This window comes from Patiria miniata, unplaced genomic scaffold (genome assembly GCF_015706575.1).
Source record: "Patiria miniata isolate m_02_andy unplaced genomic scaffold, ASM1570657v1 HiC_scaffold_9, whole genome shotgun sequence".
In the NCBI taxonomy this organism is placed as follows: domain Eukaryota; kingdom Metazoa; phylum Echinodermata; class Asteroidea; order Valvatida; family Asterinidae; genus Patiria; species Patiria miniata.
Window position 1 is genome coordinate 9,258,820 of NW_024037076.1, and position 144,179 is coordinate 9,402,998.

The window sequence follows — 144,179 nt, forward strand, 5'->3', positions numbered from 1 at the left end:
TGGCATGGCAACCATTGAGATCCTACAGACTCCATTTTGGCATGCACCATATTCATCACCGATGAAGGTAGGGAAAAGTCACCAAAATGTCATGCCAATCAATTTATTTGTTCTAGAGCTAGAGCAAAGTTTTTTTTTTTTTTTGGGGGGGGGGGGACACATGCACCCTATACCCAAATGGTCCGATAGAGTTAAACAAAGCAATACAGTTATATGTTTGATGGATTTTCATTTGATGGATTAACAGAAAAAGAATAAAGCAAAGGCTCTCCTAACTTTTAAGAATCAAACTAAATCCAACTATTTCGAAGTGAGCATTATCTATTATCATCCCTCAATGTGTTAATCAGAATGTTAATAGCTATTATTTAGTCAAAGACATTGAGCGCCCGTCTCTATCTTTCAATGGAATTTAAAATTAAATGCGGTAGTGTTGAAGGGCCTCAAGCAATTTAAAAAAAAAATCTAAATTGGCATTTCGCCGCGGAGACTCACCATCTCTTACTGTCTCACAGCGGCGAGTTTCTATCGCTTAAAAAGTAACTCTCCATGGCGACCTTCTTTCTTGCCGCGGCGAGATATTAAGTCGCCGCGGCGAAATAGTAAGTCGCCGCGGCTAGGCAGTAGGCAAAGGCGGCGAAATACTAATTATGATTTTGTTTTTAATTAGTTTGGGCCCTTCTACGCTCCCGCATAAAAACTAAGAGTGATTGATAAAAAAAATATTGGGATGTTATCCTGGAATTAGATTGAAACTACATTGTACTTGAAACTCATCTCTCCTGCGTTTGCTTCTTTCGGCTCCATATAATAACTGATTTCAAAGAGCTGAATTCAATCTGAAATAAAAGGTATAGGAAAAATTACCATTTAAGTATCATACAAAGGGATTGTAATAAATTGATTACATTGCAAAACACAGTCTTTGCTATACTGCCTGTTGTGGAATTCTCCATTGCAATGAAACATTTCCACGAAACCTAAAAATAGCAAAACCATCGAATTTCACCAAGTTATAATCAGTATCCTTTATTCAGGTAAAAATAAATACATATAATATTATTAAGAATCATCACCAATGCGACTAGATACGCAGTCTACTGCCTAAACCGTGTACAACGGAACTATTTTGAAAAAAGTGACCAGGTATATTATTGAAAGATTAGTCAGTCACTGCATTTGTATATAAAACTATTGGCGCATGCCACGACTTAGCGAGACAAGAAGTGGATAGTCTATGTTTAGCCGTCACATGAAAATGTTAATTAAAAAACGGAAGGAAACACCTTCTTATAATGATGGTTAATATTCCAAACAGAACCTTGTCATTGGGGTGATGTAAGCATCACCTTACAGGCGCGGATCCGGGGGGGGGGAGGTCTTACCCCCAATCTCTGTCTTATTTCTTTTTATAGAAATACCTTAAAAATAATGTGACGACCCCCGCCCCGTTCTGCCGCCCCCAAAAATGTCCTGTTGTAACTGTAACAATATCCGCCTGTGTACAAAGCCAGTTTTGTAATGGGGTATTTCTAAACTTTTCTGTATAATAGTGTTACCGATCGTCGGATGTGAACAGCGCCCACATTGAAAGTATGGTACAAGGCTCCCCCTTCCCCTCCCACTCCATCTATTGATTTTACGGATGCCAATTCGTGTCCGGAGAAATAAAACCTGTCTAGATTTCAGCATTGATTTACTGATGACCATCCCCTTGTAAAAATTCCTGGATCCGCCCCTGCTAACATACCTGCAGTCGATTTCACAAAACATGGTGTAACTTACGCGATGCGAACAATTTTGTTTCGCTTTCGTGAAACATGGCGTCACTGCGAAACGCTTGAAATAAAGTAAACATCTTGGACAAGCATAATAACAACATTTACGACGGCCGTGTGTACAAATTTTGTTTGGCAACGAAACAGTCAATGAACCACAGGTAAATTGAAATAAATTAAGCTGTGAGAGCCTTAAGTTGATACCTTGATAAGTTGAGCAGTCCCATATGGGAGGACCCATATGGGCCCCAGATAATTTTGCACCCAAGATTTATGTATTCTACCCACATGGGCTTGCCCAGTTTTAACCCATATGACACCAATATGGGCCAGCCAATATTCCACCTATGTGGGCTTTGCCCAGTTTTTACCCATACGACACCCATATGGGCCAGCCTGTATGCTGCCAACATGGGCTCGCCAAGTTTTTACCCATATGACACCCATATAGGCCAACCGTAATCTGCCTATAAAGGTTTGCCCAGTTTTTACCCATATGACAGGCATATGGACCAGCCCGTATTCTGCCCACAATGTTTTTTTCCCAACAGACGATTTTTTTTGTGAAAGGCGGATTATAAAGGCCAACCAACCATCGGCATTTATTTCATGGCATGAATTGGTAGTTCTTTAAGAATACCTTAAGTGGGATTTCCAGACTAATGATTCTGTGAATCTGGGGCATTGTCCCCACGTCCAGTAGCGTCTGCATCAGAAAAAAAGAACAAGTATACAGACAGAATTGAATTCAACACTAGTAAATTGCTAGATTCGCCTAAATACTGTACACTTCAATTTGGCATTTCATTAGATAGCTGACTGATTGAGTGATCGCATAATTATGACCCGATCACCATTTTGAAAAAGGTAAGAATTAATCTTCGCTCCTCCTTTCTGCACCCTCCCCTCCTTTCTTTCTATTCTTTTTGGCCAAACATCCTCGGGGGCATGTATTGGTATAAACGTTAAACTTTCAACAAATATCGACTTTGATCCCAATGTGTGCATATGGCTCCTACGTCATGATGACGTCACCAGGTATCAGATGACAACAGATTAGAGTTCACCAAATGACAGTTTGTATTCATCTCTAACTTATGATGAATAATTTTGTCGTGTATATGAAGTCGCTTGACCTTTACCTACGGTGGTACCGGAAGTGCAATGAAGATTGAATATCACTTGTAAACGGATTGATTTGTTTATATTGATGTAATAATGATGAAGCCATAACTCGAAAGGGTGCCCTCTAATGGCACGTGAAAGACAGTTGAGACTTCAGAATTGAAAACTAATTCGTCAAAATTTACCAAATTTGGCCGTAGATATTCTCGTTGTACAACAGCAAATGCCTTTGCGATGATTCAAATCATAACGTTATCAGACCGGAATTTATTGTAGGAAGAATTTTAATTTGATCAAGTTTCTTTTTTTTAATTATTCAAATCCAATATTTGATCCGTGTCTTATGAAGACGCTCGTTGCACAAATAGTGATACTAGCTACAATGTGCATCGAACCGGAAGTTAGGTGTTATCGATAGATATATTCGTTATAATCTTTCTTTTTTTTCTGAAGTTCTGATCACTTCATGATGAAGATGTACGGTGTCTGAACTACATCAATATTTCTATTAATTGTGTAATATTTGTAACTTATGACGTAATCAAACGGGAACTGACAGGTACGTGAAATTATAATGTTATTAAGACCCAAAGGGATGCACTGTTATTCAATTGAAATAACATGATTCCAATTGAAAAGGCTGAATGTAATGAGTCTTATTTTTCTGTTCTGGCATAATGCAAATCCCATCTTCATGTCCACTGAAAATGCCCGCCCGATCACCCTGCATTTGTAACTTAACAAACGCAAATCTCTGGTTATGAATTAAAGTTCTTTTTGTCCTGTGGATTGAATTCCAGCGTTAAGAACGGAAATGATATGTCCGCGATAGATATTAACCATAACAACTAATTATTAATTCAGAGAAATGATCCCAAACTCCTTTTTTGTTATCCGATTGACTATTTCTATATACTGGATGTATAACATTTCACAGTACAATAAAGCTCTGTCACCAACATTGCTTAACGATGAAATCGGCCCTATAATATGGTATATTAACAAAAGTAACGCAATTAAGATTCGCATTTACCTGCCCTCTGTGGCGGCGCAGCGTTCTTGACAGTGAAGGTGACTTGACTACCAACACTGATAGGGTTGAAAGAACCGCCAACATTGCCGATGTTTCCGACGTGTGCACCCTGTTGTTGGGAATCTAAAACGACACAATCAAATAATCAGCACAGTATAATTATCGCATCACTATAGCACAGGGCACGGTTTGTTCATTGATGTTGAATGAAAAATGGTCTGCGTGTTTTTTGGTGTTTTTTTTCACTTTTGGAAGACTTGTTTTGTAATGAGAAAAACAGTTTGTATTTTTCACTTTATGGCTGGGAAATTTCAAAAGTCTTTAAGAGGTCGTTATTAGATTTTTTCGCTAACTGAAAGCAGAGCCAAAAAATCGGGCCCGGGCCTAACGAGAATCCATTTGCCGAGGTAACATCCCTTTGATTTCTTATAACAAAGGCAAGGCTTAACTTAAACAAAATCTAATTATTTTGTGTCTTTGCTATGAAAGTCATCAAACTATTATGCAAGAATTATATTTTATCTCCCAGCAAAACTAAGGGCGATTGATAATGTTGTGAGACGTCTTTTACGGGGCACCGTACAATTGGCACAGCCCAGAAAAATATATACAAACGCGCACTCAGTGCTGTGAACGCGCGAATATCAGCCCTTTTCTGCTTGCACACCAAAGCGTGAGTATCGTGTGCACAGCTTTGTGCTTAAAAGCCAACATTTTAGTTTAAAATGAGCAAAACTTGTAGTTTCTTTACATTCTATTGACATAATGCAGGTTGTTCTGTGCTACCGCTGGGCTACTAGGTTTTAGTTTATTTCATGTTGACGAAAGGAGTGATTTTGGGGTGAATTAGTCTTCGCAATCTCAAAGTTTCAATCACCGTGTGTCACATGTTGATTTATTACAGTACGACTGTTTTATGTCAGGTGCAATTTGGAGGCCTAGTTCACAATACAGCCGTACACTGACCAGGCGTTCGGGGAACCGGGAAATCTTAGGAACGTCACTTTGAACCGGGAACATGATTAAGATATTAGAGCCAAGAATATTAGGAACCTGATAAAAATATTAAAACCACGAATATTAGGAATATAATATATCCTTGGCAACGTTATTACAATTTATACAGCTGGGAGTTGAATAGGTTATATGATTTTTGTAACACTTGTTTTGTGAGTTAGATTTGTAATTTGTAACAAGTTCATGCGACCAAGCATGCATAATACGACTCATAGTGTTTTGATTTGTGTCTGTTTGTCCTTGGCGTCCTTAAATCCAATCATTTGAGCAGACCTCCCTAATGGCGTACCGCTACAATAATATATATTGGGATGTTATCCCGGATGCCATTAATATTGCTTGAAATTCATTTCTTATGAATGCTCTTCTTTTGGCTTCATAAATATTGAGATGATTTCAGTCTGTCGCCCCCCCCCCCCCCAATCGCCCCCCCCCCCCCCCCCACTGAGATTTTGAGTTTCTAAAAAAATTATCATTGATCTACATGACGCCATGGGTGTCAGTCCTGGGGGGGGGGGGGGGGGGGGGACAGGGGGACTGGTCCCCCCCCCACTTTTTGAAGGGTGGGGGACACAATATCAAATGTCCCCCCCCCCAAAAAAAAAAATGAACTCGTGTCTCATTTACATGGCCCTATTATGTACTACAATGTATCTTTTGCTTAGAAAATATTGGTTAAAGTGGTCAGAAATTGCTTCAGATCACACCACAGAACATCTAGAATCCCATTTTTGTTCGGGGCCCTTAAGCAGGCCCCGACCCCCACGCCGTAAGGGCTTCGCGCTCGCATCAGTTCTGATCAAAGTATGCCCCCCCCCCACTTTTGAGAAGCGATTGACGCCCCTACATGACGCTCCCCCCCATGAAATGTTCCAGCCCCCCCCCCCCCCCCACTGAAAAATTTCTGGCTACGCCATTGCAAATCCGGTAAATTCATTTTGCTCAGCCAAAAAAATGGACTAAAACATTGGTCAAAGCAAACGTGTTTATATGTACAACCAAATTTAAATTAAAACAAAAATGGAAAACATGGAAAAAGGAGATCTCATTTTAAAAAAGGACTTCAAAGTAAAGGGCCTTCGTTTTTGAACAAACAACTGTTGGGATTTAATTAATAGCTGTAATAATTTGTTACTTAAAAAATACCTGCAGTGGGATTTCCAGACTGAGGATTTTGTGAGGCTGTATCTGCATCAGAAAAAGGACAAGTGAAAACACTTAAATGAGTACCATACCCTACTGTCAATCTTATATACCGGCCTCTATTGACGGGTCGATAACTGGGCCAAGGACACAGCCATCTTGGAAATACTATAGGTGCAACCGAGTATAAATTCACATAGAGACCAGTGTTAAATCTCCATGCTTCCAAAATCTTTGAAAAACACTCAAAACTCTCACAGGTGTTTAGACCGCACAATAAATATGATTTCCAACATCGATACACATCCGGTAAATGCATTTTGCTCAGCAAATAAAAATGGACTAAAACATTGGTCGAAGCAAACGTAATTATAATATGTTCAACAAAATTTAAATTAAAACAAAACTTGAAAAAGATAAAAAGGAGATCGCATTTTAGTATAGGAAGGATTTTAAATTGCAGGGCCTAAGTTTTTGGACAAATATCTGTTGGGATTTAGTTAATTGCTGTGACAATTTGAAACTTAAAGAATACCTGCAGTGGGATTCCCAGACTGAGGTGAAACTGTACCTGCAATAGAAAACAAAGTCAAGTGTAAACACTGTAATGAGTACCTTAAGGGGTATATTGGAGAGTTCTGAGAGCCATAAGATTAGGAATTTGAAGAGATATGGTAATGAACCTCTGGCCCGGATTTGGGGCTCCCAATTCTGAGTATCTTGGATGCAATTGGGCTCGAAAGTGGCGCTTTTTTGCCATGTTGTGGAGGGATTGTTTTTCTAGATGGCTACTTTTCCGCTTTGGGGAAAATAAGGGTCGTCTTCTTTAGGTGAGAATATCTCGAAAAGTCAATGGTCAACCCTCCAAAATATGAAAAGCAAATGAAAGATGACATGTTGATCATCATTTTTCTGTGCAACTTGAATGCCTGCGAGAGTTCTGAGTATTTTTAAAAGAATTTTGAAGTATGGGCATTAATCACTAGTGTCTATGGGATTTTATATGCAGGGTTGTACCCATAAGGTTGCAGACCAGTAAATAAACGGCCGTAGACCCCAATGATTAATGTCCCTACTTCAAAAATTCAGTAATAATACGCACAACTCTCCAATGTATTCCAGACACACATCAAATGAAAGCTAATTTCATCATCCTTTATTATCCCTTCGTTTTTGTTGGGGGGGGGAACTGATGACTTTTAGGAAAAATTTCCATCCGAAGATGTCCACCCCTTAAAATGGTCCTGAAGCCCATCGCCATTTTGAAAAACGACGCCTACACTCCATTGCAAAATAGAGCGCTTTTAGGGCTCCATTTACATCCAAATTGCACAGAACTACAAGTTCACAGTCCTGTGCACAGCTTTCATCCATATTTTTTACAAACTCTCAAGTTCACGTCCCACAATATGCTCAAATAGCGAAGATTTGAGGGCATGCAAATCGTGAGTTGGCCGGCGTAGGCGATTTCGGACCGATTTACTGGCCTGCAACCTAATAAGCGAAGTTTTGAAAAATTCTCCCAAATCGTTTGTTCGACATGTGGAAGGATGGATGACCTATATTTCATCAAAACATTGGAAATATTTTTTTTTTTCGTTATCAGGCTTGAAAACGAACGAACGTTCTTTTTGCGGCTGACGTGCTGTAAGGCGCCCCCAACGCGAGTTAATTGAGTTCCAGTTCAATTCAACCCCCAAATCATCACCCCTTCTTTTTGGCTAAAAAATGCTTCATTCTGATGACGGTTTATCGGTTCATTCCGATTTGCGAGCAAATTGTTGCGCAACCGCCACTAATGACCCCTATTTGAAACGCTGCCCCCACCAGGTCACGTCCCCTGTCGTGGCATACACTGCGCATGCGCCCGCCACCAACGCACAACTCTACTCACATGCGATCCGCGGCCAGTATTCCATCCGGTCACCTTGGCGAGAGGCGAGCGCTTTACGCACAAGCCACCCATGCCACCTATGCCACCCTTTACGCTCAAACCACCTATAAAAAGACCATTGCTTCCAAAATGCTCGAAATTGGAAGCCCCAAGTCAAGGCCAGAGGTGCGGTGCCCTTTGTCTTCAATCCTCAAGTTTCATGTCTCTAAAAACTCTATCGACGAATAAGCGAAATTTTTTTTCGATATATTTGCGTTTGAAGTTGGACATTTTTCTGGGCGTCGTTTTTTACCCTAAATGTTTCGATAACAACTCTTTTGGTGTATATTCGAAATAAAATAGGAAACGTAGTATCCATCAGGTCACTTATTTAATCAGAAAAGTTGTGCGATATGATTCATTTGATCGTAAACGTATTCCTCAGTGTGTCAAATTACAAAATCTCCAATAGCCGGATGATCTTTATACTGTTTGTATGCTATTCGTCAGTTTGTCGGATTGTGCGCGCGTACCAAATTCGTTAGAACTTTGAACGCACACCTCACATAAGCTGGTTACCAGCGAAATTTGTGTATGCTATTCTTCAGTTTTTCGGATCGCATGCACGTGCAATCCGACAAACTGACGAATAACATTCGTTGGTACTATAACGCACACCTTTACATAAGCTTGTTACCAGCGAAATGTTTGGATGCTGTTCGCCCGTTTGTCGGATCGCAAGTGCGCGCCAATCTGACAGACTGACGAATAACATTCGTTGGTACCTTGAACTCACTTTAACGGAAAAGAATGAAAACATGAATCCATAGGGCCTGAAAGTTACGTTACAAAGATTTGTATTTACCTGCCCTCTCAGGCGGCGGAGGGTTAGTGAGAGTGAAGGTGACATCACTACCAACACTGATAGGGTTGAAAGAACCGCTAACATTGCCGACGTTTCCGACGTGCCCACCCCGTTGTTGGGAATCTAAAACAACATAATTAAATAATCAGCACGGTATAATATCAGCTTAAATAAAAAGCACAGATAATCGGTACCGTAACCAGGCGGAGGGGGGGGGGGTGGGGTGCGGAGTTGCAGATTTCAACGGAATTGAGATTTTAAAACAAATTAAGGACGCTTATAGAAACAAAATTTGGACGGTAAGTATGGGTATTTTGCAACGGATTTTTTTCTAAGGAGTGCCCCTTTGTCACGAGTGCTATTTTGCAGGAGTTCTTTTTTCACGAATGCAGTTGTTAAGGATTGTACCGCCTAAAAGAGTGCCACCTATTGTTCAAAAATTTCCAGTTTGAACAGCGCCTCCACCTCCACAACTACAACCACCACGCCCCCATCATCCCACCTTCCCCACCTTATACGAGTAATCGATTCCAACGGTTAGCAACTGACTTTGCACTCGTTAGAGCAGTTCAGATTTTACAGAAAGCAAAAGGGCAAAAAAGAAAAAAAAATGACAATTTACTCCCTCTTCTTCTTTCGTTTGAAGCAGCAGAAAGTCAAGCTATTCCGACCAGTTGTCTACGCCATGTTCTTGTTTGTTCGCTGACAATTGTGAGGTCCACTGTGTCAGCTGGGGGGCCAAGTGCAGCGCACTCGTTGATGATGTGCTGTGCTGTCTGCTGTCGTGCTCCACACACGCAGGCTGCTGATGGGCGTATGCCCCAACGAAACATGCTGCCATTGAACTGGCCGACTCCCATTCGCAAGCGGTTCAGGGTGACCCATTCCTTTCGAGGAAAGTCTGAGCCTGGTGGGTCTGTGGTATCGGGGGTCACAGTATTTATAGATCAGGTCGGGCAGTCTGCTCCCACTCAGCTTCCCACGCACTACGCAAAGTGAATTTGGAGTTGCAGAGGGCTGCAGCATGACGGGAGAAGGAGCGACGAGAGGGCGGGCGTTCTGTTGTGCATCTTGGATCAGCTGATGCAGAGGGTGATCGGAGTTTGCCTTGGCCTTGGACGCAAGCCTGTCGGTGAGTCACTCTCTGCAAAGCTTTGCAGGTGCGATGCCTGTAAGAACAGGCATGAGGTCTGTTGGAGTATGGCGTAGGCAGTCAGTGATGATACGCATGGTTTCGTTGAGGGCCACATCAAGCTTCCTTGCATGGGCACTGCGGCACCATACTGGGGCAGCGCTCTCGGCAGCGCTGTACACGAAGGCAAGAGCACCAGTTAGAAGAGTGGATGTCCTGGCACCCAATGATGATCCATCCGACGCAGGAGCTAGTTACGCCCTTAAACCTTAGAACGGAGGGCTTCCAGATGTTTCCCGTAAGTGAGTTGCCGGTCTAGTCTTACCACAAGGTAGGTGGCATCTGGATTGTAGGGCAGGGGAGACTCGTTTAGGGTGACAGTCAGCTGGCGTTGGGCTTCCTTGGTGTTTAGGTTAAAGGCAGATGAAGTAGTTTTTGCGACGCTCAACTTCCTCGCTGTGGTGTGTGGTATGTCGCTAATGTAGATGTTGAAGAGGGTGGGGGACAGTACTGAGCCTTGGGGTACTCCATTCCTCAGCCGACGTGGTCGGCTTGTCGAAATGATGTTGAAATGATGTTGGCGAGGAACCGCACAAAGTGCCGATCGGGAATGGAGCAAAAGTGTCAGGACCAGGCCATGATGCCACACTGTGTCGTAGGCAGCAGTGAGGTCCACTAGTACGACACCTGCCTTGTTGCGTGTTGGTCAACTTAACAATTTGCTGTACTGCGGAGCGTCCATGTCGGAAGCTAGCCTGTTCATCAGGCAGTTGGGGGTCGATGATTGGGTCGAGCCGAGCCAGGAGAAGCCGTTCAAGAAGCTTGTACGGGACACAAAGAGGTGAAGTGACCCCAAGAACTATCGGACGATAGTTTTTGGGGTCATCAGCAGCCTTCTTTGGTTTCAGCAATGCAATGACAGTGGCTTTCCGCCAAATCTTGAGCATTGACTGGCCGGCAAGGCAGGAGGAGTAGAATTCTTGGAGCCAGGTTAGACATCTGGGACCAAAGTGCTTCAGGAATTCTGGAGGGATGTTGTCAGGACCTTGAGTTTTCCGCATTTCAGTTTGGAAATGGCAGCAGAGAGTTCTTCAAGGGAGAATGGAGATGACATATTATGCCCGTCAACGCCTGGTGCTTTCCACAGGTTTGTGGTCTCCTGTTTCACAGTGCGGGCGTGGTTCTTGTCTGCATCTTTGAAGTGTCCATTGGCGAGGAGTTGCTGAGCGATGGAGTTAGCAGTGACAGTACAGTGCTTGGAGCGAGTACTTCTGCCAGTAGGACGGTTGAAGGTTTTCCAGGTTATTCTACAGGAGTGTGTGAGGTCGATTCCCTGGACTGTCTCTTCCCTCTCTGCGTTTTTGTCAAGGCAGTTTGTCAGGTCTGTAGCCTTCGTAGCTGCATCTTCGTCTGGTTCAGCTTGCAGAAAGGCGTCGTAGCATGCATTACACTCCTCATCCCATGCAGGGATGTATCTGCTATTATGGCAACTATACTACAGCTGTATTCACTCAGCTAAGTCTAAGGTAGTACGGCACTCAGTGACATTGTTTTGGGTTCCGTGCCAGAGAGAATGTATTTTTAATCGTTGCGGCTGTGGAGTGCTGATGCTTTCGTGTCAGATAAGCCACACATCATAGGGTCGCCTCGTCGGCAGGCCTCGCCAGTTAATAAAACACGGATGACAAAGTAGCCTTAGTCAAGGCGTTCATCCGTACGCGGTAAACAATCAGTAGCATATCCTCGCTATGCTTGCAGTGCATTAAAAATACAGCACGAATAGCGACCTCATGCAGCCACTTTTGGGTCCAACTGATTTGCATAAAATAGTGGCCACATGTGGTCGTTGTTCGCGCTGTATTTTTACATGCACTGCATGGCGCACGAGGATATGCCTTCTATTGATTACCGCGAACGGGACGAATAACGACGAGAGCCTTGACCAAGGTTAATAACCAAGCTTCTATCTCCAACATTTCTTCTTCCTTTAATGTGCAAGGCCCTTACAAAAGGTGTTTATGATGCAGAAAAATTAAGACCTTGAAAATACAATTAGTAAACAACTTATTGAGCAAAGGTATTACTAAAGTTTCCGTTTTAAGAATTAGATTTCAGCATTATTTAATACAGACACATACCCCAGTATCAGGTAAAAAAAAATGGATATGATTGGTTCACAGCTCAGTTCAAAACCAGCGATCTAGGCTCATCAAAAGTCTTGAAAACGAAAGGCCTATACATTACGGTATGTAGTCATTAATCCAACTGACTTACGTGGTAGCTGTTTTTGCGTGCGCGTCCCAAATGTATACAATTTGTGGCAAATGTATACATTCCGTTGGGCTGAAGAAGTCTGGAGCGCACATAATACAAAATTAGTATGGAGCGCCTCGATGATTTTCGCTGATTCCCCACATAAACACAATCACAAAAAGGCAAGTTCCCCTCCTCTCACACCTTCCCCCGAATACAATAGTTACACCAGTCCCCAAAGAGGTAAGTCGATCTTTTTTCTAGGATCCTCTGCAAACTCACCTGCTGGTACGGAAGGTGCCTGGCTCTCCTCTTTCATCTTGGTCTTGTCATCGTCCGTTTGACCCTTTCCATAATTTCCACTCATGGTTCTGTTTGATCACTCCTAAAGAAGCCGTGCAAGTAAATGTAAAAAAGTTTAACTCTTTGTGTACATTTTGAACATCCGATCCGACTAACCACCGTCATTAAATAAGCGAGGCTTGTACGTCAAAATATCACGTTATAAGCGTGCCGGTATCAAGCTTCGAAGCCCGTCGCATCAGGGAGGCTGAGCTGAAACGACAGCAACGGAAATCTCGTCAGCTAGATGCTTCCCTACGTGTCCACCCCCACCCCCAACCTAGTGTGTCCAGTGTAGGACTGTAGCCTCCTGGCTAGAATTGGACTTATTAGCCATCTGCGAACACACAACACCAACTAGTATGGAGATGTTGGCTGTCATCTTCGAATTTCGAAGGACGAACTATATTATGGTAGCATGTGTTGTTTTTGCAACGCTAATAAGCGAGGCCAGTGGATGTCAACAGCATGCAAAAAAAGTGAGCCTTGGTTTTTAAAACAACTTAAGGGTGTGAATTCTTGCAGAATATTGAAAAGAAATTCGGACGACTTTCTAAAAACAATCCTTACCACTAACCACGATACTACGCAAACCCTTTGTTACAACTGATAATGTAGTGACCAACGGATAATGTATCACCAACCGATAATGTATCACAAAATTGACTGATACTGTATCACTAACCGATAATGTAGCAAAAATTGACTGAGAGTGTAGTCAAATTTGTATCCGATAATGTATCACGTGTCGACGGATAATGTAACTACAAAATAACTGTATCCGATAATGTATCACCACGGAACGGATACTGTATCAACCGATAAAGTACCAAAAATCAACCGATAATGTATCAAAAATCAACCGATAATGTATCAGTACGGGGAAAAGGTGTACACAAATGTTTGTTTTATGTCCTATATATCCCGCCCCACTTTTTGACCGGGGAAGGGGGTCTGGGCTATTGGATCACCCCACCCCCATTATTTTGTATTTAGAGAAAAAAGGGCAGATTTTGAGGTGTTTTTCAAACTTTCCAACCGCCGAAATGTATTAAATAGTACTGAGAAAGGGAGACAAAGCACAAAAAAGCTTGAAATGCGCTGATACATCTGTATCATGAACAGCGCCCCAAGTGTCATGTGGTCTCCAGCCCCCCCCCCCCCCCTCAGTTTTTGATTTTACCATGGAGCTATGGGCTCCGTGCACAAGTGCCCCTTCAACAGCCAGAAACGGAGAGTTGGGGGAGGACCTAGACTGTTCCCGGTCCATCCACTGCGTATTTTGAATGATACAAAGTTACTGGGGAAGGGAATAGTCTTTGAGACCATCGCAAGTTAAATTGAACGTATGCGCGCGCCGACGTTGCCTGATGATCATGCAAAGACGCTGCGGCTATTGGCACATTCTGGAAGTGGCGTTGAACTTTGCGCGCGAACCAGAACAGTACAGTTCGCACATGCTGTGTCCCGTCCATTGATCTCCATACGGAGATCAATGGTCCCGTGCGTCCATGCATGGTGCTCTCAAAAGTGGTAAAACGTGCCCTCTTGGGTTGGAGCACGGAGCCCATACGGAGGCCAAGTGTCCGGAGAAAAGAACTTGTCCACATTTCGGCGCAGATGTGCGAATGCAGTTACCCCCCCCCACATCAAAAGCTGGATACGCCACTAGCTAAGACCCACTTGGAAGTAGAGCGTCTCCAAACCAGAGCAACTCCCTCCCAAATTCACACAAAAAAATATTCTTAATGATAAACTTTCCCGAGTGGGGACTTATCATAGCAAAGACACTTATTAGACTTTAATTAATTTGCAATATTTCCACCTTTTCCAAATATACTAATACATTATCGGTTGATTTTTGATACATTATTGGTTGATACAGTATCCGTTCCGTGGTGATACATTATCGGATACAGTTATTTTGTAGTTACATTATCCGTCGACACGTGATACATTATCGGATACAAATTTTACTACACTATCAGTCAAGTTTTGCTACATTATCGGTTAGTGATACAATATCGGTCAATTTGTGATACATTATCGGCTGGTGATACGTTATCCGTTGGTTACTACATTATCAGTTGTAACACCCTTTCCAACAACCTTCAATTTTTGGGTGTGTTTAATATGCCCACAGGATTAAACACTGCCGTGCTTGTAAAGTATATATGCATTCGGCGTATTGTAATATATTACCGGCACGCTTATAGGTGGCATTTACACGTAAAAAGCCTCGCTTATTGACGACCACTGACCTTTCCGAAGAACACTAAAAGGCCCCCCAAAAAGAGAGCAAAACTGCAAAATGTCATGAAATTTTTAAACCCTGAGCTCTTGGACTCCCCAAAATATACATGTGGTGTAAAGGCAGACGTTTTCGTTATGGGCATTTTTGTTTAAAGCCAACTGCTTCTTAAGCGGCACCTGAGCATTAACAATCACTTCACCCGAACTATACAAGAATTAGTTTTTGTGTCAGTCGTCTTATACAGCCTCATCAGACTCTTTTATATATCAACAAAACACCCACATACAGTCTACTCAAAGTTATAGATTGTTTCTGTAATCCACAAAACTTACCTCGCTTGAAAGTCAGTTGGTACTCTTATTCAAAAGTGCATGGGTATGTTACGCATTCATGAAAATAATTAATTGAACACGGAAATGTGAGGTTCGAATGGCACCGAATCGATTTTAATCAAATACAGTTAATAATTGTGGAAATTGCATTTACACAAATTCCAGGAAGCAGTGGTTATTTTGATCCCGCGCATCGATATCACAAAAGCACAACAAACAACTGCATGCGTCATGGTACAAAAATACATCTGGGATTTCCCAGCTTGTAGTCCACAATTGTGAAACGCAAACACGGACCCACACAGGTCAGAAGGTACATGGTATTCATCATTAGCAGTCGACGATATTCAAATGCTCATGCCATTATAAGTGTCATTTCTGGTTGTGTACTTGATAAGTTCAAAACGTGTTTTTATTCCAATTAATGCGGGGTCTATAGTTATAGGTGTTCTGCAATGCATAATTCTGCCAAGGGATTAATTGTAGCAGTCCAACAATTAATGATTGTACAATTAGACATGACTGCGGGGTTAAAGAGGTTGTGGAATGCCCGAAGACATTTCCGTCATTTTTCGGGTATATGTAGCCTAAGGTGTGATGAAATAAAAACCACTATTGTTTCTGTCATGAAATGAGTACAAAAGGTACTTCTGAGAGCTGTTTTTCAGGTCCAGTTTCGACCCGAACGTGCAACTGTGTAAAAGTCGTCGTTGCGGGCAGCAAACAAAACACAGTAAATCGTGACGTAATAAACAGGACTCCCGATGCACAGTAGCATACACGAGTTTTTTTTTTTTTACTCGGCCTTAACGACATTTCAAGTACATTGCCTCCAAAGTGGCACCTGAGCACTTATAACCACTTTACTGGAACTATACACGGATCAGTTTGTGTTTCGGTCTTCAATATACATCCTCATCAGACTCCTTTATATATCAACGAAAACATAACTTCAAACAACGATCTGTTGGATTGGTAATTTGTTAATCGTTAACAGAGATAGTTATTTAAAACACCCACATACAGTCTACTGGAAGTTATAAATTGTTTCCGTAATCCACAAACCTACTTCGATTGGAAGTCAGTTGGTATGTGTTTATTTAAAAGTGTTTGGGTATGGTACGCGTACATAGAAAATAATAATTCGAATACGGTAAAAAAAATATGAGGTTTGAATGGTACAGAATCGATTTTAACCAAAATACAGTCAATAATTGTGGTAATTGTATTTACACAAATTCCATGAGGCTGGGATTATTTTGATCCCGCTCATCGATATAAAAAAAAATACTGAACAAACAACTAGATGCGTCCTGGTACATAAATGCATTTGGGATTTCCCAACGTGTAGTCGACTATTGTGAAAAGCAAACAAAGATCCACAAAGGTCAAAATGGTGCATGGTATTTATCTTTAGCAGTCGACGATATTCAAATGCTCATGCCATGATAAGTGTCTTTTTTGGTTGTGTACTTGATAAGTTCAAAACGTGTTTTTTATTCCAATTTATGACACATTTGACTGGCGGGGTTAAGCACACAATAGTAGGTTGCGTACATGTCTTGATACGCTCCAGCAGGATTGGGGGGCAAAGTTCTTCTGTACGTACTTTGCGTGAACAGTTGGCTAAATGTTCATGATACACGGCATGGTTGTCGTTTGCCAAACTGCTCGTTAAGCACAGTATGTTTCCATGAAATATTTACCTGCCTAACATTTTAAATGTTGGCGTTGGATGAAGTTAACATAAACACGGTAGGCACTCGCTGCAAATAATTATAATTTTTAGTCGTTGACATAAACAAACAAACAAGCATATTATAAAAGCTCCCTAGGTCTATTTGCTTATAAAACCACGATATTAATTGTAATATCTGTAAATGCTGTCTGTCAATACCAACATCTAGATTAAAGGGAAAGTACATAAATGGCTTTTGCTGTAATTTTCAGAAATGAACTATTTGAGAGGTTAGTATAATAGATCAAATATTATTACACTGACATTTTTGAAGTTTGGTGTTCGAAAAGGTTGGAAAAACCAAGAAAAACAAAAATGTTCAAGTAGTCTGGTTCCCTGACTTCACAAAAGATAAAATGGATCAATTTATAGATGATGAAAAATTGTAAGGCAAGGGAACCAGTCTAGCTGGCCTGAACCCATTCATGAACATGTAACTAAACAAAATTTGGACTGGAAATTTGGACTGAACAAATGTTAAATTTGGAGTAAATTTGGAGCAGTATTGAAAAATAGTTTTTCTAACGCTGGTCGGCCGACACCGTTGGAAATGTTTACAAAAATATGTGTTTATTTGTTTATTCGTTTATTTTTTCCTTGTGCATGCGAATGCTTAGAAAGCTTAATTGGTTGCCTAACGGTATAGCTAATAAATCCATTTCGAGAGCTTTAATTGCATCATGTTTTGGTTTTCCTTTTAAGTAGGTAATGACAATCTCCGTGTTTAGGGGCTCGACGTTTGATTGAATTTTTATCCTGTTTAGAAAAAAAGTATACATGTTATTGCTGCGTGTATACACAAGTGCTGCTCTTGAAAGAATATTTCTTCAGCCTAGAATGATGGGCGGGGGGGGGGACACTTGTGCTAGTTATTACAAATATATACATCTTGCGCCCTACTTTCATTATTATTACTTGGCTTTACACCCGGTGTAGGCCTTAGCTCTGTATTTCTAATAAAAAAGGTACACTTTTGCAGTCTCTTGATTAATTAGTTATAAATAAATTAACGAAACAGTATTTTTGTTACAATTTTCCCCAACTACGGTTGATATTGCTACAACGTGGGGCAAGTAGTTTCATTTAAAAAGAACCGCTGCATTGTTTTTTAATAGAACTATTACCAAGTTGTATGTAAAAGTGTTGTATTGCAACAGCAAAATATTCACAAGTCAAATTTAGCATTAAGTATTTCGGCTTCATCTTTTTTTTGTCCTTTTTTTTTGAAATCCAGTGATTAGGCCAACTTCACCTGTATCAGATTTATTTTGGTTGCAGAGGCTTTCTTTTTGTATAACTACTTTTATGCTTCGAAACGTCCTGTCACAGGGATGGGTCCACGCTCAGATTATATTTAATATCTACACAGCCGACATGCCCGACACACCCTCCAAGAGTACCTGTACGTGGACGACTGTGCCTCTACTTCTCTAATCACTCTTTCAAGTCCATCACCAATCACCAAGGTTGAACATGACCTGACCTCCTTCTGCAATTACTTCTGACTAAAAATGAGCCTCGAGAAAACGGTCTGCTCTTCAGCTTACTGACCGTTATGCCTAGAGAGAGATGAAGGTCAATCTGAACGGACATTTAAAGTCCCTTAATTAAGTTGCCAGCCCATCCAGCAAACTAAACCTGCCGGCTGTACCCCTCACCTTGCAACATTTGCAAAAACGAAGATATTCCTCCGATGTTGATGAGTGTGAAGTCTGTCAGTTTACGTGGGAGGTACGGGCATTTCAAGCACTGATTGAAGAGCACAAAGCTGATGTGATCTGCACCACCAAAGCCCACTTAGACAGCTCTATTCGGAATTCTGCCATAGGAACTGTTTCCTAAGGCTTTTAACAATGTCTATTGGACCGAACACTTTCTGCTATTAAACATGAGTGCTTGCCTTCCTTGTCAAGAACTGGATACCGAGTCTGAAATTATTTGGGATCAAATTTTGCTCCAAGGATCAAGACAGGGACAACTCTTCTGTTAGGCTGTTACTATCGCTTAAAATCGCTAACCTTGCCGTCTAGCGAACGGAAACATCTTGATTCACCATTGGAAAAGATTCCGCACAGATCTCTGAAGTGTGCCAAATATCATTTTAAGCGGTGACTACAATGCCAAATCTATCAGTTGAGGGAGGTGGGATACAGACTTCTACATCATACCCATCTTATTGACATGTAAATAATGCACTTCTTGATTCAGCATATGTTCCGGAGCCAACACGTAGGCCTATCACTGAAACTACAGCTAACACCTAAGATTTGTTGTTCAGTTCCATTCCAAGCAGTATTGTTCAAGTGAAGTTCTACACCTGAGGCGCCATTCTCGCAACAGGACCACTGCTAACGCGACTAAGCAGCGCCGTGGCATCTCTGTCACCATCCCTACCTGCATGATGTCGCGGATAAATATCAAATGTATCCTGGGCGATTACCGCATCCCAGTGTGCTTCAAACCAGCCGACACTCTCTGACAGAGACTGGTGCATCCCAAAGACAAGAGCACCAGACCGAAACAGAGCAACATTGTTTACGGCAAATGTGAAATGTTGAGAAGGAACCTGAAGCATTGCTCCAAATCGGCAAAAATATCAGCGTGTGATACTCGATCTTGTGCCTCAAATCCTGAGTATGCATCAACTGTATGTGATCGTTCGAGGCAACATCTTTAAAAAAAATCAGCTTGAAATGGTCAAGAGTCGTGCTGCCTGAGCATGCATTGCTTACAATTATACTAAAGGAATGCAATTTGATTAATAGCAGTGCAACAACTGACCTTTATGGTACTTTGTACGCTTTAACATATGTATTTTTGTCTTGGGGGAATTCCACGCCATTGGAATTACACGCCATTATGCCTGTGGGTTACGTAGACCTAAATTCATACTTTATTAATCCAGTTGAGTCATATTTATCGATTCACATTATGGTAAAGGTTTTAAAAACCAAATTTCATATCAAAAAAGTTAATTTGGAGGTCTGAAAACAGATATTTTTGGATGACTTACCTTTAGACGATGCGACAGCTCGACCAACAACTCACTTATAAAAAAGGTGTGTGAATAGTCAATCACGTGAGAAGAAAAAGTGCGCGCGCCCTCATTCGTTTTGTCAATTGGCGTAAATAACTTTATGACCAGGGGAGATGGGCCATTAAATTGTCCCCGCCATATTCGTTACGTGAAATAAAAATCTTTTAACTTTCCAGTATTCAAAATGAATTGAAATAGTTCTGAAACTTTAAAATACACCGTTTTAATGTAAAGTTAAGAGACGTAAAGCAAGCGTGCAAGTTTGCATCAACAGCGCCCCCTTTACTGTCATGTGGTGTCCAGCCCTGCCGCCCCCCGCCCGCTTTCTATAAGGCATGAAACTTTATACAGAATGTTTAGTGTGAGACATATATTTCCTGATATGGAGGCAGCGCAAACTTCCCCATTGAGAGGCGTGGCAGCCATTTTGCAAAATGGGGGGATATTACTCATTGTGACCATTACCACCTTTATAATTTTCGTTTGTGGTGGCCATTTTTGCATAATGTTTGCTAGCCGATGACCTAATCGGGTAGCATACGTCTTACGCACGGAGGCACTTTACCAATGTTTTGCCCGTGTTTTTGTTAAAATGCTATTCGGGGAATGAGTTGTTCCAGTTCAACCATAGACATCTAACGAAAACCTATACCCGCCTATTTTATTACATTGTTTAATTCTGGATGCAAAACGCTGTCACATGACCGCCATGTTACGCCAACACTATTGGATATCCTACATTGTGCGTTAACTTAATGGTCTGGAAATAAATACATGCTCATGTCAGGTCTAGGGGTTTAAAGAATGTCTGCTTCACCATTACGATTGTCTTGTAGTTGGGCTGGTAAGGTCAAATATCTGATACTATTGTGCACCTTTTGACTAAAGCATAAAACTTCGCATGTTTGTTCTCCGTAAAATGTTCAGATGTAGAGGCATTTCATATATGACCTCTGGTGATATTTGAAAGGTCAGTTACATTTATATACTCTACTTATAACAACTGTTCTTGGGAACACCACTTTCATATGACCCAAGTCCATGTCATAGGTCTTCAGGCCATGATGAAAATAATGATCAGATGTAGAAAAAATCGTATTCGACCTCTTTTGACTTTACAGAGGTCAATGACCTTTGTATACCGTATTTATCGTTATTTATATGATTAACTCTTCAAACCCCAACTTTTTCAAGACAAGCCTAACTATTAGGTGCTCCAGCTATGAAAGAGGTGCCCTTCAAGAATTGAACAAAATTTGTATGCCCTTTTTATAGATATTTATAAGATTTACTATTCAAAAGCCAACTTTTTCATGACTCGGGTCTAAAAGTTGGCTCTTCGTGCCATGAAAAGACTTTTCAGATGTGGGAACATCATATCTGAACTTTGGTATCCTTGGGGAGGACAATAAATGTGTATACCTTATTTGTGACTATTTATCATGTTCATTCGTCAAACGCCAATTGTTTGTGCCCCAGCTGAGTGCAAAAGAAAGGTATTGCACCTATTATTGTATGGTCATTTTATGAATTCCAACCACACACAAACAACTGGAGTGACATTTGACCTCCATTTCCCTGTTAGTATTGGTAGACGCAACATGCTGCGACTTGAATAGAAGACTTTGAGACTTTCTGTACAATGGAATATGTACAAGAGTCTAACAGTATTCACCCTTGTGTACTTATTACACTCTGTTGTATGTAGATGGACTTGAATAACCACATTTTAACCTTTTTACCAAGCCCACTGGTCACTGTTAGAGTATGATGCATGTCCAATGTACCACGTATTATTCTGTATCGCCTGTGTCCGCCCTTAAAAAGGGAAATGGAGATCAGAGGTCATGAAAGAATTGTTTTTGGGGTATAAATTCATGACATGCTGTGGAATATTAGTAAAAATACACTTCGTTTGCACTACAGGGAGTATACAAGAGGAAACCCAAATGTAAATATAAAATAATGACAAAATCTAATACATATTTTCAAATGCGATAAAGATCATGTGAAACGCCAATGTGTCCTCTTTCCAATGATACCTTGATTTGATTTTGTGTCTGTGGCCATGGATGACTAAACATTCGTTGTTATTCTGTCAAGGGTCAAAACCTGTACGGTTAACCGTACCTGGCGGAGCTTGATGGCTGGTGTCTTACGCAAGGTTGACATGGACTAGACATCGTGCAGAGCTTTGTGTGGAAAGAGGTGGTGGCCACGTTAAATGCATTGGGTCTGGGTTAACTTCAACAATAAGAGTGTTTAAATCACTGTGTCGAAATTGAATATATTGGTTTAAAAAATGATGTCTTCTTCTTTTTTTTTGAATCAAACTGATCCACATGCCCAGAGTAGCAGTTATCCTTTTGCACGAACTTGGCACGGTGCAGGTTTTGACCGTTGAAGATAAACTACGAATGCTTAATCATCCGTGGCCACATACGCATAATCAAGGTCTCATTAGAAAGAGGACACATTGGTGTTTCACGTGATCTTTAACTTTATTATTTATGTGAAAATATTTATTAGATATTTTATAATTTACATTTACATCTGGGTTTCCTTTTTTTTTGCTGATCCAGCCTGTATTAAGACTTGAGTCATAAAAGTGGTCTTTGAAAGATTAAATAATAAACATAATTAGCGGCAAATAGGGTTTACGAAGTAAATTCATTTACCTCTTAAAGTTCACCAGTGATCAGATATGAATGTTCACACATCTGAAATTCATATATCATTGCAAGAAGACCAACATTTCGGAAAAAGGGGTTTTGAATAGTAATGTATTTTATAAATATCTATAAATAGGCATACAGAGTTCATTGACCTCTTAAGGGTCATTAGGGGTATAATATGAAATACCTGTACATCTGAAAATTTTCTTCATGGGATGAAGAACCAAGTATTCAAGGTTCCATGCCTTAGTTACAAATTTCACAATTCTGTCACTCAACAGCCACACTATTGGAACAGATAGTCTTTGTGTTATTGCAAACTACATTTGACAGTAAAGGTCACCACCGAGGGACACTATACATGTAACTAGTTTTTGAGTAAAATAATAGTTTCTGTGATTTGGTCCTCATAATTAGATTTGTTCGTTGGAAATGTGTTAATTAATTAAAAAAGCAAAAGTGATGCACAATTGTTATTGTAAAGCAGATTATTTCCGATACTGAAGCGGAATCATATACCCTTTGAATAGCGAGCCGCCTTGCAACGTTTCACCTTAAATGGCAATACAAAATTGCACAGTTGCAAACTTAGAAACATGACCAAAATTATTGTGAAAGGAGTATTTTAAAAACGTTCCCGTCGTCATCGTTGTTGTCATAATCAGTGTCGTCATCAACATAGCACTGGTTTCTGCCCTCAAAACTCTTCAAAATGAAACGCCCGTTCAGACCGATTCTCAAATTCAGACGAAAATGAATGACTGATTTTCAGAAGTGAATGAAAATTTTAGGAAATTGGCCTGGAAAACGTATATTAAAAGTGTGTAAAGGCCTACAAAAACAAACAAGCAAATTTATTTGTTATAGGACATAATAATCGGAAAAGAAAATCGAAATTTCGAAAAAGCAAGTCGTATACCAATTATAAAAAAAATGTCGTGAACATTTCAAGCTTGACGATGCAGTATTACGATGATCTCTCCCAAAAATTAGATGCTGCGTTGATGGATTTTTTTCTTTCTTTTACCGATATTCTTAGCGCCGGTTTTACCCACCTCAGGGCAGTGGCGTAGGGGGTGGGGGGGGGGGGTGCACAGCCAGGGGCTGATCCAGGAATTTTCGAAGGGGGGGGGGGTTCATCGTCAATCTCCGAACTAGTCTTCAACTCCCAAAATCCATAGGTGGGGGATAGGGGCTCGTACTATACGTTCAATGGGGGCGCTGTTAAAATCTGTCGATTATTAAGGTTCACCTAAACTAAATTATATTTACCTTAACAAAAGAGGGCGCTATTTACTATTCACTATCATACCACAGGCGCTGCAGCCTGGCAAGAAACACGCCGCGACTTTGAGATTTACTGTTTGTCTTTGAGTGTGTACATCTGGTTATAAGGCCTTTCCCTTTTCACGCTTTTCTCGGATGCTAATTAAAACACACAATGATCTTTGTTTCGTATTGTATGCACTTTTTTCGTAATCTATTTTATTACGGATTTATCTACCATCTTCTGATATTCAAACTGAATTCGGCATTTTTTGTTCAATACTCAAAACAAAGACATACACAAGTTCATCTTTTTCAACACAAATTTGTACAAAAACGTATGCACTTTCACTCCTGAAATATTCGTTTCTTTCAAATTAATACAAACATTTTTGAGCAACTATTTAACTCAACTTCTATGGACCCCAAAATGGCTGTATATGTACAGCGTATTACGTATACATTTTGTACCTTCACGATGATCCTAATTCATCATAGAAAATACGAAATAATTTGCCGTTTATTTTCAATTTATTTTCAATTTTCACAACAATAAATGTATTTCTTTCTTTCTTTTATTTACTAAAGACTGATTCTTCTGACCGCAAATGATCTATCTAGTATCAATGTCGCCGCCGAGACTAAATTACTTCAACCGGCCCGGATACGGTTTTTTTCAGTCCAACTTTGATACGTAGGCCGTAATTTACAAACTTTATCGATACGATTTCTGTTAGTTTTATACACACCAACTTTTAGTATTTTGTAAAAAGTATTGAACTCAATATCATGTTTGTAACATAATTCATTGCAATCAACACAAAAAAGTCATGATACGTCATCATACAATTTACATGAATTTGTGACTTTTTAAGTTGATCATGCCGTATCTCACAAACTCAATTGACAGATATTTGCACAAAAATTATGTGAATTGAAATGTTTTTGGCGATTTTCCTAAATCGTTACTTCGATTCATTCCCCAATCAGGACTAAATTGTGTGATTGGTCAATTCCAATGCAGTGTTTTGTAACACAACAACAGCCGCGCGCGTACCGCGTAACATAATACAGAGCGCGTGACACAGCCTTTGTTGCTGTGTCTAGGTTTTCATCCATGTCTTTGTCGCAACAACGGGTAAATAACCGACGACCCGATACAGAAAGCGCCCGCTGATCGGTCAAAATGTAGAGGTTAAAATGCGGTTGATTTCATAATTAATCGGTGAATCTGCTCAATGGTCTATTACATAGACTACTATTATTGTGGGAAGCTTGAAAATATTTTTAATATGCAACATCCCAAGTGGCGTCAAAATGACGTCAACAGTTCATGTTTCATTATACATTTTTATTTTTATTTTTAATTTAACTCACAAAATTTGACACCGTCTTTGCTCAGATCAACTCCAAGCCTTTGAGCAAATGGAAATACATCTTGATTCATTGCTTATCTGTATAAGAAAACTAATTACTACCACCATTATTTATATTAACGAAAGTGCATAACGCCAGAATTGCATAACGCCAGAATATACCCATGAAAATGTGAACGTTTATAACCGATGAGTAAAGACAACAACATTTAAAATTGAGTTAATGATACATAAACAGGTTTGGTTAATATTACTAAAAACAAAACAGACTCATCATGTGTACTCATGCATTTAAGTACTAAATACTTAAATCATTAACTCGTAGCGTGAAGTATTTACGTCATAAAAACACAACAAAGCTAAGTAAAGCTGGAGCAATTTATACACTTTAGGAAATTGTAAGGTATAGAGAATCAGTCTAGAAGGCTTTTATCCATTCACAGATGTGTAATCAATTGCAAAGAATAGGCGGAATAACCAAATATGAAAAACAGCCAGGCTTTTTTCAACGCTGGTCCGCCGACCAGCATTGGAAACATACATTTTCTTTAAAAGGTAGGCACACAAGGAGCCACGATTTTACAGAATGCTTTAGACTGTCATTTCCTAACAATCCAGTAAGGTATTTCGTGATGATTTGACCATTGCGTTTTTTTGCAAATGTTGTATCTTCCCTTTAAGGCAACAGTGTTGCCTCAGTTTAATTGAGTGGATCGACAAAATTTTTTTAGAGCAGATATATGCAAGTCAAGTAATTTTAACCGGATAAATTTCCGGCGTAAACTATTGAATGTTTCAATGAAGCTAATTTAGTTTCCGATTTAGTTAACTTCCCATTCAGTTGAACTTCAGATTACAATCAATGATTTAATTTATGGATAATTGGGGAGGAAGTAGAAAGCTTTGAGCATGGTCTTGACGCACTGCGGCGTTTCCTTGACGGGAACATCACGTTTTAATTCCTTGTCGTACAGCTTGCCTTTCCTGCTGTCTACTCGAGCTCTTACCTAGACAGCACCAAAATAAGAGAAATCGCAGGTGATAAGTATGATTAAAAACACAGTTCATTTTCGACCGTTTTGTTCCATATCTCATCTTTCTGTGATATCTTTCTTCGAGATGGAAACTAGCGACTCCCTTGACTTGATGAATTTTAGATTATGGCGTCGACAGCTTTGAATTGGAGGCCACGGACATTGTGAAGAAATTTGGCAACTTCTCATCGTTGTAATAATATGTAATTTTTGATTATGGGGACATGTAAACTCGTTCGCTCGGATCTTATTACATGGTCTCATATTTGCAAATAGAGACTTCTTCTCGATCGAAAGAAGGGAACAATTTTGATGCAATCGTTCCCAGGTGGCTAAGACTATAATTGTTAGTCGCACCCGAGTCCCACTCCTCATCATGCATCCATTCTAGAGCACAATTTCTCACCTTATTCATCAGTGTATCTAGATTGTCCAGATGGGCTCGATCGAAGAAGATCTCACATAAAGCTTGAACGAAGAAAGAACCACTGACCGTATTTCGCAGAGAAAGATAACCTGTAAATAAACACATAGGACTCATAGACCTAAGCTGGTATTTGAGCATCGTATTTTCAATCAAGGAAACTATAGCAATGGTCTTATGAGAAGTTTATGAATTTATAACATTTTGGTAAAAAAATATTAAAAGGATAAAAAGATTAGAGTATTAAAAGGATAAAAAGATAACGATTGATAATAAGGAAAAATCTAAAGAAATATCGATGTGATTTGTTTTTCAATTTTCTTTCCAATGCGTGGAGATGTCATTTGACACTCATGGTAACAATTATATTTTACATTTTTCATTGCACAATTTAATACAAATATGAGTTAGTGATAAGTACTGATTACGCACCGTCCGTTGTTGCATAAGCGAAGTGTACATCCGCGGGGTTCCCAATATCTGCAATGAAGGTGTCTAGTTGTACCGGGACTAACTCTTCAAGTTGGTTAGATTCTTGGGCACCAGACGCAGTGTTAGGCCCGTCATGACTTACAGGTAGTGTGGTAACAAATTCTATTTTTCAGGGACACAGACACGAGTTTATCAAAAACACAAGACACAGCTTGTCACTGAGCACACAAATCTGTTCAAGCGATTCAGAATGGATACAGTCACATCAAGTCGTTTCATTCATCTAGCCTTCACAACAGAAAAAAAATCCTATTTCACGATTATTGACGTACGTATACATTTTGCATTAATTCAGAGATCACATTTTTGTTATTTATACGGTAGCTAGTTTGTGTTGTCATGAATGTGATAACTTAACATTTATAAAAACATGATCAGAGAAGGGGACAGACCCAATACAAGCTTCGGCAAATTGTCTGACCTCCACATACTATTTTTCACAGTTCTGACAATGGTATGAAAATATATTTGGAACCTGAAAGCTGGGGCAAGTTCGCGCAACAGCCATTAGTCGACCAATGGTTGGTTGGTGTCAAACAGTGCGCTTGCGCTATAACATTAAAGTGCGAATGACTCTAGTCGAACCGTTGTCAATAAATGGCGGTCACGAGTATGATTGTTTACGCTTTTTTACCTGTTGAAGAACCGAAAAATATCTCCGAGGCCAACCAGCAGGTAGTACAACTCGCTACGTTTAATCATTTGTCAATGGTTCCCTCTGCACTTTACGGAACGAGGCTATTGCTAACCAGCGATGCGACCAGGCCCAGTAGGCTGGTTCCAAATAGTCGACTAGCGTAGTCCAACCATCGTCGACTAGACAGAGTTCGGGCTAACTTAGTCGAACTATGGTTAACAATAGTGCTTCCCCTGATTTCAACTGTTTGTAACCAGAAAATGGGGTCGTTAGAACGCCCTCAATTGGAAGGAATTGTACTCACTTCCCCTGCACGCCTGCACGAAGAACATCTTGGGTTTCCCATCCAGCCCCGGACATTTATGGGGTTCCAGCTCCCGCTGCAAATCTCCCAGTTTCACCTGAACGTCATCAGTGCCGTAAATGACTCCTGTATCGCCGTGGCTCATCAATGCTATCACGGCTGAGTCGTGAGTGTGATTGAACTCGGAGGCGAAGTCCTTGAAAAACTTGGTGATATCCTGTAGAGGAAATCAACGAAAGGATAAAATACACATCATTTAAAATATTTTGCTAAGAATAAAATTCCTTGCAATACATTGATGAAAAAGTGCGCAGAAAAATACGTGGACGCTCAATTTGTTTTCCGCCAAAAGACACTATAAATTGGACAATCACGCTCCATGCCATACGCACGTGCAAACCAGTGATTTCGTGACAACCAGTGACATGCGAGAAAGACAGCCTTGAAGTCACGGCATATGCTCAGTTAGATAACTAGTACGGGCTATGGTAAACAGTCTTCTCTCGTTGGTTATGGGTTGACCAAAATAACGAATATTTATTACTACTACATAATAGACCAGTTTCCTAATAAATTCAAATTCATGCACGCATGCGCATCAATAGGCTTTGAAGCATAAAGCGAAATCTGTCCATTAAAAATGTACAGGTGGCAAACAAATTTTGTCATTTTTTTCAATTTCTCCAGGATTTGTCCCAGTTGTCTTTAAAAGTCCCTGAAATCGTCATAGGTATTACTTTCTGGTCTTTTTTGGAAGGTACGAAATAAAAACTTTTAAAAATGCTTTAGAGTGCCAAGAAATAATTGTGTGATTTTGGGTACCATCCACGCCGGCGCAAATGTTTTTTACCGTGCAACGGACGGTCACGTTGACTGGAGATCGTGCTTAAAAGCCCAGGCCGTCCCACACGAAAATCACGCTGCTCTATATTGGTCAGCGGCAAAAAAATGCAACATTCTCGTCCAGCACTGCTAGTTCTTCAAAGATAGCAAAGGCAACATTTTCAATTCTCAGATATTTATTATTCAATAAATATGGAAGCCGGTTCGTGCCAGGTTTAAAAGCAAAAAAAAAAAAAAATAACGCAATAGTTTGTGAAATAACGCAATAGTTTGGCGAATTAATGTAGTAATTTTGCGAAATAAAACAATAATATTGTGAATGAATGCAAAAAGATATTTTTCAATCCTCAGATAGCAAATTAAGTAATACTATCGCGTGTTAATTTGCAATACTATTCCATTTTTGAAATAATATATCAATAAGCATTGCCTTTTCTGCAATACTGCAATTTTTTTTAAAGTGATAAAATTTGAAAATTTGATATATTTATGCGCAAGCGTGCATGAATTTGAATTTATTAGGAAACTGGTCTATGCATCAAAGTTCAGTCAACTTCGTATACGTGCGAGCGTGTAGAGCACGTTTGTTTTGTGTGCAGTAAGCTGTCAAATGCGGATCCAAGTTTACTGGCTTTGATTGAATATCATGTTAAATATAAGCATCAGAAATACTCGGCCGAATTCGGCCGAAAATGTAGAGAAACACATAAGGAATTAGCCACGGTTGAGCCAAGGTTGTCTTTCGCCTCAACTGGGGAATGTTTACTGTATACTGTTTATGGATATATGTGTGTGTGGCGTTCGTACTGTGATTGTGCAGGCTAGCAAATGGGCGTGGCGCTGTGCCATGGCGAGTACAGTTACATACAACGGGTACCGGACAAATCAGCCTAATGCTGTACGGTAGCAGCCTCTCGCTCGTTCAGGGAACAAGCTAGACAGCCTTGGTCAAGTCTAGATTATCATAGGAGTCTGCTTTTCATATGACACCGGTTCCAATGGTTCCAATGTAGACTGTTCACAACCCCCATAAAATACGGGGACCGGTAGCTAGTCCTCATTCAATTTAAGGCCATTAATATTGCATCATCTCAGCGTGCGCAGTATGATCCTACTCTTGCCATACAGTAAGCAAAATCGCCAATGTCTCCACGAAGGCAAATTTCAAACCTTTCAACAGCATTGGTTTCAAAATACTGAAAATTATGCCCCTGTCGTTAATATTGATAGTGATCTGAGACACTTTCAAATTCGAAGCTCATCCCCACACAAACTGCACATTAGTGGTAGCCGTTGTTGACATTTTGCAATAGGAGCGTTCTGCGCTAACATTACTGTTGTGATTTTTGTGTTTAGGGTGCAGGAACCAGACCTAGGCCAGTCCTGCATATAATTTGCATACATTAGGAAGAAAACCTCCTGAGGATTCATTGACAGATACCTGAAGGACAAAGAAGCTTCACGGTGTTTAGTGGGTATAGCTTAAGTTGAAATGACTTCACACTTATTAAACCATTGATATGACGTCACACTATTGTTAAAAGTGTTGATTCGGATCTATTTAACCATTGCTATGACGTCACACTATTGTTAAAAGTGTGGATTCGGAACTACGAATCTGTTACGCTGGTCCCAAAGTGTGGATTCGGAACGAAGAATCTTTAGTAAAGTGTGGATTCGGAATTACGAATCCACACTTTGAACACGTCAGACAATTGCTCTCTATAATGAGCATTAATAGGACCGTATGCGTGAAAATTTCCTTCCAAAATTACCAATGCATCTTCCCTGTCAGATTTTCCGCCGTTCGTTACTGCAAAACCTACTTCGAGTCAGAAAGAAATCATCGTCTGAACTATCAATTTGACGACGGAAGGAGCAGGGACAAATGTTGCAACCTGACGCCACTTTTTTTCTCCATATTTCATCTCAATGAAGGGCATTCATTGCAAAAAATGATGATAGACATGAATCTGGGACTGAGAAATATTTCCAATACTTTTAAAAACAATTCTTGACTCTCCATAGACGTTGTACACAATCGCAGAAGTGGCGTCAAGTTGCAACATTTATCCCAAGTCTTTTCATCTCCACTCACTGTAAATGCAAATACTTCTTTTGACGCAATGGTTTAAGTCGAAGAATACACTCGCAAGTGTGGATTCCTAATTTACGAATTCACTCGGCGCTTCGCGCCTCGTGAATTCTTAAATTACGAATCCACACTTTCTCGTGTATTCTCCTTAACCGAATCGCTTACACTGGTCACAAAGTGTGGATTCGGAACGACGAATCTTTAGTAAAGTGTGGATTCGGAATTACTAATCCACACTTTGAACACGTCGGACAATTGTTCTCCATAAAGAGCATGGATAGGACCGTCTGCGTGAAAATTTGCTTTCCGAAAATTACCAATGCATCTTCACTGTCAGATTTTCCGCCGTCACTGCAAAATCTACTTTTAGTCAGAAAGAAATCGTTGTCTGAACTATCCTTATTTAAGTAAAGAGCCTGTACACACAAAATGACTTGTACGGGTGTGTCGATACACATGCTAAACACGCTAGGAAACAATGTTGCAACCTGACGCCACTTCCGCGCTTGTGTAAAACGTCTATGGAGAGTCTTATCAAGTATTACCTAACAATTTTGGAAACATTTATCAGTCCCAGATTCATGTCTTATCATCATTTTTGCAAAGAATGACCTTCATTGAGATGATATATGAAGAAAAAAGTGACGTCAGGTTACAGCATTCTTTCCAATACTTCTGTTGACGCAATGGAGCACTTCGCGCCTAGTGAATTCTTAAATTACGAATCTACACTTTCTCGTGTATTCTCCTTAACCGAACCGGATAGGTGTACATGACATTTATTTTTTTACCTCTCCTTTAAGATTCTTGTGGCAACTTGGTGTGTATCCAAGTTCTTTAAAGAGATGTTCCATATTTGCCGTATCAATCTGTGAGCCTTCCCGCCGACTGTTTCGGTTGAAATCGATGTTGTTTAGAATGAATGCAAGTCCTTTGCACTTCGACTTTACCTCATAAGTCTGTAAATTGTAAAAAACAAACAAACAGAAAACACTCCATACAATGTCATGTGGGCTTAAAAATAAAAAGCAAAATGACATTTACTACGATCTACAAAAAGCCTAAATTCGAAGTAACATAAGTGTATGCTTCCATTACAAGTTTTGGATCCAGCATATCCGGCGTGGGTCCAGATGTCTTCATCTTATGAGCTGCATAAGAACCTTTAGAGTCGGGCTCCACTGCAGACAAGTCATCTGCAATTTGGGCAGCATTCAAAGCACCTTCATTGTGGGAAGAAATCGACAAGCATATTAGTCAGGTGGAATGGGTGGAATCGTTATGGGTGGAATCGTGACCGACTGGTTCAAAGCACCAAACTTGGAAGATGAATTCTTCTAGCCCCAGAGAAGATAATTAGGAGTCATCGAGGGGCGAAGATACAGGGGTGGGGATGCACGCCCTCTATACCCCCCATAAAAAAAAAAAAAAAATCGTCGCCTCCGAGTCACCCCCCCCCCCCCAAAAAAAAAGTAATAAATAAATAAATAAATAAATAGCAACTGGAAATTTGGCAACCGGAGAAAATCCATTACTTAAAAGTAACAATGCTGAACTTGTTTAACATAAATTTAGTGTTTTTTCCAAATTGTTTTGTTTATTTTTGTCAAGAAAACAGCGTCCCAAGGGGAAAACGGTACCCAAATCATGTATTCCTTTGAGCATGAAAAAAATGGTGCCCCTGTGGGTAATTCCAGCGTTAAACAATGAAATATAATATAGTTAATGATTCAGTGGAAATAATGATCAACACGTCTGGTTTTAATACAATAAAGCTATGTTGTAATACTTTTAATATTGCTCTGTCACAGACAATGTAACGCGGCTGGAATTTTCAAAATTTCAAAAACATGAATTCAAAGGTCCGTAAAGTTTCGTTAAGAAGATTTTTATTTACCTGCCCTCTCTGGCGGCGCAGCTGCTTTATTGATAGTGAGGGTGACTTGACTACCAACACTGATAGGGTTGTAAGAACCGTCAACACGGTCGATGGATCCGATGTATGCACCCTGTTGTTGTGAATCTAAAACAACACAATCAAAATATCAGCACAGTATAATTATCGCATCATTCGCCCATTTAGGGCACAGTTTGTTCATTGATATTGAATGAAAAATGGTCTGCGTGTTTTGGGGTGTTTTTTTCCTTTTGAAAGACTTGTTTTCTAATGAGAAAAACAGTTTGTATTTTTCACTTTATGGCTGGGAAATTTCATTAGATTAGATTTTTCGCTAACTGTAAGCAGAGGCAAGAAATTGGGCCCCGGACCTAACGAGAATCCATTTGCCGAGGTAACATCCCTTTGATTTCTTATAACAAAGGTGGAGCTTAACTTAAAAATCTAATTATTTAATGTCTTTGCTATGAAAGTCAACAAACTATTATGCAAGAATCATATTTTTCTTCTAGCAAAACTAAGGGCGATTGATAATATAGTGAGATGTCTTTTACGAGGCACCGTACAATCACACAGCCCAGAAAAATATATACAAACGCGCACTCAGTGCTGTGAACGCGCTAATATCAGCCCTTTTCTGCCTGCACACCAAAGAGTGAGTGTCGTGTGCAAATTCAAATGAGCAAAACTTGTAGATTCTTTACATTTCTATTGTCAAAATTCAGGTTCTCTGCTACCGCTTGGCTAGGTTAAAGTTTATTTAATGTGGACGAAAGGAGAAATTTTGGGGTGAATTAATCTTCGCAATCTCAAAGTTTCAAACACCATGTGTCACATGTTGATTTATTACAATACGACTGTTTCATGTCAGGTGCAATTTGGAGGGCTAGTTCACAACACAGCCGTACACTGGCCAGGCGTTCGGGGAACCGGGGAATCTTAGGAACCACACTTTGAACCAGGAACCTGATTAAGATATTAGAACCAAGAATATTAGGAACCTGATTAAAATATTAGAAACAATTTATAGAGCTGGAAGTTGAATTTAAGTTATATGATTTTTGTAACACTTGTTTTGTGAGTTAGATTGAGATTCAGATCCAGAACTATTGTAATTGATTCGTAAACAAGTAATCTGTAACACGTTCATGCGACCAAGCATGCATAATGTGACTCCTAGTGTATTTGTGTCTGTTTGACTAGCGTCCTTAAATCTAATCATTTGAGTGGACCACCTTAATGGCGTACCGCTACAATAATATATATTGGGATGTTATCCCGGATTGCCATTAATATTGCTTGAAATTCATTTCGTCTGCATGCTCTTCTTTTGGCTTCATAAATATTGAGATGATTTCAGTCTGAAATAGATGGTACGGAAAATTTTGATTATAATATGGCATGCCCATCGGATTTAAACCCAGTATTATGGTCAATATCTTTCATTCAGGATAAACTTCCTAAAATATTTTGAAACTCATCACAAATCAGATTAGAGTAGGCAATCTAATGTCACAACCGTGTTGAAGGGAACATTTTGACAGAAAAAGGAATAAATTGACCACCCCTTTTATTGAAAGGATAAGGGTCGTCACTTGAAATTATTGTTTAAAAAACACGGCTGGAAACACCTTCCTATGATGGAAGTTGAGGGTGGTGGAAACGTCCGACCCCTTACGACACTTGGTCATATGTTTTTAAGTACATGAAAGGGCCAGCTCTGCACTACCGGTACAATAAGTAGTACTTAACCCCGCCCCATTAACGAGTTATAATCACGAAACATATCAAGGCAACCATTTCAGGTAAAATGACTCGTTTACCCCCACTAATGCCCCCACCACCACTAACAATATTTACTATAGGGATGCCATAAACATGATTGGGTTTTTGTCTACAAGCAGTACCAATACAAATCCGGTAAATGCATTTTGCTCAGCCAAAAAATGGACTAAAACATTGGTCGAAGCAAACGTGTTTATATGTACAACACAATTTAAATTAAAACAAAAATGGAAAAAGGAGATCTCATTTTAATATAGAAAAGAAGTTAAATTGCAGGGCCTTAGTTTTTTGAACAAACAACCGTTGGGATTTAATTAATTGCTGTAATAATTTGTTACTTCAAAAATACCTGCAGTGGGATTTCCAGACAGAGGATTTGGTGAGGCTGTACCTGCATCAGAAAAAGGATAAGTGTAAACACTACTATAGGGTGCAACCGAGTTAATAAATTCACATAGAGACCAGTGTTCAAACTCCATACTTCCAAATTCTTTGACAAACACTCAAAACTCTCACAGGTGTTTAGACCGCACAATAAATATGATTTTCAACATATCGTCTTTCATTTTCCTTTCACTTTTTATAGTTACTAGGGATGCCGTAAATATGACTGGGTTTTTATCTACAAGCAGTACCAATACAAATCCGGTAAATGCATTTTGCTCAGCCCCCCCAAAATGGACGAAAACATTGGTCGAAGCAAACGTAATTATAATATGTTCAACGAAATTTAAATTAAAACAAAAGTTGAAAAAGATAAAAAGGAGATCTCATTTTAGTATAGAAAGGATTTTAAATTGCAGGGCCTAAGTTTTTGGACAAATAACTGTTGGGATTTAGTTAATTGCTGTGACAATTTGAAACTTAAAGAATACCTGCAGTGGGATTCCCAGACTGTGGTTCTTGTGAAACTGTACCTGCATCAGAAAAAAAGTCAAGTGTAAACACTGTAATGAGTACCTAAAGGGGTATATTGGAAAGTTCTGAGAGCCATACGATTGGGAAATTGAAGAGATATGATAATGAACCTCTAGCCCGGTCTTGGGGCTCCCAATTCTGAGTATCTTGGATGCAAATTGGGCTCGAAAGTGGCGCTTTTTTGCCTTGTTGTGGAGGGATCGTTTTTCAAGATGGCTACTTTTCCGCTTTGGGGAAAATAGGGGTCGTCTTCTTTGGGTGCGAATATCTCGAAAATTCAAAGGTCAACCCTCCAAAAAATGAAAAGCAAATGAAAGATGATATGTTGTTCATCATTTTTCTGTGCAATTTGAATACCTGCGAGAGTTCTGAGTATTTTTTAAAGAATTGTGAAGTATGGGCATTTAGCACTAGTGCCTAAGGGATTTTATATACAGGGTTGCACCCATAAGGTTGCAGACCAGTAAATAAACTGCCTTAGACCCCAATGATAAATGCCCCAACTTCAAAAATTCAGGAATAATACTAACAACTCTCCAAGGTATTCTAGACACACATCAAATGAAAGCTAATTTCATCATCTTTTATTATCTTTTATTTTTTTTAGGGGGGGGGGAGCTAACTGAGACTTTTAGGAGAAATTTCCATCCGAAGATGACCACCCCTTTAAATGGTCCTGAAGCCCATTGCCATTTTGAAAAAACGACGCCTACACTCCATTGCAAAACAGAGCGCTTTTAGGGCTCCAATTTCATCCAAATTGCACAGAACTACAAGCTCACAGTCCTGTGCACAGCTTCCACCCATATTTTTTACAAACCCTCAAGTTCAGGTCCCACAATTTGCTCAAATAGCGAAGAATTCGAGGGCATGAAAATCGTGATTTGGCCAGCGTAGGCGAATTCGGACCGATTTAATGGCCTGCAACCTAATAAGCGAAGTTTTGAAAAAAAGACCATTGCTTCCAAAATGCTCGAAATTGGAAGCCCCAAGTCCAGGCCAGAGATGCAGTGCCCTTTGTCTTCAATCCTCAAATGTTATGTCTCTAAAACCTCTTTCGACGAATAAGCGAAAACCCTGTTTCGATATATTTGCGTTTGAAGTTGGACATTTTTTCTGGGCGTCGTTTTTTACCCTAAATATTTTGATACTAACCCTTTTGGTGTATATTCGAAATAAAATAGGAAACGTATCCATCAGGTCATTTATTTAATCAGAAAAGTTGTGCGATATGATTTATTTGATCGTAAACGTATTCCTTAGTTTGTCAAATTACAAACTCTCCAATAGCCGGTTGATCTTTACACCGTTTGTATGCTATTCGTCAGTTTGTCGGATTATGCGCGCGTACCAAATTCGTTGGTACTTTGAACGCACACCTCACATAAGCTGGTTACCAGCGAAATGTTTGAATGCTATTCTTCAGTTTGTCGGATCGCATGCACGCGCAATCCGACAAACTGACGAATAACATTCGATGGTACTTTGAACGCACACCTCACATTAGCTGGTTACCAGCGAAATGTTTGTATGCTATTTGTCAGTTTATCGGATCGCATGCACGCGATCTCCGACAAACTGACGATTAACATTCGTTGGTACTTTGAACGCACACCTTACATAAGCTGAAGAAAAAAAATTGAAAAACATGAATTCATAGGGCCTGAAAGTTACGTTACGAAGATTTGTATTTACCTGCCCTCTCTGACGGTGCAGCTGCTTCATTGACAGTGAAGGCGACTTTACTACCAACACTGATAGGGTTGAAAGAACCGCTAACATTGCGGATGGATTCGATGTGTGCACCTTGTTGTTGGGAACCTAAAACGACACAATCAAATAATCAGCACGGTATAATTATCGCATCACTAGCACAGTTATGGCACGGTTTGTTCATTGATGTTGAATGAAAAATGGTCTGCGTGTTTATGTTTCCTATTGGAAGATTTGGTTTGTAATGAGAAAAAAAGTTTGTTTTTTTACTTTACAGCTGGGCATTCTCAAAGAGGTCGTCATTGGATCTTCTTTCTTGGATCCTTAGCATTACTCACCTGCTGGTCCGGATGGTGCCGTGGCCCCCTGTTGCATCTTGGTCTTGTCATCGTCCGTTTGACCCTTAACACAATGCCCACTCAAGGTTCTCTTCATCTCGATCCCTCTTTAAAAGCCCTGTATGTAAATTTAAAAAAAAATGAATAAAATAGTATGAATAAAATAGTTTCTCAAATTCTTGTTATACATTTTCAACGACCTCACTTTGCCAAAGAAAACTGAGAAGCAAAACTCTCAACTCAAAGTGACGGTCATGGGGAAAAAATCATAAATAATGAGCTGCTTGACTACCAAAAACGTACATTTTCATAAAGTAGACGTATTTTTTGAGGGCATTTAGAGTCAACTGCTTCCGAAGTGCCACCTGAGCACTCATGACCACTTACTTACGGAACTACATTATTATGATTTGATCTATTGATTTCCATGCTTTCTATTGTAGTATACAAGGTTTAAAGAACATGAACTAACCGTAACCCTAAATTCGAATTAGTCTTTGTATAAGTCGTTTATACCTTCTCGGCTCTTTTACTTTGACGAAAACCCAACTGCAATTGGATCGATATTTTGTTTCTGAAGAAAAGGTGATACTACTGATAAACTGTTTCCATAATTTACGAAACGCACTTCGCTTTGAAGTCATTTGGTATTATTTAACTGGCATATGTACTGTATGTTTACATTACAGTTATTTGAATACGGGGGGATATGAGGTTTGAAATGGTATAAAATCGATTGTAAAAGAGTTATGTGATAATTGTACACAACACTAAAAAAAAACTGTAATTATTTTGATCCTTACGAGCCGCGCATCGATATAAACAAATAGCAAACAAACAACTATCAGTCTTGAAACACAAATACGTTCGGGATTTTCCGACATGTCCAAAGTTCACAACTAAAAATGTAAACAGTGATCCACCTGACCCAGGTCAGTCATTTATCATTAGCAATTGTTGAGATTTGAAAGGTTTATGCTAATTAAGTATCATGTTTGGTCGTGTACCTGATAAATGCAAACACGATTGACCTTTGATGACTCAACCAGTTTGATGTTGGATGACGTTTCGCCTGTACGTGTATGTTTTATTACAAGCTCGACATCACGAGGTGAAATGTACATGTGTGTACTGTTCATGTTTTTTTTTAACACTGCCGACTATGCAAAACTGTCTAAGCACAACAAATGAACAAACCAACTCGGATATATTTGAGCGTTTAAATCTCCATTTTAAATCAGGAAAAGAACACTGCCTGACCGTAAAAGTCATCTCATGCTTCCATTTGTATTTCCTATTTCTGACGGGCGCTTAAAAACTACACTATTTATAAAACATATCTTAACACCAGTTGTATCACTATACGAATAAAAACGAATACATCATCACAAATTAAACCATGACAGATATTGTGGAACTCTCGAATGCGCCTTATGCCATTATAATTTTAATATTAATTCACCGTACAGCATGGCTGCAAGAAAAGGCTGCACAAAGACACAGAAACATAAGCGTCCGTCCAAAGGACAAGTTCAAAGTGAATGAGGCCGTATGTATACTGTTTACTCCCACTTTAACACTGTGTCGGCTTGGTTACCCGCCAGCAGTGACGAACAGTTTGTTGCCACGCCTTCAAATACCATGCCAGACGACTTCCCACTCGTGCTGTGTTGATTGAAGATTTAGAATATTAAATGTATTGTAATTTAACTGCACTGCAACATATTTCGCATCCATCACTTACTCAAACGATCGGAATGTCTCTTTCATTTTGATGCAGATATTTTGAGACAGATACGTTTTCAATCTAGTTTTCAAAGTGTTCAGAGTTTGGGAATCACGTAGTGACGATACATTATATATGCCACTTTTCTTTTGTTGTGTACTCTATTTCATGTTTTATTAATACCAGTATTTACTATAATAATTGGTTTGTTATAGTCTTTGTCTTTTTCGGATTTCTAAAAATTAAACTGCTGCTGTACTTCAAAGAATCTGTTTTGTTTTAATTATTTACGAGTCACCATTATTAAAAAAATGTGTTGGTATTCAAGAAAATTGACAATGTGTTCATTTTTTCCCATTTCCTGCTCTCTGCTTTGGTCAGTTGAGGGAGACGAATACACTACCTAAGCCCTACTTTACGTGGCACCATGCATATGCACCATCAGGATCAACATCGACCGCCTGATATCTTCTATACCTGAACAATATTCACAAAAGAGATTAGAGATCATGTGTGTGTTGTTTGTGATTCAGTGTTTGATTCAAAGGCTCAGACCGTGTGGTACTGTGGTAATGAAATCTGATGTCAAAATTGATCGGCCCATTAACATTGAACATTTGAAGCGTCTAATTGACATTATTTAAGCCGGTCAGACTGACGCCACTATTTTGACCATTGACTAACGTTAGTAAACTTAATTTTTTCACTGTTATTTCGGTTGTGTACTGTTTTTTGGTTTGGGGCCTAAGAATGCCCCGGGCAGGTCGACTTACCAAATCGCCGAACTACAGTGTTGTGGGGTCTCGAGCCCCCCTGCCCGTAACCGGGATAAAAACCAACACTTAAAAAGACGAATATAACCTAGAAACGAAAAGTCACCGAACGACGAAAATGTCACAAATAGACGAAAGAGATAAAAACACACAATAGCTTAAAAAGCACACACAGTCAAAAAGGTAAAAAGACTAGAATCAAAACAACACTAAGGCTAAAAATCTTGCAAAACTTGATCATAAAAACTTTAAAACCATGCTTTCTAAAAACAGAGAAACAAGAAAATTTCACATTTGTGCCTTGGCTGTATTCCTACTGCCTGTAGCACAAAATATTTGCAATAAAAGGTGGCATAAAACTGCTGCTGATATTTTGTTTCTCTAAATTGAAGTCCCGCTGCTACAGAGAAGAAAAGTCCGTCGCGTCCCCTCCAAACCGGTTATGCTAGCCATCACCGCACCTGCCCGCCCCGACGAACAGGCATCACAATTGCAACACCCGCCCGCCGGCACGGAACAGGCCCAATGGCGCGACTCGCCCGCCAGTAAGGAAAAAACCTGACGAACCTTGAACAAAGAAAAAGCAAAGCAAAAGCAGACAAAGAGGCGGATGAAGAATAAGCAAAACAACGGCAATAAACAAAATAAAGGATACTGAGTCCGTCTCCCAAACCGAAGTATGGGGATACGCCTGTCCCGCTGCGGTAGATCCTAAAGGGTTCCTCGCAGCGTCAGTGATGTCTCGATCTTTCCAGGGGACAGGCGCCTTTAGTCCCTAACCTGAAAAAGAGAAAAAAGGGGAACTAAAATTTACCCTGACAAACTCAGTATCAACCTACACTAACTTAAAAATACTGAGGGGAATTGGTAATAAAAGCCGTTGCGGGAAAGCTAGAACTTTGTGAAAACGCGGTTATCTCTGACAGAGACAATTGAACCGCCAATTTGCCAGAGAGAAAGAAATTTCTTTCTCTCCAGCCGCAAGAAATCCGCCTCAATGCGCCTTGAAAGAAAAGACTGAGAGGAACGTAAAACTGTGAGGGAATCGACAAAGTTCCCGTCGAATAAGACTTGACAGCGGGACTTCCAAATCTGCCACTTTAATACAGAAATAACAAGCCAAATGAACTTGTCGTTCTTATTTGAGGGATTAAGGCCCTCAGCGAAAAAAACCACTGCTGGGGAGATGGCGAACGTAGGACCGCAAACACGCACTCCCACGTACGTGGCCCAATCCCACAGCAGGGCAACAAAAGAACAATCCCACAACAGGTGCTGCAGCGACTCATTGTTATTACAATTAGGTCGGGGGCATTTGCCTCTGCCAATGCCCCACGATGAAAGCCGCTGAGCCGTCTTTACTGCGCCCCAGACAATGCGCCAATTTAAATCTCGCAGGAAGTGGTCTAGATGTCTGTTTACTATGAATGGGTACTGCAAAGCAGTGTAATATACATCTGTGCGTGGGAGCGCCACAGTGACCTGTTTAAGAAACAAGTTATAAATGTTATTTACAGTGACGGTGTTCCAGTTGATTGTCCAAACATTAGGAAGAGCAAGAATCAGTTTACAGAAAGTGACATGGATACGGGGAGCCGTCGCAGAGTGAGGACGGCTATTAGAAAAAAGACCAGTCGGAAGGAAGTTACGAAGAGAAAAGGAACACCAAAAAAGAGCTAAAAAACTCCAAGGCGGAGCTACTGGACTGCAAAGGGAGCTGAAACCCTTAATGAAAAGGGCATCAGCTTTAAATCTGATGTTGGTAACGCCTAGTCCACCGCTGTCAACAGACTGACAAACAGTAGACCGGCGTACTAGTTCCGTCTTACCAGACCAGAGAAAGGAGAAAATTATCTTGTTGATCCTCTTTTCAACGGTGACTGGCAGCGGATAAACAGGAGCTATATACAAAAGGTAGGAAAAGAGAACTGTATTAATAACTAACACTTTGCCAATCAATGATAAAAAGCGTTTACTCCAACTTTTCACAGAAGACTGAAGTTTAGGAAGGCGATCCTCCCAGTTCTTGACCGCCATGTCTCCATTACCGACCCAGAAGCCATTAATTTTAATGGGTTCTCTGGTCCATGAAATGGGGTAGAGATTGCTAAGTTGTTCTCTCCATTCACCTAATATTAGACCTTTAGACTTTGATACATTAAGGCGAGAACCACTAGCTCCTTGAAACATGCTGATGATATTAAATAGTCTGTGAAGAGAAGGAACATTTCGAACGATACAAGTTGTATCGTCCGCATATTGCAGTATTTTACACTGCATGTTGTTGCTTCCTGGAATAAAAATTCCCTGAATTCCCTTGTCGTTGCGGACAGCCGCAGCAAAGGGCTCTATAAAAATGACATAGAGAAGAGGTGACAGGGGGCATCCCTGTCTAACACCTTTCTGTAAGGAAAACGGATTAGAAAGGAAACCGTTAGCAAGAACTTGGCTAAAAATATCTGTATATAAGATTTTGAGCCACTTAATGAAGTTGGGCCCAAAACCAAATTTGTACAGTACTTTGTGGAGAAATGACCAATTCACTCGATCAAACGCTTTCTGCTGATCCAGCGAGATGAGCAGAGTGTTTAAATTTCTCTCCTCTGCATAAAACACGAGGTCCCGCAGAAGTCGGGCGTTATCCTGTATGGATCTCCCTTTGACTCCGCAGGTCTGAAAAGGACTAATAATTGTGGTTAAAACAGAAGAAAGACGGTTACAGAGCGTTTTGGCAAGAATTTTATAATCTACATTCAATAATGAAATCGGCCTTTTGTTTTGAGGCAAAGAAGGGTCGCCGGGCTTATCCAACAAGGTGATAATGCCGGTCCTCTGTGAATTGGCTAAAATATGAAGATCAAAAGAAGTGTTAAAAACACTTAGTAGATCAGGACAAATAAGATCCCAAAAGGTGGAATAAAATTCCTTCGGTAACCCATCGCTACCAGGGCTTTTGCCGTTTAGCATGCCCCTTAAAGCTTCATCAAGTTCGTTGGTAGCGAGAGGAACCTCCAGATTAATAATGTTCTCTTCTGTAAGAGTGCTCGAAATCTGATCTAAAAAGAAAGATTGAAAGCTATCAACAGTATCGTCTGCTGAAAAAAGAGATGCATAAAAATCTTTATAAATATTAACAATTTCTTCAGGTGAAGATGAAGCAGACCCGTCAGGGCGCTTAACTGTGGGGATGGAAGAAGCTTTCTTATGGTTAAAATCAGTGCGAAAAAAATTGCTAGATGGGTGCTCTCCTTCATTTAAATGAAAAATGCGAGATCGCACCCTCGCTCCTTCAGCTAGAAAATTGTCTAACTCAGAAAGTTGAAGCTTAATCTGGTTATACTTTGCAAGAATGTTTTTATCATTGTTCCCTTGGTTAAGAAGGGCGGTAACCCGTTCCAAGGAAGCAAGAAGACGAACTTTCTCTTTCTTTCTATTATTTGAAAGACGGCAAGAATGTGCTATAATCAGTTTTTTGCTGCGAAGCTTCACTTCTTCCCACCAATCTAATTCGTTTTCAAAACCTTCTTTAAGAGTTCTCCACCCTGTATATGCTCTCTTAAAAGCTGTTTGAAAAAGGGGATCAGTTAAAGTAAAAGTGTTACATTTCCAGTACCCCTTTCCTCTTTCTGGAAGAGGAGAAGGATTAATATTTAAAACAACTCCATCATGATCTGAGAAATAGACAGGCAGATGTGAAATAGAGGAAAAATTTAAGATATTGGAAATGTAGAATCGGTCAAGCCGACTGCAAATATTATTTGAAACATTTCTCCAGGTAAAATATCTATCTTGAGGATAGGTAGTCCTCCAGGGATCTATGAGGGAAAATTCGTCACACACGGAACGAAGTTCCTGGTGACCTATGTCGCATGTAACAGAGGAATTACCTATTCTGTCAAGGGTAGAATTAAAAACACAATTGAAATCTCCAGCTAAAATGAATGGGCAGTTACCTGAAAGGTACTGCGAAAGATTATTAAAAAAGTTCTTTTTATGAAGGGGGTCGTTTGGTGCATAAACTGAAATGAGTTTTATGCGTCCACCCGATTCTTCTAAAAAACAACTCACGATTCTCCCCTGAGAATCAAAATTAACGCCGGACAAATTAAAAGAAGCACGTGGATTAGAAATAATAACAGTACCGCAAGAAGAGGATGTGCCATAGCTGACAAAGATATCCCCTTTCCACTCCGATTTCCAAAGTTGGAGATCAGAGGGGCATGTAATGTGGCACTCCTGTAAAAAACAAATATCGTAATTAAGACAAAGATTAAAAATTTGCTGACGTTTATTAAAATCACGCATTCCATTAACATTTAAAGTTAAAATGGAGATCATTGTGCTAAAAAGGATAAAAACCTGGAGAAAGTTCATTGAAATTCAAAGAGGATTATTTACAGGTATTTTTTGAAGAAATCTGCCTTCTTCCGCAAGGCTTTGTCAGGGTGTTGCCTAGCAATGTGCCGGGTCCACCTGGTGGGGAGACACGCCGAGTGTGGACACCAGGGGCACTTCACCTGAGTGAGTGAAGAGTCATTGTGCACACTCGACGTGTGTCTAGAAAGCCCAGACCACGTCTGGCATGTAAAAAGGCATTTTGGTGCCCTGCATCTTGCAGGCTCGCTGAGTCCTGGGAGTTTCAGCCTGGTAAGATGATTTAAAACTTTTCCTATTTTCATAGGGTTAACCCCCGACGCCTCATCGTTGTCCGTCGAGTCCTGCTCCTGCTCGGACTCAGATGAAGCGTCAGAGGACGAGGAAGAGGAAGAACTACCTGCGTTAGAGGCGGAGGAACTACCAGTTTTAGCCTGCTCCTTTGGAGGGGTGGAGTCCATAGATGAAACGCTCTCTAGATCGGAACCAAAAACTTCAGTTGTTGTTGGAGTGGCCCTTTTACTAGAAGGGGCCTCTTGAGGTGATCTTGCCCGTTTAGTTGGACGCTTCTTTTTCCGGGCTAACCTAAACCCATCATCCCGCTCTGGGGCCTGCACATTTCTACAGTCCTCCCTGTCGCAGACTAGGGAGGGAGGGCCATTCATGCCCTTACAGAGGGCACACTCCAACACTCTAAAGGGAGAATCACATGATATAGTGGATTTGCATGAGAAACAACAAATACTTGGATGAAACGGGCCAGATGGCCGCTTACATTTCGAACAAGGAGTTATGGGTAATTCCTTGTCCGGTTCTGAGGGTTCTGATCTAGGGGATTCTCTGGCTGGTCTCTCCTCCGCTGCTGGTGGTGCTGCTGCAGAGGGAGTGGAGGATGATGTGCTCCAGGCACGGTCTGGTTGCACTTTGTTTGCAAAGGACTTGGGGCAGGCTCGAAAGCCATGCCCCTCCTCCCCGCAGATGGTACACACTGTGCTATTGGGACACTCGTTGGCGATGTGTCCAACCTGCAAACATTTAAAACACTTGATGTTATTACATTCCTTTGCAAAGTGGCCCTCTTGGCCACACCGGGCACAAGTGCGGATCTGGCCTGGATAGGAGATCCAGGCGTTCCTGTCTCCTATGCGGATAACAGTAGGGATGGGCTTGTTGATCCGCATCCTATACTGTCTAGTCCCGTTAAAAACGGTTGGGTTGTCCCCATATGTAGTGAAACGGCCGGCAATCACCTGGCCGTACCTACCCAGAATGTTTCGAACTATACTGTCGTGCATAGACAAACTAACATAATGAACTGTTACTATCATAACATCGTTGAACTTCGTGACAGTGCATTTATCTAGAGTAGTTACTTTGGGGTAAAACTCTTTACACAAAACCGAGGACTTATACACTATCTCAAATTTGTTACCTGGCAATGGCTGGATAGCTGCCAGGTGATCCTTTGCTACAACACCAATATCGTGGAGCTTAGTAAACAGCGACTTGGGGGCCGTCTGCTCTTCAAATTGAACCTCCATAGCTCTGTCTCTATGCATGGCACTAACGGCCATTATACTCTCTGCTAAGAAAACACTTGTAGAAGAAAATTATAGAGCAAGAAGAATATTGTCAGTCACAACTGCTGACTGACAGTAAATAAAATTCAAACTACTTGAACGGCCAACTAGAAATATATGTACAAAATGGAGAAGAACGAAGCTATCTGCTTCTTCTACTTCCCCCGGGAAGAGCTACTTGCTAAAAGGATCAAAGGGAAAACCCAGGAAGAGCAAACTTCTAAACCTGGGGCTAAACAAGAAGAAAAAACACACTGTACCCCTAAGCTACCTGCTTAGAAGGGCTATATGAAAAAACAAAAATGGCGTTCTCCTTGAACAATAATACCTAACAGCACACGGACTTTTACGTGTGCTGAGTAGGGGAAAAGAACAAAAAGGCTACTTCACGGGACAGTGCACCTGCACACACCCCGTGCAAAAAGGATAGGGCCGTACAACTGCTACGGCCCCAACAAAAAGGACGAGAACAAAGGACCACTGGGCTGTGGCAACCAGTGCACACAGCCCACTACAAAAATGGAATAAAAACCCTGAAAATATTGCTTAAAAATACCCCAATAAAATAGAAAAAGAGACCAGCTAGGTCTACAATACTAATGTAAACTTACGGTAAGGGCAAAGAACGCTAGGAAAATCTCTAAAAGCAGTAAAAGGCGAAATTCTCGCAGCTCGTAGAGACACACGTCCGGCAGTATATATTTCGGTTGTGTACTATAAGAACCTAGCAAACCAGTTGTGTAAAAAAATGAACAAGTTGAGTAATATTATACACAACGGTTTATACAACAGGTTGCTAGGTTCATATAGTACACAACCGTTTGATTTTTACACAACCGAAATAACAGTATTCAACATCTACAAAAATTACATTTGCAACCATGTACTGACCTAACTTCAACCGTGAAATCCGAACGTTGGAACGACGGTCAGATAGACGTCAATTTTGACCTCACACAGACGTTATAATTTGGTCATTTTTCGACGTCTTAATAACTTCAACCTGGACGTCCTGTCGACGTCCATTTAACCAGACAAATCATGATCAGACTGACGTCATAATTTGACTATATACGGACGTTAGATTTCGGTCAAGTTTTCGACGTCTAAAAAACTTACACTTACAACCACGACGGCAACCAAAAAACAACGTCGGAGTTGGTCAGAATCTGACGTCTGATAGACGTTATATCGACCAAAAATGCCTGCTGGGTTAACGATACAAAACAGTCAACTCCACCCACCCGCTAGTTGTTATAATAGTTATAAATATATTATTGGTGAAAACGGTAGTCCCCAGTCCGCAAGCAACCGTCGGACCACCGGTGGCTGGGGGAGCGGCTTGTCGGCATCGGCCCGCCGACCCAAACCATCAGTGGCCTGCCACTTCAAAACCGCCAGCGGACCAGCGGCATACCGCCGGCGGTCTACCGCTCGAGCAGAGGCAGTCAGCGGCATACCACCAATGGTCTGCCGCTCAAAAACCGCCAGCGGACCAGCAGCGGAAATCAGCAGCATATACCACCAGTGGCCTGCCGCTCCAAAACCGCCAGCGGACCACCAGCGGCAATCAGCAGCAGTTCCAGTATGATATTTCAACATTGTAACTGGGACTTTTTCTCATATTTTGAGGCTTAAGTCGTATTTAAGGAAACTGTAAACAATTTGCCTGAGGTCAAGGGTAGACATAGGGTAGACATCCATTCTAACTATGATACGGACCCAATAAATATACTAAATCACCCCAGTACAATTCCACTCACCAACTCAACTAGCTCTATGTGTTTCCTGCGACGCTGGTCGCCGTTAGCGCAGCTTGACACTTGTTCTCGGCCTGAGATCGGCGAAACTCTTACTCGTAAACACCCTGGCAAATACTCTAGCGAAAACTATGGCGCAGGCTCTGGCGTCGAACTCTCGCGTTAGACTGACACAAGCAATGCAGTAAGCGCCCAGACCTAGGGCAATGCAAGCTGGTGATTGGCCCACGCGCGGCATGCATTATTCATGTGCATTGCCAATAGCCTAGACTCCATTACAAGTCTGTATATACATGTACCCCAACCTCGACCCCAGGGTGTCGAGCAGTACGCGCTCATCACTACCTGCTCTCTCACCCTGATATTGGATCATTTGCATGTGCAAGATTTTTGAACACGTATGCAAATGAGGAATAGTCTGGTGCCTGCATGTGCGTTACATTATCGTTCGTTTTTGTATGCGGTGTCTGGGGTAAAAACAGAGTCAATTCGTCACAGCGCGAGCACAGCGTGAGTTACGAAAACGCGATTTATTTAATTTAACTGTTACGACCTTATCGAGACAACATGAAGAATCACATTTCATATTAATATAAACAAATTGGAAAAGGAAAGGAATGTTTTTGAGAAGGCGTGGACGAATGATCGTAAAAACACGTACGGCACGTTGTGAATAACAACACCAAGTACACGATAAAAATCCATTACTAGCCAATTGCGATATCGAATCAGGATACAGGAAGAAAGTTTACTATCCAGGGTTTACTATTGGAAACACGGTCGGAAATAAAGTAAGCACTGGTGACGAGGTTGTATGTACCCAGTTTCGCCACAATATTATTGAGGGCGCCCTATATGCTATCCAAGTAAGCCAAATGAATATGCAAACCACAAGAGGGCGCTAGTCAGCACAATCAATACAGCTAGCTACTACTTTGTGACACACAGTCAACAGTTTTAAAACATTTTATATTGTAAACTTCATGCAATTCAGCCTTCGGGCTGCCAATTGAATGTAAATAAACCAATAATTACTATAATAAGTTATATGTTTCACCACTTTGAATCTTTCAAAAGTCACATTTTTTGGATTTTAGTCCTGTTAATGTCAAAAATGTTTGTCAGCGGGCGTTGTAGCGTTACAAATAATTGTTCGAATTCATATTACTAGTTTCTTCATTGATTTTTTTACATGTTTGTAAAATAAACAACGTTCATTGAAGTGTGCTACAAATGCCAACAAAGTCGTAAGTCAATTAAAATACTCTTTATTGATTCGTTCATTTTCAAACTGCATGGATATTCATGACCAAAATATGATGTATATTGTAGCTTAATAATTGGAACCTATCGTAATGGTTGTATTGTTTTTCATATTTATTGTTACAGATTAAACGAAGTTATCACCAGTCGTGTGATGTCGGTGACCAAATTATTTATAGCACAGCCGCCGCCGTCGGTATCTTCTACAGTTTAATGACTTTGAACCAATGCCAGTGTGGATGCCGTCCTGTATTCCACACTTGCTGTCCAAGATTGGTTTGAAGTTCAGTTGCCCGACAGCTGATTGAAGTGTCGACGCCAGAAGTTGGCCCACTACCTGACTACTTGGCCCGAAGTTAATTGCTGTCTACTTGAGCACTACCAGTGAGCAGTTGAGGTTCCCCCCCCCAAGATCCAGTTATCCAGTGCTTGGAGCAGTGCAGAGAGAGTCTTTCTTCCTCAGTTGACCCGTGTACATTGAGGAGCAGTTTGGAGAGCCGTCATGGACGTGTTCCGACCGGCCGTGGGAGCAGAGACAGGTGATTTCCAGTCCATTCAACCCTACATGCGTGTTCCGTAGCGACCTCAAGTTCAAGGTACCGGCATCCTTTCAAGAAGAACAGCCGTGCCGCCTGATCAACTGTTAACAGTTAACTGCATGAACTCTAGGTGACCATTGACCAATGAACTGGTTTATTGTGAATTTCTTTCGGTCACAAAATATATTAAAATTTTGTTTCCAAGTTTAACCGTTCTTTGCTATGTTTTGCATTGCTATTTCGGTTTATTCTTATTTGCCATATCATTTTGCTGTGTCATAATTACAACTAATATTGCCCTGTCTTGTGTATTTGCCATATTGCTAGTAGTAGTACCTGTTGGCCTACCTGTGTAATGAAATATTTGGCTTTCTGAAAATTAAGTTTTTGCACAAAAGAACATAATGTCGGAGACTACTAGGTCAGGTTACAGGAGTGAATCCGGCACACATGCAAGCGTTACTAGCAAGCGTGCCAGGGTCAAAACCGCCACAGCGAAAGCCAGGTTAATGGCAGAAGCGAAACGCTTAGAAGAGAAAAGGTTAATAGAACAGGAGGAGTTGAAGATGCAACAGAGAAGGAGGGAGTTTGATCTACAAGTAGAGCTGGACAAGGTCACAGCGGAGGAAAAAGTTCTGGATGAGCTTGAAGGTGAACCTCCGCCCATCGAAGCATCTCATCAGGAGAAAAGGTCAAGCTTTGGCTTGGAGACGAACATCAGTCACCAGAGGCATGTCCGTCCATACTGAGTCTCGTCGGAAGTCTACATGAGGCTAACCCACTTGTACACAACCCTACTCTTCCAGTTTTTCCCTCACCCGACTGCCCTGCATCAAACCTGCAGCGCCAGATGATTGACACGATGCTTCTGCCTAAATGCGAGCTCGTCAAGTTTAATGGTGATCCGCTGGATTACTGGGTTTTCATCCAGAGCTTCGATGGAGCCGTTGGAAACACTAGTGTTGGCGCTAACGCTAAGCTCAATCGACTCTTCCAGTACTGCGAAGGAGAAGCTTTGGAAGTCATCCGTTGTTGCGCCATGATGCAGCCGGATGAAGGTTACGCCAAGGCCAGAGAACTGCTTCGCGAGCGTTTCGGAAATGATTATAGAATTTCCGAGACCTGGGTAAGAAGACTTACAGAAGGTCAACAGATCATGCCAGGAGACTGCAGAGCCGTTCAGAAAATGGCGGATGAATTGAGAAGCTGTACACTTGCACTAAAGGCTATGGACAAGTTGGACGAGATCGATACCAAGAGGAGTCTAGCTTTAATTATGAAGAAACTCCCACAGTACCTTCAGTCGAAGTGGCGTTCCATGGCAGTGCAGCACCTCGATGAGACCGGTCGTTACCCTAGCATCAACAAGCTTGTGAAGTTTACCAGCAAGGCCGCTCGGGACGCGAATGACCCAATTTATGGTCTAGAGGAGCGCAACGGCAGAAAAAAGTTTACTCCAAAGAAGGGAGCAAACTTCAATGTACAGTGCCCCCGATGAAAAGGCCAGAAGCAAGCCAAGATCATCGAATCAACGAGCGAGCAAAGCTAATGATTTCACCTCTGCAGTGAAGAGTACAATTTGTCCATTTTGCTCGGGAGGCCATTCCATTGTCACCTGTACAAGTTTCCGTAAGATGACCCCTGCTGATCGACTGAAAGTGGCAAGAGACAAGAGACTGTGCTTCATCTGTCTCACCATTAAGCGGCACTTTGCCGGAGAATGTGACCAAGCTTCCTGTGATGTGCCTGGATGTACGACAAGCATTCAAGACTGCTGCATGGTGCTTTCCTAGCATCGATTCCGAGTGGAGAGCGTGAGAACACGCCTAAGAAAAGCGTTGACGCCCAGACGATCGGAGCCACCAGTTTTGTGTATGGCTCAGACGAGAAAGAGCGATCTAAAGTGGCCTTACCGGTGGTTCAAGACCTTGTGAGAGCCAACGGTAAGGAAGATCCCGTCAGGACCTACGCTCTACTTGACCCTGGGAGCAACAAAAGTTTCTGCTCCATGGAGCTGATAAAGATGCTAGACATAGAAGGCAGTCCACAACCCCTTACCCTTGACACCCTCAGCAAGAGTTCACAAGTGGGGACACTCGAAGTTGCTCTTAGCATATCTGGCGTGAAGAGTAGCCGAGACAATGTGTTTCATCTACCTCGAGTGTACGCCTTGAAAGATTTTCCGTCACTGCGAGATAGTTGTGCTACGAGTGAAGATCTGAGCAGTTACAGACATCTCAGAGACATTCCAGTTCCAAGAGTATCCACGGAAGGTGTAACCATCCTGATAGGCCAAGATGCACCAGGGATGTTGATCCCCCTCGAAGTAAGGCATGCCAACGAGGGAGAGCCCTACGCAGTGCGAACGTCTCTTGGATGGACGATTAATGGCCCAGTTGGAAGCAAGGTGACAGAGAAGGCTTTCTCTAACTTTGTGCAAGGGAATCTGGAGGCCCAGGTGGAAAGATTTTGGAAGATAGATAGCTCTGGAACATTGGCTGATGATTCCCGTGCTGCATCGGTTGATGATATGAAGGCAATTAACATCTGGAATGAGTCAGTCAGCTTGGTGAATGATCACTATCAGCTAGCTATACCCTTCAAGTCAGATCCCCCGAACCTTGTGGATAACAGGCCCATGGTGGAATGGCGCCTGAGGAGTCTTGGCAAACGATTGTCCAAGAACACCGAGCTTCACGAAAGATACAAGAAGGAGATCGATAACTTGCTGGAACGAGGTTTTGCAGAGAAGGTACAAGATGTGGAACTAGATGCTGCACCCGGACGGTGTTGGTATCTGCCACACCATTGTTTCATCAATCCCAACAAGCCAGAGAAGTTGAGGATTGTGTTTGATTGCGCCGCTAAAAGTCAAGGCAAGTCTTTGAATGACATGGTCTTACAGGGGCCGGACTTGATGAACCGACTCGTTGGTGTTCTCGTGCGATTTCGTGAGCACCCAGTTAGAATAATGGCAAATGTTCCATCAGGTGCGGGTTCAAAAACAGGACAGAGACGCCCTGAGATTCCTTTGGTGGCCAGACGGTGATACCGTTAAATCCCCGACGTGTATCGCATGGCAGTGCACCTGTTTGGAGGCGTGTGGAGCCCCAGTTGTGCCAACTTTGCCCTCAGACGGACGGCAGAAGATAATGTTGACGACTTCAATGCTGATGTTGTGGCTACAGTGAAGGAGAACTTCTTCGTGGACGACTGCCTGAAGTCCCTAGATTCCGAGGGTGAAGCAGTTGAGACGGTGAAGCAGTTGACTGACATACTGGCGAAGGGAGGTTTCCGCCTGACAAAGTGGATTAGCAATAGCAGAAGAGTAATTGAATCTGTGCCGCCGGAAGAGAGAGCCAAGGGTGTCAAGAACCTTGATCTTAGTCAAGAAGATCTACCTGTTGAGAGAGCGTTGGGAGTCCATTGGGATACTGAGCACGACTAACTCAGAATCGCCACATTCTCACTTGAAATCGCCACATTGATGTTTTATGTAGTAAAATTTCTAAAAATTGTTGGGTTTATGAATCGTCTGAAGAATTGTGTACCTAAAAACATTCTTTTAACATTATATAATTCCTTTATTCTTTCATACTTGAATTATGACCTACTTTCTTTTGGGGGATCTTCAACTGTACATGGCTCCAACAAACTTTTTAAGTTGCAGAAGAAAGCTGTTCGTATTGTAAATAATGCAGGTTACTTTGATCATACCACTCCTTTATTTGCCAAACTTAATATTCTGAAACTGAATGATCTCTACCACCACTGACTGGGTATACTTATGTTTAAATATACTCACAACATGCTCCCTCCAATTTTTAATCATCTATTCTCATTTACTTCTTCTGTTCATTCATATGAAACACGTAGTTCATCGAAAGGTGATCTGTTTGTGAGAAAAAATAGAACTTCCTTTTTTAGAAACAGTCCATTTCAACGTGGTGTCATATACTGGAATGAACTCAATATTGGTTTAAAAGAGTGTACTACTGTGGTTTCATTTGCTAAAAAAATTGAAAAAAAATCGATTATCAATACTTACACTTTTACTTAAAAAACATTTTCTTCTCTGCTTTGCTTAGTCATTATTTTACATATTGTACCGGGTCTCACTCTTAAACATATTGTCCTGTCTTAGTCCGTGTGTAGTTAGTGGTTTAAGTTTTGTCCTGTCCCAGGGATAGGTACAAAAGCAGTGCTTCACCTTTTTCCTTTATGTTGACATTATTTAATATTTACACTTAATTGCATACTGTCTGTGAAGAATGTTTTGTTTATACATATATATACTGTTTTTCTGTCTGAATTGTTACCGAGGATGTCAATGTGAAAATAACTGTCGAATTGATTGAGAATGAAGATCAAGTCAAAACCTGGTAGTCAGACAAGAAGAGGCTTACTGAGCGTCATCTGCTCAGTGTATGACCCATTGGGGTTTGTTTGCCCGTACGTCCTTCGGGCGAAACTCTTCTTTCAGAACGAGTGCCGAATCGTTGGCAAGAGCTGGGATGATCCCTTAGAGGCCGAAACTCAGGATCACTGGGCGAAGTGGTTAGATGAGCTTCCTCTTTTGAACAAGTTTGCTGTTGAAAGATGCCTCGTGCCAAGCAACTTCGGAGAGATAAGTGAATGCCGTTTGCATCACTTTTAAGATGACTCTCAAGATGCGTATTAGAGTGTATCTTATGCTCTTTTTGTCAATTCTGCGGGAGAAGTCCACTGTAGTTTCCTGATAGGAAAATCACGCCTGGCACCTTTGAAGACGATGACGATACCCAGACTGGAGCTTTCTGCAGCAGTAGTAGCTGTAAAGATGGAGCAGATGCTACGAAGGGAGCTGAAACTGAACGTCTGCGGGTCCACGTTCTGGACTGACAGCATGCGTGTGCTGCAGTACATCAAGAACACATCAAAGCGCTTACACACGTTTGTAGCCAACAGGGTGGCTGTCATACATGATGGTTCATCTGTTGACCAGTGGCGATGTGTAAATACGGATCGAAATCCTGCTGATGACGCATCGATAGGCCTGGATGCACACAACATGATCTCCAAAGAAAGGTGGAGAAAGGGACCAGAATTCCTCTGGCAGGATGAGAAGAGTTGGCCAGTAACTCCTCAAGCTCCAAATCTTCTCGAGACGGACCGGGAAGTGAAAAAAGTAGCAGTGTCACGAGCTACGGGAGGCGCAGTGACAGCTGATCCCGTGGCAAGACTTATCAGCAAGTATTCCAGTTGGAACCGTCTAAAGAAGGCTGTGGCGTGGGTCCTGCGTTACAAGAAGTGGTTGATTGAACACAGATCTCGATCCATATGGAGTGGAAATCGACTGACCGCAGCAGAGATGGATGATGCAGAACTTGCTGTAACAAGATGCGTGCAAAGAACCAACTACGTGCAGGAGATCCGAGACTTAGAGAAGGGGAGACGTTCAGTCCAAAGGCAAAGTCCCATCTACAGTCTTGAGCCAATTATCGATGATAACGGTGTTCTGAGACTAGGTGGTAGGCTCAGACAAGCGCCCGTAGAGGAGAGTCGAAAGTTCCCTCGATTCTACCTAAGCATCATCATGTGTCAACCCTGATTGTTCGTCATGCACATGATACCCTGTCGGGTCATTCAGGCAAGGAACTTGTAATATCTGTAGTGAGACAGCAGTATTGGATTCCGAAGGCCCGGTCACTGATCAAGAATATCTTGAAGGCATGTGTTGTCTGCAAGAGACTGCAGGGAACACCACAGAAACAACGGATGGCAGATCTTCCCGAATGCAGAGTTACTCCAGGAAAACCTCCATTCAGTTATGTGGGTGTTGATTGTTTTTGGGCCTTTCTATGTGAAACGTGGTAGGAGTAAAGAGAAATGCTATGGATGTCTCTTCACGTGCCTCTCCACAAGAGCCATACACCTTGAGAGTCTCCATTCACCGGAGACAGATTCATTTCTGAATGCCTTCATGAGGTTAGCAGCTAGACGAGGTACACCAGAGAAAGTGCTCTCTGACAACGGAACCAACTTTGCTGGAGGCGAGAAAGAAATAAGACAGGCCATCTCCCAACTCGAGAAGGATAGTCAGTCGCATGGATTCTCCCTTGTCAAGCACATTGAATGCAAGTTCAATCCACCTGCAGCTTCGCACATGGGTGGTGTCTGGGAACGGCCAATACGGACCGTACGGAAGGTGCTAGTTATTATTATTATTATTATTAATCATTTCTGGTAATGAAACCAAGGATTCCTCAAAAGCGCCCTAGGCACTGTAGCTCGCAAGCCTGAAGAAACCTGTGGAGAGAAGACAATGAGAAGAAGTTACAGTTTTAGAGGCGGGAGGAAAAGCCCAGAAGAATATTCTGGGGAAAACCCACGGAATCAGGCAGGGACTGAAAACCCAATCCACATATTGGCCCAGGCGGGATTCGAACCCGGGTCACAGCGGTGGAAGGCGACGAAAGTACCGCTACGCCAACCTGACTCCCCAGGAGCACTTCTGAAAGACCAAGTTCTAGATAACGAGCGCCTGGGTACCATATTTTGTGTAGCCGAAGCCATAGTCAATGATCGGCCTATCACCGCTGTCTCTGATGACCCGAATGATTTGGAGGCCCTCACGCCGAGTCATCAGCTCAAATTCAGACCTGGGCAAATTCAGACTTACCAACCGTGCAGCGGCGGCAAAGATGGATTGAGCCACAAAGAAACATCAAGTCAGGCGATATTGTGTTGGTCAGAGACGACAACACTACTCGAGGCCAGTGGCCACTGGCACAAGTAACGAGGACTTTCCCTGGCGTAGATGGACTGGTACGCACAATGGAAGTTCTGACACGCGGTGGCATCCTCAAGAGGCCAATTACCAAACTTTGCCTTCTAGAAGGTGAACTGGATTGAAGATATCAGCAACTGAGCTTTACTCTACCAATTATAACTAAAGTTTTGTTTTGCTTTTTGGATTTCTGGTTGACTGAACATTTGTAAAGAATTTGAATCACTTAAGCCTTTTGTTGGAGTATTTTTTAATGTTAAACTGCATAAATTTAGTCATTGTTATATTTGTTATTAATTGATTAATGGTTAATTGAATGTGTCAATGTTGGCCTGTAGAGCAACATTTAAGGGGCCGTGAATGTCAAAAATGTTTGTCAGCGGGCGTTGTAGCGCGCGCGCCTGGCGCACGCACGCCTTTGCGCGTGTGCGCTGCGCTTACAAATAATTGTTCGAATTCATATTACTAGTTTCTTCATTGATTTTTCACATTTTTGTAAAATAAACAATGTTCATAGAAGTGTGCTACAAATGCCAACAAAGTCGTAAGTAAATTAAAATACTCTTTATTGATTCGTTCATTTTCAAACTACATGGATATTCATGACCAAAATATGATGTATATTGTTAAGGGAATAAATGTGTGCTCCGGAGGTTTTTATCACTCTGTTTAATACCACTTAGAGTCTGGGTGCTGATAATTACCCGAGCCGGAGGCGAGGGTATTTATCAGCACCCAGACTCTAAGTGGTCTTAAACAGAGTGATAAATACCGACGGAGCACATATTTATTCCCATTCATAAATACCTTTTCGGTAAAAAAAAATCATATAATTCGTTCAAAACATCCCGATTTTGTTCAACAAATTCACTTTATGCTTTTTGAAACATCCCTCCTGCAAAATAATGGAGTGTTCAGCTGGCGAGTAAGATGAAAACAACCCTTTTATGGAGATTGACGAGCGCGTATCATGTTCTACGCGAAGTAGCGCAGAACGCACCTGGCGCGTTGTGTTTTGAATTTAGAACTATAAAATTCTAACTCCCTGGAAGTGTTGCGCATGCCTACGTGAGGATTGTGAACGTTCAACCAATGAAACGACAAGAGGCACTGGATTTTTAGGAGTCCACATTTTATTGTGACACTGGAAAAGTGTTTAAGACCAGCTAGCCATGTCTTTATCATCCGTTTAATACCGGCCACGTGACGGGCTCTCGACCATTAGGAATGGCTAAACTGTCTGAGGTATTTATGAATGCTTATTAATTGGAACCTATCGTAATGTTTGTATTGTTTTTCATATTTATTGTTACAGATTAAACGAAGTTATCACCAGTCGTGTGATGTCGGTGACCAAATTATTTATAGCACAGCGGCCGCCGTCGGTATCTTCTACAAGTCCCTTAATACTTTGTTTCCATGTCATAAATTTGATTCTATTAAAATTCTGAAAAAAAAAAAAAACTTTAAAGACGGGGGACATAATCACACGCGTCTGTATACATAAGGAACCATGGACACAGGCTCTGGCTTGAATGAAGAAAAAGTTGGAGTGTCTTGATTTTATACCCCACTACCGTAAGACCCACTTTAAACTAGCTTTATCTTCATCAACATAAAACTTAATATTTAAAAGCTTATAAGTTCGTAACTTAAGTATCTAGGTTGACAGTACCGCTTCTCTCTATGGTTATGGGTTTCTGTAATTATAGGCTTAGGCCCATAATGTTTAACGTTTTCAATTCGGGAAAAAAGGGAATGGTTTCTGTAAGTAGGCTAGGGCCCAAAATAAAGTGTGGAGTCTGTCAGTTTACGTGGAAAGGTAAGGGCATTCGAGCACTGATTGAAGAGCACAAACCTGATTTGATCTGCATCAACAAAACCCACTCAGACAGCTCTATTCGGAATTCTGTACTGTGAACTGTTTCCTGAGGCCTTTTTCCAATGTTTATAGGAAAGACCGAACTCTTTTTTCTATTACACTATTAACATGAGTAGGCTTGCTTTCCTTTTCAAGAACTGGATACCGAGTCTGAAATTATTTGGGATGAAATTTTGCTCCAAGGCTGTTACTATCGCTTACATTCGCTAACCCTAGCGTCTAGCGAACGGAAGTATATTGATTCACCATTGGAAAGGATTCTGCAGATCTCTGAAGTGTGCCAAATTAAGCGGTGACTACAGTGCCAAATCTATCAGTTGAGGGAAATGGGATACAGACTTTTACATCAGGCGATACCCATCTCATTGACATGTAAATAATGCACTTCTTGCTTCAGCATGTTCTGGAACCATCACGTAGGCCTATCACTGAAACTTCCAATAACACCTAGGATTTGGTGTTTCGTTCCGTTCCAAGCAGTATTGTGCAAGATGAAGCCCTACACCCAAGGCGCCATTTTCGCAACACGACTACTGCTAACGCGCCTAGACAGCGCCGTGGCATCTCTGACACCATCCCTACATTCAAGATGACGCAGAAAAATATCAAAGGTATCCTGGGCGATTACCACATCCGCAGCCTGAGCAAACATTGCTTCCAACAGTTATACTAAATGAATACAATTTGATTAATAACAGTGCAATAGCTTACCTTCATGGTACTTTTTATGCTTCAACAAATGTATTTTTATCTTGGGGGAATTGTCACCGAAGATTATCAATGTTTATGCTGTTAAACAAAGTATTATATAGCGTTTTAATCCACCCAAAGCTTCCCACATGGGGGGAGTTTGGGAACGTTTGATTGGTCTAGTCAAGAGAGTCATGGTGGCTGTACTTCCCAGAACAGTTGGGTTAACTGACACAATTTTGTGTTCTGTATTTTGTGAAGTGGAGGCCATTGTTAATGGGCTACCGTTGACCAAGGTGAATGATGATCCCAGTGACCCTGCTGTTATAACACCTAATCACTTATTGCTCTTGAGAAACAGTTCCAGTTATCCGCCTGGTAGGTTTAGTCATGAGCATTTGCGTAGTCGTTTGAGACATGTTCAGCATTTGGCTAATCAATTTTGGCGAAAATGGCTTAAGTTTTATTTGCCAGAATTACAGAGACGAACTAAATGGGTGAATCCAGCTAATAACATTGCTGTTGGTGACCTAGTGCTGGTTTCAGTGGAAATGTCTCCTAGGAACCTGTGGCCTCTCGCCCTTGTTAAGGATGTAAACTATGGTCGAGATGGTCTGGTTAGGTCAGTAAAATTGAAGACTCGAGCTACAGAACTTGTACGTCCCATCACCAAAGTGATTTTATTAGAAGGGTCGGGTTCCTCTTGAATTGTAGATTCGTCATGCCATGAATAGAATTCACCAATTGATAATATTTAATGTACATGTACACCAGATTAAGATTGAAGATGAGAACATATTTTTATGCATTTGCTCGCTGTATATAAATGTACAAGTATTGTAAAGACAACCCACTTCTGCGAATAATATCGCAAGATTACATGTATTTCCTAATGACTATTTTTGTAATTCCATTAAAGTGATGTTTAATTTATAGTTTGATGTTGCATGAATTGCTGCCCCCTCATTAGTGGTTAATGTCGATTTGCGTAGATTGGTGAAATGTCAAGTTACATGTTGGACGGTGATCGTGATTTTGAATCAGCGATTATACTGTGTAAGAGTATTTATAATTGTATTAATTTCCGCAGTTATATTGTATAAGATTAATGATTGTATATGTCTCGTGCACTGTAAACAATTTGCCCGTAATTTTACGGTAAAAGAACTGTCAAACGGGTTGCCAACAAAAGACCGTAAAATTACGGTCAGTTACGGTTTTCCAAAAATGACGGTGACCGTAATTTTAACACGAATTTCCCGTAAATTTAACGGCACTTTGCCGTAAAGTAATGGAATACAAAGTGGGTGGCGTCAGAGCTGAGTGTAGGGGTAGGGAGGGGGGGGTAGGTTCCAGTTACTGCAGCTGGGAGTCGGGTATGCATACGTTTTACAGCTCGTCTTTTACACGCATAGTGGTTTTCAAATCACTTAAGGTGAAATTATCTTTAAGTTGTAACATAACTTGCATCTGTAAGTTATAATTTTCATTTACAACTTTTTACCAATCCCACAGAAAGGGGTCAACCTATTGCTGGTCAACACCGCAGGATTAGCTGCTTGGCTCTCTAAATTTCGCAATATTAAAGCATTACGGCTTTGAAATCCCAATGATCAGCACGTAGCGAACGTTGCGTGGGTGCACACGAATCACAGCTTTAAAAAATAGGCGGTTGTGAGGGTTTGAAAGGGGAGGGGTTTTGAAAAGTTACGAAAACAAAGCATTGTGAATCCCAGCCTGCGTCAGGTCACCAAGTTTTACGGGAAATGCACGTAGCACGTTCTTTCTTGTGACGGTTCGAGCAATAACGGTAATAAACCGTAAAAAATACGGAAAATGGACAGTGTTTTTACGGGTTTTCTTTACAGTGTGGTTATAGTGGATAATGGTTTATGATTTATGATTGTATAGACACTTGTGGTTATGATATATAATATTTGTGTATGTCTTGGTTGAATGTCATTCAAGGGGGAGTGTTATCGCTGCTGATAAGTTTTTCTTATTGATAAGCTAACCAATGTAATTTGAATGGAACGTTCATCGTCTGGTTCTTTTATGTGGCTTAATTTACAATTCAGATTGACTTAATTTGAATAGTATGTCTTCCTTGTGTTTTTTTGTCGTCTTAATATATTATTATTCATCTTTGCTTAATTTGCATGGAATGTCACGTCACATCGCATTGCTTCACCAATGGCATGGCAGAATACGCTTATCACGTGTAGTATGGGTATTTAAGCGTGGGAATTTCCAATACGCTTCAGTCTTCGTCACGTCGCCGAAAGCTGTGAAGACTGTAATATAAGTTTCGTCCTTATTTTCTGCACTTTAATTTATATTTATATAGGACATTTCACAATGTGACATTATCCTATTTTGTGAGTGTTTATCTGTGAATTTTGGCTTACTTGACTTTATACCGGCGTATTTAGTTGCAAAAGGTCATTCATGTAGGCACTAAAATGTACGTGTGCTTGTGCACGCGTGTTTTTTGGTTTACCAGTTACGATATTGATTGAAGTGCTGTTATCTGTTAATTTATGCTTGTATTTACAGCACCAGAATGCCGGCCGCTGTGAACCCAGAAAACCTCTGTATACTCCAGTAAACTGCATAAATTCCTGATACCCATCCATTGTGTGTAGCGACGGGTGTTGGCCCCGCATACGATTTGTGAGTTATATTCAAATCGAATCGTTTATGACTGTAAACTTTATGAAGATGCTGTATCTATGTGAAACTCTGAACACTGTGCTCAAATTAATTGTTTCATTTATTGTGAATATGTTGTTTAATTGTCCCTGTGTTTAAATATTGTACTTTGGTGTGTAATTGCCCTTATTTTTTTCTATATGTGCCCTTATTTTTTTCTATATGTAATTTAATATATTTATTTGTAATTAATTGTCAGTTTCACATGCCTGTTAATGGGCCGAGTAATTAAATGAAGGGGAAAGCATCCTACTACTGTCACCTCGTCAATTTTACCCCCCCCCCCGCCCCACCCGGCTGAGAGATGGTAAAAATAACCTGGCCCTTTTAGGGTTAAAGGCATTGGGTTTGAGGGGTTAACTTCAAAAATGAGAAGTTTAAATCACTGTGTCGAAGTTGAACAAACTGTTTTAAAGAAAAGGATATCTTCTTTCTTTAAATTAAGCCGTTTCACAGGCCCAGATACCAGATACCCTTTTGCACAAACTTGGCCCAGTTCAGGTTTTGACCCTTGACAGATAAACAACGAATGCCCAATCATCCGTGGCCACATACGCATAATCAAGGTCTCATTAGAAAGAGGACGCACGTGATCTTTAACTTTATTACTTATTTGAAAATATTTATTAAATGTTTTTATAATTTACGTTTACATCTGAGTTTTCTCCTTTTTTTGCTGATACACCCGAATTAAGACTTGGGTCATAAAAAAATTGGTATTTGAAATATTAAATAATTAAGATAAATAGCGGCAGTTCATTGACCTCTCAAAGGTCACCCGTGGTCAGATATGAATGTTCACACATCTGAAAATTCATATAATTGCAAGAAGACCAACATTTGTGAAAAAAAGGGGTTTTGAATAGTAAATCCTAAATATCTATAAATAGGGCAAACAAAGTTCATTGACCTCTTAAGGTTACCAGTGGTCAAATATGAAATGCCTCCATATCTGAAAATTTTCTTTATCGCATTAAGAACCAACATGCACAGTTTCATGCTTTAGTCACAAAGTGCACAATTCTGTCACTCAACAGCCACACTATTCGAACAGATAGTCTTTGTGTCTTTGCACTATAAATAAAACTACATTTGCCAGTCAAGATCACCACTGGGGGACATTATACATATGACTAAAATTTGAGGAAAGTAATGGTTTCTGTGATTTGGTCCTCATAATTAGAATTGTTCGTTGGAAATGTCTTAATTAATTGAAAAAGCAAAAGTGATGCACAACTGATATTGAAAAGTAGAGTATTTCCAACACTTAAGCGAAATCATACCCTTTGAATAGTGGAGCCTTGCAACGTTTCACCTTAAATGGCAATATAAAAAAGAGCATCTTAAGATCGTTACCGTCGATATTGTCATAATCAGTGTCGTCATCATCAACATGGCACTGGCTTCTGCCCTCAAAACTCTTCAAAATGTTCAGGAAGAGATGACTCTATACCGAACAAACTCATTTGAAATTTTCTGCCGAATGCCGTTATAGAGTGGTGGAATGGCGGAGAGGGAGTCGGGTCACGTCCCAATTGAGGCCTTTTCCCCCTCCCCCACGTGTGCTCCCCAATCCTGCACAACCCCTTAAAATGTTGGGGAGAAAGACATTTGTGTTTAATTTTTAAAAAATCATTGCGTGCTCCTTCTGCAAAAGAAACCACCTAAGTGGCCTCCCCAATGCCAACACTGACAAAATGGCAAGTTTTACAAAATAAATGACAGTCATCATCCGCCCCCCCCCCGGCTTCGCGCCGTAAAAACTGAATTTTCCCATATATACGTCGTGTACACAGAGCAGAGTTACCATTCGTGCATAATAATGGATAATTAATTAGCCATAATTCCAAAACCTTTTGACCTATAGTAATGACATTTCTTGGGTATGTTTATGTTGAGTTGCGTCAAGCATGTACCGAGTTTCAAAATTGTTCGTCACTCCATGGCCGAGATCTTAGGGGCGGGGAATGCCCCCCCCCAGGATGAGAGATAACCCGGCCCTTTTAGGGTTAACTGTACTTCAATGGAAAGGACGTGATTGATCCTTTCTATATATGTAGTGAAGCTTTAAATGTAAAGTTTGTGTATGTTACACATTTATAATGTGTCAGGTGCTGTTTAAAGTCCCTGATGCTAAAATGTCTTTATAATTGTCTATTGTGATCATTTTTTTTCGTCGGAGGGTCTTCTGTAAATCTCCCTTAACCGGGCAGGATAAACGTGCATCTTCCTCCTTCGCAATTTGAGAAACATTTCCACAACAAAGATAAACCGTGGTAAACCTGTATGGGATTAGCCGTGAAAGTATTGTGGGTATCTTTTTCAACAGAAATTCAAACTCTCTTTAAAAAAAATATGCACATATAAATCCCTAAAATCAGATAATGGAAAGTTCGTAGGCAAACTGTTTTAGGTCTATCTGGATGATACATGTATCAAGCCGGATGTATTCGTGTAGAAAAACCAGAGCACGTAGCTGAGCACGTAGCTCCCTTGTGCGGCGGGCTTAAATCTGCAAATAAAGTGCTGGAATTGAAGGAACTGGAGCTATTTCAACACGCTTGGACAAACAATGGTACCTTCATTACCAATTTCCTTCGGGCATTTTTTTCTAATAAAAGTCGAATTCCCTAAGCTATTTTTATCGATAGGGAAATATTTCACGCTGTATATACTATCAACCAAAAAAGAAAGTCCCCCTAATACTTTGTCTAACTCAAAAGCTACTGCGCACCTCTCACTCAAATAACGACTAATCATTACAGAAACTCCTTAGCAATCCAGTCATACTCTTTATCTGGTCCAAAACAGTGACAATGTGTTTATGCATTTATGCAATTTAAGACAATGATCCCGAAAACAAGTTGCACTTTTTGAAATCGTGCAAGTTGAGTCTGAACATTTTCATCTCTAACGCAATCGTCTATTTTCACCCTTTTCTTACTGCATACTTTTTATGTTATTCGAGGTTCAGTAAAGGAAGGTAAAATGATAAATTGCATAATTTCGTACACATTGTCACTGTTTTGGGCCAAATAAAGAGTATGACTGGATTGCTTAGGAGTTTCCGTCATGATTAGTCATTATTTGAGCGACAGGTGCTCTGTATTTTTTGAGTTAGACAACAAAGTATTAGGGGGAACTTTCTATTTTGGTTGAGTGTATTATTACATGAAACGCTAAAGCGTTCTCCAGATATTTTGTTTTGGGCGATTAAGCTTCTCCGTGTGCAGTGGGCTTGGTTTATGTTAAAATGACGTCACAATTACGACCCGGACAGGCAGAAATGTCGAGAAAAGTCAGAGGTCAAATAACACACCTCTACACATCCCCTGTCCATCTCCTCCTGTATGCTTCATCTTATTGGGGTGGTTCAGCCTCGATCCATATGGTGGCAACGGTACGTGCCAAGGACCGGATTTTCGTCTATAAACACCGCTTGGACTGTCTTTTGATGATCGGCGTTCCAAGAATGGCCCGTTTTTGCGGCATATACAGAAAACTCCTACCCGACCGTCAGGCTAGGCAAACTCACCACACGACCACAGCCACGGCAACGTGCATTGTACGTACTCATGTGCTGTACATACACCCGCGATACGCGTCGAGTGCACATAACCACCGAACTGAACTAAGTTTGTGCGCTGCACGCATGGCAGACATACAATGTTTACGGCGGGGTGCTCCAGCACGCATCGACTTGCAACACGGCACATGGCAATACCAGGAAGCCATCGATGATCTGAATCAGCATCCCAGTGCCGAAACAAAAACTCCTTGATCGGCATGACCTCTCGTGGACATCCGCACTCCTGTCATTCACCGGCGCTGCACCTAATTCGTGAAGACGGCGCCAGCAGCATAGCAACGCAAGCAAAACCACATCTTCCCAGTCGACAGTGTGTGACATCACTGCGCTCCAAGAGCACCGCCCATCCTGCCAGCGACCTCGCCGGATAATTCTTCCAACTGGTACGTACGTGCATTCAGATGACCCGATTATAGCAGTACTTACCCCAATCAATTACACAGCAAAAAAAACTGAACGGGTGTCACAATTCACTTTGTACATGTTGTAAGTTATATCAGTTTGAACTATCGCTGTTTAATACGTCTGTATATAAAGTTGTCAGAGTTGTATAGACTTAAGGTTTTTTGAATTATTATAAAGCCATTCTCCTCTGCGTGCAACGCGACAGTGTAAATCTGATTTCGATGCCAAATTTTGCACGGACAACACTAATGACTAAGTTAAAGTATGTAACAACACTGAACATACTTAATCATTGTAGTCAAAGCAGCAGCAAGCTAGATCACCCTGTCTGTCATACTCTGCATACTAAAATGTGCTATAGTTGTAGCCGAAACCAAGCAACATGGCCTGATATCCTGAAATGAACTGGCACTGCTAGGCTGAAGACTTGGCGGAGGAATTCATACTTTGGAAACGCTTGATCCTGTAAACGCAGGACAACTATATTAGCCAGCCAGGAATAAAGATCAAGATTGCTATTGGCGCAGAGGGTTTGAGACGCCGTAATGCGTTCGGTCTATCACAAGAAGACCTAGCAAAGCCAGATAAACTGTGGGCACATTTTAAAGACCAGTTATGGATAAAATGTTAATGTCCGTTTCAATAGGCTTGAACTTATGCGTTACTGACAAAAACAAAATGAAAACGAAATGAATTTGCCAATAGGTTTAGGGATATTAGTCCAATCATTGCGCGTGCGACGTTTTGCTCGCAGAACTCAAATGAACGAGAAGTTGAGCTAGTTATTGCATCTACACCACTAGAGCGATTTCGACAGAGTTTGCTTGAAAAGGCCCATGGCTGTAATTATGAAGCAATCTCGAGGAGGGGCGCCACTGTGAGGTCATGGCTGCCAGTAATCAGTGCTTGCACACACTCTCAAGTGAATCCACTGTGCAAACATGTGTTGCTTCCTACTGTGACACGTGCAAAGCCTGTGGTAGCAAGGACAACGAAACCAAAACTCGGCGACGAGAACGCTTGTATAAAGCAAATCACATAGGGGACGCCGACGGCCGCAGAGCGTTTCCAGAAAACTAGAGGCTAGTAATCGTAGCCTCTCCCAATAGCGGAAGTGCTTCCAATGACAGATACCTCACATGTGACAAGGAAGAACAAGAGTAACTCGAGGATGACCAAGCCGCAGTTGATGTGCCGTCCGAAACATTCAGCTCCATTACCTTATCAGTATCAGACATGTGCACAACAAGCACCGACGAGAAACAGCCGAGGCCTTCACCAGACTAGATGACATATTGTGATCTGTCCCGATCGTCTCGGGCAACACCACCATCACGTTCAGAATGACACGGGGGAGAGTGCTAATGCCTTACCAGTTCGCACGACGCGTCAAATATGAAACAAGTGGAGGAACCAACTCTCCCCATCCAAACCAATCCGAAGGCATACAATGGCTCCGAAATCACCTGCTACGGATGCAAGCAGAATGACTTGAGCCGTGAGAAGTTATTTGTGGTAGACGAGCCAGATCCTGTTATTGCTGGGGTCCCTAAAAGCCGCACCCTAGACTTGGTGATGACGATCCATACTGGCACACATGTTCCACAGCCTCAGGTACCGACAGGGCCCCCACAAGAATCGGGGGATGATCCTAACACTCCGGTGAGGACAAACAAGACACGAGGCAACGGTACCCAATGCTGTTTGACACACCCTAGGTAACTTTAAGGCGCGCATTTGCCTACATCCCAAGCCAGATGCTCAACCCTACATGGACCCGCCACGTGAGTGGAGCGTTTACATCACACCCAAATTGCAAGCCGAGCTGAGCAAGATGGAGAAAGACTTGGTCATAAGAAGAATCTCCCGACACTTGGACTGGTGCAGCTCGATTAACAACGGCTGTTTAAAAAAAAAGACGGCTCACTCAGGCCGTGTATCTATCCAAAGCAACTTTTTAAAACGGTGTCCACATAAGATCCCCTCTGAAAGAGCTTAATCCAGAATTTACACTGGCAAAGTTCGTTTCCAAACTAGCCACCAAAAGCAGGGTATTTGTCCGTCCACATCGTAGAGGAATTCCAGGAGCTGACTAAATTTAGAACACTATTGGGCCGCAATACTGCGCTCGTCGCCTACCTTTCGGCTTATCAGTGATGCAGATTATAATGAATGGACCGCATCATAAAAAGCCAGGTGCCTGAATGTGTTGAAATCGCCGATGACGGTCGGACGGAGCGGGAGCATGACGGGCACCTCATTGCTCGGATGAAAAGCGTCAATAAGAGAGGTCATCATTTTCTTAATGGTTGGAATAATTAAACCTTAAAGATTCTGGTCTGATACGTCTTGACGCTGGTAACTGGGTTTGATGAAATAGTTTTAACTGGGTAATACGAAAAAAATAAAATCTTCCGTTAGGACAACGCGGAATCTGAATGTGTGCTTGATATAACTGTTGCCTAAATTAAAATCACTTTAATTCATACGGTAACAATAAAGCCAATACGATGGTCTGCTGAGTGTAATAATTTACGAATCTGTATCCTTGAATCCTTTTAAAAATCGACATGTTAATCAAATACGCAACATTACATTGAAGCAACATTATGTAAAAGCCTAGTTGGGCAATTGCTAAGTACTCTAGCGGCAATTTCTTTTTTATTTCGGATTTCATTTTATGCAAATAGAATTTGAAAGGTTATAAAGCAAAACGATAACTACCCCCCTGATCATGATGTAAACAAAAATGAATGTCGACCACAGAAAAGCACTAAGAAGCTGTGATAAACGTTTCAGTTTTTAATTCAATAGCATTTATTAAGGCAAACTAACAAGTAGAATAAGTCATTCCATTAGATGCAACGATACATAGTCAGAGGTGCCGATGGTTAGGACAAAACGATTTCCTGAACCCAAGTACAACTACTTCAAAACTGTCAAACAAGAACTATTGTCAAACCACAGTCATGTACTGGATAGAGTAGTACAATAAAATAACGCGCATAAAAAAGTAAGCTGCTTTGCCCCAACATCACTTGCACTTGATACATCAGGATTCCAAAATCTGAAAAGGGTTCATGCATTTAAACTACTAGTACCGGGGTATTTCTTATGGATATTTTCTGGACCGGCACGAGGGCAAACTGTGTCCCCCATTTTTATTTCCATATTCGACAGCCTATTTTCATAAATTTTTGCAGGAAAGTTGGTTGGCATATTATTTACTAGGTGACCTTGTGTGGACGCGCCTCGGTGACCAAAAGAGGGCGTTTTACTGTCTGTAGCCTATTAATTGGTCTAAAACGGTACTTATATGGCATGATTTTAACATTCAAACGCTATCAAGTTTGTTAAAAAAATCCTATCGGTCAATATCCATCCAATTACACAACTTTGGCAAGCAAATATATACCCACTAGCCCACTAAAATCGGCTCTATTGAAGTACTTTGGTATTGTCAGACATGCTCAATATTTAATTATGCAAGAACTACCAAAAATAGCAAACCCACCCCCCCCCCCCCAAAAAAAAGGGTTGGTAGGAAAAAAACAAGAAGAAACCTGACAATTATTAGTGACAATTATACGCGGCTTTTCACGCGATATTGGATTCCCGTCATGCATTGTATGTGGTTACGTGACTATGTTATTTAGTGTTAAGTGGAAAGTTGGTTGGTTTGTTCGGTCACAGAAAGGTTTTACTCACAAAAGTGCATATTTCCATGTTTTTATACAAAACATTACCAAAAATGCTACAATTCCACTAGTGTCTTTGAAACGGTTGGCAAGGGCAACCATTGTCATCCTACAGGCTTTGTTTTGGCACCATATTCATCACCGATGAAGGTAAGGAAAAGTCAGTAAATTTCATCTGGATCAACATAATCGTTCTAGAGCTATCATAAAAAAAGTTTCTTGAGGGGACACATACAGCCCACCCCACTGATCCGATAGGGCTAGGGTTAAACAAAGCAACCACGTATACAGTTATACATGATGGATTTACATCTGATGGATTAATATACAAACAAACGCTAAAGCAAAGGCTCTCCTAACTTTCAGGTAAAAAACTAAATCAAATGATTCCGAAGTGAGTATTATCTATTATCATCCCGGGATGTGTTATTCACATTGTTAATTGCTACTATCTATCAAGCCAGGTCAGAAAGTACCCGTCTCTATCTTTCAATGGAATTTAATGCTACGTGCGGAGGCGTTTGGACAACAAGCAATTAAAACAAACATCTAGATTTCTATCTCGCTGAGGCGACTTACTATCTCGCAGCCGGGAGCTTCCATTTCGGAAAAAGTAACTCAAGATGGCGAGTCGCCGCGGTGAGATGGGAGTCGCGCCGCAGCGAGATACTAATTAGGATTTTTTTAATTGCCACTGGCCCTTCTACGCTTCCGTATGTTCGTTATTAAAACTAAGAGTGATTGATACAAAATATCTGGATGTTATCCTGGAATTAGATTGAAACTACTTGAAACTCATCTCTCCTGCATTCGCTTCTTTCGGTTTCATAAAATAACTGAATTCAAACAGTTGGTTTCCATCTGAAATAAAAAGTATAGGAAAAATGACGATTTACATATCATAAAATTATAATATGGCACATCACGGTCTCTGGTATTATAAAGACAATCTTAACTGTCTTCTATACTGCCTGTTATGGAATTCTCCATTGCAATTCAACATTTCTACGAAAGCCAGGTAAAACATAAGCATTATACCAAGTAACGATCAGTATCTTTCATTCATGCAGGTAAAACAAAATACGTATAATAGTATTTCGAATTATCGCCAATAAGACTGAAGTAAACAATTTACTGCCCTAACCTTGTTCAATGGAACTATTTTGAAGAAAAGTGATCACTTTTATTATTGAAATATTAGTCAGCCACTAAAACTATTTGTGCATGCCACAGCTTTGCAAGACAATTACGGGGTACTTTGGTCGTCACTTGAAAATACTAATACACAAAATGGAAAAAAAAAACACCTTCCCATACGATGGTAAATCTTCAGTCGCTACGCCAAGACTTACTCCACCTGAAATGATTGCACAAATTACGCGATAGTTTGTTGCGCAAGTCGCAGACTTATGCTGCCTCACCCTCACCCACCAACTGGATGTCAACAAAATAATTTGGTTTTTATCTAAACCTTGACGCAGTACCAGTACAATTGGCGAAAAACGGGAAACGCATTATGTACCGTAAGTATAATAATTGAAAAATGACGATTGTAAAAAGGAGATCTCTTTCTAAAGAAGAATTATAAAGTGCAACCAACCATGGGTATTTATTTCATCATTCATGACAGTAATTCGTAAATTCTTAAAGAATACCTAAAATGGGATTTCCAGACTAAGGATTTTGTGAAGCTGGGGCGTTGTCCCCATGTCCATGAGCTCCTGCATCAGAAAGAAATAACAATTTCAAAGATTGGCGTTTGAAGAATTACAAACGCTGGGTGATCAGGATTGAAACGTTTTCGTGGGACATTGCCCACTTAAGTTGTGAATATGCTCATAGCAAAAAAATTGCAAATTTCATCTTTCTCTAGTAAAACCATTAGTTTTAACTTGAACAAAAAATTCATCCATCTGTATTTTTGTTGTATTTCAGTATACATTTTATTTACAGTTAAATCTTACTTCCGATTTGATGACGTCATCAGTTTAAATGTTGACGTCTTTAGTTATATTGATTAAGTTCAGACAGAATAACAATTCATTATGCGGTTAAAAACACATTGAACATATTGAAATGATAATGAATATTTATGTGTATGTATTTAACACTTAACTTCCGGTTTGATGTCGTCACAATATTTGAACGCCCAAGGTCAGCATTGTACCGAATAGATTTATGCTATGAGGTACGAACATAGTCGTTAAAAGCGGATCAAATACCGAATTTGAATTTAAATGAAACAAAACTTATCATTTGTTCATTCTCCCCACAACAACTTCCAGTCTGATGACGTCACGACGTCACGACTAATTACAAGTTCTGTCTGTCCATTTTTTTTTACACATCCTCTTTTTTTTACAATCTGATTTTTGTTTAAAATTCAACCTAGTAATCTTCCTCATCATGTTAATTGCCAGCATATTCACATATGTCATCATAGTCCAGTGTTTTAATCTGGTCGCGGTCTCTAAGTTGGACATCAGCGTTGGCCTTGGATTTGTCTCTCTTCACCACAGACCCCAACTGGAGGAAAAAAGAAATAGTCAGTGGGCTTGTGGAGCCAATGATGCATTTTCAGATGTAATCTTTCAATCTCTTTCCCAAGCTAGTTCAACACACTGATCTCTATATGATCATACACCAGTCACACAGTTGAATTTGCATTTGACCACTTTGCCCCCAATCTTCCAAAAATGGCCACCGATATTTACGAATGTTCTACGCCTACATACAGCATGCGCTGTATCAAGATTTGATGCGAATTTTGGTCACATACATGTACACATTTTATGATGTTCTAAAAAGGACACACTCTGTTGTGATTATATTTCCAAATGTCACAAACAGTGAACTGCAGCATTCAAAAGGTAAACCCAGACATTTGAAAATTGTGAACGCCAACTTGTCCTTTATAGATCACTAGCACTAGCTGGTCTCTCCGATGTAGCTTCAAATAACTTTCTTCTGCTGCTTTCTGTACACTAATCCAGTCTTTATATAGAGATCGATGGTTCAACACCACTTAATGCCATTTGCCCAATTCTTTTTTGGGTGGTGAAGTAAACCAGAAATCTAGCTAAACATGCAATCTGGGTGCGATTTTTTTTTTTCCAGCCAATAATATGGGAGTTGGCAGAATGGTTTCATTTCAAACCAAAACTTATTTACCCTTTGGGGGCATTTCACAAGCTTAAATGGGCACATCTGGCATATGAACCAAAGCCTACATAATGACTAAAAGCAATTTAATTAACTTGGTATTTTTTTTAACGTAAAACTATGTTTTCTAAAAGTGGCCATGGTAGGAGGAAAATAATGATTTTTAAATAAAAGGCCATACGTATGTCGTTTTTGGTCTGAAATCAGCAAAAAAAGTGTAATTCAATATACATATGGGCAATTCCATGAGAATGTAGACATGGCTGAAAAATGGAAAAATTATGAAATCTTCAAAACTGCAAGCATCAATATCTCAAATGTGGTATCCAATTAAAGGGCACATTCAAGATCTTTCATTTGAGTGATGTGGCAGTGAGATGGAATAGGGTTTAACATTTTTTCTTGGCTAACCTAAGCCACCCCAAACCTTTCAAATGCAACTGCATGTTTTGTTTGACTCTGTTAGAGTGAGAACTGCACTAGTAAACTGATTATGCTTTACACGGGGTCAAGCATACAACCATTAATCAGAGTCCAACTGTTTTGGTGTTGAGTTTGCCATATGTGACCCACTCCAGGAAAAGGTGATATAAGTCGTAAAAAATTACATTCAAGTTATATACACTATTGATTCGACAATGATTATTTTTAATGATTTTTGGAAAAAAGAGACTTTTTGAAACCAGATTACTATCTTTTGGCTAATTTGCATATTGATTAAAATTATAGTTTTTGGATGTAAAATAAAGATAACAATGCACACAAAAGTGAAACATTAAAAAAAAAAAAAGTGACATATTATTTGTAATTTTGCTTTTAAATAAACCACTTAGACTTCTTAGGGCAACTAAGCTAAATTCCGAAAATTGCAAACACCCCGAAAATGACAAACGAAAAACCGAAACCGACCTGACTCCACTGAAATGGTTGGGAAAACCGACCCGAAGTCAGTTTCGGGTCGGGCCGGGTCGGTTTTGGTTCGGGTTGGCACAAAATTAATCAGGAGTGTACCTGTCCACGTAGTTTCCCAGCAACGATCATGACACATGCCATGTCTCCTTTTGGGATTAATGTCTCTAGCATGCTTTGGTCAATATCTGTCAAAAGAACACAAAACACACACGAACAATTGTGAACTGTGAAATAAACAAAATGCAACTTGTTCATTCACCTGATGCAGATGAAATGCATTGATGGGTACTGAGAAAAAGGGAACTTATTACATGTTCAAGTGCAGACAACAAAAGTAATCCAGTTCCTATATTTTACAAGAACATGGGGTTTGAACAACTTAGTACATTATCAAGCCTGTGTTTGACCTGTGACCATGTTTGAGGTGAGCCAAGTGAAGGTTAAAATCAAAAGTTTGAAAGCATGTTGAGATATTTCTAAAAACAACTTCCCACAGGTGGCACTTTCCACTAGCCGAAATGAAATACATTTAAGGCCAATTTACGCATACGTGACATTGTCGCATGACAATGTTGCGCATTATTATAAACAAGCACAAATAAATGATTGATAGCATGCAAGATTTTGTGGCTAGATGTAAAAATGCACATTGATATGTCTATAATTTTACTTGTAAAATATGAGCCATAATGTCGCGTATGTGTAAATTGGCCTTTACACATGATGAAATGACATGGTAGGCCTACATTTTTACAAACTTCAAAAGGAGAAATTATCATGAATTTGGAAACATAAGGGTCATAACGGAACTTTTTTGAACATGTTCCCCTCTGCCCTTGACTAGGGCAGTTAAAGGGGTGAATATCAACAATTATTATATTATAAACTGCAACATTTTAAGTAAGGATGTTGAGCAAACACATATCAATCAAACAAACCAAGAGTCTTTATAATGGGATTTTTCCCTTCGCCGATGTATTTATAAAAACACTGTAACATACTAAGTCATTTTCACGGGCTTGCAAGAAAAAAATCACAAACTTACTCATGTGGGACTTGAACCCACAACATCCTGTTACTAGTGCAGAAAACAACAAATGTTTGGTTGCGGTACCCGCTGCTACATCGCCTCGAACCAGCCAGCCAACACCAGAAAGCTCAGTGGTCTAGTGGTAGGACATCTGCACTAGTAAGCAGGAGGCCATGGGTTCGAGTCCCACCTGAATAAGCTTGTGAATGTTTCCAGCAAGCCCTCGGACAACATTGAGTATACAGTGTTTATAAATATACATGCGAAGGGCAAAACCCCACGTAACATTTACATCTCCCTATGCAACTTCCATCTTATTAAAAAAAACACATCAAGGGTATCTTGCCTTCCAAAATTCTGCCATCTTCAGTCCGGCAAGTACAGATTCCCTGTGCTTTAACATCCTCAATACAGACTTTGCTATTGAAGTACCTGCCATTCTTATACTGTCTGTCAATGAAACGTACCCTCAAATCAGGTCTCAGCCAATAGGATTGCTCCCTGGACTGTGCATTGGCACTAGTCGTATTATAACTGCCACTGTCGCTGCAGGAAAAGACAGATCTGTATTAGTTTATTAGTATCTATACTAATAAACTAATTACTGAGATTAAAAGTTACTCCAAGTCAAAAGACAATTGCTACTACCTTTGCTAAAAACTCACAGACATCTCAATTGGAAACTGAAGCTGAAATTGAAACTGCTGGCAAAGCATAGCAATACACATGAGTGCCAATAAGCTCTCTGTCAACCGCAGAATTATGCACAAAATGATCATTCTCTATTTCTGTACTAAGCCTGTGAGCACATTATCCATGGTTACAGTATGTACACAAACATATTGACAAAGAGCATTGCAAGCATCAATATTTTTTTTTAATTATTACCAATAAATTCAGGTTAAATTCTACTTACTAACCAGTCTAAATCTACAAGTACACGAATATAAATGGTTTGTTCAGGAATATGTGAATTTGTTTTTACATACCGGTATAAATGAAAAAGGTCCCACAAACATGTCCGAGTTGTGTCAACACACACAAACATAGATGCACTTTTTATATGTCTGGTTACCAAGGCAATGCTCAAGTCAGTAACTCAAAACATATTGAACTCACCTGTCATACTTATCTTGTATTTTCCTCCTTTTTTTATCACTGTTCATCTGCCTCTCCTCCCTGTCACTACAATGTTGACCTTGGGTTTCCTCATTTGCTGCCACGTTACCGAACAGGAAATAAGGTGTTATCGACAAATACATTCGTTGTACTCCTTATTATTTTCTGAAGTTTTTTTCACCTTATGATGAATATGTATGCTTTCTGAACTAAATCAGTATGTTTACACAGTTTTAACTAATGACGTAATCAAAACGTACGTAAAATAAAATGTATAGTGATATTAATCAGACCCAAAGGAAGCATTGTTTCTATATTGAGAAAAATGGTTCCAGTCTGAGTGTCCTTATTCTGTTGTTTTGTTCAGGCATATTAATATTCAAAACCTCATGTCCATTGAACTAGTTGTTTGCCTGCCCGAGCACCCTGCGTTTTTAACTCAATAAACGCAAATGTCTAGTTATAAATTAGAATTGGAATTGCCCTGTGGCAATTTCATCGTTTAGAAAGGAAATGTTATGTCCGAGACAGAGCCAAGTAACCATGATTGCTACTTAACTCTGTAGTGTGCGACAGTGATGACATTGTGACAAATGCAATAAAGCTCTGTCACAGACATTACATTACGCTAAAATTGCCCCCTATCACTCAGTGGTATTATTTGAAAAATAAAACTAAACCGGGCCCATAAGTAACGCAGTGAAAATTCGTATTTACCTGCCCTCTCTGGCGGCGCACCGAAAGTAAGGTTAATTGAACCTGATTGACCAACAAAGACAGGGCTGTTAGGGCCGGAAATAGTGCCGGTGTTTCCGACGTTTCCACCTTGTTGTTGAGCACCTAAAATAAAATTAATATTAATCAAATGATCAGCACGGTATAATAATATCGCCTCAAATAAAAAGCACTTATCATCAGTAGCGTAAACAGAATCAGTATCGTAAAAAGACGGGGGTGCAGAGTGACAGATTGTAACAGGATGGAGATTTTAAAAGCAAAATCGGGACGCTGATAGAAACAAAATTGGGAAGGTGAAAATGAGTAACGGGAAGACATTTCTATTTTGCAACGGAATATTTTCTCACAATTGCCCTTTTGTTAAGAGCCCCATTTTTCACGAGCACTCTTACATCATCACGAGTGCCGTTGTTTAGGATTGTGGCGCCTTGAAGAGCGCTACCTGTTGTCCAAAGGTTTCCGGTTTGAACAACGCTTCTACCTCTACAATGAACCTCCACCACTACCACCCCCACCCCGCTCCCGCCATCTCCACCACCACCACCACTACCACGTTTTGATTTTACTGGGTGTACGGTCAAAATGACCTTTGCATACGCCACACTGCAACGGGGACACAAAACCCTGGTAACGCGACATAATTATGTTCAAGGAAATCTGTAAAGACATTTCCGACCTGAAAAACGGCTGAGTGTTCGCCGTTACATAAAGCACATCGCAAAATATTTACTTTTGGCTTGGAAACACACTTGCCTCCAGACAGCATGTCGTAACTATCACAGAAAGCGGTTCTACTTGTGTTAATTATTTTCTTTCCTCTACATTTTAGCTATGTTTTCAGCAAATTTACTTAGCAGATAATTTTTTTCGTATCGTGCAATTTTTGATTTTCATTTGTTACGTGTGCTCATTGGTATTTCTAAAACAATTCACTGTTTTAATTTGCTCAAAATCATGTTAGTGGAGGTCTATTTGCGAATGATCTAATATCAAGATGAGAGGGCAAATACCTTTACTTAGTAGTAGTGACTGTAGCGGCCAAACTTAGACAGATTTGTTATTTTTTGCCAAGTGAGGGCGCTGTACCGGAAAGACGGCAGCTAAGCAAAAAAGCAACATGGCCTCAGCTCGATCTCGATGGAATTGCAACTTGTGTTATTCTTCGCCCAAAGCATTAATCTGGTCAAGGTGTATTAAACGGTTGGTTACTCTTAAATAATTTATGATTCAGTGACTAGTGTGATATTTAGTGATATTTTGTAAGCCTAAAAGTTGTATTGCTTTTAGTTTGGAAATTTGTGTGCATGTATATATAGAACATTTACTTGTAAGTGATATTTCATTTGAGCTGATTCTGTTAATTAGGTTACATAAGCTCTTGATAATTTCTTGTAACACATACATTTTATTTTCTATTTTATTGTAGTAAATCTGTGCCTGTACCTGAGCCTGACATGTGTATGACTACCAAAACTGTGAGAAGTTGTACAACACAATACATTTTCTGGATCTGCGCACAGCATTTTATTGGTGACTGCTCTATGTTCCGACAACCTAGATTGTGTTAGTCCCGGTTAGGGTTAGGGTTAGGGTTAGGGTTAGGGATAGGAATATGTGCAGTCGGAACATAGGGGTGTCGGAACATAGAGGTGTAACCCATTTTATTCAGTAATCTTTGGCAGATTCAGTGACAGTATACTGTTTGAAAGCCATGGGAGCAACGCTGAGACTTGACACTTTGATCAAACACACGGATTTGTACATACACATTATGTAATTTCCCCCAAGACGACACTATTATGGCAACTATACGATTTAATAGCTTAATGCACTCTGCTAAGTCTGAGGTAGTACAACACTCAGTGGCCTTTTTTTTGTTTTCGTGCCAGAGAGAATGTACTTATATTCGTTGCGGCTGTAAAGTGCTGACGCTTTCAAGTCACATAAAAACAATAACAAAAGGCAAGTTCCCCTCCTCTCTGACTCCGCCTTAGTGTGTAAAACTTACTATCAAAATAATTGTGGAAAAAAGAGGAAGATTTGCGTGCATTCTTCCACAGAAAGGGTGAATTGACTCCTTGCTTTTGTTAGTTTTGATCCACCAAACAATAACATCGGTGAATGTTAATGATGTTTGTGACACAGAAGTGGCCAGTGATTTTTCTTTTTTTCCTTGTTTTGTGAATTTTTGGAATTCTGACAAAATCGTGACATAAAGTTTCTGCATAATTGTTAGAGATAACTTGAATACCGTGTTGAATTGTTTTGCAGTCACTCGTTGGTTGTTGGAGAATTAGCTGTGCTTTTATCTCAGTTTTGGGAAACTTTCTTTATGTTGCGTACTGTATTGTAAAAATCTTGTGGCCAAACAGTTTTGTCTCATTTAATTCTACACAGTTTTGCGGAAGAAAAATTTCAGTAGTACTAAATTGTACTTACTAACAAGTAACTAGAATGGAAGAACAACCTAAAAGCGAGTACGTAACATTAAGACAGTCAATCAGAGCTGTAGAAGCCGAGATTGACGAAGCTTATGATAAGCATCAGGGTAACTCGGTGATGGTCGAGGGGGTTGGTCAAGACTCCCCAAGTGTTTTTTTTCTTCTTTTATGCAGTCCTCCACCACAGCACCCGAAGCAGACTCCACTAGTGGGGAGTCATTACAGACCACTTATGTGCCGAGCACATTTGTCGGACTGTATGATGTGGCAAATGCAGGTAACGATACCGTGCCGAGTCAGCAGGGTGTGTTACCAGCAGATTCAGGTAGAGAGAAGAGAGTAGCATTTGATGCGAATGTGAAAAAATGTACATGGTCCTCCATGTACTAGTAGTTACTCAAAACCACTCCACACTTCTACACCAACATGTAGAGCGAAAAATCCCTTCGCCCCTTCGGCATTTGATCATGCTATGGCTAGTGGTGGACGTACCGGTAGTTCTTAACCACCACTCTGGGTTTCCATGCCAGTATCCAGTTCAAAAAACCCATTCACTCCTCCTCCGTCTTATCATTCTAGGGCCAATCAGATGTGTACTGCCTCGTGTAGTACCGAAAGTAGTTCATTACGAGAACCTAAGCCTGTTGTCATGCCTGAGTCTTTTGATGGTGTATCACTTACCTTTGAAGATCGGTTGACACATTTTGAAATTTGTTGCAAGATAAATGGCTGGACAGAGAGCCAAAAATTTTCATTTTTAGCTGTCACGTTAAGAGGAGCAGCTTTGCATGTGTACACAGACTTACCGGTGGAGAATCGTAACAAATATGCGAGTGTTGTACAGTCATTAAGGAATAGGTTTGACAGGTCTCACCAAACTGAGCTGTATAAGGTCCAGTTGAGGGCAAGGGTAAGGAAGTCAGGTGAAAGTCTATCTGAGTTGGCTGGTGCCATACGTAGACTGACTAATCGGGCTTATCCTGGGATTTAAGTTGAGGTTAGGGAGGATCTGACCAAAGATCAGTTCATAGAAGCTTTGGACTCCCGTCATACCCGTCTGCAGATAAGACGGCGTAAACCATCAAGTTTAGATGAGGCATTGTCCTGAGCAATGGAGGAAGAGATGTTGCTTTCCTTGGAAGAAAGGAGAACAAACTCACCAGCTGGTGTTCAGGTTTTGAATAGTTCAGGCAGTCCTGTGTAAAAGATTAGTGTCCCTATGTCTGTTGCAGATGGTATCAAGAAAGATCGACAAATTGGATATGACCGTTTTCTCAAACTCAGTAAGAAAGTTGATGATTTCATAGGGATGGTTGAATCATTGAGGATGAAAAACAACATTTCTCATCAGAATAGGGAAATTGTTGGCTGGACGTGTAAGAAAAAAGGGCACGTCCGTGCAAACTGTCCAGATAACCAGTACACTAGCACTGCACCTACTAACAAACCAGATAACACTTCTGGTGTATCCGGTTCGGAAAACTAAGTTCGGCTAAGAAGGGGTCGACTCTTGTCTGGAGGAAGTTGGAAAGACCCAGAGTAGAGATTTTGAGGGACGGTCTGTGTTTGTCCAAGGTCGAGTGTACAGTCAGGATGTTCAATTTCTGGTCGATACTGAGTCGTCACATTCAATTTTGCATTCAGATGTGTGGGAAATATTTCCGGACGAAGTAAAGAGGAAAATTCGTCAGACCTCAAGATCACTGGTCACTGTAGATGGAAGTCCGCTTGATGTGGTTGGTGAGGCGACTATTACCCTCCACTTTGGTAAATTAAGAGTCAAGATGGATGTCATCATCGCAAATGTGACCCAAGCCGGAATTATTGGATTTGACTTCTTGGAAAATTCAATGCCACACTTGATTTTTCAAGAGCCAAATTAATTGTAGATAAATGTGAGATAACCTTACGAAGAGAAAGTAATCTCCCTATGTGTTGTCGTGTTAGTATAGCAGAAACGACTACTGTTCCTGCTCGTTCCGAAGTTGTCTTACCCGGTAAAATCCGTGTAAGGGGTAAGTTGCCTTCCAACGGTGTTGGTGAGGCAACTTCCCAATACCAAAAACAATCCCAAGGTATTGTTATGGGTACAACCTTGGTTAACCCTCAAAAAGTCATTGTGCCTTTACGAGTTATAAACCCAACTGCTTCAGATCTCGTTTTGTACAGGGGTACCAACGTTGCCGTGGTGCAGCAGGCGAGTGAAGTGTCATCGGCGTTTGTTGAAGACACATCTTGCCCACCTGCTGCACTGGATCGTCCCCTACAAGACTTGCTAGATAGGAGTTCAGATGGCTTGAAGGAAGACCAGAAGGTAGCTCTCCATCAGTTGTTGCAAAAGCATCAAGATGCATTTATGGGTCCTGATGGCAGACTTGGGAGAACCGACCAATTCTTTCATCGCATTGACACCAGAGATGCTTCACCAATCAAACAGCATGCTCGACGGACGCCAATTCATCAGAGGGTTGAGGTACAGCGACAGCTAGATGAAATGCTTGAGCAGGGGGTGGTTCGACCATTTCACAGCCCCTGGGCCTCTCCGGTTGTTCTGGTCAGAAAAAAAAGATGGTAGCTTGAGGTTTTGCATTGATTATAGGCGTCTCAACCAGGTGACCAAAAAGATGCATATCCCCTGCCCCGGATTGATGACAGTCTAGACGCTCTTGCCGGTTCCTGCTGGTGTTCTACTCTAGACCTAGCGTCTGGATATTAGCAGACGGAAGTGCATCCTTTCGACCGTGAGAAAACTGCCTTTACAACAGGTACTGGGTTATACGAGTTCAATGTGCTCCCTTTTGGACTGTGCAATGCCTCAAGTATACGTTCGAGAGGTCGATGGAGGTTGTCTTACAGGGTCTTCAGTGGGAAGTTTGTCTCATCTACCTGGATGACATTATCATCTATTTCAAGGGATTTGACGAACATTTAGACCGGTTGTCGACGGTATTGAGTGCACTCCAAGGAGCAGGGTTAAAGCTGAAGTCCAAGAAATGTGTTCTTACACGTCCAGAAGTCACCTATTTGGGCCACGTTGTTTCCTCTGACGGAATTGCTACCACCCTGCAAAAACACAACGAGTCCGGGAATGGCCTACTCCAAGTAACCCCAACGATGTTCGTAGCTTCCTTGGCATTTGTTCTTACTATCGGAAGTTCATCGCTGACTTTGCTCACATCGCTGAACCCCTACATCGACTGACACAGAAAAATGTGCCATCTTGTCCCAAATCCATGATGGAAAAGAACAAGTCATAGCCTATGCAAGTCGTACCCTCAGTAAAGCAGAACGACGGTACAGCGTCACCAGGAGAGAGTTGCTGGCAGTTGTTAAGTTTGTCCGACACTTTAAACATTACCTCTATGGACGACGTTTTCTGCTGCGTACTGATGATGGTTCTCTGCGGGGGTTATTCAGCTTTAAAGACCCAGAAGGGCAAGTCGCACGCTGGTTGGACATACTCAACACTTTTGAATTTAACATCCAACATCGACCTGGTACCAAACACCGAAACGCAGATGCGCTGTCCAGATATCCATCAGTGACTGGGGAGTGTAATGCCATTTCTCTACCATGCGGGGAACTTGACAAAATAAGCAGGGCACAGCAAGATGATCCAATTCTGGCACCGATTATCATATGGAAGAAGGCGGGGCAACGACCAGATAGTACATCTATTAGTGGCTTAGACCGACGAACCAAGGGCTACTGGTTCCAGTGGGACCAACTGGATCTTCGTCAGGGCTGCCTCTATCAGCGCTGGACCAACGATACTGGCAACGGATCTCGCCTGTTACTTGTCGTCCCTGACTCTCTTCAACAACAGATCGTGGCAGCAGCTCATGACGGGCCGGGCGGCGGTCATCTGGGTTTAGCCAAAACAATCCCAAAGGTCAAATATATGTACTACTGGATTGGGTGTAGTAAGGATGTCAAAATTTGGATTCGACAGTGTCCTCAATGTCAGAGCAGGAAGTCCCCAAATCCAAAACGGCGAGCTAATCTTGTTCAAGTTCCAGTTGGTGCACTGATGGAAAGTTGGCTATAGATGTGATGGGCCCCTTTCCAAGGTCAGATAAGGGAAATCGCTATGTTTTGGTGATCTGCGATTATTTTACTAAGTGGACGGAATCTTTTGCTATGCCAAACCAGGAGGCCGGGACTGTGGCGTGAATATTGGTCGAAGAAGTCATTTGTCGCTTCGGTGCTCCGTACTCTATTCACAGCGACCAGGGAACACATTTCGAATTTGCCTTATTTCAGCAAGTCTGTCATCCAGTGAACATGCTTCCACCAAAGCAACGCCAAACTTCCTCATGTTTGGTCGGGAGATCAACATCCCTCTTAATTGATTTGCTAGCAGGGGAAGATCCAAACCAACAGCAACAGACCAGTGACACCTATGCTCTGAAAGTTCAGCACAACCTGAGGGAGGCATACAAGAGAGTCCGGATCCATTCACAGGCTGCACAGGAACGACAGAAACGACACTATGACTTGAAGAAAATGGGAGATCCCTTTCGAGAACACGATCTTGTCTGGCTCTACACCTTCAGGAAGAAACGTGGTCGTAGACCCAAAAGACATTTTGGAAGGGCCCCTACAATATCACCCAAAAACTGTCTGATGCCAATTATCGCATTCAAAGTACGCATGGAGGGCGCTCACAAATCGTACACTTCGACCGGCTCAAACCATACCAGCAGCGGGAGACATTGGACAGTTCTAGCAGTGATGCAACAGTTCCAAATGAGAGAAGTCAACTAGAAGAGAGTGCTTCCCCTGATCCAGACGAGTCCATGTCACATATTCCAATGTTGAACAGTCCAGACAATCAGTCGACCAGGGCGGAAGATGAATTACCTGATCTGGATGCTGCAGCTCCTGATCATGTGATTCAACCAGCTACTACTAGACGCAGCAGAGTACGTAACCCCCCCCCCCAGCCTGGATGAGACGAGGCGACTATGAACTGTATGAAATCTAAAGTGGTGGTGGGTTTAACTTAAATTTCCAAAACAGAATGTAACAAATTTTGGCAGACTTTGGTAAGTTCCTGTGAATCGTGATTCAGACCGACCTGCAATTGTCACTTGTGCATGCACTGCTAATACTAAAATTTAAATGTACCTACCTGCAATGTGATCAGCAGAGAAGAGACTTCTATAAACAAATTTCGGTACCGAATAATTGTACATAATGTACTATTTAAGTATGATAAAATTATCTATCGTCTTTGATTGTAAGTAAGTTAATTGGGGCAAATTATGTGAACAGAGTACTCTCAATGTAAGAAAAATGTAAGTTAAGTATAACCAATTTGGGGCTAGACCACTAATTATTTACAAATTTTAATGCAATTTATGTTCATTGCATCTGACAAGTTTTATCTTTTTTTATACTTTGTAGATTGCCTGAGCTGGACAGATTGCACCTAGCGTTGGCGGTTGGTGGAGTGAAGACGCGAGGACACGTCTTCACGGCGAGGGGGGCTGTGTTATGAAAATAGCCCTTCATCATTACCTTCCTCCCCACCTTCTATTTTTGGTTTAGCCTGCCCCTCTCATCCATCACACCCCCTGAGCTGAGTGTGTATCAGTCCAGCCAGGCATGCAGCATCTTATTTGCATAATTCTATTGTAAGCCCCATGGGCATGGAATTTGAACTAGCCATGTGTGCCTCAGTTTGCTGGGTACTGTGCTAGGGATAGGTTGTCTGTGGAGGGCTGTGCAGGTTTTGCCTGGGCGTGGCCAGGAAAGGCCTTGATGTAATGACCACGAAAGTTGTAGTGCATGACAACTTTTAAATCCCCCCTGGGTTGGGAGTAGAGTTATGGTGCTTTTACTATAAGCTACCCCACTCACACTGACCATCACCGAGCTCCGCCCTTTGCATTTTTCATAATTAATTGTTTTCCTTGCATTTATTTCTACAACAAATTCCTTTTTTCTTACTTTAATTAAAGAACTTAAATCGTAGTTGCCCCTAAAATTAGAAGTAATTAGTAATAATTAGTAGAAATCAGTAGACGGATCCAATCTTTCTTAATAAATTTATTTACTTGAAGCCTAAACATCTTCTCTCTCTACCAAGTTATTTGTTTGTTTCGCTGCGGCACCTGACCACGCTACAGTATTTTTGTCAAGTATTTCGTGTGATTTTTGCAACTTTTATGGTGAACTTTGGAAATTGAAACATTGAGAATGCTTCTGCAACAGACCAACTTCCCAAGTGTAAAAAAAGAGTTCTAGCACCCCAGTTAGTGGGACAACCATAATCCATACCTCATGCAGTGAAACGCTGCTATAGTATAAAGCGGTCTTGGAAAGCAAGACAACGCACCAGACGAAAATTGCACCCACTAGCGGCGCTTGAAAAGCGGTGTGGTACCCACATACATCGCGCAATTTTTTTTTCCCGATAACCATCACGTGATGCATCATTTGCATAATTAAGTAAACAGGATGGACGACAGTCGTTGGAACTGGACGGTTTTTATGGACGAGCCGCCGAAATCGTCAACAATTTTCACATTTTTTTTTTGGGGGGGGCCTGTTTCAAGTCGAATATTTGCTTCGTGAATGACTGCTGAATGGTGTGAGGTATGTCCGTGGAATCTGGGGTGGGATTATAGAGGTGAAAATGGACCGTTTTTGTAGAGGCCCTTTTTCAGGGTCTCTTGCTACCACACTCTCATGAATAGGTTATGTCTCCAGCGCTACATGTGAATGAATATTGTCCTTTGTCCCTCTATTATTATCCCAACCCAAATTCCATAATCTATACCTCATACCATGCAGCAGTCATTCATGAAGCTAATAATTGACTTCAAACAGAACAAAAAAGAGTAAAAACATTTATTTCACTGACAAATTTTCCATTTGACTTGATCATCCATCCTTGCACTATTTCATGCCGAAGTATTGACTCTGTTTTTGTTACCAACAGACTTTGAATGATGTTCTTTGACCCCTGAAAATTGGGAATCAGCCAAAGCAGTCCTGTATGGCGGTCGTGTAGAAAGGATGCAACCGTGTGGGATGGCCGTCACTACAAGCAGTCACTTCTTGGTAAGTCCAACGTGATCATTTATTAAGTGGCCTTATTCATGGGGAGGGGAGGGAGGGGTAGACTTTGGGGAGAGGGGGTGAGTGAGGGGATTTACTTTCAGAGAAACCTCTGAACCCTTTTCTGCAAGACAACAAAAATTATGTGGAGTTTGTATCTCAAAAAGAACTATGAGTTTGAACTTGTTTGTGTCCCCCAATTAGGGTAAAGTCACAGAGAAAGCAACATGCCCTTGGATACCACAAATGCGGATAAAATTGGTACCATCTATGGTTGTGCTTGTTTACCATCCTCAAGATTGAAAATTAAAGAGGTTGTGGAATGCTCGAAGACATTTCCGTCATTTTTGGGTATATGTAGCCTAAGGTGTGATGAAATAAAAACGACTATTGTTTCTGTCATGAAATGAGTACAAAAGGTACTTTTTAAGAGCTATTTTTCAGGTCCTGTTTCGACCCGAACGTGCAATTTGTGTAAAAGTCGTCGTTGCGGGCAGCAAACAAAACACAGTAAATCGTGACGTAATAAACAGGACTCGTTTATGCTACTCTGCATCGGGAGTCATGTTTATTACGTCACGATTAACCCGTTCGGGTCGAAACAGGCATTACAGGACTTGAAAAACAGCTCTCAAAAGTACCTTTTGTACTCATTTTATGACAGAAACAATAGTCGTTTTTATTTCATCACACCTTAGGCTACATATACCCGAAAAATGACGGAAATGTCTTCGAGCATTCCACAACCTCTTTAACAGTTCTTTGTTGAAAGTCAAACTGCAGTGAATGGGATTTTGTTTCATTATTTTCAAATTTGAAATGGCAACAAAATAGATAAAACAGAGGTATGGAATTGAGTTCTTAATTAATCCTCCTTTTATATGTATGTACAGTGCTGATGCAAATGTATACATTCTGTGCAAAGTTGTCCTTTCAGTCAAAATCAATCAAGTGACTGTTTTCAATAGAGGAGCTCCAAGCCTATATAAAGCAGAGTTGATTGGCTGTGACTGTTTATGTAACTTGATAAAGCGAATTTTTGACTGTAGGTGATTGATAAGCCAGCTGTGCCTATCACTAGCCTGCTTTTGTCTTTTGACTGAATTTGACTGGTCACAGTGCTTGCTTCAAATACAATGTACATGTATGATCTGACTGTTGGTGACTAGCCCGTGTAAAAGGCATGGCAGGGAAATAGGATTGAATTTTTGACTGTCCGTGAGTGTTCAGTTAGCAGGAGGGTTAAAAGGCGAGGACATTTCAAAAAGGCAGTCAGGCCAAAATCAAGGCAACGAAGGCCATAGCGTCCTTAAATTTAATACCATTGATTTGAACATTTGTTAAAATGATTTGCAACCTTTCACACTTGAAGAATATTGTTTTAACCTTTATGGAAAAATCATATTACAAAAATTCAAATCAAGATAAAAACCTGAGGTAGCATGGTTAACACAAATCTTGTTTCTGTGAATTCAGACAGGAAACCAAAATGATTCGATAGAAGTATTTGTGCCCATCTTGCGGCAGACATTTCGTTGATTACTTTATGATCAACATTTAAATGCAAATGTGCAAAGCTTGTATTCAAAACTACACAAATTATTTTTATTTTAATTAAACTGAGTGAATATTAAAAAGGCCTATTTCAGGATCATTTTGGATCATTTGGTTGCATCTTTGTTTGTTTTCAAAGGAAGCAAAGTGCTCAATATTTTAAGAACGGTGCATAAGCATACTGTTCAAGTCTTAGGTGAGTGGCTACTATACATTTTGGAGAAAACAGAGAAAACATAATGCACAAGTCTTTGGATCTCGTAACTGGATTCTGTAGGCACCCCATTTTGAAACCACCATCAATGTATGTTTTCTGACAATACCATTTCAGGTGGAATTATTTCACAGGGTATTTGTTACCAGTCCTATCTTCACTTTGAGTTTTCTTTCATTAAATTGGTAGGTACTTTCCGGTATCTGGGTAGTTGCAAATGATCCTATTGTACGTGGCTATAAAGTGAAGATAATAGAACAATAAAAATTTTACTGGCTGTAATTTCATTTGTTGGGAAATAATGTACAGATAGCGCAGTGTACAATGAGTAGATGTATTTTCTGTTAAAAAATGTTTTATTTAATTGAACTCATATCCACTTTTTGGTGTGTCATAAAGCAGTCAATAATTAATTTTTATCTAAAAGTTGGTTAGATAAGAGAAATGAAGTTGTCTCCCTTCAGTTGAAGCATAACAACAATTCATCTGTGATTTGGGCAGACTTGTATTCATGTCACCAAATATCGAGTCCGAGTCTGAGTCACCTCTCCCAAGTCTGAGTCAAAATCCTGAGTCATGAAGGTCCGGCGCGCCGGCCAGTCCGAGTCCGAGTCACGAGTCACCTTTAATATATTTGAAATCAATTTTGAGGTACAGCTTCTCTCTAATTATTTAATGAATTGGAAGTACATGTATAACATGTCAAATAATGCAAAGCACCAGTGTCTGGAAAGGATAATCTGGTACGGAACACTATCAAGCTTGCATTTATGCAATATTAAGTGTGGACGCTGGGACACATGCATGTTTTGATACAGTAGTGTATGTACAGTACGTAACTATTCTTCTGCATAGCACAGACAGTATTGCTTGCTCAAAATCAAGAGAGGATTGTCTTCAAAATGTAATTTGTAATTACTGAAGGCCTTTGAATGGTTTTAAACAGTGATTTGTGGTAATTTTGGTCGAGTCCGAAACCAAGTCCAAGTCTGCAGGTTGAGTTCGAGTCCAATTGTCATCATGACTCCAGTCCTACTCCGAGTCACGGAAAATGAGACTTGAGTCCGACTCGGACGAGTCATACAAGTCTGGATTTGGAACTACATTAAGTTTATCTGTTGCTCTGTGGTTATCTGCGCCTGGCTGTCTTAGTGTGAATAATAATTTCAGTTGGGCAATAGGCCCTACATACATTCTCATTTGATACCTTAAAACACCTAACTAACAAAGGTAGTAACATTTAGAATCCAAAATTAATAAAGAGTTGAAACCAATGTGCGGCAGAAGCTAAATTTAATCTGCAATACAGAAAGCTTAATCACAATGAAATCTGAGTAAATACCATTTTCCCCAAACCAGAGTATTTTGAGATGTGCTGTAATTTTCCAGGCAGTTTTATGCAAGTGATCAAAATGGGATTGTGTCAGAGAATAAACTGGTAAGAATGGTTCCATAAAGCGATATGACATTTAAAATGATCACAAAAGTAAACAATATAATCAATTGAACATCAATTTCATGCAACATATGTATTTCTACAGTACACACGAATCAAAAATCGAGGCAAGTAGCGATTTCATGTACAATTGTAGGGCCTATACATTTCTTATTATATATTATACTGCTTAAAATAAATTTAATACAACTACTTAGAATCGAAGCAAATGCAAACAACAAATTGGAGTCAATTAATCCAATTACTGATTGGTTTCGGAAAACTGAACATTTATACAATTTTTTTTAAAATGAATTATATGCAATGTGGATAATTTGATTGCATAGGTATTGTTTTTCAATGTCAACGCTTTCAGATTCAGGTAAATACAGGGTGGATCAAAAAACGAAACCAAGATATTATTGCTAATTGGAACAGAAGTGGGGCACCTGTGAATCAAAGGGAGATATCCTCTGTTAGGGTTGAATCTCCTCTTTAAAGTGACACCCTGATCGTTTAATTACGTTCATGGTTGACTGAGCAGTGACCAGTTGTATGGAAGGGTCTATTTAGAGACTTGCGCCACTTTTCAATTGTGGTTTTTGTTGTGTCCATTGTCACAGAGTGAAAGGCTTTGGTTGCCAATCAAGGCAGGTGGGGGGAACAGAGATTTCACCATGAAAAGTGGCGTAAGCATGATAGACCCTTGCATAAAATTGGTCACTGCTCAGTCAACCGTGAAAAAGGACATGACCAGGGTGTCATTTTAAAGAGGAGATTCAACCCTTACAGAGGATATCTCCCTTTGATTTACATGTGCCCTAGCTACTTCTGTTCCAATTAGCAACAATATCTCGGTTTCGGTTTTTTTTTTATCCACCCTGTATAATACAGTATGAGATTACAAACATTCATCAATCATAATGGACTACTGTAAAAAATTGTATGTTGGTTATAGAATACCAATTTTTGTATTCTTTTAAATTCATGTACACTGCAAACTATCAACTGTTATACCGGTACATGTAGCATCATATGTAATGGGGAAAACAGCGTTTAAGCTGTTGTGGTAACAGTTATTATAATAGGATAAAACCATGTAAAACGCAGAAGATCTAGAAGCAGATTTATGAAAACGTCTGGTATAAAAACGTTGCAAGAGTGTAACTAGGTATTTTTAGCAGTATCGCTGATCATCAGGCAAGTAATCATTTCTTAAAGCGCTGTGAATAACTTAAATCCTAAAGGTGCATGTAGCTCAAATTTAACTAAAACTATAAATCGATACAACATCTTTAGTTCCTGATATAAAAAAAACTATCTTACATTCAATTTAGCACAATTGAAAGATCAGTCAAGTAATTTTATTTAATCCATTAAAATTAGGACTCGTCTTTAGTTAGCAACATTTGCAATACATACCTTAAAACTGTTAATTCACATGATAAGGTACAAAGTTGAGAATCCAAACATTGGTATAAAATTGAATTGTATAGAAAGCCTACCGGTACTTACATTTTATTTTGTTACAAATATGAGAAAATTAGAGAATCTGGGGTATTTTGATTTGCGTTACGCATTAAGGAAAATTCACTTGTAATTTAAAAGCACCTTTCGTCAAAATCTAAGTATTCCTAACAGCATAGCTATACTATTTGTATATAATTGTCTTAAAGGGACACTGCGTCCTGGAACAGCCCAATTGGGCTATAAAACGCACTTTGAACGAAATGATGTTAATTGGAAAGAACATTTAACAGTAGGATATAAACATCCACACAACTATCCTTATAACCCTGGGTGTTTCTGTGTTATTCATGTATTATGCGTGCAAAAATTACTTTCGGGGTCTACTTTTGCGACCCCCAAAAGTCAAGCTGTTTGGGTGCTAAAAGTGATTTCATCCGTAAAGTAGTTGCCTTTTTCGGACTTGTAAGAAACCATATTTTGTGCATTGGTGATTGGTCACCGCTCTTCGCAAGCACGGTGCTGTACAGACACACACAACGGGTACATTGTACATCATATATCGACTGAGAACGACGTATTCGCGCTCCGTCGTGTCCGATGTAAACAACCAGGGTTTTTTTTCGACTATTTTCGGGAACGGTAAGACATTAGGTTGGTTTCCTTTCAGTGTTTGCAATTGGATAAGATTTCAGGACCTAGTTCCCCTTTCATTGACAACTGCTCTCTTGTCATAAGAGCTTTAAAGTGTACAGCGATAGTGATTTTTTTTTAAATTCATTATGTTTAGAATGTATCCCTTAGTAACCAGAGTATAACTAAAAGGAGACTTTTTTCAAGAAACTAAATGTGGGGCTATTCCGACCTTCATTTGTTATCCTGCTATATGTCAACAATAATTTGCAAATAAATACACGTGTTATTTTGTCGATATTTTTGTTTTTACTAAACATCCTTCATTTCCTTTCATTGCGTGACATCAAACGTTTAAATTATCTATGCATTGACTTTATATTCTATACTTTTCTGCGTTTTACTATTAAATAACATGTAACTCACACTGCTACTCTAGAAAAAAATAAACCATTATTTAAATCTCTAGACTTTGTTCCGCATTTAACTGATTTGAAGTATAGTATTGACTAATCTGTAAAATTGGGTACAAAAAGACGGCAATATTGGCAGTCAACTTTCTACAACAAAACAAAAATATTCACCGGTATTTACTGTATTATTATTTTAAACTGATAGCAAGAATGTGTTTAGATTTGTGTTTAATCGCTTAACACATTTTTTTTGTAGGCCAGGCAATTATCCAGCTGCCTTAAATTGAAATTTGGTCCGATGGTCAATTTGACCTCTCTTGAAAATTACTCATAACTCCGTCCAAAATTGGACGTTTGATGTCTCATTTTAAAGTGGAAAGGTGTATCTTTGGATTCTATCTATGTTAGTTATGTAGCCCGGAAAAGTGGCACACTAGACTAAATCAAGCTAAAACGATAAAAATTTGGGGAACTCGCATGCTAAAAAAACTTGAATTGATCGAGTAGGGAAAAACGCAAGGAGAATAAATAAATAGAGACAAACGACTGATATTACATTCTCGACCAAAAAAACAACAAAAATTTAAAGAATCTGAAGGCAACAAAACCAAAAAAAGAGCTTAAATAAGCTTACACTAGGAGGTTTTAAAAGAAAAAAAAATGACTTGCGACTAGCAACTGAAGAGTGAATGTTATTCAAAAATGTAATTATAAAAAAACTGTCGAATAGTACCCCAAAAAAAGGAATTCAATCAAGGAACTGAACTTAAAAAACAAAGCTCCTAAAACAAACCAAAAAACAACAACCAAATTAATCCAAGCGTAAAAGAGGAACATTTTTCCTAAATACAAGGTTCCAACAAAACAAGAAAAGTCCCTAAAAAGATGAAATTGCAAAAAAAATTGTTCTTAACCAGAAAAGTCCTAAAAAAATTTCAAACCAATGGAATAAAGGAAAAACGAAAAAAAACCGAAAAAAATAAATAAAAGCCAACACGATATATAAGTGGGTTGCGAAACAAATACACAACAACTTCAACAACCTGTATAAATGAAAAACAAAAATAGAGCATACAAATAAGTAAATGACAAAAATGATTATACAAGTGAAAATACAGCGTAAAACTTCTCAGTAAATGAACTAGGTCTACAAATAAACTGACTTGCCAAGTGTTCACTCTGCACTAAAACAACCTGGTTCTTGCGCATTATCAACTCTAAAACTACTTAAAATGAACCCCCAACCACTGCTTTATAAGACAAGACCAGCCTTATTTCCTTGAGAATAGCTAATGAGCAGATAAGCCCTGGCCCAACACATGTCTTCAAGGTCACTGAATAAGAACTGCTAGCTACTCTGACCAGGGTAAAATTTAATAGAGTTGTCACAAGTCTCTACCATGAAATAAACTGTGAGCATAATCAGTACACTAAACAAAGTTAAGTAAGTCAAGTAATGAATACAGAAACTAGGGAACAAGTCCAGGCCTCTAGAACGCACACTCTATTGTCAATCAGCTCCTCTAGAACACATCAGCTGCCTGTGTTCAGGACCAACCACGCCATAGGCAAATTAAGGAAATAACACACATTCTTCTACTGGAACATGTGGCACATGTACCCTCAAGAAAGTAATGGCAACAAAAATCCGCGAATGTTGCACTTTTTTCAAACAACACAATTACAAATCTAAAATCCTAATTATTTTCTAAGTCTACTCAGAAACTAATAAGAACATGTATCAAAAAAACTGTGAGCGAAAGAAACAGTTTGGTCTAAACTGTGCCAAAAAAATTACACAATTCTTGGTTAGTAAACCTGCCAGCTGACCTACGTAATCAACACTCAACTCCTAGATTTTTAACAACTCGTAACAAAAATCGAAATGAATACAGGTCTCTTTAAATTAATCTTATCCTCTAAGGGAAAACTGTTTAAAAACAGAAGCCAAAAGAATTACAGGTTTGCCATCATCAACCACGAGCAAAACTACGACTGAAAAAGTGTTGAATCTGATTTAAAACCGTGCAAAGGCAACCGAAATCTGCACAAATACAATGTACTTGTAGTTTCGAACAACAATCCAAAATGAAAACATTCTTCAAGTTGTCATCAAATCAAACTTTCAAAGGTATGTCGTTAAACAAAAGAAAATACAAGCGACTGGCTATAATCATTTTACTAGGAGGAAAACTTTAACACCAAAATTAGTCATGAAAAATAGGAAGAATCAATAACCTTTATACAATATAATGTCTGTTAAGCTATAAAATGAGTTTGAACTTACCAAAGAATGAACAGACCAAGTTGGATAGGCAGGAATAAAATACTTGGAAAAATGAGTTGTGTGCACTCGACCACTGCCGGTCTGCAAAGTCAGTAGGGTCTCGCAAAGGATTACAGAGCACATGGCCTGTTATCAGTAGGCTCATTGTTGTAATTTAAGAAAATCATTTTCCGGGGGGGGGGAAGTTAACTTAATATATGAAATAGAGAACATTCTAAAATTGTCCCCTCTACAGTTACACATTCCACGTCTGGCATTTCGTTATATTTTGTTAGCACTTATTTTACACACTGTATACAGACAATCAGCTGTTTCAAGTTTAGTTCTTAAACATGCAGTCACATATGTCTTTTACACATGTATGCCTACTATTCTATTAGTTTGTCTTCACAAGCAATGATGTCCTTATACGAACTATATCGTATACGTACACGTATTTGTTATGTACATGTGTATATAATAAAAATAAACTCGAAAATCAAGACTAATCAAAACTGAAAGCCAGCCATTTGTTTTACTGAGGAACGACGGATCAATCAATTCAAGTTCAAGAAATGTAATATCTTTGTGGTTATAAAAAGATTCACCATTAGCATCTTTGAAATTCTAAGAAAGCTTTTCTATAAGCATCTAATTTCAAAGCAGCTGACGCATATTATGTACAACATGCTCCTCTTAGTAGCCCAGTTCCCCCCGCCCCCAAAAAGGCACCCATCCTGTCTGAGTTTTAGCTTGTACATGTATGAACTCTCTTTTGCGGGATAGTGAAACGATCAACAGGTGAAGCGAACTCTTTCATTGTTACATGTATGCACCCACCGAAAAATAATGTTTATGATACAAACCGAATTTTTCCAAACCCGTGATGGTATGGAGAAAGAGATAGACCTACTTTACTTTTAAAGTAAACTCAAATGAAACTTTTAATGTTATGTTTAATGTAGCAAGGTAGCATTATGCATAGGCTAATACATGTACATCGACATGTGACTTTTCACCATGTAAATGGTAATTATTTTTACGTTTTGATAAAGTTTTGGTCTAAAGCGGCTCTAAAAGCTATTTAAACGCAAATGTCGTCCTAAAACTCATCATTTTACATTTAAATATTCAAACATGTTTTAATTAATGACATAGGACTCTGCCATTTGTCTACTCTAACTGTAAACTTTTCTTGAAAAGATTTTCAATCAAATCTGACAGCTGCATGGAACGCAATGCTTTCTATCTTGTATTTATGATTTATAAAAGAAGTTTACGTCTTATTCAATGCAAAGCAAACTAATCAAGGTTTTTTTAAACACCTCAATAGTCCTTGTTACAAGAAATGTGTTGTCGTTACTCAAAAATGTGGTTCTTTAACGTTCTGAGCCATACAATTAATTCCAGCTATTCGGTATAAACACTAATATTTCTCGGTGCTCAGCCTACCTCGGATTTTGTCGTAAAATATGAGTAAAAAGGTGCTGTTCATTTTATCAGAAAAATATTGAACAAATACAACAAACCTCCGATAATCTTTCTATACTACAATGTACATGTATTTCTCACACCTATTTTCAGAAAAACAACGGCCCTACTTTGTTGAATATAGATTAACTACATACTAATCTAGTGATACGAAATGCGTGAAGACATCTGTCATGTCTTACTAATGCTCATCTGTTTGAAGAATTTCAAAGCACAATGATATTAAACCAAAAAAAATGAAGACTTTGTCGAGAAACTATTCTGACCTACTTTACTTTGTAATCCTGTTATGTCAACTGAACCTCATTTTCAGCTGCATGTAAACGTACATGTTTTTGTGTTCAATGAATTTGTCAGTATAAATTGTCCACAAAGAAACTTTAAAAATACTTAGTCTTCACACAATATTATTCGTTTACTTTGATTACGCATCATAAACATCAACAACTTTTAAATAGTGTACGTGTCTTGACTTTATGCTCAACAGTCTTTAAAGGAAACATGCAGTGAAAATTCAGCTCATTTTGTTTCATGCATATTGCTATGTGTTGCAACACCACATACAAGATCTTAATACTTGTTTTCATTGAAAGTGACAAGAACATGAGAAAGTGGTAGTTTTTTTTTCAATTATTAGCAAATCTTTTCATCAATACATGTAAGAGGGCGCTATTTTGTTTTTATACAACACCTGAATAAATCCCCGTCATCTGATTGGTGGATCGTTGATAACATGTCATTGAATTATTCGTACCAACGCACGGCACGCGCGTGGCGCACAGCGCACAGTGCAAGGGAAGTTCTATTGCACTGTGAATAGAACTTCCATTGCACTGTGTCACTGCTGCTGGTGGTGGCGATGTTTTAAATCGAGATAAATTGAATATGATTGTTCTCAACATGTTGAACAGTTTGCATTACTATAAATATGATGAACATGTCGAACTTGAATAAATTGGCTATTAAAAGTCAACCCAATCAGATGACAAGGATTTATTCAGGTGTTATATAAAACAAATAATGAATGTTTCACGTTCGTGCAATGGAAAGAATAATTTCAATTGGTGACAGATAAAATGTTCCATTCCACTCGGCTTCGCCTCGTGGAATGGAACATTTCATCCGTCGCCTCATGAAATTATTCTTTCCATTGCACTCACAAACATTCATTATTTGTATACTGTCACACAAGAAACTCCTTGTCAAAAGTGCATATGAACAGTACAACAAAATGTCTTTCAAAATTACCCACAAAACAGGTTTGAAGAAGTATTGGCCACTACTATTGTCCAAACAAGCTGTTTAACATAATAAACAAGTAAAAAGTCATTTCCTTTACTCCAAGAAAATGAAGAAAAGTTTGATATATATTTGTCTACAAAGCGATGGAGACACTACTGTTCTGCCTTGAATGACATCATGCTTTGGCTAATGAATATGGAAATTTTCATTAGCATGAAAACTAAAATGTTGAAATTTCTCCCTTTTCCTGCTACAAAGGAGGTGGAAAGTCATAGTCACACAGCAAGATAGTTGTTTTGAATGTATTTAAGTAATACAAATCCTATAACATGTTCTCTTTAAACTATTTATATCAAATAATACGCGAACTGCACTGGTATTGTACACAAAAAATCACTTGACTTTATTCTAAATTCCACTGTTAACCATTTATAACATTGGATAATTGGTAAAATTTGATTAAAATAGACAGCAACATATTTCCTCATATCAAAACACGAAGTCGGACTGTAAAAATAATGTTCCAGTCTTGACTCAGGTTATTAAAATAAAACAATGTGTATTTAAATGCTTTTGTGATTCTCCATCATTTGAATAGCTTCAAAATGGCATTACATGGACTGCTGTAAACAATGGGTTCTTTTTAGAAAAACACGCATAACTTCTTATAGCATGGATTAATTTCAGTATTTGTTTTCTTCACATGAGTAGAAGAACATGCCCGTCAGACCATACAGCGTCATCGACATCGTGCATGAGCTGCCAGGCCGGTCAGATACAATGTACAGGACCATAGCTACGTCAGTTTGGCTTCCAGACGCACAATTACACATCTAAAAACACGTTAAAATTGTGCAGCAGCAGGACTCTAATCAAACCAGTGAGCTTGGCGGTTTTGAGACATACATTTTGTAATTACATTGAAAAAAAAAACTTTAAACTTTTGCCGACGCACATGGCTACGGCAACGCGCGCGCATACCTGAAACCAAATCGGAGACTTTGGGAGTCTTCTTTGCGAGTCACCCCTGTATACATGTATGTATTGATGCCACTATAGGAAAACTAACTATGTTTCATTTTTGCGGAAGCGATTGGTTGAGACCTAGTCATGCACAAAACGAGGCCTACAGCACACATACGATCACGTGAACATAAATGGCGTAGAATGTATTCCAAACACATATCAAGAATGTGCCTTTGGTCCTACTGAAACTTATTTGGAACGATCTATTTTGTTTAGGTCATCTTGTATAATCTCTACAGCCCTGTCAATATTCATCTTTTTCAGTGACCTTACAAATAACTCTATGGCTTCGGTGTTCGTTTTGCCATTGTCCCTGCAATACTCGAAGTAGATTTTCAGTATCCCTTTCAAGTCCAATTTACCTGATCCAACGGCAGCATTGACACCTCTGCCTGACAAGTCGGTTATTTGTTCTAGGAGTTGCTTCATTCTGTCGTTGGGTTCACAGTCAAACAGAACACACAAAGAATTCACCGCTTTCTGAGACAATCCGCCGTAATCTTGGGGGTCAACCTCTCCGTAAACTTTGGTTGAAAGTTTAATACCAATCTGCTCCTGCGTAATTTCGAAATTCAATTCAATTTTTTTACCGATTTAAAGTCCTTTTTATTTTGTTTTTCATTTGTTAGCTGAATTCATTTTGTTTTGTTTGATTTGTATGATTCTTTGCTTAATATGTAAGGGATGTGAAGAACTTTTTGGTGCTTTAGGTTGTTCTTTGAGATTCTGATTTTGAGCACTTTGCAAAGCATCTACACTATGAATTTCAACACCTTGAAAATATAGTTTACAGTGAAGTCGCTGTGAAACTTTTTACACTGTCAAGTATTAAGCTCATTTTAACGGTGCCAAACTGGGCCCCTCAGCAGGGGATAAACTCACTGCAGTTTCATGGTTTTTCTACATTGGTCTTCTGGAGGTCCAAGGGTCTATTGTTATTCAAAACTGTACAGCAGGTCCAGCTTCACTCCACTGAAGGTGTGAAAACCACAGATTAATGGTATGAGCGATTACAGGATTAGTGTGATTGACAGCTACACTTACTACCCAATGCCCACTGCCCAAGTACACAAAAGATAAAAAAGTGTCCTCCTACAAGTATCCAACACCCTGTTTATTGTGATCACCTAATTAAGATTGAGAGGCAATGTGCCCTTTTATGAGGAGTAGGGCCCCAAAGTTGATAAACTGCTCAATGGATTAACGCAACCACAAAGTTAATGAGCTGGGCTCCACAGGAGGCCTCACTGCATTTTCAGGGTGTTTTTACTTGACCTTAACATGTCCTGGTTACGGGATGATTTTCAGGGCGATTTCACCAGATACTTTGCAATGACATCGCCGTGAAAATTCACGGTGAATTCATGTCAAATTAAAAATTCGCTCCAAATTCACGGTGTTGAAATTCATAGTGCTAACTGTAAATGGAATGGCAAGGGTCTCGGATAGCTGAACAATATTTTAACACTTAAAACAAAAAAAACGAGATTTTTAGCAGGGTTTGTTTGCCTTAACGTCTCGGGACATCGCAGAAGGCTATGAGCTATATTGAGGTGTTGATGTGTAAGAAATGCTTATCCTAAAACCTATATTATTTTGATGTGGTCGTAAAATCTTACCCTGCAGTGGGCACAGAGAGAATCTTCCTCTTTTCTCTGAAAAAAAAAAGTTGAATGATTTGAGTTTCGGATCCTTAATAAATTTGGCTCCTTCCATATTACATTAACATTTGCATGTGTGTGCTACCTAGTAAAAACGGAGGGAGTATGTTGTGTACACATCCGCCATCACAAGTCCATGATAAGTCTCAAACCAAGTCACGACTTTACATTTGTACATATGAACTGCGACACTGGCTTATTTCCTTTGTCACTGTTTATCTTCCTTTACTTGTGACAGGACTTGTGACTGGACGTGTGACAAGAATTATGATGGGCTGAACCATAACCCTGTCAACATACAAGAACACTATTACATACAATTGCAAAGGATTGTGACAGTAAATTTTCCGCATGACGTCAACATTTTAACCAATTAGCACATGTCCTAAATGTAATATACATGCATTGTGTTTATTATTTACTGAAGAGTCAATAAAATCATGGAGTACTCAAACAGTTTTTGGGGCTACATGTACAGGGAGTAATAGGTAGGACGGTTGCGGGTGCTACAGTTACTAAAGGGGTAAACATAAAAAGACGCAATCCTAATGCACAAAGAATGACCGAATGAGAATTGTGAAAACGGATCAGTTCACAGATTGTAGGTAAGAGCGAAGGTACTGCAAATTACCCACGACAGACAACTAAGGATGCTTACGTTTGTTAATTGCAAGAAAGAACCAGAACCTTTGTAATAATTAGAATATCAATAAGAACATAATTAAAGTAGCATTGTAGCCGTGGGACGATGAGACCTAAGCGGGTGATACCAACTTGTTTGTCTTAGGAAAGTAGGTTAGCTAAACTAACAAGTGTACATTGCCAGAAAACTTACTATGTTGCACGTACAGTGACTTCTACCTTCAGTAGACTGGACGCCAAGCTGAAAATAAAACAATAACCCTTTACTGCTCAAGCAATTACGAGCATTATACCCAACATTGAAGCACATGTTAAATCTTTAGAGTGTATTAATAACGTAGAGGAAAACGTCTAGGGTAACCAAATTTGCCAACAATGCCTCCTTACTCCACCCACAATCTCGTTCAAAAGATTGCTGCAGAATATCAGCGATTTTACTTAAATAGCCTTGCTATGATTGAGAAAACTCACCCTTTGTTGACGACCACCGGTAGAGCTTTCCTGCAGTTAATAAAACAAAACCTGACATCAAAAACATTGCTTTTGTGTTCGCGCACTTTTACTTGTGCTTATTAGAAAACAAGCTTAAAACGTTTCATATGACTGATGAAAAAGGGAAAAATAAATTGGGGGTCAGTTGTGTAAACATCTCTATATCATGAAGAAGTTCATCAGGCTGGTGAAATTTCAACTTTGTAAATGAATTTTCTATAAACACAGCCAATAACTTACGTAGTTTCGTTTACGTTTCGACTAGTTTCACTAGTCAGCCTCAGAACGAAGCACCACTAGTTGATTGGTGGCGCTGTTTCCTGTTGCACCAGAGATGTGTAAGCCCAGTCTTTGGAAGAGATATGTTGATGTCATCTTGGAGAAAGTAAAGAAAGGGGTGACGGGAATGCTGACAGACCATCTGAACACCATTGATGACACTGGCAACATCAAGTTCACGGTGGAGGAAGAAAAGAGGGGAAGTTGGCTTTCTTGGACACCATGATTGTCAAAAAACCGGACGGTAGCGTCGAGCTTCAGATATACAGGAAGCCAACCCACACTGATCAGTATTTGATGTTTAGCTCACACCATCCGGTACAATACAAACTATCAGTAGTGAGAACCCTATTGGATAGGAAGAATAACATCGTATTGGATAGGAAGAATAACATCGTCACTGAAGAGGAGGATAAGATCAAGGAAACCGAGTATGTCAAGACATCACTAAAGAACTGCGGCTACCCTAATTGGACACTCGAAAAAGTAGAGCAGGACATCATCAGGAAAAACGACAAAACACAAGAAGACCAAGGGAGAAAGATATCCAACCTCAAAGACGAACAGAAAACAATAGTGGTACTACCATATGTAAAGGGTGTGTCAGAGAGGATACAAAGGTCTATAAAGAAACATTGAGTGGAATGTCCTGTCAAGCCACATGGCACGCTTAGGCAACTCCTAGTACATCCCAAAGACAAGATTGAAAAAGAACAAAAAATGTGGCGTGGTATACAAAATTCCATGCTAGTCATGCCAACTATCCTACATCGGGGAAACGGGAAGAAAATTCGGCACGCGTTTCGAAGAACATAAAACCGAAGTAGGAAAGCTAACATCTGGAACCATGACGAGGGCTAGAAAAACATCAACAGTAGGGAAAGAGACAAAATCGCCCATAACAGAACACGCTAGAGACAACAATCATGTGATGAATTGGGCAGATACATGTAGTGAAATCTTGCACGGTTAGGGCGACAAATTTAGACGTTGGATACTGGAAAGTCTATGGATAAGGAGACAACAATCAACTCTTAACAGAGACGAGGGAGTGTATGAACCATCACACATATGGGACCCCCACATTTTCCAAGTACCTCCCCGGGGGAGGACACAAGCGGCCAGACCACCATCTAGTGACCGCAACAGGCAACAGCGCCACCAACCGACTGGTGGTGCTTCATTCTGAGGATGACCAGGAAACTAGTCGAAACGTAAACGAAACTACGTAGTAATTGGCTGTGTTTATAAGCAGACAAATTAAACAAATCACAAACAACAATGAACAGTTTTGTGTGTGCACGCCTCAGCCAGAAGAATTAAAAATTGTGAGGTGAACATTGCTATCCAAGTTGTTTCTTCAGAGGCTGAGACAAAAATGAATGCCCAGCAACTTTTCCATCCCGCCTAAACTTTCTACTTCTAGGATGTAAAGAACCAACCCTACTTCTCGTTGGCCCATAGCCAGGCCTTGCCAAGTGTCACAGAACAAGAAATCTTATTGGCTGGTTTCCCCTCATAGCCTTCTCAGCAATTGGTTAAAATGTGTGGCTATTGATTGGCTATTCTCCTGTTAACAGGATCTCACTTTAATTCTCACAAATTTGTCTATGGGGTTTCATGTACAAAGTTCTCCATAAGAAAGTACAGTATGAAATGCATTCACAGTGAGATGTATGCATGGAGTTAGCCTTCATTTTGCACAACACAAATTATATAACCAACAGGAGAAGATCAATGCGAATTTTGGCGCTTATAAATAATTTGATCATTTAGTGATAAAATTGATTATAGAAAATTCATTTACAAAATCTCTATGGTTACAATTCGTCGATCGTACCACGATCTGACCTATCTGAATTTGTGACGAATTTGGGCTTTTAGCATATTCTGGTTATGCATGATGAAATCTTTATTTTCTGAAAATTTCAAATTCATAACTGGCCTAATTAGCTAATTAAGCCGATTCAGCTAATACGAAATGTCGACCTATCTCTACAAAATGCAAAATTATCATTTCACGAACTGACACATCGAACTGACTTCGTGAAACGCGTGATTCCACGAAGTGACTTATAGAGTCTGGTACCTGGCACGTATGTTTCAGCCCCATAGACCGTGCGTGCATTTAGTTCGTCTTCTCACGCATGCGCAATGGTTTCCTCCGCGTCGTCGGCTTGCAAACAGCGGTAGCAGACGACGCACTGAACGATTGTCTGGTTTGCATGTCTTATAGTCAGGTTGCATACGGTTGGAATCGTGACCGACTGGTCCAAAGCACCAAACTTGGCAGATAGATTTGTAGTATATTTCTAGTTATACTCAGTACGAAAGCTGTTGTGAACTCACCAAGGTATTTGTCCGTGAATTGGGCACGAGTCCACTCGCTCGGTCTTCTCGCCTCGGACAATTACTGACAAACAATTACTGACTTGACGAAAACACACGAAGACGATGATAAACGCTGGTAAAATTATGCTGAAGATTGGTGCTCAAAAATGTCAAAACGCGATAACTCCTAACTTTTCACCAACAGCTAGGACACATGGACAAACCCACACGGAGCACATGTGGACACACCAGCTAATTTATATGTACATTACAGGGTACCAGTCAAACATGTTCGCTGGCGTTGATTGGCGAGTTCTTTACATGTGACGCCAATGTTGTTATATACATTAAGTCGCGTTATGGTTAAAGGGGCAGTCACTACAGTAGCTCCCCCCTAGATCGGAGCAGATAAGAAACGATCGATACAAACGACGCAATCAAAATGTTTCAAGTGCCTGAAGTGCAAAACTGGACATAACGAGCAGGCCAATGCACATGGCGTCCCGATCTAGTGGTCTTGACCTCTGGAACCGGAGGAGGCGGCATGGGTCGAGGAGGGGGCATGGCGGGAGGAAGTTTCTGTGGGATCGCAGGTGCCCTGAGGCCGACGGTTATGGCATCGTAAAGGTATGCGACTTTGAGACGGTCAATGCTGACGGTGTCGCGCTTACCCTTCCTGTCCAAAACGAAAAACTTGTTCGTCCGTTTGAGTACCAGAATGGGCCATCATAGGGGGGTTGAAGTGGTGTTCTCAATGGTTCGTGTCGAACATATACATGCGTTGCATGTGTCGTTTAAGACGATGGATGTAGTCACTGGGGTCAAGATCCCCATCCGTGGGACTAGGTGCAAAAAATTCGCCGGGCAATCTGGGTGTAGTACCGAGAACCATCTCTGCAGAGGAGCAACCGAGAGTTGACTTAACAGCGGTCCTGATACCAAGCAACACAAACGGAAGGGATTTGGTCCACTTCGGATTAGTGTGAGCTTTGAGGGATGCCTTCAACTGTCTATGTAGGCGTTCTACGAGTCCATTCGCGGAAGGGTGATAGGATGTCGTGCGTATTCGCTTGCAGCCGAGCATGTTTGTGAGAGCTCGGGAAAGTGAGGACTCAAATTGTCGTCCCCTGTCGGTAATGATCGTGGAAGGTGCACTGAAACGGGCCACCCAATGGGTGATGAAAACTCGAGCAACCGTCTCTGCCGTGGTGTCAGGGATTGGTATGGCCTCCGGCCATCGGGTGAAGCGGTCAACGCAAGTTAGCAAGTATGATTGTCCATTGGAAGGCGGAAGAGGGCCAACGAGGTCAATGTGGACATGGGCAAACCTAGCGTCGGGCGTGGAAAATGTTCCCAAAGGCGATTTGGTGTGTCTATGAATCTTGACACTGGTGACACCTTTTAGCCCAGGTTCTGACGTCTTTGTTGATACCGGGCCTCACAAAACGTGCAGAGACTAACTGCTGCGTCGCTCGGATACCAGGGTGAGACAAGCCATGTAATGCATTGAAAAATGGGCCGTCGGAACTTGTGAGGAACATAAGGCCTAGGATTGTCCGTAGTCGTGTCACAGATGATGGTGCCAGACGATGTGGGGAGAGGCACTGTGATGAGTCGTAACGAAGTGTTGGTCAGGTTGAGTAATTCCGCATCGGTCTGTTAGGCGGGCGGCGGCTATGGCCTCAAAATCGATGACATCGGAAACCTCCAAAGCGTCAATTACTGCCATGCGTGAAAGTGCATCTGCTGCCGTGTTAGATTTCCCACTGATGTGACGGATGTCAGACGTAAACTGTGAGATGTAATTCAGATGACGGACTTCACGTGGTGAATGGCGATCTGGCTTGGAATGCATAGCGTAGGTGAGTGGTTTGTGATCTGTGTAAATGCAGAACGAGCGACCTTCGAGCATATGACGGAAGTATTTCACGCTGAGGTAAATTGCGAGGAGTTCTCTGCCAAATGTACTATAGCGCGTTTCGGCCGGTTGGAGACGCTTCGAGAAGAAGGAGAGAGGTTGCCATGTTCCAGCTGCACATTGTTGTAGAACACCCCGACTCCCACATCTGATTCATCGGTGAGAAGGCATAATGGTGCCTCAGCCTTTAGGGATAATTAGGGATAAACCGTCGGTAGAAATTGATCAACCCAAGAAATTCTCGTAACTTGCTAAGTGACTCCGGCACTGGGAATTCCTGGATGCTCTTCACCTTGTCTGCCAACGGGCGGATACCAAACTGATCAACGTGATGGCCGAGAAAAGTGAGGTTAGGAACTCCGACCTGACATTTGCCTGGATTAATGACCACGCCATACTCAGCTAGACGATCAAACAGCCGTCAGAGATGATCCAAGTGCTCCGCCTCGGAAGTGCTTGCCACCAATAGGTCATCGAGATAAACGTAGACAAAAGGCAAGCCGCGGGTCACTTCATCGATGAATCGCTGGAAAGTTTGCGCTGCATTCCGCAGCCCAAAGGGCATGCGCACAAACTCGTGAAGTCCAAAGGGCGTAGTTATGGCGGTCTTATGGACATCAGCAGGCTCGACTGGTAGTTGATGATATGCCTGGATCAAGTCTATTTTGGAGAAAACTGTGCAACCGTGCAGGGATGATGAGACATCCTGTAGGTGTGGGATCGGGTAGCAGTCGGGTACGGTGCATTTGTTGAGTGCCCTATAATCACTGCAAGGGCGCCAGTCACCAGGCGTCTTTTTCGGCACCATGTGCAGAGGTGAGGACCAATTGCTGCAGGATGGTTGTATGATGCCCAACTCGAGCATGTGGTCGAAATCTACTTTCGCTACGTGCAATCGATCAGGTGCGAGTCGTCGGGGTCGAGCACCGACCGGGGGTCCCGTAGTCTCAATATGATGGGTGATATTGTGTCTCACTTCTGTATGCGTATACACCGGACGAGAAATCATGGGGTATTCTTGAAGTAGAGTGTCATAGCATGAAGCTGATGCAACCACAAACATAGGACTGACGGAAGCTGTATGTGAAGAAATCCCTTGTACAGAAAGATTCGTGTTGGTATCGATGAGTCGATTGTGTCGTACATCAGCCAATAAATCAAACTGGCGGAGAAAATCCGCACCAATGATTGGTGTTGGTAAGTCAGCAATGATGAATACCCAACGAAAAACACGCCTCAGCCCAAAATCTAATGTTACAGATTGTTCTCCGTAGGTCTTGATAGGTGAAGCATTGACTGCCTGTAAGTAAACGGAAGTAGATTGCATCTTAAGTTTAAGGGTTATGTGGAAGGACACTTACTTCTGCCCCGGTGTCGACCAGGAAACGTGTGCCCATCTGCTTATCCGTGATGTAAAAGAGGCGACTGGGTAGTGTTGCACGGCTGACTTGTCGCCGCTAGCTGCTGGCTTGGGGGTTTTCCGAGACCGGTGGATAACGGCGGGAACACGGGCTGGTGCACTTGGTTGCCTTGCTACCAAACTTCCAGTGATACCAGCACTGTCGGTCTCCAGACCGACCGGCGTGGGCACTGGGACTGCGGTCAGCAGGGTAGGTGCGGGATTTTGGACGACCACGGCTACGGCTACGGGCCTGTCCACGCTGTAATTGTGTCGTCAAGGCTTGGACTTGACGCGTGAGTGAGGCCATTTGGTCTTGCAGTACCAGGATATCCGTATGAGCTTGCGGCAGTTGGGTCTGTGGTGAAGAATAGGGAGCGGGGACTGCAATTCCAGCAGCTGATGCGGTTGAAGGGGGAGAAACTTCCACGATCTTGTCAGCTAAATCAGCCAACTGTTCAATACCTACGGTATCAGCCATGGAGGCAATAATAGACTGCGTACTGGTCGACAAACGTTGCAGGAAGAGTTGTTTTAAGATATTATCCTCCAGTGAACTGTCTCCGAGGAGCTGCCGCATTCGGCGTAGTAGCTGGGACGGTTTGCGGTCTCCGAGCTCTTCTGAGATGAGGTCCGACGAATCAGCTCTGATTTAAGACGGTCATACCGGTCAGTAGTGGGTGGTGTGATTAGAAGATCCCTGACCTCCTGAGCTATCTCTGGTTGCAGAGAGGCAATGACATATGCGAAACGGGTGGCCTGTGTTGTGATGTTGCGAGTGAGGAACTGGGCCTCGATCTGCGCGAACCATAGGGTAGGGTCGTTTGGCCAGAATGATGGCAGTTTGAGACTGACCGCGGCAACTGGGTGCATAACTGGCTTAGGTGGTAGGGCGCCCTCAGGGGCGACGCCGTCGGCGGGGGCTGGGTCCGTCATGGCCGAGTTGAAATATAAAACAAACGTGCGATGTGTACCCACGGGCGAGACACGAATGATGATGAAGGAGACAAGAGAATTTGCGAACCTTTTCCATGTGTGCAGGGTCACCAATGTAGTATATTTTTAGTTATACTCAGTACGGAAGCTGTTGTGAACTCACCGAGGTATTTGTCCGTAAATTGGGCACGAGTCCACTCGCTCGGTCTTCTCGCCTCGGGACGAATACTGACTCTGGTCGATCGCAAAATCTCTCCTGGCGCGGATGCACGAACCACGGTTCGTATAGAGTTTTTATCCACGAGGATTGTTCAGGACACAAACAGACGATTACTGACTTGACGAAAACACACGAAGACGATGATAAACGCTGGTAAAATTATGCTGAAGATTGGTGCTCAAAAATGTCAAAACACGATAACTCCTAACTTTTCACCAACAGCTAGAATACATGGAAAAACCCATACGGAGCACATGTGGACGCACCAGCGAATTTATATGTACATTACGGGGTACCAGTCAAAGATGTTCGCTGGCGTTGATTGGCGAGTTCTTTACATGAACAATTAGTGGTTAAAGGGGCAGTCACTACAGATTCTTATAGCCCCAGAAAAGATATTTAGAAGGGGTGACACCTGAAATTCTTTTGGGAAGAGTGCCTAATTTGCATAAAGCGTTAATCCCTGTCATGTAATATATCTATTCCCATATTTGGGTAGATTATTTTATTTTTGAAAAGTATATTTTGGGAATTTACTTACATATCCTTACTTAAATAACATTTTCTAAAGAATATCGGAGACTTGAAGATTATGAGGACATTATAAAGATCCATTTCCTTTTCCCTCAGATATTTTCAAGTAGTTTGCCAAACCTCAGTATTGATGAACTTCAAATTCACAAAGTTACTTAATGACACAGTTATCCTAACAAAAATAAATGGGAAATCATGTGAAAAATTTATCATCTTGATATTTAGCCCACAAATACAAAAAGGGGGAAAATAAGGTGTCCGTAAAATTACTTGAAGCCTGACGTGGAGGACTTGATCAAGCTCCCCGTTTTTGTGTTCTGGTCTAAATATCACAATGTTGTTGTCCACATGATTTTCCAGGAAGTCTTAATCGAGTAACTGTGCCAGTAAGCAACTGGTGAATTTGAAGCTCATCAATACTATTTGGCAAGACTACTTTATTATATCTGGAGACAAGGTTAATGAGCGCAACTTTAGAGTATAATAGTAGCCATTTTGAATCGTTACTATGTCCTCATAATTATCCAGTCAGTCTTAAATGCTTTAGAACATGTTATTGAAGTAAGGATGTGTAATCCCCAAAATATACTTTTCAAAAAAAACCAATGTACTCAAATGTGGGAATAAATTTATTACACGGTAGGGGTTAATGATTTAAGCAAATTAGGCACTCTTCCCAAAAGAATTTCAGGGTCACCCCTTCAAAATATAATAGCTTTGGAGAGTCCCAGACGGTGTATAATCTGTGCTCGCTCGGTCCAATATTTGAATATAATTTTGTAAGTTTAGAGGAGAAATCGGTCCTCGGATAGGGCAATCATCACCCGATGAATAGTACATGGAAGCGCACATTATTAGAAACTGTGCATACTTTGGTGACAGCATTGTCTTGGTTCTCCAAGAAGAAAGCGAGGTAAAAGACAATACATACATTCATAAATCGTAAAACATATTTGCGTTTATACTGACGTAGTATTAGTATACCGGGCGTAAATGATTTTAATCGTAAATGGCATAAAGCTAATAATAATTTACTAAATTTGTAAAGTTTTGATACTGTTTATCAATTTATAATACCAAAAAATGGTCCCACGTTATTTTGAACCGGGTACATGTGCTAGCAATGTAAATGCAGTGCCAGGGAAGTACCGAGCCTAGAGACAACTATATGCCATTACAACGTTACATAATTATTTTAACCGCGGTAGCACAAAACCGACAACGTTGTGCCCCACGATCACTGCGGATATCGTTTCAACTGGTGTGGGTCGTTATTCCCTTGAATTTTGGTTTCATCAAAAGCATGTGCATGTATTGAGAAAATCAAATCAACAACGCACACGCGACTCCTGCAGCACATGTGCATGCATGCGAATAAATAAAGCAAACTGTGGCGAGGCGTTGTGAACGAGATCTCGGTTGCGACCGCTAGATGATGATGTAGGCCTACATGACTCGCTTTTTGGTATTTTCAACCTATTTGCACCGCTAGCGACGTAGAGGGCGGATGAGTATACATCAGAAGTTTAATCCGGTGTCATATGAAAATCGGACTCGTAATAAAATCGGACTCTTTTTCCCTTTTATTGGTTAAATCCTCTCACGTGACCGATCCCCCTCCTAATTATCTATGCATGAGTATGAGCAATATCACCAATGAGTCCGTATTTCATAAAACCTCAATTCATGCTGCGGCAGGGATGAACCCAGAGGTGAAGCAGAAGCGGTAAGGTAAAGGAGATTTAAGTTATCCTCTCGAGTTTGGACATAAAAGTTCGCCTGTTTTTTTTGCCCCGCCCACCCTCCTCAGCAAGGTTGCTTGTTCGGACTCTGGTTTCTACGCTCGAATCTTTCTTCCCCATAGACAGGGTGTGCATGGACTTATAAAAAGCCTTAAGGGTCATTTGCTTTTCATGCATATTGGTTGTTTCAAATAATAACACGGGTAACACCTCTCAAATTCTGTTGAAGTTTCAGCTCAGTGGATAGTACACTTTTCGAGAAAACAAAAACAATAGGCCTACACATGATGGCGACACACGATTTCGTCAATAGCACTCTTTTTTTCAAAAGTCAGTTAATATTAACTGATCGTTGGGATTCACCTACAATAAATTTCACGGGGTGTACGGTACTAGTCTATAATCCAAGACTTAGTAAGCTTGTCGATAATTAGTCGGTATTTACTTTTCGGATAAATGCAAATGATATATGCCTTTAACAAACGACATTGGTAATATACGAGACATTTCGATGTACGGTACTTTATCACGGATAATTATGAGGGGGAAAAAAAGACATTTGGAGAGGGCCAAGTGTGGGTAAAATAAACGGAAATAAGTTTTGATGTTTCCCCTTAAATTCTGTTTGTGTCATTACTGACCTCTTTGCGGCTGGTTTTGTATGAGAAAACAAAACTGTAGAAAGGACCAAAGGTGGGTTAAATAAACGGAAATAAGTTTTGATATGTTTGATGTTTCCTCTTAAATTTTGTTCCTGTCATGTGACTAATTCCGTTTGTCATGTAACTCCCATCTTTGCTACTTTTTTTTTTTTTTTTTAAGTATTATCGATACATGTCACATGCCTCCCCTAAACCTTGAAGTGGCATCATCGTCATTGAATTATGTCAACACATACGAGGAAACCAAGTGAAAACAAAATATCTGTATGTGCCAACTTGCACAGATGAGGGTGGACCCACTTCATTATGTACATTGGCTTAGCCGGGGGGGGGGTGGGGGTGGGGCGACAGCCCCAGCCCCCCCCCCCCCCCCCCCATGAAACCTTGTCGCCCTCAGTCGCCCCCCCCCCCTCTGAGATTTTGAGTTTCTTAAAAAAAATATCATTGATCTACATGACCCCCCCCCATGATATGTTCTAGCCCCCCCCCCCCCCCCCCCCCCCCCCCCCCAGCGCCCCTCCCCCCTCATGAAAAATTCCTGGCTACGCCACTGATTATGTATTACACTGATTATGTATTAGGGATTAACGATTTGTGCAAATTAGGCACCCTTCTCAAAAGAATTTCAGGTGTCACCCCTTCAAAATATCTTCTCTAAGGCTATAACAACATATTTGCTAAGTTTTGTGCTTTGGACCAGTTGGTCAAGATCTTGTCAAATATTGGATCTAAGCCACCCGTCTCTTAAAATGTATCCTTCTCAAACGTACTTAAAAGATGATTCAAACCAAACATTATCAGTAGACCAAGTGAACAAAGATATAAATTGTCTCTACAGTGTGGTAACGGCGCTAAAAACCTTTTCAAATAAAAAACAACAACAATAATTATGGACAAAAAACGTACAAAATGAAAAGGAAAAACATCATTCGCTTTTGAGTTTGGTTTTCACATTTGGACAATTTGCCGGCTTTACCTTAGATCAGCCGTAGTAGCATCGGAAAGGATGAACGATTATTTTCATTTTACAGGTGATTTGATGTAAGAAGGAAACCTGTCGCTTATAAAAAATCTTCATTTTTCGAGTAAACCCATTTTGAGAGCTTCGTGCACAAATACACTGGTCCCAGTGCCCTCTAGGATCGTACTTCACTGCATTTCAGGGCTGGGATTCAGTCAGTTGTAAATCGTTTCAGTTAAATGTATACATTTCCAAAGCGTCGAAAGCTTACAAACGGAGCGCCGCGGCGCGTGGCGCGTAGCTAGCCATCCAGTGTTTACGGGATGTTTTCTGTGTACACGTACGTGCACACTAACGTTACATTCAACGAAAAAAACGTATAACGTGAAACGTTACTTTTCTCATTGAAACGGTTTCCGACTTAAATATTATTTATACATCGCACTTCCCGTGGCATCCTTTACCATTTTTCAGTGAAGACAAGTTTACAATTACTCGGCAAAACTGAAAAAATATCCCCCAAACTGTCGCCTGTTTTGAATTTGTGAATTTTTGTTTTGTTTTTCCGTGTCGTGTAGTACACACGACACAAGGTTTGCAAAAGTGACTTTGATTGCCCTAAATTCCTGTCTACGTGGAAAGAAAAATGTATTAAAGTTTGTATTGTTTGCACCCTCATTTATAAAAAATCAAGCTCCGCCCCCAAAATGGGCAAGATCCAGGATGGGTCCCGATCTTAAAATGATTTCTAGCCCATTTTGACCTCACCTGCCAAGTTTCATGCTTTTACCACAAAGTGCATGATTTTGGCCAAAAAGTGACCTAAGCAGCTCCACTATATGACTTAACGTGAAGAGGTCCGCGCGCGCATGTGCATATGGCATAAGTCTCACGAAGTGACCTATCTGGATAGGTCGCCGTTCGCGCGCATGAAATATGAAAAATTAATTTTCACGAAGTGACTTATGGATTTGGCGCCTATTTTTCACCTGGTAATAATGAGTTTTTAAAATCAAAATTCAACTATCCAACTTTATCATGTATAAAAACTGAGTCAATAAAAAAAAATGTTTTCTGGGTGAAAGGGTGGATGCAAAAAAGGCCAAACTTCAAACGCGTTTTTCTCGAAATGACAAATACTGAGATAGGTCAGTTCGTGATACGATCGACGAATTTTGTTCAATCCCAAGGAGTACGGTCTCCAAACATGCCCAAACCTTAGCGCCCTCCTATGCATGGTTACCATGCACCATGTCTCCAGGAAGACAGTTTACTGGACTTCGAGTATGGGCACTGCACGGTTTTTAACCAATAAGCTATTTCGCCAATTCGAGTTGCATCAATTTGTGGGGAATAAGAATGGCTAAAAAGTTATTGAAATAAGCTGTGTGTTAGTGAGATACTTGAGCAAATGTAACCCAGAAACCACTAGGATAGGTAACTACTCTAATTCACAAATTACAGTCAGTCAGTGAGATAGGTAACCAGTCTAATTCACAAGGGACAGTCAGTCAGTGAGATAGGTAACCAGTCTAATTCACAAGTGATAGTCAGTCAGTGAGATAGGTAACCAGTCTAATTCACAAGTGACAGTCAGTAAGTCAGTCAGTCAGCATGGGCTAGTAAAATGACCAACTTTGATTACTGACTCACCGTCCTTCATCGTGTGTAAATATGTTGGGAAGCATCTAAAATTGGACACTGACTTACTGGACAGATCGGCAGACGCACTGCAGTTTGGTTCGTCACATCTTCATTTAAAGAACACTGGTAAATACGAGCAACGCAGTACAACCCTTCGTCTGCTGAACCCCCTGTTTGCCGTCTCAGGTTGAACGTTACACAGTTTTCAGCGTAGCGTCCTACTTTGTACTTATTGATGATCTAATGAATAAACATTTCAAGTAGAAAAGTCAAACATCATTGGCAAAGCGCGAATTAATGACATTTTAGAGAACTGTGGACAGAATTTAACTTCAGTTTTACAACGCTTGAAAATGCGTGCTGGGACAGATACAGGGTGAGTAAAATAAAGCGGAACCCAAACCCCAAAAATGATATTTCATACTTAAAAGAATATGTTGCACCCAGACTAATAATAACTTGAAAGCTAATTTAATAAGCTACTTTTGGATGAAAAGATTGTTGAAATTGCTCAATCCGTTTAAAAAATATCACCATTTACACATGATGAACCTAAACCTCTTACGTTCAAAAATGCGATTTCAAGAATCGTTGTCACAACTGTCTTCAAACATCACCTGCGATAAAACCTCAGTTTAGATGTTAAAATTATTCAACAAAGTCCTTTTGAAGGCCCGTCTTTTTAAAAAAGTGGATTTTATAAATCATATTGTTTGCCTAACCAAGGTTGTTGATAAAGATATTGTGTACTACAGTTGTTGACAGTTGTTGAAACAAGTATTCTATGTCATTTTCTTTGTTGTTCCAAACAGTCAGAATACACAATAAATTGCTTTTTTGGACCAAACATGTTTAAGGGTCATTGCGTTTAAATGATGATATTCTTTGAACAGATTGAGCAATTTCAGTATTTTTTTCATCTAAAAGTAGCTTATGAAATTAGCTTTCCAGTCATAAGTATAATTTTTTAAATATGAAATATATTTTTTAAGCTTTGGGTTCTGCTTTATTTTACTCACCCTGTACGACAAGAGAAATTCTAATCACAGATTGACTACTGTCAATTGCAATTTTTAACCGTCAAATACCCTGAATTAAAAAAAAGGGAAATACAATCCCTCTTTGTGTTTAAACATATGACTTCTGGAAAGTAAATATAACTACGATGAGTTACCCAAAATCAAAAACTTTTAAGCATGATCACAACAATATAAGAAGAACAGAATTCATTGCACTACACCTACTTCTTCAGTCACTCCTCCAAGAATTGCCCAACCAACTTCAAGGTCTGACATTCTGACAGCCAAGCTCCCACCATCCCCGAAAAAGTGCATGTCCCTGAAGTAGTCCAACTGCTTTGTTCCCATTTTCTCCTCATTTTGGACGACATTCTTTGCACAAAAAAATGAATAATTTCGACCGATTCCTGATCAAAGTTGGTCAATAATGACAAGCATGTTTATCTCTTGAAGGTTATAATGTGTATGTCATGTCCACGGATGAGCCGGTTTAAAGTCACAGAATTTTCAGGAAAAAAAACAAACATTTGTGAAGTGCAATTTTGACAAAACGTCAAAGGAATAATTGATTCTCATGTAAGTGCAAATACAACGTAAAATGAGTGGAAAGTTTTCTACATTGTTTTTATTTGTAGACTACAGGTACCTTTTCAAACTCGTTTGCGTCGTTCCAAACATGGACCCGAAATGTATACTGACGACATCCGGGGTCAAGGAGACCTCCAAAGGCACCGACCTTCAGCCATTTACCGATTCCAGAATTTAGTGTGCCAACCAGAGAATATTTGCAGAAATGATCGATCAGGACAAATACCATTTTCTCTGTAACTAATGCTGGATTGCCATCCTCTTGTTGCCTCTCTTGTGAGTCGTCATGACGACTCTTTCTGACAACTAGCTTGTCATATCTTTGACCTGTCAAAACAGCGCAGTGGGGGAAGGAAAGCACCACACTCTCTTTAAATGTCAACCCTTTGGGGCCACACTTGACACCTGGCGAAAGTGCGACCTCTGTCGGCGCAACCGCATCGTTCGGTGGTGCAGTAGGGTCTACATGTACATAGATGTAGACTTGCTGAGGAGAGCCTCGAGCTATTGCACCACGCGGGATGGTGAGGTGCACACCATACTCATCCAGGGACAAGCTTCCACCCTTCTCGTTGAAGTAACCCAAGGCGATGTAGGGTAACTGGAGTCTGCTATCCAACTGCTTGCTTTCAGGCAGATTCTCCGTCAGCTTGTTGACTTCATCTAATACCAGTTGGAGATGGTTTGGCTTATGTGACTTCTGCACCTTGGTGTCCTGGCTGGTCTAAAACAAGTTTATAACAAACAACAAAATCTTCAGTTTTACAAAAGAAAAGATCAAATGATTGGCCAAAGTCGTTATTTAAAATGGTAATTTTAATCTTTAAATGGCCGGGCTATTTCAACCATCTCTCAGCCGGGGGGGGGGGGGTTCCCCTCAACTTTTTCCGCGATAGCCATGAAATTTGTTTTTCTGCGCCCCGAGCTGTTAGGACATTTTAGCCTCGAGCCTTGGGCATCTTTTGATACCTAAAACATAAAAAACCGGCAGATTCCGCCCCCCAAGATTTCGGCCATCGAGTGACGAAAAATGTTAAAACTCGTTACATGCATAGAGCAACTCATCATGAATATAACAAATGTCATGACAATAGGTCAAAGGGTTTTGGAATTATGGCTAATTAATGATTCATATATACGAATGGTATTGTGCTCTGTGTACACGACATAGATGGGAAAGTTCTGTTTTCACGGCGCGTAGCGGCCGTTCGATTTTTATGTTTTGGGTAGCAAAAGATGCGCAAAGTTCAAGGCTAACAAATCATAACAGCTCGAGTTGCGAACAAAAATCAAGGTTATCGCGAAAAGTTGAGGGGGGGGGCAGATTCCGCCTCCGACCGGCCCGTTTTGGGTTAAGGGCATAACACTGACATATCGTACAGAATCGGGAAATCTTATAGAACCAAAAATACCTTTAGAGCGGTTTGTGACGCCATCAATGAAGAAGTGCTTCCAATAGACATGGGTGAATCTTCTGCCTGAATTTTTTGTTCTTAAACAAAAAAAAGAAAGAAGTGGTGAGACATCATGTACGTGTATTGTCAATATTTATGTGGCCGGGCACAACCCGACCACTCTTTGGATTTGTTGCGATAATCTTTATTTCTTTCTTTTTTTTTCCGGACAATACTCTTCCACGAGTTTTCTCTTAAACAGTATATGGTATGAAGTTGTAACTTTCAAAATATATCGACCATCATCCAAAGTGGTGCATATTACCCTGACGTCATGATTGCGTCATCAGATGTCAAATTACAAGTGATTTTATCTGAAAAAGTGACCAATTACTTTCACTTTCAACTCTTGAACTGAATATTCAATAATGTTTGTATTCTGTAATCAGATAGACCTTTAATCGCTTAACATTTTTTCGTGTACGTTAACTCGCTTAATCTTTACTTCCGGGTCCACCGGAAGGTTAAAGTAAGGTGAATTCAATATGAAGACGCGTTAGCTTGATATCAAAACAAAGCAACATTTCTTCCGAACGGTTCACGGTATGATCACAAAGCCTTGTGTGAACTTGTACCATGATACGAAAATATTATAAATTTTAATACGTCATCATGACATCATCAGGTATCAAATTACAAGCGATTTAAGGGCACATTTTGACAAAATAGTTTGCGTTATATCTTTTGAACTAAATAGAGTATCGTGTTCGTTTTTTCGTGAGGTTGTAGACTATGCCGTTAGAAACATTTTGTGTTCCCAGGCACAAAACCGCTTGACCTCTACTTCCGGTGTTACCGGAAGTGCAATAAAAACTGAATATAACTCAAAAGCGGAAGCACTTTACTACAGACACATATATTATGAAAGTGTTTAGTGAGGAATGCCAGACACAAAAACAGTGTGATGACGTCATCATCCGAAAGGGCGCCCCCTAGCGGCACATAAAATATTGTTTCTTTTCTTTACTTTAAAAACCATAGGTTCAAATTTTACCAAATTGACCCTCGATATTCTTTGATTAACTAAAGTTAACTTAGCAAGGTTTCATATTCATGACGTCATCAGACCGGCAGTTACTTTTATGAGAATTTGGCAACGAATTGTAAATTTAATTCTATCATTTGATCCATGTCGTATATCTTAGCCCAAATAACGATACCATTACAATGTTCACCTTTTGCTTCCAAATACGGTGACGTCATCAAACCGGAAGTTTGGCGTTATGAATACATACACTGAAATTTTCCAAAATTTCATACGTTAATTAACTTCACATTGAACATCCACTCCGAACTAAATCAGTATTCACTTCCCGTGTTTTTTTTTTACTAATGACGTTATCAAGCCAAAAATAACTTGTATGTGTACATGGAATGTTAACTGAAATTTAATTGATTGTCCTGGAAAGGATTTAACTTCCTGATCCTTTGTTTTTTACATAGAAAATATTCATAATGTAACTGGACAGTGTCTACCCGACCACTGTGCGTTTGTAGCAACAGACGCAAATCTCTAATTTATGTTTGTTCTAATTCAAGTAATTCAGTTGTTTTAACGCAGTCTTCCCTTTGTCTTATGTTTGTGTTAACTTTCATTATCTTATTCTCAATCCAGTTTTATTTATATATTTACAGGGTGAGTCAAAATGAAAGTGACATGGATAAAGAAATTTTTCTCCTTCAAATGCAATTAAATTTGACACACCAACAAAGCATACACGTACACAAGGGCGTCAATCCTGGGGACAGGGGGACATGCCACCCACTTTTGAAGGGTGGGGGACACAATATGTCCCCCCCCCCTAGATTTTTGAACTCGTGTCTCATTTACAGGGCCCGATTATGTACTACAATGTATCTTTCACTGAGGAAATATTGGTCAAAGTGGTCAAAATTGCCTCAGATCGCATCACAAAGCATTTAGAATCCAAAATTTGTCAGGGCCCTTAAGCGAGCCCCGAACCTAATGCCTTAAGCTCAGAAAACCCGAGAAAATTGTTTCAATTATTATCTTTTGCTATGATAATTATTGGTTAAAATGGTCAAAATTGCCTCAGATCGCACCACAGAGCATTTAGAATCCAAACTTAAGCGGGCCCTGAACCCTATGCCTTATAGCTGAGAAAACCTCGAAAATTAAATTTAATTTATAATCTTTTGCGAAGAAAATATTAGTTAAAATGGTCAGAAATTGCCTCAAATCGCACCACAGAGCATGTAGAATCCATTGTTTTCCGGGGCCCTTTGGCGGGCTTCGAACCACATGCATAGCTTAAAATACCGGTAGCTGATTCAATAATTCCAAACTCGAAAACAATGTTCTTTGCTAAGAAAATATTAGTTAAAGCATGGAGGAAAGTGGTAAAAAATAGCCTCAGATCACACCACAGAGCATTTGGAATCCAATTTTTTTAAGGCCCTTTATAAAGTGTGCCCCTAACCCCACGCCTTAAGGGCTTCATGCTTCGCGCCCAGTTCTGATCAAGGTATGTCCCCCCCCCCCCACACACACACACTTTTGAGAAGCGATTGACGCCCCTGCACGTACATGTACACTATGTTTATTGAACCAGCATGTTCTTCCGATAATTTGAAAGAAGGAACTGCAGTGACATGTATATAATTAATTGTTTGTTCTTTCAGCTTCATCAGGCGTTCCATACAAACTAGTATGTTAATAAGTTTTGGTTGCCATAGGCACCAGAGTTCACTCTCGCGCTGTGCTGCGTTTGCGCAGTGTGACACGTATGTGACCTCTCACTTATCGTTTTCTTTCTGCTTGGTCAAAGTTTGTGATAGTTTTACTCCAACGTTGAAAGTTTCCTCAAATGTTTTATTCAGTCAATGGATGTGTGCTTAAGCCTACTGACGTTCCAGAAGTTTGTTTATCATTGGATAACGGTTGCATGACGAATTACTTGTGAGTTTTGAGATCATTACAACTTGTGAATGACCAACATTTTGTGTCCCGTTTTTCACGATATTCAAGAGCAGACACGAGGTTTCATAAACAGTAGTAGAACTCATTTCAGGAGAAAACACACATTCTTACAGAACTAATTGAATTAATCAATGCTTTGAGCAGTTAGGCATATTTTACTATTAGGATCAGTTTTCACAGCTGTCCATGGAATGCCTTTTGAAGCTATTGAGCTGTGTGGCAACTAGATTTACACACGGGCATTCAGGTACTTGAGACCAAAGCTTTATTTTTACTGTCAGATTTATAGTGTCTGAATATGAGGATTTTTTGGTGAAATAGTGATGGTGAGTTTGGTTAGTTTTCCTGTGCAAATTTCAGTCAGGAAGGCAGGTAAACCCCTTGTTTTATTGTATTTGAACGATAAATGATCATTGGTGGACAGCTGATTTATGTGACAATAGTACGCAAATTACATGAAATTTCACAGTTACTTGTCAATAACATGTACTATGCGAGCCACACATTTTTTTTCTAATTAGGTGTTGGGCCATTAGGTGTTGGGCCTTGAATTTACTATTCTTCCCTTTTTTCTTCTCCTTATTATTATTCGTCTAGCCAAATTCGTTTCGAGAACTATTTGTGAAAACCTATATGAAATTCAATTGTCAATACATAAATGCACAACCCACTAAAGATTTTCTTTTTTAATTACATCAAGACAACGTTCTCATGGGTCACGTGACGTCACTTTAAAGGGAATATACATCATTTGCTTTTACTGTAATTTTCAGAAATGGATGGAATTGGGGGGTTGGAAATATATAGCAAATATAGTTACACTGACTTTTTTGAGGTTTTGGGTTCGAAAATGCTATAAAAACCAAGAAACACAATCATTTTCCTGTAGTCTGGTTCCCTGAATCCATAAAAGAAGAAACAGACCAGTTTACATACATTGAGGAATTGTAAGGTCAGGGAGCCAGTCTACTGAGCTGGCTCGTACCCGTTCATAGGTTTGTAATCGATTGCAAACAAGTGCGATGGTCAATTGGGGCCAGTATTTGAAAAAAGCCAGTTTTTTCCAACGCTGATCAGCCGATCAGCGTTGGAAATTGATACAAAAATACCTCTTTTCTTGAAAATGACAGTATACCAGGTGCCATGATTTTACAGGATGCTTTACACTGTCATTTACTAACAGTCCAGCAAGGTATTTCAAAATGATTTGGTAGTTTTATTTTTTGATGTTTGCAAATGTTGTATTTTTCCTTTAACCCTCCGACGCAGAAACTAGCCCTTTTGGGGACCTAATTTGGTTAATTACCTTAATAAAAAAAAATGTCCAACCAATTCTGGTGATCTTCCATCTAATCCTAGCCAGAGACACCCACTACGGATATATGCAGTCACCTTTAGTGTGTGACCCCGGGTCAGGCATATCTCAGCCTGACAACCTGGGCTGCTCATATACACGTGCACAAAACAAAGTCACTTGCAGGTAGCCAAGTGCACGACTTGACCACAGACTATGTATACAACATCTGTTTCCTGTCAATGACCTCCTTATTTATAGTCTACAGACATGTCGAGATTGTATACATATAGATACTGTGTTGTGTAGCCTCAAATCAAGGCGCTAAATATCTGGGTCCCCAGAGGGACCCCTTACTGTAAGCGTGTTAGTAAATGTGCTTTCTGCGTCGGAGGGTTAAAGATTAATAGCTTAAATCTTTGTAAACCAATAAAAAAATCACCCGAGGGACAGGAACTTTAATTTTATAGAAAGTGCTATAATAATAAAAAAAAATTATCATGCACATCAAGTCACGTGACCCTTCCTTCTGGTTAAAACTCGAAGTGCCTTCTAATTTGAAATTTGACACAGATGTAAACTTGCTGTCACCAATGTTAGTCTCTGCCTATTTTGAACTCTACAAAAATATTACAGGTGACGTAATAAAATGTTACAGTGCTCTCTAGCGGCAGGTTAAAAAATGTCAAAAAAGGCATTTTCGGTTGATGTGCGTGGCAAAATTTGCAGTAATCGCTTCAAAGTTAATATATATGATGGCCTTAATGCAGACAAAACCTGTGCGCGAAAAAAAAATTGATGACGCCATCAGACCGGAAGTTACGATGAAAAGACCTTTTAGCCTTGAAAAATTGCTAAAAAAATCAACCGCGAAAGGTATAATCCAGATTTTTGCTTGGAGCTTCCTGGTAATGACGTCACGATGACGTCATCAAGTATCAGATTACAAGTGTCACAACAGTTTCAATTATCGTCAAAGTGTACATCAGTGTTGTTTCCAACCGAATTAATTTCACTTGCCACCCCACTATAGAAAATAAAACCTTCTAATCTTAGCCAGCCAACTTCGCGTGAAGTTCCCGCCGGACGCAAGCTAGCCAATATCAATAAACTTCATTCGCCAGCATTCCAAAATGTTAACAACCCGAAACGTTGCGTCACAGCATATTGTTAATTAAAGCCAGCCATAAGTTTCGTTCGACACAGTCCTATAATGAAAACAAAACGAAGACCGTTTAAGAGAAACACAAGATAGAATGCGATGAGGGAAGTAGGTGATATGTGTATGGGGAGTACGAAAATTGATTGTTTAGAGAGAGGACGTGAATTTTGATGGCAGTTTGAGGGCATATGCTTTACCGATACCAACTTCAGAAACCTTAGAGAACATAAGGTGTAAAACATCGATAATTTGGTACCGACGATCAATCCGATCTCGGGCCTTTGGATAAAGTGAGGGCCAAACCAGCCGCCAACAGACTAAACCAATCTGTTCTGATCGCAGCAACCCTTAGCCGAGCAAGACATCCAGCAGAACAAATCCCGTTAGTGTTATAATAGGCCTAATTTCTATCATGATCACTTGGGTAATTCCTTGGTAATACTGTGTCATTAAAAGATTGAAGAATTCAAGACATCAAAATCTAAATCACACTCGGAAAAACCAGCAATGATTGCAAGCATTAACTGTAAAATGTTGTCACCTCGATGTTTCACTACTGTCAATCACTCCAAAAATGTATATTGCATGAAAGGTGAATATTTAAATGTTGATTTCCAAAGTACATGTATCTAGTGCTGATTATTAATAGTTTGGCCATATACTTTGAAAGGTTTCAGATTATGTTGTACTATTTTAGATGGCCACTGGTTTTGGTTTGAGTTGAGAAGGCCACGTACATGCAACCCTGGTGGTTACGCCGTTTCGGCCACTGGTACGGGCAACGTGTGAGTTGTTCGATCCGGGGAACGTGTGGGTGAGACGCACACAACAACTAGAAGCAGACGCACAGTACGAAGTTGCGGTCCAAGCAACACTTTGTTTGATTATTGGTGTGTCGAATATTATTAAGGGTTCTTTAATCTGTATTCAGTAGAACTTACATGCAATCGAGGCCTGAGTAAAAGGCCGGAGCGCCCTAATATTGATCTTAAAGTAAACAGAAATTAAAATACAGTTGGAAAGAGTTTGATACTAGAAATTGCTTGAAAAGTTTGATACTAGAAACTTCTTGAAGAGTTTAATACTACAAATTGCTTGAAGAGTTTGATATCATAAGGTGGACATTGTAATGGTAAAAGAAATATGATAAGTGAAGATTGTTTTGGAAGAAACTGAGCCAACACACAACAAGAACGGTGATTATTCCTTTAAGATTTTATTGATTTGCATTGGTTAAGGAAAAGAAACACACAGAATGATACAAGAGAAATCATTATTGATATTGTAATTTGATCTAAGTAATATAATCGGAATGTTGATTCTCCCATTTATTAAGTCTTGTAAATATTGTAATATACATTCTAAAAGTACGATTTTATGTCCTTGTTTCCCTTAATTCTTGCTTGTGTTTGAAGTAGTTAATTTAAACTGGGTTCACCACCTAGAAATCTCAAGCCATAAAATACAAAAACTATAAATCTGAGTTTGGTGGTGGAAACAAGCAGCACAAGATTTCTAGGTATAATCTTTAAAAATCTATATAAAATCTACTGTGAGAGATCTCCTTTCGCTGTTTACGGGAATTGTTAAAACAATGTAGGGTCTTCATTTTTTTTAATTACGTGCAAAATCACGTGACCGTTCCATCCGGTCCAAACCCGAAGTGCCTTGTAATTTGAAAGTGGAAAAAGATTTGAACTTGTTTTCAACGATGCTAGTCTCTGGCTAGGTTGTACTTTACAAGAATATTTCCGGTGACGTCATAAAATGTTAGAGCACCCTCTAGCAGCTGGTTAAAAAATATTTAAAATTAATAATCAGTTGATGCGTGTGGTAAGGTTTGCTAAAATCACCTTATAATTGATGTGTATAATCAGCTTCATGCTACGAACAAGTTTGAGGGAGAAAGATTGATGACGGCACCAGACCGGAAGTTACAATGAAAGGACCCTTTAACCTTAAGAAATTGCTAAAAACTCAACTGCGAGAGATATCATCCAGATTTTTGCTTCAAATAGCACAACAATTAACGATGATCGTGACGTCATCAAGTATCGGATGACAAGCAATGAAAGATTTATAGATTTAATCTTTGATAATCAATATTTTATCAGCTTCTTGCTTGCCATCAAATTGAACATAGTTCCTACAAACCGTAGTTAGGTCACCTCTGTTGTTGTACTCTTATTTTTGTAAAGATGTCCCTGATTTGGCCTTTGGACTGCTATGCATCATTTTAATAAACCGTGGGTGACTGAAGAAATGAATTGTATGTCACACACTGAACCAGCAAATAATGGCAACCACATGCGCATATACGAATTGTATTAACGGATTCGCCAAATTACAAACCAACAAATGAAAATGAAAATTTCCAAAAAAAGTGTCCCTTGACACATCTTTGGAAATGACATTCTTTCATTGCCTTCTTCAAAATGTCGGCATGTCAGAAGGAACAATTTCGGAGGGAGTTTAGTGTCATGGCTATCTTTAAACCAAGTAAGCTTTTTTACAATAATTTGGTATGATACTTATGGATTGCCGCCAATTGTCTCCTCTACCTTTAAATGTCGAAAATATTTGCCAATTAAGCCATTTGAACTCAAATCCTTGCCTCAGCCTTTGGTGAATTTGCTTAATCTTTGCTGATTTCAATTTGAATCAGCGTAATGATTGATTGCATGCAAGATAAACTTATTGATTTTTCTTACAACTATATTCCATTTGGCGCTACAAAACGAATTACTCTTAAGCTAATTTGGATGAATTGTTTGAATTAAACGGGAAACATCTATTGAATGCACCCGCTATTTCGTTTACAGTGTAAATACTTATCACTGCACTGTGAAATAAGGCACGTACAAATTAGGAGAGCACAACCATATGGCTGTATATGTCAGTTAATAGAGCAACGGTGATTCAGATGTTGTCTGTAGAAATCTCACTCTATAGTCAGGGATGTTAGGGCGTTATAGGGGCCGTTTGGTTCAGTTTCTTCCAAAAGCACCAAATTTGGCACAGATGTCGTTCATACCATACTATTTCGATTTTTGACGGGCGCCAAGACGGGCGCCCCACGGGGCCGCCATATTGGCAAAATCCAATATGGCCGCCAACTGGGTCAGAGGTTAATTGAACTAAACGAGATAGAATCATAAATAATACCACTTTTCAGGTATTTTCGGGGTCGAGCAATCTTAATCTGATGTTATTTTAACGATTTGAGGCAAGACAGATGCCCCAAGGGACCGCCATATTAGAAAAATCCAAAATGGCCTCCAGCCAAGTTAGAGGTCAGTCACAGTTAAAAACTAAACGAGCTAGAATTATTAATAATACCATTTTACATGGATTTTCAGGGTCGGAGAATCTGAATCTATTGTTTTATTAAAGATTGTATGTCACATTTTGCCCTAAAGGTGATTAAGGATTGGACTTATCAATAAAGATTATTGTTTGAACTATTTTCTTTTAAATATTTAGAGATGAGAAATATCTGCAGTGACAAAATGATATGTGCCGCTGTGTGCGTTTAAATGGAGCTGTTCATTTGTAGAGGACCTTGCATATAGAAACCTAGTGTGATTGCATTTCAACCTTCCTTTGCATGTGCCTGCAGCGCACGAGAATGGCACATGTCACTGAAGCATCATTGAGAGTTGGTCCATAGTGATTGCCATGTACTGGTACCATCTTTGTGCCAGCCCCACACGATGAAGTCAGGAATTTCCTGCTGTACCGAGGTGACCTGTAGTAGCGGTTGCTTTACATGTTCAAACAGCACGGCAGGTAGCTGGGATGCTTCCGACAAGCTGCTTCCAGTAGTGAATAAGCGATGTCTTGCCCCTTTGACACCTACAGTTGCACTACACCCCTTGCTCTGCATGAAATGGCAAAGCAAGTTGTGTCGCACCATGTTAGGATTTGGAAGAAGGGTGGTGCCAAGGACTTTGTCAGACCGAGATCGGAGTAGATGCTTTGGACTAGTATGTTTCCACTTCTGAAGCCCACTCAGATCTCCAATAGGCCGAGGATCTCCAAAACAAGCTTGAAATGATCTCGAAAGTAATCGCAGTGACTCGACTCTCAATCCTTCACTGGCTCAGTGGGTCGCATATCAAGTTACTCCGGTGCACCCATAAGATGTGGATGCAGCCTTGTCTAGGTATAGGGCGTAAATCCCGATTTTGGCATGGGGCTTTGCCGACTCGTTTGCTAGCACTGAGTTAATTGTATCCCAACCAGGTGAGGATGTCACCATCTGCAAACTGTTATGATGTGTCGAAGAAGTCAAGCTTGATGAGCCCGCCTCACTGCAGGGTTCTCATGCGAGAAACGGATATTTACGGTTTGGGCATATCACTGGAACTCACTAAGTGAGAGGTTGCCCTGAGCCTTTGTTATCTGTGATCAACATCTTGGGTGGTGAAGACAATGAAACGACCGTTGGTTGATAGCTCCACCCATCCTCAGCATGGCGGGCACACACCACACGCGCCTATACATCCTTACAATAACTTAGGACAATTTTCTCGCTCCAATCTAAGATTGTTTCTGTGGTGTGCGTAGAAATGTCAAACTGTCCGACATGTGCAGCTAATGGGAAAAGTTTTTTTTATGGAATGACGCACCAGAAACACCAGGTTTGACCGGAATGATCTCGAGTGGTAAACTTGACATCAAATAATTAAAATAATCAGATATTTGGAAACCCCCCCCCCCCAAAAAAAACCCCATTGTATTGTTTTAACTGCAAGTACCTCCAACCTGGGTGGCGGCCTTTTTTTCAAAAATGGCGGCTCCTAGATATTCTGCCTTGCCTCGAATCATTAAAATGACATCATATTTAGATTTTGTGACCCCGAAAACCCATTAAAGGTGGTATTATTTGAGATTTTAGCTCGTTATTTTCTTAACTGTGATATATGTGGCGGCCGTTTTGGATTTTGCCAATATGGCGGTCCCTTGGGGCATCTGTCTTGCCTCAAATCGTTAAAATAACATCAGATTCAGATTGCTCGACCCCGAAAATACCTGAAAAGTGGTATTATTTATGATTCTAGCTCATTTAGTTCAATTGACCTCTGACCCGATTGGCGGCCATATTGGATTTTGCCAATATGGCGGCCCCGCGGGGCGCCCGTCTTGGCGCCCGTCAAAAACCGCAATTGTATGGTATGGACGACATCTGTGCCAAATTTGGTGCTTTTGGAAAAAAGTGTGAACCAAAATATCTGTAAGACCCCCGACTACTAGTAAATTACTTTACTAATCTGCTAAAAAAAACAAAGACAAAAAAAGAGATACGACATTTCTCGTAAGTGTCGCCTGGCAACAAAGTTATTTTCTAAAACATTAAAAACACAAAGAGATACACCTTTCTTGTCGAGCTGCCAATAAGTAAAACAAAATCTTCGACCCCAGCATGTGGTCTAAATTATTGTATTCTATCACTGTACACTCAGAGGCCCCCTTCAATGGCAAAGGCATTGTGCCAGCTATTGTTCTGATCATCCGGTTTGGGGACGGGACAAAAGGTGCATTTGTTTCTTTTAAAGTGTTAGTAAGGTCATTTACCTTTATGCGCTTGTGTGAACATATCACATGATTGAATTTGAAAAATTCCCAAAACAAATCACACAATTGAGTAGTGATAAATATGAACGGGAAAACGAGGTGTCTGTTAATTGGCCTAATTAGTAAAGGGTTGCCTAACGGGGAGATTTGAAAAAGTTCCAAAAACTACTGGAAAGAAAATTAATGGGGAAGAAAACATTTTGACATTGACATTATTATTACAAACAGTTTTTTTTTTTGGGGGGGGGGGATTCCTTGAACTTATTCAAGTTTCCCATGCTAGGCGACCCTTTGCAGAATTTAAGCCCACTTTACGGACAGCCAGCTTGTTTTTGTTTGCTGAGCTAAATATCACAATGTTATCATTGTTCACATGATTTTCCATAAGGTTTTAATAGGGAAACTGTGCCAGTAAGCAACTTGGTGAATTTAAAGCTCATCAATACTGACGTTTGGCAAGACTACTTGATGATATCTGTAGACAAGGTAAATGCGTGCAATTTTCGGGTATAATAATAGCCATTTTGGATCGTTACTGTGTCCTCATGATTATTCAGTCGCTTATATGCTTAAGCATATGTTATTTAAGTAAGTGTGTGTAAACAGAATCACCAAAATATACTTTTCAAAAAACAAAAACAAAATAAAACATAGGGGAATAAATATTTATATAACACTGCAGGGATTAACAATTTATGCAAATTAGGTATATTTAAGGTCAAAATTAAGGGTGGCATCCACCTATATTTTTTTCTCCATCCTTTGACTGATTGATCTGACATGGTTGCCAGTTATTACCACACAATGCCGTCCAAAGTGTAATATTTCGCTTTTGGCTGGTCCACTGTGAAGCAGATGACAGTACGAGGTTGGTAAAAAAAACGAGACCCAAATGTCGGGACTGTTGTTTTAGTGCAGTTCCATATGCAGCGCTTTCAAAATCTAGGATATAAAAGCCCAATTCATAAGCTTTCTCTCAGTACAAGAATCATTCAAATCACTCATATACTTTTTAAGTTACGGAATTTAAAACACAACCACCACGATAACTTTCTGTCCACGGATTACAAGAAAGGTGTGCATTCTTTCAGCAAAACGAAAACAATTCACACACATGTAAAAATCATTATGAGTAAACAATTTGAGTACATGTATACACGAAAATGATTCATAACAGTTCTTTCAAGCTGCAAGTCAACAAAACGGAACAATCTGCATGTTAATTTTGCGACCTATTCTTTTTCTTCTGCAAACAGGTTTATTTTGTTTACCTTTATTTTGTAAATTGTGCCTGGGATTACAATTAATGTATCCAGATTTCGTGTTTAAAGGTTCTATGCAGTGAATTTTTTTTAGACACATAATGTGTGCACTTTTCTACTCCCTAAAATGTATGAAAACTATTTGACATCCCTTTTTGGTTAATTTGATTGAAAAGTCCACTTCTTTAAAAACTTAAAATTGTCAATGCTTTTCCGGACAACCGAGGGCGCTGTTGCTGTGATGTCATTTCAGGAAGACACTGTTCAGTTTAGGGGTTTTCTGTTCAGATCAAACACACATTATTTGGTCACTGAAAACATTTTTGAGAAAGGTTTGCTCATTGGCTTACTGCCATGAACTGACACATTAACGGATAGCAAAGAAAATTCACGACCGCAAAATATCAAAAATTGTAGCAATTTGTCGTGCAGAAATAGCTGTAACCTTGAGGTTCCTGACCAGAATGCATGATCACAGTTTTGCTCAAGAATATGGGAATTTGGATTAGCATAAAAACAAAATATCACCAAAATTCCACTGAAAATAGCAAAAAAGGAATTGAAGGTAAAAAGATACAAGTTGCATTTTCAGGGATTGCATTAAAACTTTAATTTGGCATCCCGAGATCACAGTGAAATCTTGATAAGTCAAGCTCTGATAACTCAAAACAACTGTTTAGTTAAACAAAAAAATCATTGCCTTCAGTAGAATAATAATGATATACAACCCTGCTTAACTCAAAAGTTTGCTTACGTCAAATTTTGAACCTGTTCCCTTGAGGTTTGACTTACCAAGATTTCACTGTATTGATAAACGTAGTTGCACAAGGTTAACATTGCGCGCCAAAGCCAGTCTCTATTCACTTTGTGACGTCCACTCAGAAATTTTGATAACGCCACAGACGGGATAATGAAAGGAGAAGTTTCATCTTAAGGGTGTGGAACCACTCAGTGTCTGTAAATTCCTGGGCATATTTAATGATGCATAGGACCTACCTTTCAACACCCCCCCCCAAAAAAAAAGATATAGAGGGCAATGCAAGCTGAACAATACCAAACACGACCAGACCTAAATTTGTTTATCAAAGACTTGATTTTACAGTAAAAAGTAGGCTAAGTAATTTGCGCATGAAATGAGTTAACACGCATAATTTGTTTTTGAAAATAGTATTTTTCCAATCTCTTTTCAAACTTTGGTTTATTATAAAGAAATTGTGAATATTGAACAGAAAGTTATTCATGTTAATGTGGGGATTAGGGGATTTCCCAGTCGAGTAACCGTTGGTCTTTATTTACATAATCATTTTGACCCACACACGCAATTACAAAGCATTTCACACTCTCGTCGGCTGGAAGTTGCTTACATTGTATACGTTTGTATAGAGGGTGTTTCAATCAAAAGGAAACCCAACTTTGAAGAACCAGTATGGACAGACTAAATGTTTACAGCTGGCTATAAAACTGATATCATCTGAAAGCGTAATCTCTATGCTTTTCAATGATACCTTGTTTACATTTCAGGGTTGTCTTGAAAAATGGATGCAAAATTGCAGTTGTTTTACTTTCATGTCAAACACAATAGGTATGGTGTGCATGAGAATAAGTATTCAAGAAGAATTAACACGAGTGCATAAGAAGAAACCAAAAAACAAGTTGGGTTCGTTTCAAAACTGGATATTATTTTTTGTCATCAATTCTCGTTTTTGACTAAGCCACGTTCAAAACAATATGCCATTTTCTAGACTTGAAATCAAGTCTGTAATGAGAGGTTTTAATCGCGTCCGCCGCGCGCGACTGCCAAGCTCTGTGCCGGGGGTACGACGTACCGCATGCTCATGATGCTGTCCTAGTAGCGGGGACGCAACGTACATTTTCGACCCCATTCGTGTGCTCTGTGCATAACAGACTTGAATAACTCGTTGTCAGTTTGTGCATAGGCAATGAGACTTGCTACCAAAATTGGACGGAGCAGTCTGATTGGTTAAGAATCAAGAAAATATGAACATTCAACAGGCATCTCTTAGCCGATGCGTTTTGGCTTGCACGACGACACACACAAGTTTACATACACACCTGATTATCGCGGCTTGCTAGTGTATAGTCTTCACAAAACATTCTCAATCGCTTACATCAAATTTCTTCGGATTTCCTATCGCCCAACGTTAAAATGGAGGTGTTGGAAGCTAGCACCGAAAGATATAGAGGTTCCATTGACCATGGGTTGCGAAAACTGGGGATTTCCAGTGCTCTGAAACCCCAACAAACTGAGGCAATCACAAGTTTTCTTGACGGCAACGACACCTTCGTGAATCTGCCCACCGGGTACGGGAAATCCCTGATATACCAGCTAGCCCCTTTCTGTATCGACTTCATAAAGGGTCTGAGATTTTTTTTTATTTTTACTTGCACAAAATTGTCTTGAAACATGACATTATGGTCACAATTACTAATGTAAAAATAGAGAAACCGCGAACGAGTTCGTTTTCAGGGTGATTAGTTAAACTACAACAAACCACATGGGCCAAAAGGAGCTTACGTTTACAGTCGGTGCGCACTTTGTTTTTTGAAGGGGATTTACCTTTATTCGTAACAGTTTCAACTTCCATAATTACTTAAATATTACTCCTTTTATTCAAAGACAGTTGCAAAAGTACTAATATTATCTACGATGCTATACTCTTTTTTGCTGTAATTTTAAAAATAGGACTGCCAAATCAAATGGTAATTTCAAATGATCGTGTAATAATTACCCCTATGTTTATAATGGATGTTTCTTCGTAAGCCAGATGAGCTACAATTGGCCCTCGCTATGGAAACGTCATGCATATGCATTGCAGTGGCTGCATATATGAATATTCGCTTGAAAACGTCTTAGTCAAGTTGTTAGACACAGACTGACCACGCCGCGCGGTAGAACATGACTTTTGCATGAATGGTTGTAGCGCACACGTTGCATGAACGGCGGTGGTGCGGATTCTGGCGCTGACGACGGACATAAACCACTGTAGTCTAACGACTTGTCATCAAGTCTACCATTTTCCCGAGGATTAACATTCAAGCCATTTCACAGACATTTCCGTCACAATAGGCACACCGTGCCCAGTGGGTTGTTTTTTTATGAAAGTGAACCAACTGCATTTTTGCATTCAGTTTTCAAGACAATGATGCTCAGTGATGCATGACTCAGAAAACCTAAACACGGTATCATTGAAAAGCACAGAGATTACGCTTTCAGATGATACCAGTTTTATAGCCATTCCCCTGAGTAGTCTGGTTCCCAGACCAAAACGATTCTGACTATTCCTGATGAATCTATAGGGTGCACACCGTCAAATAGGCCTTAATCCGTCTGCTGAGTTCATGAATAAAAGTTATACCCTCAAAATATTCTATATTAGAGAGTTCTGATAAAATCGGGGAATTGAAGAGATATGGTAATGAACCTCTGGCCCGGACTTGAGGCTTCTGATTCTGAGTATCTTGGATGCAAATGGGCTCAAAACTGGCGCTATTTTGCCATGTTGTGGAGGTATCGTTTTTCAAGATAGCTACTTTTCTGCTTTGGGGAAAATAGGGGTCGTCTTCTTTGGGTGCGAATATCTCGAAAAGTCAATGTTCAACCCTCCAAAAAATGAAAAGCAAATGAAAAATGACATGTTGATCATCATTTTTCTGTGCAACTTGAATACCTGCGAGAGTTCTGAGTATTTTTAAAAGGATTTTGAAGTATGGGCATTTAGCACTAGTGCCTATGGGTTGCACCCATAAGGTTGCAGACCAGTAAATAAACTGCCGTAGACCCCAATGATAAATGCCCCAACTTCAAAAATTCAGGAATAATACTCACAACTCTCCAAGGTATTCCAGACACACATCAAATTAAAGCTAATTTCATCATCTTTTATTATCTTTCCATTATTTTTTTTTGGGGGGGGTGGGGCTAACTGATGACTTTTAGGAGAAATTTCCATCCGAAGATGACCACCCCTTAAAATGTCCAGAAAGCCCATTGCCATTTTGAAAAACGACGCCTACACTCCGTTGAAAAATAGAGCGCTTTTAGGGCTCCATTTACATCCAAATTGCACAGAACTACAAGCTCACAGTCCTGTGCACGGCTTCCACACATATTTTTTACAAACCCTCAAGTTCACGTCCTTCAATATTCTCAAATAGCGAAGAATTTGAGGGCATGAAAATCGTGATTTGGCCGGCGTTGGCGAATTCGGACCGATTTACTGGCCTGCAACCTAATAAGCGAAGTTTTGAAAAATTCTCCTAAATTGCTTGTACGACATGTGGAAGGTTGGATGACCTATATTTCATCAAACAAATTGAAGAAAAACATTGTTTAAGTTCGTTATCAGGCCTGATAACAAACGTTCCTTTTGCGGCTGACGTGCTGTAAGGCGCCCCCAACGCGAGTTAATTGAGTTCCAGTTCATTTCAACCCCCAAATCACCCCCCCCCCCCTCCCTTCTTTTGGCTCAAAACTGCTACATTCTGATGACAGTTTATCGGTTCATTACGATTTGTGAGCAAATTGTTGCGAAACCGCCACTAATGACCCATATTTTAAACGCTTCCCCAAGGTCACGTCCCCTAAAAAAAACCTGTCGTGACATACACTACGCATGCGCCCACCATCTTGACAAGGAAACATAATAATAATTATAATAATATAATAATAATAATTTGGGAGGCTTATCATCCTTACTCGCAGCTGGTATGCTGAATTGCGAAAGACGCGGCTACAACGTGGTCGGGCCGCTGGCACGTAAAGGCGCCTATGGCTGCCGGCCACATCGACCCATATGTCCACGGAGCACAGCCTGAGATTGAAAGTGTTTCATTTTTTTCCGGAGGAAGGAAAACCGGAGTGCCCTGAGAAAAAAGTGAGAACGCTACTCTAGACTATTCCGTTATAAAGTAATAATTGCGAGTAATTTTTCAAATTGTGACGTTACGTCGCTTGTAATTTAATACACGATGACGTCACGATGACGTCAGAATTTTGTTCACGTCTTCGGACCAGGGTTTAAGCTCCGTCTAGGTTTATCGTCATCCCATGAACTGTTTGGAAGAAATTGGTTTCGTTTTGTTTATGAGGCTTCTGTCTGTAGATTTTGTTTGCTCTTCCGAGTGAATTGTAATCATCTTCCTCGCTCCAGTCTTTTTAATGTGCTTTGTATATAATGCAGTTTTTTTTATAAATTAATATAAATTTATAATTTAATATAAATTCCTATGTTCTCTGTATAATATTTGTTTTTGTGTGTTTTAATTCATTTTTTTTCCATCATTAGGTCTTTATTTAAGCACTTTTCTCAACTCTAGCCGGGTTTTTTTTTCTCTTTCGTAAAAGTTTTGGTTTTTACGTCTAAATTCAGTGTTGCTTACTTTCATTCTGTCATTTTTTTTTCTGTCATCATCCTTCAGCATTCTTTTGATCATGGTAATTTTTGTTATCTTTCCCCGCTTAAGTCACCTAGGATATTTTTTGTTGTTTTAATTGATTCATTGTTTTGTATCTTTGCCTTTTAATCATCCGTCCCCGTTTTAGTCATATTTTGTGTTTTTTATCACGGTAATCTCCCTCAATTTTGGGGTTCATGTTTAAATTCTTTGGGTTTTTTTTCTGTCAGTGTCTTATCTTTTGAAACGTTTTAGTGCTTGTTTATATATGTATATATAATGTACTTGCTTTTTATGTATTAATATGCTTTTTATGGCTTTTTATATATTTATTATCTATTTTAGCTTGTTTTAACGGTGCAGCAGGTCCTCGGACAACAGTACTTGTACTTTTGTTGTTCCTTGCCTTTCTGTATAATGGTGTGAGAATGGCAAAATAAATAATAATAATAATAATAATAAATTCACCTTACTTTGCCCTTCCGGTACACCCCGTGAGTTTACACAACAAAAATTGTTGATCACTTTATGGTCTATCTGATTACAAAGTATGAATGATCGATCATTTTGTTCAAGAGTTATAGGTGAAAAGAGATGGTGTTATATCATGAAGTCAGGGTACTATGCACCACTGAGCGTCGATATATGTTAGAAGTTACAAATTAATACTATGTACCGTTTAGAAAAAAAGTCTCGGAAACCTACTGTCCGGAATCAAAAGATTAATTCTTACCATTGTAAAAGGGTCACCGGGTCGTACCCGATCACCCCAAACAGAATTGAATGACCATCATGAATCCAACAAAAAGTAAATTGCTAGAATCGCCTGAGCATTTACACCTCAATTTGGAATTAGATAGCCGACTAATTATGTGATCAGGTACGAATCACCGTTGTGAAATGGTAAGATCTTCTCCCCTTTCTACCCCACCCCCTTTTCCCGTCCAAACATTCTCGGCGGCTTTTGAACCTTCAACATATCAACTCCCGAGGTGTGCATATTACTCTGACTTCATGACGGCGTCATCGAGTATCAGTGGCGTAGCAACCGGGGGGGGGGGGCGTGGGGGGCGACCGCCCCCCCCCCCCATGAAACCTTGTCGCCCCCCCCCCCCCTCCTAGTCGCCCCACCACTGAGATGTTGAGTTTCTAAAAAAAATGTCATTGATCTACATGACACCTGGGCCCTATTATGTACTACAATGTATCTTTTGCTTAGAAAATATTGGTTAAAGTGGTCAGAAATTGCCTCAGATAGCACCACAGAGCATTTAGAATCCAAAATTTTTCGGGGCCCTTAAGCGGGCCCCGACTGACCCCACGCCTATAGCTCAGAATTCTGGTAGCTGATTCAATGACTCCAACCTCGAAAACAATGTTCACAAAATGTTCTTATGTCTTTAGATGAGAAAACCTCGAAAATTATGTTTCAATTATTATCTTTTGTGCTAAGATAATTATTGGTTAAAGTGGTAAGCAATTGCCTCAGATCACACCACAGAGCATCAAAAATCCACAAAAAAAGGAAGAAAAAGAAGAAGAAAAAAAAAAAGAGGCGTGAAGACAAAGTGGTGTAAATTTAATGAGTTGGGGGGCAAAATGTCCCTGCCCCCCTCTAGAACTGATAAATCGAGAATAGGTTGAGAAATACAAGATTTTTTTGGCCAAAAAAAATGTTGGCCCCCCTCTAGAAAAAATCCTGGCGACGCCCATGTTTGGGATGTACGCTTGTGGACATGCAGGACTGCATTTGCTCGAGTTTTTCAATTAATGAAAAATGTTTGAAGTGTTAAGTGTTGCACCAGTAGTGGTTTTAGTTCATGGATATAGACTGACGCTGTGCAAATAGGGGAAGGATATTGTTTCTTTCATGCAATGTTAAAACCATTCCAAGCAAACGTGGAACACTAATTAACTTCAGAAGGTCTGACCAACAGGAGTCTGATGTAGAAAGCTCATGCTTAATAATATTGGTGTTCATACGAAACTATTTGTATTCTTTACATGCTTGATCTGGCCAGAGGTCTGCTGAATTTCCCCAACAAACCGCCGGCCTGTGAGCTTCAGCGCACGGCTTCGCTGCGCTGAAGCTCAGCGGGTAGGGCAGGGTGACAACGCCGTGTCAACGCCGCGCGTGCCCCGGCGGTGTGTGCATGCGTTCAAAAAGTAAAAAAAAATCTCATCTTTTTTATTGGCTTAAAAACAATTCCAACAGATACACTAATTGCTAACCAACGGAAAGAATTAGCCCACCAAATGAACAAGGCAAATTATGGAGGACACCAATGTACATGAGGACACCAAAAAAGCAAAATAGTACCCCACTTTGTCTGTACTACCATGGAGCTATACAATCCAAGCATGAAGAAGAAACAAAAAGCCCCCCCCCCCAAAAAAAAAAAAGCCGCGTGGCCGCGTCAATTCAGGAACTTTGGTCTGACCAGAGACCGAATATATTTTGTTTTGGCCTAAAAGACCCGGCTATACCAACCCGTCTCCCACTTAGGCCAAAAAAAAAAGTCTCCGGTCTCTGGTATGGAGCTTGTCCAAAAAGTGGTGCGGCGACGCGGCTTTTTTTTTGTTTTACCTGACTTTTTTTTTTTTTTACCTGACTTTTTTGCTTCAAATGTCGGCTGGTGACTGCAAATGGTGCCCGACTAAACTTAGTGCAAATATATGGGAGTCCAGAGAGGCCACATAAAGCTTATTCTCGATCATAACCCCATCTAAAAACACGTTGAAATTGCGCAGCAGCAGAATTCCAGTCAAACCAGTGAGTTTGGCGGTTTTGAGGCATCATCTTTCATTGAAAAAAAAAAAATTCATTTCGCCGACGCGCATGGCTACGGCGACGCGCGCGCATACCAGAAACCGGATACTTTTTTTTGTTGGCCTTATCTGAGAACGACAATACCTTTGACATCCTAATTTCACTCTTGGAGGAACCAATCTACATTGTACATGGGGCGAAGTGGGGATGGGGTGAAGCGGGGATGGGGCGATGTGGGGATGGGGCGAAGCGGGGATGGGCGATGTGGGGATGGGGCGAAGTGGGGATGGGGTGAAGCGTCCGACACCCGTTCACGTCACGGTTTTACAGCTATTGCGCCGTGTGATATGTGTGTGTACCGTGCGGTGGTCTGTGAAAAGTGGCAGTACATGTGTATTTTATCGGTTCTAAAAAAAAATCTACCGCTGTCCTTTGGATGAAATTTCATGAGTCGTTTAACTTGTCATGATTCACAAGAAGTGACCAAGGAATACTTTGGGAAAACCTCGTATCAATAATAAAACGGGATTTTCCTCGGGGATTTTTAACAACTTTCTAAACGAACAGCGACATAAAACTTGACGCACGAAGCGTAATTAAACCCGATTTTTACAGATATTCTGAAGTTTGTGGGCCAGCTCAATCTCCCGAAATGTGTAAGCTATAGTTATCTATCAGAATTACTGTATTGCACCATAATTCATTGTGTAAGTCATGATTTCGAGGCAAATTTGGAGCATGTTTTTCGTGTTTTGATTTCGTGAAATTTTCGGACGCCATCTTGGATTTCCAAAATTGCATGACGTCATCACTTTGCGGCACTGGAGTTAAGAAACGCTGTACGGACAAAATCGCTCAACTTTATTTACGTTATGTCTATGTGAGTGAAACGGCCGTGACGGGCACACAAAACCCTGGCAACGCGACATAATTATGCTCAAGGAAATCTGTAAAGACATCTCCGACCTAAAAATACGGCTGAGTGTTCGCCGTTACATAAAGTACATCGCAAAATATTTACTTTTTGGCTTGGAAACAAACTTGCCTCTAGACAGCATGTCGTAACTATCACAAAAAGCGGTTCTACTTGTGTTAATTATTTTCTTTCCTCTACATTTTAGCTATGTTTTCAGCAATTTTTTTCCGTATTGGGCAATTTTTGATTTTCATTTGTTACGTGCGCTCATTGGTATTTCTAAAACAATTCACCGTTTTAATTTGCTCAAAATCATGTTAGTGGAGGTTAATTTGCGAATGATCTAATATCAAGATGAGAGGGCAAATACCTTTACGTGTAGTGACTGTAGCGGCCAAACTTAGACAGATTTGTTATTTTTTGCCAAGTGAGGGCGCTGTACCGGGAAGACGGCAGCTAAGCAAAAAAGCAACATGGCTTCAGCTCGATCTCGATAGAGTTGCAACTTGTGTTATTCTTCGCCCAAAGCATTAATCTGGCCAAGGTTTACTAAACGGTTGGTTACTCTTAAATAATTTATCTCAATGATTCAGTGACTAGTGTGATATTTAGTGATATTTTGTAAACCTAAAAGTTGTATTTTCTACACATGTGTATTTTCATAAGCATTGCTTTTAGTTTGGAAATTTGTGTGCATGTATATATAGTACATTTACTTGTAAGTGATATGTAATTTGAGCTGATTCTGTTAACTAGGTTACACAAACTCTTGATAATTTCTTGTAACACATTCATTTTATTTTCTATTTTATTGTAGTTAATCTGTGCCTGTACCTGAGCCTGACATGTGTACGACTACCAAAACTGTAAGAAGTTGTACAAAACAATACATTTTCTAGATCTGCGCACATCATTTTAGTCAGTAATCTGTGGCAGATTCAGTGACAGTATACTGTTTGAAAGCCATGGGAGCAACGCTGAGACTTGACACTTTGATCAAACACACGGATTTGTACATACACATTATGTAATTTCCCCCAAGATGACGCTATTATGGCAACTAAACGATTTAATAGCTTAATGCACTCAGCTATAAAGTCTGAGGTAGTACAACACTCAGTGGCCTTTTTTTGTTGTTTTCGTGCCAGAGAGAATGAACTTATATTCGTTGCGGCTGTGAAGTGCTGACGCTTTCATGTCTAATAAAAACAATAACAAAAAGGCAAGTTCCCCTCCTCTCAACCCCCCCCCCCCTCCGCTAGTGACATCAGTACACTCCCAAAGAGGTCGTAGTTCGATCTTCTTTCTTGGATCCTCGGCATTACTAGATATATATTATTTGAGAATACAATTAAGCTCTGTCACAGACATTTAATAATGATGAAATATCACCCCTATCCCTTAGTGGTATATAAAAAAGGCCCGAAAGAAATTTAAGATTCGTATTTACCTGTAGGCGGCGGAGCGTTAGTGACATTGAAGGTAACTTGACTTGACCCAACAATGGTAGGGTTGTAAGTACCCGTAACAGTGCCGATGTTTCCGACTTGCGCACCTGTTGATATTAATTCATAACGTATGCTTATTGATATTTCTAAAACAATTCTGTGTTTTAATTTGCTCAAAATCATGTTAGTGGAGGTTACTAATTTGCGAATGATCAAATATCGAGGTGAGAGGGCACATACCTACATACATGTAGTAATAGCAGAGTTGCTGACTCGAGTCATGTGACTTGGACTCGAGTCGGACTCGAGTTGCTATTTTTGTGACTTGTGACTTGACTTGTAAATACCAGCTTTGACCTGTGACTTGACTTGGACATGCAAACAATGACTTGTGACTTGACTTGGGATTGCAAAATAAAATGACTTGTTACCAACCCAAGTCAGACGCTACTCGAGCGACTCAATACACTTTAATTAAGCTATTATACTTTTAATTAGCTATTCGGTTTACGCCTTACGTGCATTAAAAAACGGACTTTTGCTTGCGCGGTTTCTACTTCGCCCAGCTGCAGCTGTAGATCATATCAGTGAGCTGAGCTGTTACGTTGCGTACGCGCGCGTGAGTGAAATAAATAGTGACCTCAATATGTCATGATTGACAAGCAAGCATGGCGGCTTCTAGCGGTGTTGTTCCACAGGTGGTGAGTTTCGCACGTGTATTCAGTCATGGAGGAATAATTATGAGGCCACACAGAGCAAAGTTGAGTGATACTATGCTATAAAATGTTGTTTGTACATGAAAATTTATATATATTTTTAAATTGAAGTCGCCCAACACAAGGCCCAAAAGGCCACTCAAGGTGTTTATAAAATAAATGCAGTTTATAGATGCAGCGAGAAAGTTTCATTCCAGAAAATAGACCTCAGTGACTGAATCCAGTAAAATGAATAGTTCCCACTAGTTTCAAAAGTTTTCAATAAGACTGTCATAACAAACTACAGTTTCCAATGACCAAGTCTCTTGCTTAATGTAATGGTTGAACAAACTTTGAAAGGAACCTTTCATGAAAAGAAAGCAGGCCTTTGTCAATTGCATGTAAAATACCGGATAGCCTAACCCATTGGTAGGCGTTTAGACTTTATTATACATGAAAGTTGAACAATAAAGTGTTAGTATACTACATGTAATCGAGTGAGTGAAGTCTTTTTTTCATGTCATCTCAACATTTATTTCTACAATGTAAAGTAAATTTATTAAAGTATACAAAGGGCTAATATCCGACAGATATGTGATAAACTACAAGAATAGTAATTGCAACACATTGAACAAGGGGAATTAAGGAGGCGTGTTCAAAATAACTCGTAAGTTGACGCCAGGTTCTTTTAGCTTATTACGGTTGGACAAAATAATGTGCAACTTGACGTGTTCTTGGACAAAGATACTTGTGACTTGACTTGTTTTTAGACCAAATGACTTGTGACTTGACTTGTGACTGGACCTAATGACTTGTGACTTGACTTGTGACTGGACCTAATGACTTGTGACTTGACTTGGACTTGCAAACAATGACTTGTGACTTGACTTGGACTTGCAAAAAATGACTTGCTGCCACCTCTGAGTAATAGTATACTGTTTGAAAGCCATGGGAACAACGTTGAGTCTTAACACTTTGATCAAGTTAAAACACATAGATGTGTACGAGATTTCTCCCAAGATGACGCTATTGTGACAACTATACGATTCAATAGCTTTATGCACTCAGCTAAGTCTAAGGTAGTACAACACTCATTGGTATTGTTTGTTTTCGCGCTAGAGAGAATGTACTTGTACTCACATAAAAATAACAAAAAGGCAAGTTCCGCTTCTCTTCCCCCCCCCACTAGTGTCATCAGTATACTCCCAAAGAGGTCGTAGTTCGATCTTCTTTCTTGGATCCTCGGCATTACTCACCTTCTGGTACCTGGGGTGCCTTGGGCTCCTCTTTCTTCTTGCCATCGTCCGTCTGCCTCTTCTCACGATGTCCACTCATGGTTCTTTTTTATCTCTCCTTAACAAGCCCTGTAAGTAATTGTAAAACATTTTACTCTTTGTATACATTTTCAACCAAAGACCACTGAAATACAAACAGAATGAGCAAAACTGCAATGTGTAAGCAAATACAAAACTATATTAGCACACAAAAAGAGCTCTTGGGCTCCCCAAAACGTGCATTTTGTATACAGCGGACGTATTCATTAACGACATTTCAAGCTATTGCCTCCAAAGTGGCACCTGAGCACTTATAACCACTTTACTGGAACTATACACGGATCAGTTTGTGTTTCGGTCTTCAATATACATCCTCGTCAGGCTCCTTTATATATCAACGAAAACATATCTTCAAAAAACGATCTGTTGGATTGGTAATTTGTTAATCGTTAACAAAATAGTTATATAAAACACCCACATACAGTCTACTGGAAGTTATAAATTGTTTCCGTAATCCACAAACCTACTTCGATTGGAAGTCAGTTGGTATGTGTTTATTTAAAAGTGTTTGGGTATGGTACGCATACATAAAAATGATTATTCGAATACGGTAAAACAAAATATGAGGTTTGAATGGTACAGAATCGATTTTAACCAAAATACAGTCAATAATTGTGGTAATTGTATTTACACAAATTCCATGAGGCTGGGATTATTTTGATCCCGCTCATCGATATAAAAAAATACTGAACAAACAACTACATGCGTCCTGGTACATCAATGCATTTGGGATTTCCCAACGTGTAGTCGACTATTGTGAAAAGCAAACAAAGATCCACAAAGGTCAAAAGGTGCATGGTATTTATCATTAGCAGTCGACGATATTCAAATGCTCATGCCATGATAAGTTTCCTTTTTGGTTGTGTACTTGATAAGTTCAAAACGTGGTTTTTATTCCAATTTACGACACATTTGACTGGCGGGGTTAAGCACACAGTAGTAGGTTGCGTACATGTCTTGATACGCTCTAGCAGGATTGGGGGGCAAAGTTCTTCTGTACGTACTTTGCGTGAACAGTTGGCTAATTGTTCATGATACACGGCATGGTTGTCGTTTGCCAAACTGATCGTTAAGCACAGTATGTTTCCATGAAATATATACCTGCCTAACATTTTAAATGTTGGCGTTGGATGAAGTTAACATAAACACGGTAGGCACTCGCTGCAAATAATTATAATTTTGAGTCGTTGACATAAACAAACAAACAAGCATATTATAAAAGCTCCCTAGGTCTATTTGCTTATAAAACCACGATATTAATTGTAATATCTGTAAATGCTGTCTGTCAATACCAACATCTAGATTAAAGGGAAAGTACATAAATGGCTTTTGCTGTAATTTTCAGAAATGAACTATTTGAGAGGTTAGTATAATAGATCAAATATTATTACACTGACATTTTTGAAGTTTGGTGTTCGAAAAGGTTGGAAAAACCAAGAAAAACAAAAATGTTCAAGTAGTCTGGTTCCCTGACTTCACAAAAGATAAAATGGATCAATTTATAGATGATGGAAAATTGTTAGGCAAGGGAACCAGTCTAGCTGGCCTGAACCCATTCATGAACATGTAACTAAACAAAATTTGGACTGGAAATTTGGACTGAAAAAATGTTAAATTTGGAGTAAATTTGGAGCAGTATTGAAAAATAGTTAGGTTTTTCTAACGCTGGTCGGCCGACCACCGTTGGAAATGTTTACAAAAATATGTGTTTATTTGTTTATTCGTTTATTTTTTCCTTGTGCATGCGAATGCTTAGAAAGCTTAATTGGTTGCCTAACGGTATAGCTAATAAATCCATTTCGAGAGCTTTAATTGCATCATGTTTTGGTTTTCCTTTTAAGTAGGTAGTGACAATCTCCGTGTTTAGGGGCTCGACGTTTGATTGAATTTTTATCCTGTTTAGAAAAAAAAGTATACATGTTATTGTTGCGTGTATACACAAGTGCTGCTCTTGAAAGAATATTTCTTCAGCCTAGAATGATGGGGGGGGGGGGGCACTTGTGCTAGTTATTACAAATATATACATCTTGCGCCCTACTTTCATTATTATTACTTGGCTTTACACCCGGTGTAGGCCTTAGCTCTGTATTTCTAATAAAAAAAGTTGCCAGCCCATCCAGCAAACTAAACCTGCCGGCTGTACCCCTCACCTTGCAACCTTTGCAAAATTGAAGATATTCTTCCGATGCTTATGAGTGTGAAGTCTGTCAGTTTACGTGGGAAGGTACGAGCATTTCAAGCACTGATGGAAGAGCACAAAGCTGATGTGATCTGCACCACCAAAGCCCACTTAGACAGCGCTATTCGGAATTCTGCCATATGAACTGTTTCCTAAGGCCTTTAACAATGTTTATTGGACCGAACATTTTCTGCTATGAAACATGAGTGCTTCCTTGTCAAGAACTGGATACCGAGTCTGAAATTATTGAGGATCTGATTTTGCTCCAAGGCTCAAGACAGGGAACTCTTCTGTTAGGCTGTTACTATCGCTTAAATTTGCTAACCCTGCCGTCTAGCGAACGGAAACATCCTGATTCACCATTGGAAAAGATTCCGCACAGATCTCTGAAGTGTGCCAAATATCATTTTAAGCGGTGACTACAATGCCAAATCTATCAGTTGAGGGAGGTGGGATACAGACTTCCACATCAGGCGATACCCATCTCATTGACATGTAAATAATGCACTTCTTGATTCAGCAAGTTCCGGAGCCAACACGTAGGCCTATCACTGAAACTACAGCTAACACCTCAGATGTGTTGTTCAGTTCCATTCCAAGCAGTATTGTTCAAGTGAAGTTCTACACCCGAGGCGCCATTCTGGCAACAGGACCACTGCTAACGCGACTAACTGCAAGATGTCGCGGATAAATATAAATGTATCCTGGGCGATTACCACATCCCAGTGTGCTTCAAACCAGCCGACACTCTCTGACAGAGCCTGGTGCATCCCAAAGACAAGAACACCAGACAGACCGAAACAGAGCAACATTGTTTACGGCAAATGTGAAATGTTGAGAAGGAACCTGAAGCATTGCTCCAAATCGGCAAAAAAATATCAGCGTGTGATACTCGATCTTGTGCCTCAAATCCCAAGTATGCATCAACTGTATGTGATCGTTCGAGGCAACATCTTAAAAAAAAAAAATCAGCTTGAAATGGTCCAGAGTCGTGCTGCCTGAGCATGCATTGCT

General features: G+C 40.3%; 6 protein-coding genes and 1 long non-coding RNA gene across 7 annotated transcripts; 3 read left to right on the forward strand and 4 right to left on the reverse strand.

The window, feature by feature from the left end:
* Positions 1–157: 157 nt before the first annotated feature.
* LOC119720753 lies at positions 158–6,668 on the reverse strand. The gene is made up of 5 exons (XR_005270114.1): positions 6,632–6,668; positions 6,100–6,141; positions 3,937–4,059; positions 2,419–2,484; positions 158–839 (listed from the first exon to the last, which is right to left on the reverse strand). It is a non-coding gene; the product is annotated as an uncharacterized LOC119720753 (long non-coding RNA).
* Positions 6,669–19,196: 12,528 nt separating this feature from the next.
* LOC119720432 (caspase-3-like) lies at positions 19,197–48,118 on the reverse strand. Its single transcript, XM_038190096.1, has 13 exons — positions 47,936–48,118; positions 40,892–40,998; positions 37,720–37,837; positions 37,364–37,489; positions 35,626–35,667; positions 35,100–35,141; positions 32,966–33,091; positions 32,167–32,291; positions 31,860–32,027; positions 28,131–28,347; positions 27,130–27,291; positions 26,631–26,789; positions 19,197–19,279 (listed from the first exon to the last, which is right to left on the reverse strand). Exons 3-13 carry the CDS (start codon positions 37,814–37,816, stop codon positions 19,197–19,199), a joined length of 1,347 nt encoding a protein of 448 aa, XP_038046024.1. The 5' UTR covers positions 37,817–37,837; positions 40,892–40,998; positions 47,936–48,118.
* LOC119720433 lies at positions 44,592–46,166 on the reverse strand. The gene has a single exon (XM_038190097.1). The coding sequence runs from the start codon at positions 46,164–46,166 to the stop codon at positions 44,613–44,615; it is 1,554 nt and encodes a 517-aa protein (XP_038046025.1). The 3' UTR covers positions 44,592–44,612.
* A 2,478-nt stretch (positions 48,119–50,596) lies between the features above and the next one.
* On the forward strand, positions 50,597–51,232 carry LOC119720434. The gene has a single exon (XM_038190098.1). It carries the CDS (start codon positions 50,597–50,599, stop codon positions 51,230–51,232), a length of 636 nt encoding a protein of 211 aa, XP_038046026.1.
* A 1,578-nt stretch (positions 51,233–52,810) lies between these two features.
* On the forward strand, positions 52,811–53,182 carry LOC119720435. Its single transcript, XM_038190099.1, has one exon. It carries the CDS (start codon positions 52,811–52,813, stop codon positions 53,180–53,182), a length of 372 nt encoding a protein of 123 aa, XP_038046027.1.
* Positions 53,183–54,505: 1,323 nt separating this feature from the next.
* LOC119720436 lies at positions 54,506–55,324 on the forward strand. Its single transcript, XM_038190100.1, has one exon. It carries the CDS (start codon positions 54,506–54,508, stop codon positions 55,322–55,324), a length of 819 nt encoding a protein of 272 aa, XP_038046028.1.
* Positions 55,325–71,888: 16,564 nt separating this feature from the next.
* On the reverse strand, positions 71,889–77,896 carry LOC119720438 (G-patch domain and KOW motifs-containing protein-like). The gene is made up of 6 exons (XM_038190101.1): positions 77,884–77,896; positions 76,420–76,542; positions 75,703–75,799; positions 74,930–75,129; positions 73,653–73,738; positions 71,889–72,005 (listed from the first exon to the last, which is right to left on the reverse strand). The coding sequence occupies exons 1-6, from the start codon at positions 77,894–77,896 to the stop codon at positions 71,889–71,891; spliced, it is 636 nt and encodes a 211-aa protein (XP_038046029.1).
* Positions 77,897–144,179: the final 66,283 nt, after the last annotated feature.

Excerpts from the sequence above, each read along its gene's own strand:
- LOC119720435 (XM_038190099.1), top strand. The coding sequence starts at position 52,811 with ATGGCAGTGCACCTGTTTGGAGGCGTGTGGAGCCCCAGTTGTGCCAAC.
- LOC119720433 (XM_038190097.1), bottom strand. The coding sequence starts at position 46,166 with ATGGCCGTTAGTGCCATGCATAGAGACAGAGCTATGGAGGTTCAATTT.
- LOC119720432 (XM_038190096.1), bottom strand. The coding sequence starts at position 37,816 with ATGAAGAGAACCTTGAGTGGGCATTGTGTTAAGGGTCAAACGGACGAT. Across the intron at positions 28,348-31,859 it reads ACAAGAATCTTAAAGGAGAG|GATATCACCAAGTTTTTCAA; the intron begins GTAAAAAAATAA and ends TTTCCTCTACAG. Across the intron at positions 19,280-26,630 it reads TGATGAGGAGTGGGACTCGG|GTAGGGATGGTGACAGAGAT; the intron begins GTGCGACTAACA and ends GACATCATGCAG.
- LOC119720436 (XM_038190100.1), top strand. The coding sequence starts at position 54,506 with ATGACGATACCCAGACTGGAGCTTTCTGCAGCAGTAGTAGCTGTAAAG.
- LOC119720434 (XM_038190098.1), top strand. The coding sequence starts at position 50,597 with ATGCTTCTGCCTAAATGCGAGCTCGTCAAGTTTAATGGTGATCCGCTG.
- LOC119720438 (XM_038190101.1), bottom strand. Across the intron at positions 75,130-75,702 it reads ATACAAGATAAGTATGACAG|CGACAGTGGCAGTTATAATA; the intron begins GTGAGTTCAATA and ends CTTTTCCTGCAG. Across the intron at positions 73,739-74,929 it reads AGATGGCAGAATTTTGGAAG|ATATTGACCAAAGCATGCTA; the intron begins GCAAGATACCCT and ends TTCTTTTGACAG.